Source organism: Hippoglossus stenolepis, chromosome 3 (assembly GCF_022539355.2).
Source record: "Hippoglossus stenolepis isolate QCI-W04-F060 chromosome 3, HSTE1.2, whole genome shotgun sequence".
NCBI lineage: Eukaryota > Metazoa > Chordata > Actinopteri > Pleuronectiformes > Pleuronectidae > Hippoglossus > Hippoglossus stenolepis.
In genome coordinates this window covers 10,383,062-10,504,957 of record NC_061485.1, presented here as the reverse complement: position 1 = coordinate 10,504,957, position 121,896 = coordinate 10,383,062, and the positions used below count along the sequence as shown (strand labels likewise).

Sequence of the window (121,896 nt, the reverse complement as noted above, 5' to 3'; positions counted from 1 at the left end):
TTTTAACCCATCGCAATTTATATAAGACAGAGCCAACATAGAACAAACATAGTCTTAATTTTTAGCTTTTAGCAACAAGAAGGGATTTGGAAGTCAGATTTTATTCTATTTATACCAAAATCATTCTCAGGTGAGTTTCTGTGTGTTTTATAGTTGTATAACACAATTAAACACAAAACAACATATGAACATAGGCGGAGGTAGATCTCTGCCTTTTATCCAGGGGTAATTTAGCTGTAGACTCATTTTGCTGTAGACTCATTTTGAAATGTTGGTAAAGCCTAACGCCTCACATTATGATTTAAAGAGCACCTTGGGCAAGTGTTATTAAACTTTTTTGTTACTTGCACTGATCAGCATTCTCAAACATCAGTTTTATTTATGCTCAGCAAGAGGGTAGACTACCTGTAAAAAAAGGATGATATTTAAAAGTAGTGTTCAGACTTGTGACTATTGGTGATCTAAACAAAGAGTTCAATCAAATTCAAAGAGTTGAATCTAGAAATGCAAGATTCAAAAGATCAAACAAGATAGAGACTGATAGAGATAAATATAAGTTTCTTTACTTCACAGTCTGTCAGTCCCTCAACTCAAATATTTGCCCTGCTGGTCTCAAGTAGTTGACAATCTTGGAAGTTCTTGGAGGTAAACGTGACAGAGTAAACATCATGAACCCAATAAAGCAGGAGTTGGTTTAATTGTTTTTTCCTTGTAGTAAATCTGAATGATTCACCTTCGGGCTGATTACTGAAACAATGTCACCAAGTGGCAAAAAGGAAGAAGTTGAATTTGATTAGATGAGTTTTGTGTATATAAGGAAATATACTGTCTTGGTAGACAAGCCACGACAAGTAAAAAAATAAGGAAAATATCATATTATTGTATTATAACATTTAATATAATATTTCTGGCAGTTGACAATAACTTGATATTTATTTATTATATTTAGGTAAATAGCAAATTGACACCACGATTAGTGAGCAGCATCAACACTGACTGGTTTGTCGTAAAACATTGTTAAATGTGAGAGAAATTAGATTTTAAGATATTACAACAATTGAAATCATAAACGTGTTATTTCTACACTAGATTTTCACAACATATTCATTCATCATTAAATACTAAGTATTTTATGCAAAACTATTGTTTTTGAAACAGCCAGGTTTGGGTATAAATTATGGTTCATGATCAGATTTTACTTAAATCACTTAATTTATCTTCGTTAGACAGCTGACTGACCTCGTTTATAGTGGACACAAAGTCTAAAGTAAAGCTCCATCTGAGTTCACTTGGAGGATGCAGGATACTGTGCGGTAAGAAGGCACCTCTGATGTAACACACAGAGACATAACAGGTAAGTGGGTCTGTTGTAATGGGATCATCCTGCGGATTTAAGTTATTTTAAGTGCCGTGGACACGGAGGCAAAAAAGCGGGCAGCATTACAGATCAGTGGGCTTTCAGACATTTTCTGCATCATAATATGCACCGTATTCTTTGCTTTTACGGGCCAGATTCCTACAGGAGACACAATCGCTGACTGACTCAAGTAAAATTTTACCATCATCTGTTGAATATTCTAGCATGAAACACGTATAGTGAAATTCAATATCCCTATTAACTGTGTATAGGTGAGGCTAGAGATATCTCAGTGTAAATACTTCAGCAGTAAGCTGTACGTCAGGTTGGTTGGGGTGCACTAAATGGCAACAGTTCACTCAGTTGGCTAGCCTACATTTTAAATTGAATAATTAATCTGTCCTCTGCTTGGGGATTTAGTTTGGGTGTCAACAGCGAGTCTGATGGTACCTCCAAGCCAGACTCACTTTTTAAGCATTTTTGCAATATGTTGTACACTTGGATAGTGCAGATCCCTGACGATTTGTCTTAATACGTTGCAAATGAGTACATTTAGATGTTGGTGCACTAATCTGAACAGCCAATCTGTTGTTTACTGTTAACCTGGAGATTGTTGAGGGAAAGGCGAGTGTGAAAGCAGCTTTTCACAGGTCTTCCTGTCATGACATCGCAGGGGACAAGTCTGACCGATGCCTTAACCCTCCCCAGGGGATTTGTGGGATTGTGAGTGGATTGGAGGATTAGGGTTTTAGTGGCAAACAACAAACAGTGGGTCTGTGGGTCAGTGTGTCAGTATATCAGTATATCAGTGAGTCAGTAGGCTTTTATTTTTTCCCAGAGTAGGTCAGCTATCTGCTTTCCATGAGCGAGGCCAGTGGAATGACTTCCTTGTGTCAAAGAAAACTCAACCACTCATGTTAACTCTGAACTGTCCTCAGGATCATGCTCTAAAACCATAACACGTGCTGACATTTTTTCAGCCACGCCATCAATTGACAGTTCATCATTTTGTTGCTCTTCAGATCTCCTGATGTGGAGGGTTAAAGGATGCCAGTCCTGTGAAAATGCTTAGTATCCACTGAGCTGTACCTGCAAATCAAATCTCCTGGAAGAAATATGAAAGCACAGATGACACAAGCAGGATCAAGAGTTTAAAACAAAAACTCCAGAGCAACCAAATAACAACTCAATCTCAATGTCACTATTTAGATAAACTGTCCTGATTACTCTTTATGATCCAGGTCCATCTGCTTACTTTCATTTTTGAGCCACTGGTGCTCAGGGCTGTTCTGTGCAGGTTTAGGTGAAACCATATTAGGTGTTGAATATTAAAAGAGGTGATTGATTTTTCATGATTTTTCATTGAATCCATGTGCCAGTCCCAGTGGTTTGCAACATGGGAGTCTGTATAGTTTTATTCCTGTTGTTAGTTCTTCTACACACACTGGGCCACAAATATTTAAGAATTTAACTTCTGAGTTATTACGCATAAAGTCGCCATTGTGTACAAGGAGTACGTATAAACAACTTGACTTAAAATGATTTCAAACACATTTTAGTGGACTCCCCTCAGACACTGATTATAGTCCAGTTTGGATGGTGTAATATCAGCATTCCTGTTGGCTGTACAGGGGGAGTTGACAGGTTTTGGCAGCGCAAGTCAGGAATTTTGGCAACGGAGGATTTATGAGATTCGATTTGAGTAGATCTTGTATAGGAGAATTTAATATCATAGGAGTGGTTGAAATATAAGAATAAAGCATAGAAACCTTTACAGGTCCGTGTGCAATGGTGGTGTCCCATATCATGATGTGCTTCTATAATAACAAAATAGGAAAATGTATTAATTTCTGTCTTAGCCCTGTTTACTGACCTCCTGTCATATGTCCACCCAGAAGTCCCCCAAACTTTATTTGTGACATACATTCTCTCCAGGTTTGTGGCATCCAACAGGAGAGCAACCAATCGCAAATACAAATGCATGATGTGAAAAGGATATCATGCCAAGAGAATGAGACAACTGTTTACACACCAAACACAGACAGTCCATAAAGCCACTTCTACTATTTGTATGAGCAAATACGACCTTTGCCTTATAGACAGGGCCAATGTGATTACATGGCACGTACCTTGTTTTGTCATGCTGGGTAAAATTGGGAAATTTATGACAATTTTTTCACAAATATTTTTTTTTTATATTGAATTATGAATTTGCATTTGAATCAAAGCCATGTGGTATTTCACTGAACAAATTGTACCCGTGTTTTATCGTTTACGCCATTTTCAAATGTGTAATCATATATATTAATAGATTACAATGCATCAATACATCTTATATGAATTATCATGTGTAAGCCTGGTCTGTGATGGGTGAAAACTTCATTTATCTATATATTAAGTGACTTTTAACATTTTCCAAATAATTGTTATTCTTTTTGTTCTAAGGTGAAAGTCTACATTGATTTAAAAATACAATGGGAATATCTAGGCTCATTTATAATATTTCGTTACTAAAATATACTTTAACAATAATCATTTCATTTCAGCACATTAAGACAAATTTTATTGCAAATATTATCATTTATTTGCAAAACAAACAATTTGTTATACATTAAATATGGTATGAAATAAAAAAAAATGAAGTCAATAATTATAAGTCAAATCCTGGCTCCATTTCCATCAGTTACATTATAAAGAAATTGTTGCATCATCTGTCATCTGCAATTATATACAATACCACACATTTAAACACAACTTAGAGCTTAAAATATATTGCGAATTGACATTGTGCTCTCTGAAGGCCTATAAAATTAGCTATAAAAATACAGTAGGATGATAAAGTGCATAGTAAGTTATGGTACAATGGCGCCTCAATGTCACAGTGAACCTTGTGACAGGAAGTGCTTACAGGATAAATCTGTGAACTGCAATGATAAACTCCAGTATTAAAAATATTTCTTATAGGTTTTTACTGAAAAGTGTAAATACAAGTGAATCATTTAAAGGCGCCCTGGTCATTGATCCCACTGCTTCACAGACCTTCACATTACCTGACACTGAAGCAATAGCTAAATGTTTGAGCACGCTGCTGAAAAATAACCCTGGGGTCATATTCTGTCAAAGTCACAGTTACCCAACTGATTGCCCGACTTGTGTAAATAATACAGTGGAGATGCTGATTAAGCATATTTCAACCTGCATGCGGCATCAACTGCAATCAGAGTGAGGTTAGGGCAGATTTCAGCAGTTTTTAACTGATTCAGTTCAATTTCAGTGTTCTCTTGCACTGTAAAAAACAACTGCTCCTTATCATAACTTTGTCATATAATTACATTTTTTCGTGGATGTAAAAAAGAGTAAAATCATCAGAATAGCAGTAGAATTGTGTGAGATGTCAACCTAAAAAATATTTTCTAACACATGAGAGACCCTTATGAAAATGGTGTTCCTCAAGGAAATATTCTTGGCCCAATTTTGTTTTCATTATGCTTCCAGTTGTACAGTTCTGTTTCCCCAAATGACCCCAGTCCAATGCTTGCTCTCAGTGCTCTCAAACTTTTAAAAAACCAAATGAGGAATTTTCAAGTGTTTTAAAAGGTTCAAAAGCAGCAGGAGGAAATATAAACTCTGGGCTTTTAGGTCGTAGCAAACAAATGAAATCACAAATTTGGGAGTGAGTTTAGACTCAGAACTCAATTTAACTGTCATTTTAACAAAGCCCTTTTTTCATCTTAGAAATATTATCAAAGTTTTTAACTGAGAATGATGCTCAAATGCTTTTATTACCAGCCATTTATACTACTGAGTTAAGTTCAGGTGAGTTATAATTTCCCGAAGTTATACTTGAAGAGTAAGTCCACTTGGTCATCACGACTTAAAGAAGGCACAATTTAAATCTAGGATCTCTTAGATTCTATATACAGTATGTGGACACTGTGAACATATGAAACATACAGGAAATATAATATATAATATAATGTAATTTGCATTGAAAGTCGTGTCACTTCTGTTCACAATTTCCTAAGATCCATAAAACAGTTCACTGCATCTTTGAACTGAATCCCAGCAGCAATTTTGGAAAACAAAATAAATAAACAAAATATGACAAAAATGAGAAAGGATTCACTTGAAGGCATCACATTATTCTCTTAATGTAAACAACATCTGCAATCCAGGTCTGACATCAATCAGCCCTAGTCTGAACTAGTTTGCACGCCTGCCAAATGTTTTACATTGATATCACACCTTTCTGATCTGTGTTGAGTTTAACACGTGTTAATGTTGCTTAGTTCATTTCCTCTCTTTAATTTATGCCTCTGATATATGAATGTTTCTGCATTCACAATTTGTGCATAAATTATATTCACTCGCCTGAAACTAGGTATTGAACTATGTTCCAGTCTTAAAAATTGAGAAACTTAGTTTTTCTCTGCAGCCTGCTACTTACATACTGCATAATACAAGACCTTAAAACTAAATAATCTTTATAAGGCAGTTATCATTTTGAAGTCAAATCAGTCAGATGTTACCTGAGTAAGTGTTTTGTGTTTGGTCATCTGCTCTGTTGACGTGTGTTTGTATCACTCTGTGAGTCTCTGTCTACAATACACACACAAAACAAATCTATGTTAAGTACCATGTCTCTCATACTGTCTCCTCTATGTGCATCCACAGGATTCCACTATCATGTCAGGAACATCCATTTTGACAATGCTGTGCTGAGAGTCAAAGAAGACCATGGAGAGTGGCCGGCGCTCAGTGGGAACACAACATGAAGTTGTGGCTGTGTTGATGCCGTTGATTTTCAGCTGGCTGAAGACAGTGGCATGGAAAGATGATGCGATTCCAGGGGAACCAGCCAGATGTTGGGGGCACTGACCTATGCAGTAGTTCATATGGTAGCCTTCAGGTGCAATGATCCACTCGTCCCACTGGATATCCTTGAACTTGATGTAGAATTCTCTCTTGCAGCACACGCTTACTACATTCCCGCAATGCAAGGAACGCTTCCTGAGTATGTGTTTGGAGCGGTCATCCCGGAGACGCACCTTGGCCACCAGGAAGGGCTGGTGCGCGGCGGAATTAGCTGTGTCATCAAGGGAGCAAAGATTCTTCCCATCTTCATCGCAGCTCACCTCCAGCCGTAGGCGGCGTTGGCCACCGTCGAGGAATGACTGCAGGGTGCGGGTGATGGGGAAGGTGTGCCAGTTACTGTCCTGGACCTCCAGCATCTTCTCTATCACCAGGGTGCGGTTGCTACCAGACACCTCTCCAACTGCAGAAAGGAAGACTCTGGCAAAGAGTCGTGAGTCCCGGCGAGGGTCCTCAGAAGAGCGGGCATAGATCCACAGAGAGGACTCGAGTACCTGGATACTCTGGCCTCGTTCCTGCTGAAACTGGAAGTTGAGGCTGAGGCTGCCCCCCTCACCACTGTCCATCTTACCTACGGATCAAAGACAATTTGAAAATAACACAGACTGTTAATATTTTGACACTAGAGGTTGCCGCCTTTGTTGCCAGCTAAGAGAAAATAATTTGCATAAACAATGCTTATAACTTAAAGCAGCATATTCTTGTAAAAAATAAAGGACAAGTCCATCTATTTTCTGCTATTTAAATCTATACATTGATGACAGATACTGTAAGTTCTAACTTTCTCTATATTGTAAGGAACATAAAAAGAACATTAAGCAGCCTAATTAACAAAGCAAGTAGAATAATTTCTGCGCATATTGCGCACATGAAACGTGGCCTTTCTGTGACATGCAGAGGGGAAAAAACTGCTTTACATAATAAAAGGTAAATATCAAACTTACTTATATCTGCAAAGCTCACTATTTCATAGCCTGGATCTTTGGTAGGTATTTCGCTTTCTAGTTCAAGAGTCCCATCCTGTCTGACGCGCCCCGAGTGCAGTTTGCGCAGCGCAGTGAGGAGCGCCGCCCGGGGAACCGTGTGAGTTATGTTGGGTCTCTCTTTTAGGTGCAGCTTCTCCAAAATTTGCTGCTTGGCGATTTCTGTCATCAGCCTCTCCTCTGCGTCTCTCTCCATTGAAGGTAAGCCACACGAAGCGCAGCCCGGGGACGGGGAGCCACTGACCCGGAGAGCGTTCAGCAGCAAAGGTGCCAAAAAGAGAGATAATGGCAAAGAGAAAGCCGTCATACTTGAACCTAAAGCAAATAAATGCATCGCTGTGTTCGTCGTGCGTAAAAAGACCAAATCAAATAAGTCTTCAAATCTTCCCTGAGTTGTTCTGTGAACGAGACAAGTTTTGTCAAAGGTTCTTGTTGCAGCTGGACACCGTGAGGAGAGCAGCTGAGAGACAGGAGTGGTGTTTCACCCTCCAGCAGGTGAAGATATCTGGGGTAATCCACAAAAACTGGTGACACGTTGGAGGGAGGCACCAATGAGCGCATCGGGGCACCGAGGAAATTACTGGCAAAGTGTCTGTCTGTCGTGCGCTCTCACAACGCACGCACACGTACGCTTCTGACTCACACTCACCGACGTGTGGTAGCGCACATAACCAACTTCAGGTAACCCGACACAGCTGTAGGTTACACTGATGCACACGTTGTCTTAAAAGTGACTGATTTCCATACATGATAATGGAAGTCGTTCCTCCTTCACCACAACAGGTAAAGTCCCTGTGCCACGTTGCGCGCTGCGGTGCCACTGAGTCGTAAACGCAACCTTGCATCACTCTTGCCAAGTGGAAGCAGGAATCCGGTGCCCTTTAACCTAGTTATAGGATGAATCCAACTCATTGTCACCAACAAGTGAATTGTATTTCAAAATGTGGGAAAGTGCCCGAGGCTCTCAGGCGGTATTTGAAGCAGGCTCTGTCATGTTCCCTCCAAGGTGGCACAGTGTGTTGCAAAATGATGATGCCTCATGTGTGTGTGTGTGTGTGTCTGAGGGGGAAGAGGAGAAGAACAAGAGACAGTCAGTCTGATATGCTCATACAGAAAAGTCTTGTGTGTTTGGATATTACCCAAATGTTTTAGCCACGAGAAACTACAGGGATTTGTTTTTGTGATTCTGTTGTAATGACATAGACTTCTTGGCCTAGATATGTGACCCGGACCTACACATATGCTATAGAATACCAATATTTTACAAAGTTCTGTCGACAAATAGGCTTGTTAGATATTAATATTTAGTTTTCAACTGCCACAGGTCAACCTTTACTTAATTCTGAGTTTTTACTCCTGTTTCTCTGCAGCATTTTGTATATTTCAGAAATGTTAATCCAGATAATGTATTGTCTTCTGATGTGCTGAGTTGAATACTGTGGTGTGTCATACACAAGTGAAAGGGATATTTCCATAATTGCCTACAGCATTGGACAATAAAGTTTTGATTCTTGAATCTCATAAGGAGTTTGGATAAAGTTTCTGTAACAAATGCCATCAGTAGAATGGACCTGCACGATTAAGCCCATAAGGGAGTTAAAAGGTTGCTAGTAAGTTGTTTTACAAATTCAGGTAATGAACCCTGTGCAGCCATGGAAAGGGAGCAACTTATTTTGAAAGTCAAACCCTTCAATAGCATGCAGGGTTTGATATGTTGCCTTCATGGACACACAATGAACAATCAAATTATGTGTAAGTTTATCTTCAAAATATTTAAGTTATATCCGTGAGATACGTTTATTTCCCTCCTCTGTTATTGAAGCTTTGTTCTGAGACGATGAACGTTCAGGCCTCAGCACATCACTGAAGAACTTGGCTGCCGACTAGTGGGGAAATGCAAGAACTACAACAACTACATACACAGCTGAACACATGAAAAGTGAAGTTTTTATTCCAATCATCAGCATCCCAATCCATCATCAACATAGACTATCCTTCATTTATTAGATAGGTTTGACCTGGTGTATGGGAGATAAGTCAGGGATGGATCTGTGGAAGAATTACTCAGATCCTTTACTTGAGTAAAAGTAGCAATAAGTAAAGATACATTTTTTACAAGTAGAAGTACATAAGATACCAAAACAGTATTTTTTTGAAGGCCTCAGAAGCTGCACTCTAAGTTTAGTTGTAGAGCAAGTTACATTTTAATTATTGTTATCAGTACAGGTTGACCGCATTACAGCATCACTTTGCAAAACTCCACCCTGAGGTTTTATCTATAATAATAAATCATATTTGATAAACTGATCACATGTTTTGTATCTAACATCACAGTCACTAGTAACCACAAAATGAAGTCGTTGTTCTTTGTTCTAAGAAGTGGCCTATAAAGTGGCATAAATTGGAAATAGGCTTTCATGAACATTTTAGAACGGCAATTATGAGAGAACGTTCAATCAAGCTGCACCTGATTTCACAAACTCTGATTTTTTTCCATCAATTATTCCCTGGGAGAACAGTGAAAATGGGGAGAACTCTCCCTAGCAAGGTTGCAGTTTAATTATAGTTATTAACACAGTGTGACTCATGTTAATCATAGCATAACTTTGCACAACTCCACTATGAGGTTTAATCTGTAATAATGCACAATTTTGTTATCAACTGGTCACATTTTTGTATGACAAATCACAGTAACTAGAAACTACACTTGTCAGTTAAATGAAGTGATTGTTCTTTGTTCTCAGAAGTGGCCTATAAAGTGGCATAAATTGGACGTAGGCTTTCAAACTAAATCAGATTTAGTAAAGACTTGTTCTGGCCAGTGTGAACGTTTGCAATGTAAACTAGAACAGCACTTAGTAGAGTACATTCAATCAACCTGCACCAAATTTCACACACTCATTGATATCAGTCTGATAATCAGTGGACATGTTAAAAATCCTCCTCAAAATGTTAAGTAACAGTTTAAAGGTTCAGGGTATAGAATGTAGTGACATCTAAAAGGTGAAGTTGCATGGAGCAGCTGAATACCCCTCACCTCACCCTCCCCTAAAAAACGTAAAAGAGAACCTGTGGTAACCTTCAGTTGTCATAGAAACTCAAAAGGTGTTCAGTTTATCCAGTCTGGGCTACTGTAAAAAACATGGCGGTCTCCGTAGAGAGGATCCGCTCCCGATGCAAATATAGTATTTTTACATTACATTAAATATCATATAGCTGACACTTTTATCCAAAGCAACTTCCAAAAAGTACATTCAACAAACCCAAAACAGCAAGAATCATGTAAGTACATTAGCTTCAAAAAAAGCCAAACAACAAAGTGCTACATGTAAGTGCAACATTTACAGTAGGTGCTACTTGACTTAGACCATCTTCTTAGCCAAGGTGTAGTCGTCAGAGATGTATGTGTCTTTTGTCTGCGGCAGAAGATGTGTAGCCTTTCTGCTGTCCTCATGTCGTTCCACCATTTGGGTCCAGGACAGCAAACAGTCATGATTCTGTTAAGTGGCTAGGTGTTCCTCGGAGTGAGGGAGCTACAAGCTGATTGGCCGATGCAGAGCGGAGTGGACGGGCTGGGGTGTAGGATCTAACCATGTCCTGGATGTAGACTGGGCCCGATCCGTTCGCAGCGCGGTACGCAACGACTAGTGTCTTGAAGTAGTCTAGGTGTGAGATGACAAGAGCCTAGACCAGAACCTGTACCACCTTCTGAGTGAGAACGTATTCTCCTGACGTTGTGCAGCATGTATCTAGACGATCGGGTTTCTGCAGCAAAGGGAGAGTTGCCTGTTGAGTGTCACACCCAGGTTCCTTGCGGCCTGGGTGGGGGCTACCACGGAGTTGTCGATGGTAATAGTAAGGTCATGGGTGGGAGAGCCCTTCCCTGGAAGGAAAAGTAGCTTGGTCTTGTCAAGGTTGATTTTTTTAAGTGGTGTGCGGACATCCACTGAGAGATGTCAGTCAGACAAGCAGGGATTCGTGCTGCTACCTGTGTTTCAGTCTGGGGTAAAGAAAACAGCAACTCGTGCAGTTTAGATGAAACACACAAGTGAAAACATCACTAGGATTCTTTTAAATTCAGTTTCTGCCAATATATCGCTTTCACATAAATCTTACACACTGGATCTTTAATTACATATTTAATGAAGCGATCACATGTTTGATCAGAAAAATCACAGTCACTTGTAGCCACTAAAAGTAGTGATCGTCCTCTGAAGTGCAGTGGAGTGGAAGCACCCTACAAAGTGTCCCACGTTGGAAATAGGCTCCTACACTAACGTATGCGACGCCTAAACGAACAAACACACCTACAGTTTCCAGCAGTGGAGACACGCAGATAACATATTTGGCATCTTGGTGACACACCTTCATAATGTCAGTGATAGTTTGACGGTGTGTAAACAAGAATCCTGAACGTCTCCTTGCGCCTGAGAAGTACGTCGCTGACGTAAACTGTCGGTAAAGGAGGGGGGTGGGGGGTGTAAAAAAAAAAATCACTCACAAGTCGGAGGCGAGAAGCGTTTTGTTTCTTTTTTTCCTTTCAGTTGTGTGCGCTTATTGTTTGTCCGCTCGGTTGTTGTCCCTCAGCTGTGTTACCGTCTCTCACACACACACAGACACACAGAGACAGACACACGCTCACTCTCTGACAGACTCGCTCCACGGCTCTTCAGCGCTCTCCCCTCACGCGGGCGCTATTTTGACAGTCGGGGTCGCAGTGAACCAAGTCAAGCTAGCAGCACCATTTACGTTAGCATCGGTAAGTCATTCGCGGGGCTAGCTAACTCCCACTAGCTAGCACCTGCTACATTTCGAGACCTGACAGCGTCGGCGGGGGTTTACAACAAGGCTCGCTTCACCGTGAACATGCGCCGCTTTGTTGACTCGCTAGTTGTGTGGCGAATTCCGGGTTTTTGCTGGCGCTAGTTTAGCTAGCACACACTGGAAGGAAAGCGCTAGCTAGCGGGTTAACATTAGCCAGGCTAGGTGCTGTATGTGGCTAATTATACTCGCCGGGGGGAAGCGAGCTAAAGCCTTGAGCTAGCTATTGTTAGCGTGCAGGCAAGGCTAATATTTTCAGTCAACTGCTCAGCCACGGCTCTGACCACACTTCCATATGTTCCCCTACAGATAGACCTTGACGGGATTTTTCCAACCCGGAGACCGAGACCCACGGCCAGCGACACGGTGAGCTGAACCTCCGCGGTGACTTGGAAGACGATGTGAAATCCATGATCCGTGGTCTTTTTTAGTTGGAATGTAACGTAACGTTAAGCACCATCTTTAAAGTCCGCGATCTCCATGCCTGACTCGAGAATGGCCATGGTTACATTTGTATCCTTCCAATCTTAACCGATACGGTACGAAGGTAACTCGGGGAATGAATGCCTTCCTCTGGTGATCGGGGATTAATTGATTTATCTGGGTTGAATCTGAATGAAGTGATTGGAAATTGTTTGTAGCTGGCCATTGCAATCGTTCTTACAGCAACCCCCTCTCATTCAGCTGGTGACAACAAGGTGTTAGAAGACGTATGTGTTTGTACAGCAACGTGTAGATGTAATAACCAGTAACTGGACCTTATCGATCCCAAGGGTCTGTATTTTGTAACATTGATTGAATGTCGTGGGTTATGAGGCAAACTCTAAGTGAGCTGATTTGTAAAATTCGTCAAAAAATTATTACACTACACTCCTAGGCTGCGTTTATTGCAATGTTCAATTAAAGTTTAGGCCGCATTGTGTTTTAATACATTGAAAATCTTCCTTTGCCACCCTCCAAACTGAGGTAATATCTATCTTGTTCCCTCAGTGAGGCTAAATTGTTCTATAATTTATCAACATGAAGGAGAAACACGCCTCTTCCTCGTTCTGTATTCTAATCCATAGTTTCTGAAAGCTCAGCTGAAGAGGACTCGCATTCGAAATAGGATTTGTCTAACAATATGTAATGGATGGTCACCACTCCTTCTTGGCTTTAGCGCTTCTTTTTGACACTTGGGCCGAAAATAGACAGTAAGGCTGTTGAGTCAAACAAGGTGGGATCACAGCGAAGACTGTCAGGGCCGCGATTCAAACATCTGCTCTGGGAAAACTGCATGTGTGTCTGAAAACTTAAATATTCACAGGCATGGAGGTCAAACAAATTGGCAAATGGCAGGCATGGACTGTCAACATAGTCACGTTTGATGATGAGATTGTTTTGAGATTGTCTTGAAACTATCATAATATATTTGTCTTATACTTTTGTTGACTGTTCTCAGTGAGACCAAGGATAGGCTAAGGGGATACCCCTACTGAACATTTTCTGATTTAAAGAAATGGTATACTCCATCTTTATTTACAAAATGTGACCCTATTATAGCTTATTTCTCTGCAGTTGTAGATCGAGGCACCTATGTTTAAATAATACTAAGTCCAGTTACTGGTGTAAGGACAGTATCATTGAGAAAAGGCTTGTCTATAGTACGATCTCATGGAGGTGAGTCATTGAATCAACAGTCTGCTGTTGCTAAGGGCAGCAATGAGAAAGATGTAGTATCCGAGCTGTTTCTCCCTTCATATCCTGTAACTTTCAATCTTGACATTATAGAACATATCAAATTGACAAATGTCAAATTTTTTGGTTTTTTTACTCAAATAGTTGAAGAAGTCTAACGTTTGATATTTCATAATTATCAGGAATTCGTTTTTTTTGCAGGATGCATGAATAACTTTCTTCATGCTTCATACACCTGTAGAACGTGGGATTTTATATGTTGGAGTTAATCTACTTGCGTTTACTCTATTTATATCATATGATTAAGTATTTCTACAAGCCAAAATGGTGACAGTGGTTTTATTACTATATTTTACAGGCAGATAAAATTTAAATAGTCAGCGATTATCCAGAAAGACATGATCAGTGCGTTTATTTGTTAGCCAGGTATCCATATCTGCCTCTGTCTCTGAATCTCTGTTTGCAGCTGCAGAAGCAGAAGAGTGGCTTTTTCTAGAGAGATTTGAAAAGCTATTTATAGATCTCTGCCAGAGCACCAAGCACTGTGCTGTTGCTGCTGCTCCTATCTCTCTCTTCTCTTAACCACTCCTGTATCTCCATGTCTCTATCTTCATTTGTCCCTCTCCTTTCCACGTTCTCTTTGTTTTCCGAGCTTCTATTCTCTTACTGTTTTCACCGCTTTTCAATCTTCTGCTTCCATATCTATCGTTCATTGCTAGCTTTTGATGTAAATTATTGATCAGAGCAGGAGGGAGGGGACTGGTTGCTTGGCAGTAAGTCTGGCCTCAGATTGGATATAGGTGCGTGAGTGACTTCGGACTCATTGCTGCAAACCTGGAGGGTTTTCGCATGACGGTTCAAAGGAAGAGAAAACAGAACAAATGTGTCACATGTTGAAATTCACCATTGGATCACAGGATTCCAGCAGGGGTTCACAAAGCATCTGTTTTGTTTTCAGGTATAGATTTATTACTTGTATGACAAGAAGCCGAATTTATTAAAACGTTTGGGCCAAAACAGGCTTCATTTAACCTATGCCTGATCCAAAGTCCATTAAGAAACTAGTTAGTTCCAAACAATCTTATTTAGTAATGACTTTTATGGGCCTGTTTGAACATATTCCATGTAAACTAGAATGACACTCAGTAGAGCACATACCTCTGCCAAGGCCCAACAGTCCCCTTAAATTTAAACCACCTGAACATTTCACAAACGCATAGATATCAGTTCCCTAAATGTGCCAAATTTTTTAAAATCAAGATCCATGAATTATTCCCTGGGGAAATGGTGAATATGTTAAAAAAGGCCCCAGATGATAAAGAAAGTAAAAACAACTAAGACAAGTCCTTCATTCACCCCCTGATTCGGATCTGCACCAAAATTGAATGGGTTGTTTCCTGATCCAAACCACATCCTTCCACCAAGTTTTGGGGAAAACCGTGCATTACAAACAAACCAAGAAACAAACGGACAGGGGTGAAAACATGACTTCCTTGGTGGAGGTAAGAACTATTTCCCAGTGTTTCCTAATAGCTTTAACTCAGTTATATGATGCGTGTAGTGACTGAAGCACCTTGTCAGGTAACTGTGCTCACGAACGGTTTATCTGTGATATCTCTGGCCACTGATCCTTGCTCAGCTCATCCCTGTTCTCTACCTGTCTACTAAGCCCTTTAATGTCTTCTCTTACTGTCCTGTAAGAGACTACATGGCTGCCCAGATGCAGAAGCTGTTGGACTTGGATTGAGGCATTAGGTGGCATTAGTGTTTGCTTTCCCATTTATTCCAATCATGTGGTCAGTGTGAGACTAACAGGCCATGCTACAATTGCAGTCATTGTTTTTCTTTTTTCATTTCAACATGGCTAGGTATTTTCATACGAAAAAGAGATTTGTCCATTTCAAATGATGTTACCATCACTACCCACATACTTCCGTGCGTCATGCGTTGTCATGGTGGTTAAGTAATGTCAAAAGTAGAGGGCAGAGCAGAGTTGAGAATTTCTGACAACGACAAACGTGGCAAAGGTGCAGGAAGTTTTGATTATGTACCTCTCAAGAAAAGGGCAAAGGCGGCTAGTTTGTCCATTTGCCCGGGCAAAGTAATGCCTGCAGTTTTTTACCAACTCGCAAAGTCTCTTCCTAAAAAGTTCTGCCATTGTTGAACTTTCTTCCTTGTGTTCTATTGTCACCTCGCTTGAACCATTGGCTCCAGTGCCCAAACGATTTCTGGAGGTACTGCTCTGTTTTGTCTTTCATCTGTGTCCATACGCTTTCAGAGGACGTGCACAAATATGGCCAAAATGAACGGAGATTAGGTCAGGAGGCTCAGTCCATTTCTGTAAAGCGAAGCATAAATTAGCCTTAAGGATAGAATGGAACGACGATAGAAAATAGTTTTCTTGTTCCCGTGCGTCCGTCCGTCAATTGATCCATCTCCTGCATCTGCTATATTTTGTGCCATCATCTTACAAGAAAACAAGATTTTAGTGGAAATTCAATGCAATGATAAGTGATGAACATATTTTCTGATGTACATAATTTATGCATTGACTGATTGCACTAATAAAGACTACTCTGGATATGTTTACTTAAATGTAAGTCAAAGCTGGAAAGCTGTGTAACGGCAACATATTTTGCTAAGTGCCTAATAAAGCCTGGTCACACGTTGTAATCTCAAAAAGTCAGCTATGTATGAGGCAGACATCCCTGGACTTCAGCCACCTCATGTAGAGTTCCCTACTGACATTTCCTTTGATTCTGAACTTTTGACTGCCTCCACTGCATCTTTCAGCTGACGTTTGCAGTGAGGGGGCTACAGGCAGAAGATGCAAATACATCATCTTGTGGGATAAGGGTTTTTCCTAGCTAATGAGGTGGTTTTATTATATTCCCCCTCCAGCTTCCCTTCAAAACCCTCATGTTTAGATTTTTTACACTTTAACCATTGTAGCAGTGCTCTGTTTCTCCAACAGCTGTCACTACTTTAAGCTCAGTGTGTCCTGACACTGTCTATAGATAATGTCCTCATACATTCCCATGAAATAGACAGATGAATGGTGACCTGGACTATTCTGTCCGTCTGCAGATGGAGCCTTGTATCTTTCTTTCTTTCTTTTTTTAAGGATACCAAATTTGAAATTATGGTCGTGGAAGAATAAATCTATTTACGGTGGTCTCTCTTAAAAGTATCCTGCTGTTGTGTCAAGTGACATACTGGCTGATCCAAGCAGCCCTTTAAACAGCTGGGCTTCTTGCAAGCCCTGGGTTGGCTGTCATTGCAATTATATTGTTACACAGAAGCAGAGTGCAAACAAGATATGTAAGAGCGAGAGAGAGAGGGAGAGAATCCACACAGAAGGGAGGGTTGGAGGAGAAGGGAGCGGTGCGAACTGTGCGCATGATAGCATGAGAGCAGGAGAGAGAGGGAGCCAGCCAGCAAGCAAGCAAGGCTTACTGTTTCCCTTTACCGCTTGTGCTTCATTCAGAAAAAGAAAGGGGGCAGTCAAAATAGTGTTCCTCACCATTTTTACATGAAACCCATCAGCACAGACAGAGCCTTTGATTACGACAGACAGGAAGGAAACAGAGCAAGTGTGACGATGGAGAAAGTAGAATGAGCTGAAGAAAGTGACAGAGTGAAACACTCCTGAATCTCAGCTGTTTACATGGTGGAGGAAATGGAATTTATTCATCTGTACTACCTAGCAAGATAAAACTAATGTCAGCGTTGTCTTGGTCCAGAGCTGCTTCGGGTCCTGCTGCTGCTTCTCCTGCGATAATGTGCTTTTATCTGTGAGACACCTGATCCGACTTGGCTGGATATCCACGGAGCTGAGCTCTAAATACAGTAAGCATGTGCTGTGTGTGTGTCTGTGTGTCAGTGTGTAGGTGAGATGTAGCCTGTGGTTATGCCTTTCACAGCTCAGGAGATTGGTTTAATGTGAAAACATTGCTGCTTTAGTAACTGCATCTTATCTTAGCACTTATAGTTGTAGCTCTTTGTTAAACACCTGCTGTCATTTATTTAACTATACCCTAATAACAGTGATAACAGTCCGATCATAGGGCTTGCTGAGATATTATTTCATTCATTCATTACAGTTTCTACTTGTATAAATGCAGCATATTTTATCAGCTGGAAGGAGAACCTAGATATGTGTTGCGTAGATGGATTTTACACATTACAGGCTGAGATATGTCTGATTTGTGATGGTTTAATGTTTCGTGAGGCAAATGCTGAGGTAATAAGGAATTCCCTTCCACTGTGTCCTTGTGTGAGAAGAGGGAGGGGAGGAGGTGGCCTGGTGTGGGTGGAGTGTCACTCGGAAGTAGGCGTTGCTCTGCAACACTGTCATACTGAGGAGGGAAGGAGGGAGGTGTACAGTTAAAAAAGAAAAAAGGACAACCTATGGGCTTACATAAGGCATGTGGGAAGTCCTGTGTTGAGAGACCCTGAAGTTTATCCTCAACAATCCTCTCGGCTTGAAGATGCAGTGACGGAATATGGTGATGACAATTAAAGAATAAATCACATGTTAGAATTGTCTTTTGATCTCTAAAGACATTATACATAAACACCTGCTTATGAAACGATTTTTCCCTCGGTTGGTTGCAAACAATGTGCAGGAACATAGAGAATAGAGTGGAGGTGATAGAGAGGCAGCGCAAGCCTGAGAGAAAGCACAACAGCAGAGCCCTCTTGAATAAAAAATCTGTTGCTATAAATAGCAAGCCTTCCTCATAGCTTCAGCACTGTTTCAGGTTTAGAAGACCAGGCTTTTCCTCTTCCTCTCATTTGATGGTTCGAGCCTTGCAAAATCACACTCTCAATCCTCATCACTTCCTTTTTATTTTCTCTTTTGTTCCCTCGGCCCAGATACGTCTTGTGTTGAATATGGGCTGTTTATGTAATGACTGGCTGTTTGTGTACATGGGTGTGCATCTTTCAGCATTACAATAAATCAAGATGCATCACTGTCGTGAGGAACACACCCTAATTCAACTAGCTTGTTGTCGGCTCATAAAATAACGATGATCCCATGATTCTACCCTCTTGTCAATTGGAAATACAAAAGAGAGAAACGACAACCACAGCAACCCACAATTTAGATAGAAGCCCATTTGGTATCAGGTTGCCAGAGCTAATGCTGTTTTCTTCCTGATGTCTGCTATTCTACCTTTTAGAATACAAACGTACATGGTTAGAAGAGATTGCTAAAGCTAGCTGCTTAGTCCTGACGGACATTATGCAGTCTATCCCCTTGCATGAAGAGGTTGTGTGTGTGCACATGACAATCACGTTTGTTGTTCATATGTTTGTGACTTTGGAGTTAGGCTCCTCAGGTAGTTGGTGATCCTGCAGCCTCACTCCTGCATACTAATTACCAGTGCGTGGGAAAAGGACTAGTACAATAGAGAAGCAAGCATGAGAGGGAAAGGAAAGGTGGGAAAAAAAATCAATAGCAACCCCTGGAGTAACTTCTGCTCTAATTGCCTTTTAAGTCAAAAGGTTCACACTTTCTTGCGCAGAGCTGTTTTAGGAAAAAATCCATATACATTTTTTGTTTGGATTAATAACCACAGAAGAAGAAATAGTGACGGAATACTCGGAAACCTCGATAACTTCATACAGAAAGTACCACCCTAACCCCCCATACCCTTTCTCATAGTCTCTTCCCACTCTGTGTTTCTTTTCAGTTGAATTTTTCATTGCCTTGCCTCCAACTAGCAGATTGTTGTTAATGTTGATTTGATGAATGTTTTGGTGTATCCCCTGGCTTTTATTTTGTACAAGTAATTATATAAGTTTAGTTCTGCACATTCTGAAGATAACTGCAGTGATAATGGCTGTAGAGGGCACAAAGCAGAACGTAGGTTTATTTTGGGGTCATTTTCCTCCCTGGGGAGAAATATTTGGCCATAAAATCCCAAATTTAATGGTCTCAGGCACATTCTAATGCCATTATTCCATCTCTTACACAGATCTTAATTATTGCATATTTAATTAATCTTCCAGATTGTTAACCTGTTGTGACTTATTGTAAGCGATAAATAGGAAATTGAACATTAAGAATGAGCATTCACTTACTATTTGTATGCATTCATTATACAGTACAAAAGGCGGTTCCATTATATTATATTTTATTTCTGAACCATGATTTGGATCAACTGACATAAAGAGCAGAAACATTAATGTTCATATCAGCAAAGTCAGTATTTTGATGTCTGGAATATCATTTATTTTACTGACATTTTAGATTTGTCTCCAGTGACAAATAACTAAGGGAACCTCGAAGAGAATTTAGAACACAGACATCCGTCAGTATCAACCCTCCCTCCTGTCCTCATCCCTCTGCTGCTGTTGTGGTTCACATCCTGCAGAAGGAGGGAGGTGAGAGGTCCTTGTTGGACTCAGCCAGTAGATGAGAAGAATCTGTCAGATTTTAGGCAAATGAAAGTAACCACATATCATATCTGTTCCGCCCTGTTATTTAATATAAGTGCACTTGCGAACACAATGAAGATGCATTGAGGATGCATTTCTGATCTCATCGAACAGAGGCCACATCCTCAGCTGAAAGTTCGCCTGTTCAGCTGACACTCACTGACCTGCTGCAGTTTCATAATGAATTGAGAATATTTGTACACTTCTCACTGTGTTTTCCATACATTGATTTATTTGTGGCCACCGCCACAATATCAGCATTGACCACCACATATTGATTTTGTCGTTTGTTTAGTATTTCAAATTAGTTCAATCTTATTTCATTGACAGACAGACAGGCAGGCAGCCTTAATTTTAGCATCTTAACAATTCACTATTGGTCTAAGTAGCGCATTATGGTTGTGTAAAACATGCTCGGAGACTATGGACAAAACTGTCAAATACATCTTGAACAGGTGGTTTGATAAAGTGCTTATTGTTCTGCTACTTTTTATTACAGTTACAAATGTAGTTCTCCTCAATTTGAGTTACCTTTGCTTTACCTGCTTCACTGGTATAGTGCATGTGTACGTGTACTTATGCTATTGTTTGTGGAGCATATACTTTAGCGCTGCCCCGGGCAGTAGAGGGCAAACAGGTATTCGAATTTGAAATGTGGTTAATTATACTTTTCAAACACAGGGAATTAGAAATACAGGCTGTTCTCTAATACAAGCCTTCCTTTAAATAAAGGCCATTTACGTTCTGCCTCCCTTCTTCAATGAGTAGTCGGCCAGTAAGATACTTATGAAAAGCTCTGTACACAGCTCTTCAAAGCAATGGTGCAAAATAGTGTATGCAATTTTTATTATGTTATCAGGACTGTCACTGTCTAGGCATTTAATAGGAAACATTGTAAGAGTTGAGAGAGGAGAGGAGGATGGAGGACATACTTAACTAGAACAAGTTTAGTTGTTGCTGTTGACATAATTAGAAGGTCGTGATGATGAATGAGGAGCTCAAGGGACAGAGAGGCATGAAAAACTAGAAGGTGGGGATAGATGAATTGCTATCCTTAGGCAGGTGGAGGTATTGGGAGTGGTTGGCTTCTCTAGGTAAACAGATGGAGTAGTGCAGCACGGCGCTGACCTGCCACTGCTGTCAGGTCAGCTACGTGATCTAGCGACTCGCTGCCATGTGCAGTTTCTCTAATTAACACTCCTCCTAATCTGTGCTGGGGCTGCACCAGTGACATGTACAGACATCGTCTCACAGATGAAATGGGTGAGTAGAGAGCAAAGCATCTAATAAATTAATTTAAATCAAATTAGCGACGTTTTATTAATTTGCCATACATGTGACATGTTGTCATTTGCCGACGGTGAATTTTCACACCATTTGAGGACTTATGGACTCTTGTCAAATATGCGTGTGTTTAATGTAGGCTCTGGGAATTTTGCAGTAGGAGATAAGGATAGATAAGGATAAAGATGTACACAGCTGTATTCAAATATAGTCTTAGCCATACTTAGTTGTGCGTGCATGTCATTTTTTGTCCACAGCTCATACATCCAATAGCAGACCTTTCATCATCCCCCTATTTTTCTATTTTAGCACACTGTCGTCAGTATTGGAACATTGCACTCACCTCCTCCTTGGTGTAATGGTAATACATAAAGGGCAGAGGCCATATTTTATGCCTGTAATGGTTTTAACTTAATTTTATGATGGCGGCTTTTTCTGCTTTTATTGACATCTTCCACAGATCTCATCTGGTGTGTGATAGAGGGAGAGATCCTGTTTCGGGCATGCGTTTTGGTTTTCAGACCCTGACCTGTGGTTCTTTGGCCTACAGGATTTGAAGGAACTATATTTAGATGGCTATATCCCTATGGACCAAAGGAGGGAGGAGAAACGCAGAAGAAGAGATGAAGGGGGATGCTGGGTGGTAGAGCTGTGTGTTGTTAGCTGGATGTTGGCTGGATGGATGTCTGAATGACTGGCAGGTTGCCTTCCTGCTGGCTGTTCTGGAGTGCACAAGCCACATTGTAAGAGACCACACTTTCTGCTGGCCCAGCAGAGACAGCCTTGCTGGTTGACTGGCTGGATGCCTAACTTCCGGGTTCAGCTGGCACTCAAGCGTCCATCACTGTTTTGGCAGCCCAGCCAGCCAGCTGTTATTTAGTGTGGCTGAGGCAAATGGACACTGGTCACCGTCTGGACTAGTGCTGGGCAATTAACCGAAAATTATTTGAAACCGACATTTATAAACTCTAACCGACCTAATTTTGCTCATGTCGGTTAATATTTTGCCCAACGCACACATTCATGTCGGGTTTCCGCCTTGTCCGGATCACCCTGCTGTATGTCCTCCCTCCTCACTCTTCCGCTGACCTGCGCTCACATTACACGGGTTAGCAGTAGTAAGTAGTCTACAGTACTTTAAGTTTACTTTGTCTTTGTTTGATTCTCTCTAAAGTTCAGGAGACACGTATTTAGGAACATTGAAAAAGAAGTCCAGCATTTTGTGTGCATGCAGTTCATATTGCCCAGCCCTAATCTGGACATATTTAACTGTTGCCAGTGCATTATTTAAGATATACTCATTCTTAAGCTAAGTATCTTTTTCATCACGTAGATAGAAGTTTCTCTCAGTCACTTAGGGAATGTTCAGACCAAAAATAGAGCTGCGTTAAAAAATAATGCCACAGGGCTGCATTGGCTTAGGTATTTTCCTACAGACACCGGTGGAAGGATGACACATGATCCTGGAAGTCCAGTTTGACTAATACATCTATCAATTTGAAGGCCACTCAGAAAATTCTCAACAGTTTATAAGTGTACATCAGTTTATAATTTTTTCTGGAATATAAGTCATTGTTAAACACAAAGGAAATTTGCAGAGGTTGCATCAGATTAAGCTTTTTCTCATAAAATGTTGCATTTTTAGGCTAAGGTGTCACTAACTTAGTATCTTGCTCCATTGCTTCATTGTAGAACTGTTAGCAGTGCCCTTTGTCTTGCTCTGGTTCTTTCTCCCTCTCTCTTTCAATCCTTCCCTCTCTCCATCGATAGCACTGGAAGAATTCCCACTGCGTTGATGGGCCATCAAAACATCCGAGAAGTTTTTACTGTCTTTGCAGGCAGGTAGAACTTGTCATAGTCTCAACTGTAGCTGTGCGCTTTCCCGCCAGGGGCATGCAGGTTTTAGCAGGAAGGTTTAACACCTGCGCTCTTTGTGTACCTGTCACTTGGACTTTGCTGCGCATGAGAGCAAATTGCGTGCTCTTGTGCATGTGAGCACAAGCACAGTCCTAGGTTACGCTTCCTCCTCTAGCACTATAGTGGAAAGTTTATTACAGTTTACAGAGAAGTCCTTGGATGTGTGCCATTGCACCTGAGTCCACTGACCTCACCCTCTAAAGATGAAGATATTGCCATTAGTCTGTTTCTCGAGTGCTGTCCTCGTTTCCAAAAATAGTGTCCAGTAGGTCATCGATCACACTTGATTGTGCCAGAGCAACTGCTGATTGAGTCTGTATTAATCTACAGTCCACATTACTTTGAAATTAACAAGTGTTTTAGTGATTCTTTATGGGATTTTGGTGTCCTTCTTTGTGAACAGTTTTTTTTGCCTTGTCCTACGTTTTAATGTCTTATTCTGTAGTTTTTGGTTTGCTAATTGTAGTTGAAATGAAAAGAAGAACTTTACCAGGTTCATAAGAGTTCAGGTTGTGGGAAGCTCTAGATTACAGGTCATTAAAAAGTCTACCATTCTCTACATAAATTCCACAGTGTTTACTGACCAATAAAAACAATTAGGAAAATACTCAGTACTAATACGTACAAACAAAAAATTCCAGTATGTTAATGATCTGTATGTAAAATGAGTACAGATTCATACCCTTATAAGATGTTAGAATATAATTTCCTGCATTGAAATTAAATAGATTTTTCATGGCAAACATCAACACACAGTTAAATACTAGATGGCAATATGGATAAAATCAATGTTGTAATTTCATTTAATCATTATCTCATTGTAATTATTTCATTGTCACCTGTTTTTAAAAATGTAACCGGTATTTATCCCACTCAATATAGACCAGCCTCTGTGCAGACCATTTTCCCTGCAGTATTCGTCTGCCATGCAGCAGCCAACAAATTTAGGTTTTAGCCTACCTGAACATGTCCTACTGCTTCTGGGAGGCTTCACCTCTCATCATGCACTGCCAGCATAGCATCTACAGTTGATTAAATGTGGCAGTAGTGAAGGACCAGTCTATTATTATTATGCTTCCAGTAAAGTTTTAGTGTCAAACTCAAACGTTAAGACTGGTGTCCTGTGATTTACCACTCCATATCAGCTAGCTTTAGCCTGCAAAGCTAGTAGAGTCAGAAATGATACCGTCTGGTGCATACTGACTTCACCTTGTGCATATGTATGTCTGTGACTGTGAGGGACAAACAGCCTCTCTCTATCGGCCGGGGCCCACTTTCTTATTCTGGAGGTCTGTTCTTGTGTCTGTGAGCTCAATCTGTTTAGTTCAAGGATCAGCTCCACCAGACCTGATAGTTAGTCACTGCTCTCATCAGGATGGAGAGGACCAGAACTGTCTGCAGTCAGAGTGTGAGGGGAGTCATCACCAATCTGCACATTTAAATAACTGTGTGAGAATGTCTCACATTTTAATCACTTTGTAAGCCCCATTAAGTATTTTTGCCTGTGTGTACATCTGTTTGGTCACATGTGTGTACGTTTGTTGTGTCTGCGGGATTGACACATGATACTGCTGTGTGTTTTGTGTGTTTATGCGTGCTGTTAAATTTGTGTTAAATGTGAGTACCAAGTGATAAATACACTCGGCCTTGTAATTGGGGAAAGGAGGGGGGTCGTGAGAGAGAAAAGAAGAGAAAAATATGGGGGTGTTGAGGGATATGGCTGCTTTTCTCTTGGTGACAGAGCCTGTTGCCATGGAGCTGGTCCTCCCATTGGTGGAGGTCTAGTCCAATCGCTTAACAGCACAGATTGTTTCATCATTGAGAAGTTTTTTCCTGTCTCACTAGCCACCCCTTGCTCCTCCATCTTTCTCAGTTCTCTTTTTTTCCCTCTCCTATCTTCTCTTGCTCTCTCCTCTGCTGCTCCCCATCTCACAGCAAAATGAGCTGATAAATTACATAAGGTTGATGAGTGCATAAGCTGCCACCTAGTTTCATTTTGACACAGTTTTTTTATTTAATTTCAGGAGTTCAAGTTAAGGAGGATGAATCGTTCACACATTTCCTCAGTCCTTGAGAAGGAAAGACAGCGCCACTATCCAACATTAAGTTATTTATCTACATATATATCATATACACATATACACAGCTAACAATCTATTGCAGTCTAATACAAGCAAATGAGCAGAACTTGTCAGTCTCTGTCGGAGCGGATAGAAACAGCTGTTAATGGCTTGTAGCTCTTATTTACAACCTCTAGAAATGAAAAGCCAGCAGGCTAAGAAACTGACATGTTGTGTTTGTCTATGATCTCAGCTCCATTACAGTATCGGTGGGGCACTAACACATAACCAGCCAGTCGGAATGGTGTCTGTGCATGTGTGTGTGCACGTTGGTCTGGCAAGTGTCGGTTATATAGGGGAGATAAAACTTGAAATGAATAAAAATGTGAAACTAAAACGGGGCAAATTAATTTAATAACATTACTCTGAAAAATATTTTAATATATGTATAGTAAAATAACTGATGAGACGATAATTACATTGGCCATTGATGGGACCAAAAGGATTTGCGGTATGGTAATACAACACGATACAAGGTACCTGGGCCACCGCTGCAAAATGAACTTAGCGGAAACACGACAGATCTGGAATGCACTCATTAGGGAAAGTGTTAACCGCAGCAAGATTAAGTTGGTTAGAGGTTATAAATGTCCGTTTTGATATATTTTCAGTTAATTGCCCAGCCCTAGATTATTGTGAGTATTTCATAATTCTTATTTACTTGTTTTTTCATTTTGGCCCATGTGGAATTCCATATTTCGCTCCCTCACCCACATTCCAGCACTCTCGCATTCATCAATAATACCCTCAAGTGCAGGATCCCCTCTCTCCACTGGCATTCGTTCATTGTGCAGACAGGAAACTGTCATTCACTTGGCCAACACACTTTCTCTCAATCACCCACTTCTCCTCATGTTCTTGCTGTTTTTATTCAGATTTGTTCTGTTCATGCAGCTTCTGTATGTTTCCACACCACGCAGCAGAGAACTATACATAGGTTGTAACTAGTGAGAGCAATAGAGAAAGACGGGGAGACTTGGAGAGAGCTACAGAAAGGTAGAGCTAGGTAACTAGGGAGGAAGGGGAGGGAAGGGAAGGAGGGAGAGAATGAGTCATAGCTCGTCCCACAGGACTGAGTGGGTAGGCTGAGTGGAGGAGGATGGCGTCAGCAGCAGGCCTGACAATTTAAGAAGACACATTAAAAGAGGAAGAAAAAAAGAGAGAGGGGGAGAGAGAGACAGAGAGCTAACACTTTGAAGTGGGTGTATGGAGAGAGAGATATTGATGTGGAGGGGGCGGAAGGCAGGAAGGGGTATCCTCACTGAGAAAGTGAAAGAGTGGGGGTGGCAAGGATAAGGACATAGAGAGACATAGATGGAAAAAGAGAAACCCTGCCTTCCGCTTCATTTGACCATTCATGTCCTCTTCATCTGTGTTTGGTTTTCCTTTCGTCATCAGGTTTCCTGCCTGTGCTCTGAGCCATGGACTCATCTTAATCATTTTTACATGGCTCATAGCATAAAATATGCACAGTATTCCAGAGTGTATTTGTGTGTGCTGGACATTGATGCATGTATACATATGTAAACGGCTGGGTCTGTTTTAGTGTGCGAATGTACCTGCACTGTTCCCCTACAGTCCCCAGTGCTATGGCAGCCCCCTCGCCCTCCTTTTTTTTAAGATTGTGTAATCGACACAAAGGGGAATCCTCTCTGACACAGACAAACACTGGTACCTACATACTGCAAGCGCTGCTGATCTATAATATGTGGAGCCACTGAGCTTGCACAAACTCTACCATTACTACACACGTCAGCTTCCACTCTGCGAAGACATAACCTTGCTGCCTTTTGTGAAATGGGTTCTCTCTGACGTCAAATGGGCAAGGTGCGTGGCTGAATACAGAGGAGCTGAATTGGGTCGAGCTGCCTGTGTATGTCTCCCATTGCTGTCTGTGGGTTTGTACGTTCGCTCACTCCGGTTTGCACAGTTGTGTGCTTCCATTCACCTTCATCTTTCATTCAGGCTCTGCAGAGAAAATGGAGAGACAGATCTGCTACGCATGCTTCTCCATTATGGAATTTGAAATGCGGTGAATGAAATAAACTAATAGTAGCAGCTTTCAATCATTATCCACACAAAATACAAAGTGCTCATTATGTTTGCTGTCAATAGAAATAACCGGGTAGGAAAAAACAAGCGTGTGAATGCAATGAGAACTCCTCCGTCCATCTGCATTGTATCTCTGCTGTAATCTTTTTTTACTGTAGGCACTGCATGTCCTCATGACAACGCACTGTTTAGCTGGGTTGAACTCTTTTGTGTGCGTACCTTACTGCAATTCTATTTTAATCTCAATGATATTTATCATATCGTTATCTATTGGCTCTTGTCACAATGAATGTTAAAAAATCGAAGGTCTTCCCTTTTTAATTACTGTATGATAGAGAAAAACTGCAGAGCCTCACAATGAAAGATGAGGAAATTATATTGTGGGAATTTTTTGCTTTACCAGGGAGGTTCTTTTTTTTTTTTTAACCCTTGTTGGTTGGTTTGTCAATCCTGGATCAGGTGGCGGATCCAGGATTGACAAATCAGGCATGAAAAAAATCAGGCATGATATTTATGAGTGTGTGCCATTTGGTGCAGATCTAAATAAAATTTCAAGTGAATAAAAATTTGATTTCATCACATCACACTTTTGTCAGTTAATGAGACATTAGTTACTTGATGAGTTGATTAGTTAGTATGAAGCAATAGCACAAAACAGATATATAGTATTGTTATTATGAGAATATTTTGGATCATTTTGTGGCAGGACAAATCAACCTATCGCGGGCTGCCACAGTCTTGGTAATTTATGGGAAACAGTGCTTGATATACACAAGCTCTCTGCTTTCACCACTTACCATGCAGGAGAATTCTTGCCGTTTCTCTGGCTTGCCCCGCTGCTAACTATTGCTGGGACCTTGACACAGCTTGACCTGGAGCAGCTAATTTTGACAGTGATGTCATACCTGAATGAAATATTTAGTTAAGCTAACCTACTATCTGAAGTGGTCGTATATATTCTCCGTGTCTTAACACAAACACACACGCATGTTTTGACCAGACGGATAACTCTTTCACTCTCTGGCCCATTCACACATACACACACTCACACACAGAGGGCAGCGCAGTGTATGACCTGAGTGTCTCAGCTGGTTGCCTGTCATCAGGAGGGTCTATATAGTCTGCAAGGCCAGTAATGTGTGTGAAATGGGTCAGGGTGCCCTGCATAGCGTTATGACAGCTGATGGGGATGATCGTGATATTGTGGCCCATCTATTTTCTTACCTGTGTGGTGTCGTGTTTTCTTGTGAAATTTCTGTTGTGAAACCGTTTTCCCCCTGACATTAGTCAAAAAACCAACTATATATATATATATATATATATTTAAAGTCGTAATTGTGTTTGTATATAAATATGTTAAGGAGGCTGCATGCTGATTTTTGGAGACAGACAACAGAATGTATGTCGCAGAGAAGTTTTGCTCCCACAAAAAATTACCTCTGAAATTAGCAACCTGTAGTATATAGGACTAAATGTATATGTGTTGTAGTAACATGCTTTTTAAAAAATCCAATGAGTGCTTTTGGGATTATTCTTACGACTGCAGATATACTTGATTTTAAGTACACATTCATGTGCGTGTAATGGCTGCCTCACGTATCCTGAGTCAAATTGATAGCTTCTGCTGTGCGAGTCCTTATCACAGCTGAACTGTCCACAAACATGTGGTTTATCTCCAGCCTAAAACATTAAATTGGTTATTTGGTCTTAAACGTCTGATCAAAGCATCTCTCTTCTGCTGTGTTAAACCAATTTGCCAATCTGGTTTTATGACCTCTTTTGCTATGATGTGACTGGCTTGAGTCCTCAGTGAATCATATTCCCTGCATGTCTGCAGCCACGTGTGTTGATGTAGACAGTTGGCAGAGAGAGGTCAACATCAGGCCCACCAACACAGTGACTGAACTGGGACACACAGACACGCAGTGCAGCTGCTGCTACTGGTGGTGTTGTAGTTGTTGAGTCTACAATGCCTGTATTTTGACACATTGTCAATCAAAAACTGGATGGGCCCTAAGAGACTTTGGATGTTTGTTTGTTTTTTAGATCAGTCCTAATGCCAGAACTTACATTTTCATTTTTTTGTAAGCACAAAGAATAATTAGGGGATGCATATATATATAAAGGGTTTGAAGCGGCTTCATTCCTCATTTGAGAGGATTTATCAGTTCAGCTGCTCTAATTGGACTTTGTCCCACTTGATATCCCATGACCTGGATGACTGGGAATCCACATTGTTGTCTGCACCACAGGCTATGGTTGCTTGAAAGTAGAAGAAATGGCACGTTGTTTCTGTTTTTATCTTGCCCTCCTCTCTCTGCTGCTGTTTTCCATCCCTTGCAGTCTGTGCACAGTGCAATATCTCTCTTCTCTCTGCCCTTCGCGCTGGTACTTGCTCAACACAAATGGCAGCAGTTGCGAATGACGTTACCATCTCCTTGGCAACGCTGTGGGCCTGTGTGTGGAGGGGGGAGTGTTTTTATTCCTCAGTGGGGGACTTCAACCTGAATACACACTAACCGACTCGACATGGGGAAAGAAATTGAAGCCGAAACAGGTAGAGACTGCTTTTTAGGGTTAAGACTTGGCTTTAGAGTGAGTGTTCATGGACATTAGTCTGCTCAAACATGAGAATGGCACTTGAAATGAATGACTATCTTTGCTCTCCAATCCAAACCCATTCATTCTTTTTGTCTAAGAAAACACATTGAATATGTGTGAGCAAGAAAAAAAGAGATTATATTGAAGTGATTGAATCAGACGTTTTTGTGTCTGCCCACAGTCGATAGTGTGGCTCTGCGCTCTGCTGCTGTGTGGTAGGCCTGTATTAGAGTGGGGGTTGGGGCATGTGGGTGTCCTGGTCAGTGATGTGGTGTAAAGCTGCTGATGACGCGTTGCTGCTGCATTGCCTGGGTCTTCCCCACAGTGGGAATCCCTGCCTCATTTGTTCACTCATCTCTTATCTATCCCGCAGCACGGCACGCCACAGCAGAGCACTGCCGCACAGGCGGGGACATGCATGAATGGCTCTCATCCATGCTGCATGCATTGCCTAGATTTATGCACATTTACTTTTCATCGAGCTGTGACATGCACTTATACATGTATATGGGATTAGACGCATACTTTTCATCCTACTGTTTATACTAGATAATATAGGATTATCAGACCCATGGATTGTTCATCTGTGTTGTCTGTCTCTGTATGGGAATGGCTATAGGGCCTAAGACTTAAGAGTTGCTGCTTTGTTGGCATAGGGGAAAATAGGTTTAATGATGTCATTTAGAAGGATTTAGGAAAAGAAAGAATACATAGTAATAAGTATATGGTGATTGTAGTTGTTGCTGTAATTTGAAGCTTGTTGATGATGATATAGCCAAAATACATGCTGTTGTGATTTGATGGCAGTTAAATCAAGATGAGCTTGCAGGTGATGTATGTTGTATGTTGAACCAAATCTGACTCATTAGGTAAAGGGAGTGATGACTACCACTCTACTCTCGTCCTTCATGGCATCTTGTATGGTGACATACCCAGTGAACCTTATTAGATTGTTACAGTGATTCTTTATTCAGAAGATAAAATTGTATTGGATCTGATATCTGTTTTCAAATTGGTGCATCGCTATTACTTGCAGTTAGGTTCTAATAGTGCAGCTCTCCTTGGCTCTGCATTGTCTACAGTTTTGTTAGATGGACTCCTAGTCATTTTGCTGCTCGTATGAGTTATAGTGAGAAAACACCGTTTTAACTTTCCCCATCCACGAAGAGTGATGCTCTCACTGTAGAAACATGCATTTTAAAAATTGAGGTGGTCAAATAACAAGCAGTTTAGCAATTGGGGAGGTTAAACCTGATCCAATGTGCTGATTTGCAAACCCTGTGTTCCAGTGGGCTCTGGGTTTTCAGCTCTTTGTCCCCCTCCCTGCCAGAATGAGCAGCAGTGGCAGCAGCAGTGATGAGTCACTCAGTGTGTGAAACATGACGTCATCCGTGTCTTCCTCTTCTGCTTTTGGTGTCCAGGGCTCCTGACAGGAGGACAGACCATGCTGCTGCACTGAGCCGGAGGGAGAGAAAAGAGAGAGCCCTCAGAGGACCGCTGACGTGGTGGCTGGCCTGTTTTTGTGCCCCTCCCCCTTATCTGACGGCTGTCTTCTCAGTTCACCCTATTGCTGTGAATATTTATGCTTTTTTCACATGTGCATGTTGTTTTTCCTGTAATATCCTGTACACGTAAATATTTGTCTTTTGGAGCAAATTTCCCCAAAATCAGGCAACTTATTATTTTAACATACTGTAATGAGCAATAATGTATTCAAGTAAATTTGTCATTTTTATATAAAATGGTTTAACATGAGCCTTTTTTTCTTCTGTATGTTTCTCACAGCTCCACCCCGAGGGCTAAGGCTTGCTATGGACGTTGCTTTGCCCCCTGCTGCAGCCCTGCACAGTGCCCTACCTTAGTGGGTTCCCCTCTTCTTCCTGTGTGTGGTTCCCATCCAGACTCACTGTACAGAGTCCAGCACAGATCTGGTACCACCTAAAGGTAGATAGTATAGTAGTACACTCTCACACACATATACTGCATGCACACTGTCTCTGCTTTCTGATTTTCAGAATGCCACAGATGTTTGGTGTGTAACCCTTTTTTCTTGCCTCTTTTCTCTCAGCCACTCCTGGGTCCTCCACCCAACCCCCTCCCCTACTCCCACCCTCCCCCCCTCCCCTAAGAAGATGTCGGTGAGCCTGACAACAGACATCCAGCAGGAGGGAGAGAGTGGGCTTCTCATCGAGCCCTGCAGTCGAGGCAAGACCTCCCCTCAACCACAGGGCACTAAGGAGGGGACAGGGGAGGGCCTGGAGCCTGAGGATAGCTCCTTACAGGATGCACAGGTGGCTATGGACATACTTTCTTCCCTTGCCTACATAACGTCTTAGCTAGAAACTCGTTTGACTTATTTCTTTTTTTGCCAGATGATTATTTTCGGTGTTATTGATACTTTCAAAACCTGAAATCTAGGGGTGTAACGGTACACAAAAACCACGGTTCAGTACATACCTCGGTTTTGAGGTCACGGTTCGGTACGTTTTCGGTACGGTACAGTAGAAGCAAGGAACAGAAAACATAAAACTGATTGTTTATTTGTATTTAACCCTGGTTAACTATGGCTGCTTCTTTCTTACCTAAGTCATTTTTACAAAAGGAAAATAACAAAATATACACTCTCATAAATAAATAAATAAAAATAATAAAATATATATCCATTAAGGTGCAGCACGTTGAAAATTAACTGTACTTAACTGCACCGTTATTGTAATGTATAATTAAATATATGTATTATTTTTTTCCCCTTCAAAATAGTTAACTACAACCACATTGTTTGCAGAGAGGGTGGCTCTCCTGGTTCTAACAATGTCTCCACTGTGAAGAACACTCTCACGCTAGGGACAGAGGTTTATAAAGGGCTGGTGTGACTCGCTGGCTGAAATGCGGATGAAAGGGAACTTCGAATCCGGGCTTACTTTCAGCGTGTGTTGGAACCCTGCGTTCTCAACAACAGAACGGTGGCATGTCTGCTGCTATAAAAATACCTATGACGCTCATTATTGCTTTGACACGGTCTGAATTATTTGCAAGCGGCAGCTTTAATGGCGCTCGGAGCTGGGATTGCCCTGAACTCGTTTTTTTCCTTGTCCCACTAATGTTAGTGTTATTCCCAATGTTAGTGGGGCATCACTCTGGTAATGTCGTTTCAAACGAGTCAGCATGTTCAATCTGCTACCAGCTACAAATCCGCAGCAGTTGTGCAATGTCGGCTTTTGTACGATCAACTTGTCTTGTCCGTCATCATTATAAAGACTAAGACGCTGAAGTGTGGGAGGGTCTTCATACTCCTGTTTGTCTGCGGAAGCTATGACCACGAGCCTACAGCACATCCGGTCCTTAGCTAATGTTGTACCTCGAAATTTGAGACCCGTATGAACCAATATTAGTATATCTGTGATGGGCTTATATCAACCAGGCTCTAAATACATAGGTAGAGAATTCTTATGTGTATTTAATATGCACCTTATTATTAAGATTACTGAAATAACAACTATCTTTTGCAGAAACGAGGTCCTAACCATAGCCATGGCAGGAAAAGGCCCAAGGTAAATAAGTTGCATGTTTGTTTGGGTTTCTGTTTCGAAGGTAATCATCTTTGTGCAAGTAACCCTACTAACTTCCAATAATCCTGCTTCCTGAAATAACCCCCCTGGTGGTTTGCATGGTTATTTTTGACCTCTCATTATTAACGTTTTAATCCTCTCAACTAAAGTGGACTCCCCTCTGCTCATTGGCTTAAAATCTTAACTCCCATGAGATGGTTTAATGTAGGCATGTCATGGTGACCTCACTGAGGCTGTTAAAGAGAAGGGCCAATGTCTTTTGACAACAGTGCTGATGTAAGAATTCCTCAAGTGACTGTATGAACATCAGCAAATACAAACTGTACACTATATTCTCTGAGCTCCACTTTTCTTGTTCTTCATCCAGATACTCTGTGAACTGGTCTGAGTACATTCCTAATCAGTCAACAGTTTGAATGCACAATAATTTAAATATGCATTGAAGTCTTGCCATCGGCTTTGAACACATTTAAAGCAACTTTGCATTTAATAATGCAGTAGAGATTTGAAGCCAACTAAACCGTTATAAAATAATTGGAAAACATAATAATACATACAAATGTGAAACATAGTTTGTGCATCGGGAGAATAAGTGAAAGGGCCTATTATACGTAATTGTCATTATGTCTTTAGCCTTGCCCATCTGTATGTACGTATAGTCTTAAAGACTGTAAAGTGGTTTCAGACTTTTGGACCCCCCCCTGTCCATCAATCCATCTGTCCATATACATGTAATCTATTTTTGGAAATGTAATTTATATGTAATGGCTTGAGGGCATTTTTAGAAAATGTTCACTTGGACTTGAGGGTGAAATAGTTAACATTTGGTGGTGATCACACAAAATACACAATTCACAAGCAAATTAAGATTACAATTTCACAGAAATGTCTAATTGGATCAAGTGATGGCATTTCATATTCAAAATCAAAGGCCATTGTGATATTCTAATGTTCCGCAAAAACTTTTTTCTGGCCAATATTGAATAAACATCAGTATTTAAGAATCATAGTGCAGTCAGATTTATATATTTTTACTTGCAACTTGCAATTTGAGCATTTAGTGTCATATCTAAATGCTCAGTGAAGATGCCAAAAAACCAAAAACAAGTCGCTTTTAAAATAATAAACTTGTGATTGTGTTTCAGTCTAATGCCAAACTGAAGCTGGTACGGAGTCTGGCAGTGTGTGAGGAGTCCTCTGGTCCATTCTCCAATGATGGACCTCCAGAATCGGTACTGTTCCTGTTTCTGACTTCATCCCCTAACTTCTAACCTTAGTTCATTCACCGCAGTTAAACTAGGTAGTATGCAACTGCAGTTTGTGTAGGATTAACAATACTCAATAGACTAAAAATAACAAAATTAAGATTCAAAATTATACCGTACTTTGTCATAGCAGTGGAATGTGGTTTTCCAGGATATCATCCAGCTTCACATCAGCTGTCCATCAGACAAGGAGGAGGAGAAGTCATCGAAGGATGAATATGAAAATGATGACAAGGAGAAGAAGGACAAGACTCCACGAAAGATGCTCTCACGTGGCAAGTTAAATTCTTTTTGTAGCCTGCTGTTGTGCTGCTAACCACACTTATGGCGCAAGCTTACACAAGACAAGATTTAAATTTAGTATTTCTTTGTTTTTGTGTAAACCTCCCTACAAATACAATAAATGGTGACTAACAGTCTCAGTTAAAACATCCTGCACAAGGAAATTAAAAAAAGGTTTTGTCGTGGCACGACTGTTATGTATAATGTCCATTGTTAATACCCAAAGGAACCAAACCAATATGTCAAGCTAATTTCTCTGGAAGATAATTGGATCCCCCCTCTTCTTTTTTTTTAATTACCTGCCTCAATCCCTCTCTCTGCAGAGGCATCATTAGACTCTAAGAGCAACAGAGATACAATGTCTAGCCCAACTGTCTAGTGTAGTGGAAAATACTGGTGTGTGTGTGTGTGTGTGTGTGTGTGTGTGTGTGTGTGTGTGTGTGTGTGTGTGTGTGTGTGTGTGTGTGTGTGTGTGTGTGTGTGTGTGTGTGTGTGTGTGTGTGTGTGTGTGTGTGTGTGTGTGTGTGTGTGTGTGTGTGTGTGTGTGTGAGAGAGACAGAACAGCTAGCTGGCATCTCATCCACTTCTTATGTTTATCCTTCCCGAGCAACCTGGAATGTTTTTGCTGCAGTGTTGAGGGGCAAAGCTATGCTTAGTAGCAATCTGACTTTACACTTTCTTTCTCACTTGCACTTTACTGAAGACTCACCTGCTCTCTTTTCCCACTCAGTGTCTTGACCCTTTCTTCCTGCCTGCCTGCTTATTAACTTTGTTCTTCTCTCTTGTTAGACTCCAGTCAGGAATACACCGATTCCACGGGCATTGATGTTCACGAGTTTCTGGTCAACACACTGAAAAACAACCCCAGGTATGATATGCCACATCTATAGCTGTAAAAACAATAGCACATTAGGAAAGTGACAAACACTAGTAATTTAATGTCACTCACAAAATCACTTTTGCTCTAACTGCTGCTGAGATGCATTAAACATTTTATCACCAAGTTAGGCAATTAAATAGTAAATTTGTATCCAGTGTCTTCTGTTTGTCCCTTGATTACGTTGCCTATTAGGTAAACAAATAAATGAAATTTCTACAAAATGCTCTTACATCTTTTTCATTGGTCTGCAGTCTGGTAACCTTTTAGTTTTATTGATTGCCGCGCATCTGACGAGCACAATAACTGCCTATTATGGAAACACCTAATTAATCAAAAGAAGCACCAGATAGTGCAGTGTTTAGGAGGAAACATTAACTGCATCATTTTCAAAGTTACGTTTGTCCAACTGTTGTATATAATTGTATATTCCATTAACAGTCAATAGGCGAGGACCCTTGAACTTTCTGTGGTCTAATAATATTATATATAGGATTTTAAAGATAAATCATTTGTGAAGTGTCTCACATTCACGTGAAAACACGTTATTGTAAGAAGGTCAGATAAAAAGACAGCGTGAAAAGGATAGAAACTTTCCTCCATCATATTAGAAGTGATACAACCATTATTAGAAGCATTTATTGCTGTATATTCTACCCTTTGATCTTTGGTTGGTATGCTCACAACACTCAAGTCACTGATCCGCCCCCTCTCTCTCTCTCTCTCTCTTTCCCCCTCTGGCCCAACAGGGATCGAATGATGCTGCTCAAACTAGAACAAGATATCCTGGAGTTCATTAATGACGACAAGTAAGCCACATTCTTCATAACCAGTCGCTTGTATTTAAATTTAGCTGCTCTAAATCCATCCCTTCATATTTATAGAATGCTTTGGTAATGAGATAAGTATGGCAACATGTAGTTGATATTATGGGGCAAGTTTAGGTTAGTATTTCACAGTCGGCCTCTGTGTTACCTTGTAACCAGAATAGTATTACTAGACTCAGATGTTATAATTAGAAACGTGTCTGAAAGCAGTATATCATCATCATCAGCACAATAAATGTATAAGTAGTTCCTTAAGTTTGACATCCTGCTTGTCATACACCTCAACATTTTGAAAAATTATTCTTGTGGGGGAACAAGACAACAGGAGATATTTCAGGGGATGAAAAAGCATACTTACCCCTTTTGAATGTGATTGAAAATATCTAGAAAACAGTTTTGTATGTAAATAGATCTTTATTCAAACAGCCATGAATTGTTCACAGAATCCCTTAAAATGCCGGTCCTTGTATAAAGACAAGATGCACAATCCTCTCTTATATTACTTAAAAGGTTCAAAGAAATGGACACATGATGTTCATAACAGTGCAGTGTTTAGCATATGATACTAACATCTTTGTCTGTCGTGTCCCCTGCAGTAACCAGTATAAGAAGTTTCCACAGATGACGTCTTATCACCGTATGCTGCTGCACCGTGTGGCTGCCTACTTCGGCATGGACCACAATGTGGATCAGACGGGCAAAGCTGTGATCATCAACAAGACCGGCAACACACGCATGTGAGCGAAGCTCCTAAATGTAGTCCACACTTCAGCAGCTACAGCCATAAACCTTTGATAAACTGCTGTGGATTAATGTTTTCTAATCCTCATATACAACCTCCATGAATAGAATGTACTGAAATTACTCAAACATTACAGAAACACAGTATGGTGTATATATAGTTTTCTCCAGTCCAGATGTTAGGATTTTAGTGGTATTAATGTGTATTGCTGTGAAAATTCAATTAAGGCAGCTATGTGAATAATATAAACAACCTCAAGGGAACACACAATAACAAACCCTCATGGATTTAATGTCACTAGAAACGCAGCATGCAACAGAAGAACAGAAGAATCCAACAGCCATACAATGTGTTCATAAATCAATGTAAAAGATTTACCAGTAAATAAATTATTGTGAAAAAGCAAAGCTGTTGTTCACAGAGCAACCAGCCTGTATGACAGTAAATGGTGTGTGCATGCATGCAAACAATGTTTCCTTCATTGGAATAAGTTGAGGTGAGAAAGTAGTCATAATAAATGCAATGTTTCCAAATGTGTAAAATATTCAAATTCATCAGTGTACTTAACAGCAGAGGCTAACCTCAGTCAGTGGCATTTACACAGTGGGTGTGTAGAGGTAACCTACAGTTTAAAGTTGAAAAGTCAATTTGTTTGAGAGAAGACAGAAAGTACTTGTGTTGTTAAGGCATTTACTGGGTTAACAGAAGCCACGTCTACTGCTTTTAAACTCCATTTTAGCTGTAACACTTTTTAACCTTAGTTTTTTATCTAATGTAGTCAAAGGGTAAATCTTGTCTAGTTTTGTTGTAAATTAAAAAACATGCTTGTTCTCAATTCTTTTTTCTACAGCCCTGAGCAAAGGTTCTCTGAACACATCAAGGATGAGCGTAATATGGACTTTCAGAAGAAATTCATCCTGAAGAGAGATGATGCCAGCATGGACAAGGATGATAATCAGGTAGGCTGCACTGTATACCATGTATTGTTTTTTTGATGATTTTTGTGTACGTCCGTTTCATTGTTGGAGATGAAATTAATATTTATTCACTGCTACTACCATGAAATACAAGTCACAAATCATTCATTAATAATTAGTTAAAAAACACAAAAAGCGAAGTCAAAGATCAAATTCACCGATATTATTATTATTACTTTTGTTGTTGTCGTTATTATTATATTGTTTAAACTTTTCATAGATATTTTGATAATACTGTTGCAGCTTATTCATTTAGTAAATATATGATGAGTGGACATCTTGTGCTTACAGTATTCATACTGTTTTTGGTTGTGCTGAATTGCTGATGAGAAATATGTTTAGAATTGGAGATGGCTTGATAACCCTTTTTTTATTTTCAAACGTCAGTAACCCTGACCCCAGGGTTTCCTCATGTATAATAAGCCATTCATATGCAGTCACTTGATTATTTCTCTTAAAATGAAATGCAGTTTACAGTTTGCAAAGGATTTAACATCTTCCTCACTGCTGCTGACTGCTGTTTGCGAGCTACAAAACAGTTTAGCCCTGACATCAGCTTTTTGCGATGATTCCACAAAAATAAATTTAATGGAAGAGGAACTTAATACTTTGCTTGGATTAAGGACATGAGTAGTAGTAGTAGTAGTAGTAAGAGTATTTTCAATTAAGCATCAAAACCCTACATTTTTAACCACATATATGGTTTGATCATCATATGTGTTCCAATCTTCCACATTGATTCTGCTTCTTAAAATATTCCATGCTCTACTGTCTACTGCTGTTTGGATGGTAGGCCGCTGTGACCTCTTGCTGCTTATCTTTACAGCAGGTGTAATAAATTGTGACAAAGGTTTACACAAAGAATAGCGTGCATTAGTTTAGCATAAAGTGGAAAGAAAAAGTGTGTGTACCCGGTAATATCACCTAAAATATGAGAAGTTAAGTCAAACCCAATGGGCCCATTGAGCAAATGACACACAAACTATATTTTTTGTCTTTATTGAATACAACCCTAAAACATTCACACTGCTGATGGGGAAAAAAGTGAATCCTAGGATTTAGTAACTGGTCAAAAACATTATTGGCAGCAAAAACCTGAAACAAGCATTTTCTGTAGTCGCAGATTGGAACTCTACCAAGTTTTAGACAATTCCTCCTCACATAACTACTTCAGCTCACCCTTATTCTTCCCATGTCGAGTGTGAATTACTTTCTGGAGGTCATTCAGCAGCATCGCTACTGGATTAAGGTCTGGGCTGAAATTGGGCCTCTTCAAAAGGTGGATTCGTTGTTTGAAGTGATTCTTTAGTAGATTTACTTTGATGTTCACAGTCATAGTCCTATTGCATCACCCAACTTCGGCTGGTGGATAGCTACCTTGACATTATCCTGTGAGACGGGGGTGGGGAACCTCCAGCCTTCTGGGACCCATGAAGCAATTCAGCCACGATTCATAAATACCCCAAAAAAACAAGTCAGAAGTCCAAAAAAGTCTTATGACAGAAATAAATTCTTGCAATAAATTAAAAATTGCATTAAATTATAGACTGACATGTCCTTCAGGTTAGTCTCTTCTGACTTTATGCCTGTCAGGTCATGGTCAACTTATTATTGCTGAGGAGTATTGTGGCGACTGTCAAGAAAAGAAAATGGGGAATGTCTCATTCCCCAAGGGAAATGGAGAAAAGATACTTCTTATTAAAGAAAATGGAGAGCCAGTGTGCCAACGTTTTGGAGATGTGCTGGGTGTGGTGGAAAAAGGCCAATCTCCATCATCATTACTGCTAGAAACATGAATTGTAAGGACACCAAGAAATGTCCTTGTCTTTCTGTGTGGCCCATGATGAAAGAACAGACAAATACTGACCAACTAGCCATTTTTGTTCGTGGGATAACTGCCGAGTTTGATATGAAAGAGTAATCATTGTCTTTGCAAGCCATGCATGCTGTGGCAATGGAAAGGAGTAAGATACCTTCATAAAATTATTTTTACCCTTGACAATGTTTAACTTAACAGACCCAGACACCAGCAAATCAGCTCTCAATCACGATTTTTCCTTTCACCTACTTCACCTTCCTCCCTTTTTACTCTATACCTAGCACAGTATGTTCTTTCCAAAACAAATGAACCCTAGTTTCATCAGTCCATGAAACAGTTTCAAAGTGCTCAAACATAGGGGCTTCATCCCTTACTCGATCCTCTTTCACCCCCGTCTCCCAATAAAGTTCTTACCCTGGTAACTTCCACCCCTGACTATGGTTAAGACAAATTTATACATAATTGGACAGCATTCAAAAGCGCTCCGTTGACTATTTACTACCACTGTTTTAGATTTTAACCTTTTTTTCCATATAATTGTTTTCCCAAATGTTAGATCCGTGTGCCACTGCAGGACGGGCGGCGTAGCAAGTCAATTGAAGAGCGAGAAGAGGAGTATCAGCGAGTACGAGACAGGATCTTTGCCCGAGAAGTAAGTTTTGAACCTGGGTAGAGTAACAAACACTGGCAAGAACAAATTAACAGGAAATATAAATCAATTGCCTATAATTGGCTGTTTTCTCTTGTGTAGTGAGAGGTCTGTTTGTCTTGATTAGAAAATAATAAAACTAATTGTTTAATGACTGGTGTAGTGGTAGTAATTGTACTTGGTTCCCATTGTTTTGTGCTTGTTAATTAAAGTAATCTTTACTTTTGATTCCTTATCAAATGTAGCAAGTCTGTTTTAAAAGTTTGTTTCAAGAATGATTTGTAGTTAGTTTTATGTTTTAAAGGCATAAAGAGGTAAAACAAGACAATATGGCAAGAACAACCATTTCAGAAAATGTTTCAAAACGTAAAACATTTTTCGACCACAATTAGCTATTCTCTTTTCCTCGTTAGTAATAGTCTTCCGGCCATATTTTAATCTTGCGATTCTCTGCCCCATCCCCCAGCTTTTAAGTGATATGTGTTATCTAATCCTAAAATGCACAATGTCAAACTTGTAAACTTCTGATAGGTTGACTTGCCAAAAATGTTTGTTTAAAGTGCTCCTGGTTGAATGAAGCATTTCATAATGTGCAGGTGTCCTATTTTTTACAGTCTTCTCAAAATGGATACATCAACGACAGCAGGTAAGATGATGCATCCTATTGGAAACTCTTGTGTGCACTACATAAGACTCCATCCTCTGAACCTATCCCCTTACAGCTACTGTTTCCTTGTTAGGTTTTAGATAGAAGAGGTAGAAGGCTACAGACACATAAACTCAAAATACCATATGTTGATTCTGGCTACTTGAGTTTACAAATGTGTGGCAAAGTCCCCTTTGTGTAAAATTTGCTGAATTCCTAAAAGCAACATGTTTTTATTCTTATTTCCAAGAAAATGATCAGCATTCATATGCTAATTTTCTCTCTTATGCCAGATTTTTACATCTAACAATTAAAGAAATGGTTGCTTTGGGCTCAATCTGGCTATAAAGGACACATGGTCTTTGAGAAAGATTTTTTAGGTAGTGGAATTTTTTCTTCCAGTTACCTCGCACAGCAGTTACAGCCAGCCTCCTTCCCTCGGCACCCTTGCCATTAAGGTTGAAAGATTAGTACATAATATGCTGAGAGAGAGAGAAAGAGGAAGCGTGGGCTTTTCAACAGACAGTTCCTGCCTAGAGTGCTTTTTCTATTTCTTTTTTTTTCTCAGGGGTAAAAGTTCTACACTACTGTGCCCACCTCTACCTCCCACCCTTCCTTACCTCACCCACCCTTAAACCCTCTGCTGTTCTCCAATCCAGTCCTGTAACCCCAGCATTTTCTCCCAATGTTAACCCCAACAGACTTTCCACTGAGGGCTACTGCTCTAGCTCTCAAAAGAGGAGGCAGATCTTTAGGTATTGGGGTGCTGCTGACTTTGACTTGTGTGTTGCCATGCCCATTTCTGAGAGTGATTTGGTGATGATAGTGGTGACTTGTGGTGGTTTTTATATCTTTGCTTGGCGTAGTCGGCTGATTGATGGCTATTCCAGCACTGCACCCTGGGGCTTCCCATAGCCCATGCATGGCTGCTTTGTGGTTTCACCGGGGACTGATTGACCTACTTACCCATCCACTGTCAACTACATTATTTATATAAAGTAACTGCATTGCTTTCACAGTAACCTGTTTGTTTTGTGGTTGACTTAGTCTTGTAGTTTTTGTTAACATGTCACCTGTTGCATAGTAGCACAGAAATATTTGTAGGCAGAATCACCTTGAAGTAGAAAAGAACAATTAGAAGCATGAGACTTTGATGACTGTGTGTGTCATGTTTACAAAAGTTATTTGCATTATTTATTGATCTTCTGATAATTTTATCAATTAAGTGATCAATAGAAAATATGAAAAGCCCATCACCATCCGTCCAGAATACCAACTATCATTTATTCTTTCCTTAAATCAAAACCCAAAGAATTTAAGATTTTTATTGTAAATAACAAAGAAAACTGGCAAATAATTAAAAAATTTCAGATGATACCAGTACTATTGTTTTTTTTTTCTCCTTCTCTAAATTAATTTAATATTGAATTACCGACATTAATCAGTTGTTTAATCAGACTGTACTGGAGTACAACAATATATAGAATTTGTTCCCTGCTTCATTATCATTTTAATTTGTGCTGCTTGCAGAATTTTTTTTATCAGAGGTTGACTTTTAATCTAAATTGGCATTAATGATGTATGTATATTTGTTTATGCTTATTTTAGTCTATTTGCATTTAAACTAAAACTGACCTTAATAACCCAAGCCCAGCATTACATTCATAAGTATATCAGGTGTTCACCTTTTACAGAATACATGCTGTTAAACTATGAACACAGTAAAATCACACACTTCTCTGAAATTAACCAAAACAAGAAGCTCTCTAGTGAAACAAGGGTTAATTCAGCATCTATTAAAAGCCTGAGATTGATGGAACCACATAACAACAGCCTAGCTTCTCCTGTTTGTGCATGTGATGGGCAATGCCGTCATGAGGAGAGAGGGGAGATGAAACATCATGTGATGAACAGTCGAATCCCTCCTGTTCCTTCTCCCCACCATCCCGCTCTCATCTTTGTCTGCAGAGTGAAGCGAACAAGTGTGTTCCAGCCTGTACAAAGAATGGCAGAGCACCCAGCCTTCCTTAAAATAGGCTGTGCTGAGAGATGACTCAAAATAGATCCTCCATTAATTACAGTCTCTTTGAAATATTTATCAGCCACAGCCACTCACTATCGCTCGGGTTTTACAACCCTTACCACATCCCTGTTCTTGTCATGGAGATTCCCACAGTCAGCCGTACGTGTTTTGAATTCATTTTACCCTTGTTCTCTCTACACAGACAGACTCCGTTCATGTCCCTCTTCTAGTCCTAAGTGGATGAAAAAATGAAGTATTTACAGCTGCCTTGGTGTTTTTCCCCTCTGCTGTCTCTAGGGCAGAGTTGTGGGTCTGTCTACATCAAATTGAATACCTGAACTACTTCAATTAGCACAGCTGACATATTCTTTTGAGTTTCATCTTTATTTGAATTTGTTATATTCAAGCACATGCACTGTAAGACACCTTCAAGTGGATTAATAATATTCTAAATGCTGACATGTCAATGGCAGACCCAACCATCCACTTGTGATGGAGGGGTTTCCCCCACAGTGGTGGTTACGCTTACAGTGTGATCATTGGTTTTCTTGGCAGCTACCCTTATCCAGGGTGACAGCATCACAACAAAGAGTGTGTATACAGCAATATAGTTTAAAGACTCATGGTGGTGAACCAGTGGTAGCAAGTGGTTATTTTGTAGATAGTGTGTGTGAGTCTGAGTGTTGATGTACATCTGTTCTTAATGTCTGGGTGTTTGTGTACATCTGATATTAATTTACAGGTGTATGTGTGTCTTGTACGTCATTCCTTGTCTTAAATACAATACGTGCATGTGTTACTGTTTATCTGTATTCAACATGTACTCGTTTGTATGCAAGTGCTCATTCTGGATCGTCCTTCACGTGAATGTTGTCTTCAGTCTTCTGTGCGTTGAACTCATGGAAGTTTGTCTCATCTGGTGTCACTGTAAGACCCTCTTACACCTCAGTGTGGCATCTTTTCTCCCTGCATGTGTGTTTTTCTCTGTGGATGGGTTTGTTTGTTTGTGTGTGTGTGTGAATGCGTGTGTGGTTGTATGTTAAAGATTTGGACACAATATTGTATGGTGGTTTGTTGCCTGACTTTTGTATCGTGGTTTCATGAAACTAGACAATATGCATCTGTGTTGAATGCCCCACCCTACAGCCTGTGGAACTGTGTGTTTCCTTTACCTGTTGATGACCCTCTCTCGCTCTTCTGCTTCTTCCCCCCCTTTATCCCTCTCTGTCTTTTTTGGTTCTGCCCCAACCTACATTCCTTTCTCCTTCAACTTTTCCTTTGTGCACATCCTCCCTGTTATTGATATATTTCTCTTCCTACCTTTACACATTTTTCTTTTTCTCCACCTCTGACTTCTTATTTTTCAACTCTTCTCTCTGTAATTCTCACACATCTCTCACCTATCTCCTAACACTTCAACACTCCAATTACCTCACCTCTTTATTTTTTTTTTTATTCCCTTTTCCTGCATCTACCCATTTTACCCTCCATCATTTCATCTCTTTGTCTCTCTCTCCCTCCTCTGTCTTCTCTCAGAGGGAATCGTGAGAGCTCCAGTCGGGCTTCTAGCAGTCGTCAAAGCAGCACAGACAGTGACATGAAGTGCCTGGAGCCACGGCCCTGGAGCAGCACTGACTCAGACAGCTCCAACCGCACCCTCCGGCCACCCGTCACTAAGGCCAGCAGCTTCTCTGGCATATCCATTCTCACCAGAGGGGATAGCCTCGGCAGCAACAAAGGCTCACAGGGAAGCTGCAAAGGCTCTCGATCTGGTGAGGACTGTAGAGACGAGTTAAATCTCTGTAATGAGTGTCATTGAGCCTAGTGTTAGCTTTTCTCTCTAAACAGATTCTTCATGTGAATATGAAGAATCTGTTTCTAGTTTGACCAATCACGTTTGAGCAGGATTTGGTCGACCACAGATATAAACGATCTGCATGGAGAGGAAAAGAAACACCTTAGCTGAAGTGCATCAGCTATTTCCTTTAAATCTGTCTGCATTCATCTGCAGATTGCTGTTAGTAGTCAATGTCAGATGGACCTTTTACCATTCATACCCTCCAAGAAAAGTAGAATCTAAAAATCACATTTGACGAGCTTTATCTGTCAGTCAAATACTCACACTTTCCTCTGCCAGGCTCTCGGAAGTGGCCAGAATTATTTTCTCAAGCTGTTAGATTTCTTTCTGTCTTAATGGAATGCTGTGACACTGGTAACTCTTGGCTGCTTGACATGATGAGAGAGTTCTTGTGTTTTCTGCTGAAGAGATATTCAGAGTCACTTTTGTCTTTGTCACTCATTAGTAATTTATTTCCACTGTGGCAGCAAAATACATTGAGGTTTTATACAACTTCAAATATTATGCAACCCCAACTTTTTCATATTTCACATAGAAATGGAAGAAAGTTATATTTAACTTATTTAACATGTCCTGCAAGTTATAACAATCAGGAGTCATTGGTATCTATAATTAACATGTGGCCCAATACATTTAAACTAGAGACAGACTTTTCCTCTGCTGGGATTTTAGTTTGAGTTTGCCCTCTATTGGTCTGTTGTACATAAGATGGAGAATACAGGGATACTTGCATGCCAATAAATGATTCAAATGGTTTTTATGGGGAGGTGTTTTGGGTTCATCATTTTGCCCAGCGCAGACATTAATGCCACAATTATATCCTGTATCCATCATATTTTTTCTTGCATCACTAGGCCTGTCCCTAGTCAGTCCTGACGTGTGTCCCCCACCCGCAGCCTCCCAGTCCAGTCGTAGCCTGCTTCCCTGCCCATCACAACAGCCACAGCAGCCACAGCCCCAGGTTCAGCCTCAGACTGCCCTGCTGCCCACCCCACAGCAACACCCCATGGGAAACCACATGATCGCTCAGGTAATTACCTCCACTAGCTGTTTTTATCCCAGTGATATTAGGGTTAGGGTTAAAATTTGTTAAAATGTAGACCGTTACTGATGTGTTGACTAATGTGGTGTCTGTTCAACAGCTTTCTTGGTCCTCTGACCACTTTCTCCTTTAATAGTTATTAAATTAAGGCTAAAATCTGGTCATATGTAAGGAGAATGCACTTTTTTGTCACAGTTTTTGACTGTTAATAACATGTCAGCGGTTTGGTTCCTGTCTGGTTTCTCTCTCTGAGTATACTAGATTTGATATTCATTATTTTACTGCTTTTATTTAATAGTCAGACCCTACATTTTATTTCCATTACTGTCCATCTGTTCATTAACAATTTTTCCTCTGTGTTCTAACCCACACCTTTTCAATGTCTTCATTTCTCTTTATTCCCTTCTTTCCTTCTACTCCTTCACGCTGGCTTGCTCATTTCTCTTTATAACTTTTTTATTTCCTCCCTGTTCCTGGTGGCATGCACAGCCGGTGGCATCTCTGCAGCCCTCTCAGCCTGTCTCCTACTCCAGCCCTTCCTGCCCCCAGGTTCTCCTGCCAGTTTCTCCTCCCCAGCAGTACACAATGGTACTGACACCTTGTAGCTTCATCTCTTTATAATAATTCAGTTAAACTCTGCATTACTGACACTCTCACACTTAACTAATGCTGTATACTGCTAAAGACTCTTGCACTCGTCTTACCTGGCTCTTATTCACAAATGTATGAATTGTGTCTTTACTGCTCTCAACCAATCCAGTACTACTTTCTCTCTGCCTGCAGGCTAAGAGACTAAAGTCAGAGCAAGAAAGCCTTTTGTTCATATTCAGGACGATAATGATTTGCATGTATCTTTTTCCATAAAAAAAAATTGTATAACTTCTTTTGTTCTACTGAATTCAACGTGCTTACCAGCGGCCAGCCCGTCTTGTCACTTACCGATAGTGAGTCACCTTAGTGTCCAGTCTGCCCTGAAGAAGTATCACAGATTAGAGGGCGTATTAAAACCTCTTTTCTTGTAAGCACATTGATGGCTCAAGCTCTTGGCAATCAATCACCACCAGCATGAGAGCACATTCGGCACATTTAATGTAGCAGTCTATCGAAACATTTTGTGACATTCTCTTCTCAAACTAATCCATAAAATAATGGATTTTTATCCTAATCGGCCAAACAAGCATGGTTTGCCACATCAGCGGTGATGGTATAGAACCAAACGTTACAGGAACTCTCAGCTATGTTAGGGAATGTTCTACCTTCCTGTCCCCACAGTCGGATGTAAAGACAAAACAAACATCTCATTTTTCTGTTGCTAATGTTCTATGCTAGTAATTACTCTTGATCATTCAGCCTTCAGTTACACCTTAGAGTTACTTATATAGAGGCACCAACTGCAAATGACCACTAATGACATAGTTCCCATTCCTCCCAGGGAGAAGAGCTGGCGCCCCAGTTCACCCAGATGACGCTGAGTCGGCAGGGGTCCAGTGAGAACCCTGAGCCTCAACCTATGTATCAGGCTGCTCCCACGGTGATGTCCCAGCACCCCCCTCCACAGACCGGCTATATCATGGCAACCACAGGCCAGCCTATGCAGCCTCCGTCTGGGTACCAGCCTGCCACTGGACACCCTCATCCTCCACCTCCACCACCCCCCCCATCGCAGCCTGTAATGCAGGCTCCACCGCCCCCACAAGGCTACATGCAGCCCCCTCCACCGCAACAGGTACCGTTCTCAGGCATCCGATGTAGGTTAAAACTAATTTCTCTAATATTTTTCAGTATGTTAAGTTATATAACAGATCTCCTAGAAATTGATACCAGTGAAATATTTTAATACAATTCTTGGACCTCCACATCTGGTAATCACTTGTGTAGAAAATGTCTTCCATTTAGTATTTTATTAACTTGAACATACGACATCGATTTTTTATTCGAGTTCTCACTCTAATAGTAATTATCCCAAAGAAATGACACACACTGTTTTTGCTAATTGTCTCCACATCTCAACAGCAGTAGCAAGTTCATTGAGAAATTTCAACAAATATGTTATGTATCAGAGAAGTCAGTTGCTTCTCCTCTCACGCCGTGCCAGAGACATTATAAGAAACAGTTGGTCATCATGCTCTGGTCGTATTTATATTTTTATTTATCAGACAGTACCATTGGTTAAAAGCTTAATTCAGCTGCCAAGGTGTCAGAAGATGAAACACCTTTGTAGTCTTATCAGTGAATGTATGTAAAAGCACCTTCGTTATAATCAATAATTAAACGTATCACAAATCCAAACAAAAATAATTCACTATAGATTTGCACAATTAAATAATCCTTAATTTGAGATAATGTAGGTCCAATTAGGTGGCATTAGAATTAGACATGTGTGAGGCTACTTTATAAATCCAATAAGTTTGTATTTTTTGCTGTTGTTGAATTTGAAGATTGCCTTGTGCACAATGAGAATCGAAAAACTTAGTTAGGTTCAATTATTAACTAGGTTCAATTATCCAAATCTTATTGTGATGTGTTGTAATAATTGAAAATGGCGTAGTAGCCCACAGCCTATTGTTATATTAGGCTACATAATGTTTCAGAAATATCAAATAGCCATTCTCCTGACAATCTTTTCTTGTTCTAGTCATTTCCTGTTATCAAACTGGCTCTGGCTCTTTTTATATTTTGCCACTGTAGATGATCATGTTCCTAACACCCCATATTAAGTAGCTGTTAAGATTGGTTGATGAAAGGGAGTGTGATCATCTCCGCACCTTGTTAACATACAGATACAGAGAGATGATGCTTGATTGATTCCCTTTATGTAACACAGAGTCAGTGATATGACTCTTTATTATAGTTTTCTATTACAGGATCTTAACTGCAACAATAACAGTCTTTCTAGGTCCCTTGTCATAAGATATCTGACAAACACATCACAGCTTAACAACAGACATTATGTTTTCTGCTGCTGCTTCTGTTACATAATATGGACTGGCAATTACTGCTAAACAGTGTTGCACCGTTTTCCTGGGAGTTTTAGTTTTCATGGTACAAGGAAATATAAGAGTTGTAATTGACCAAGGCACAGTTAATACAGTTTCTATCTCCAGCTGTGTCACATCGGAACCTGTGTTCTTGTACCAAGTGTCAATAAATGCAAAATAAGAGCCCCATTTAAAACACAGGACAATTGAAAATGCAACACTATCGACGCAACATTATTGCCGTCTGTCTCTCCTCTTTAATAACTTTTATGCTTATTTTAAGGGAAGGCTATTTCTGTTTCTATTTCATTGTAATTCGATAAGACATTTCCTAGAACAAACCATGTAAGTTAGGTCTAATTACAGGAAATGTTGAAATTTCCATGAAGAAACTGATCCACTTGAACCCCAAATATGTATGAGTCAAACTTAAGGATTAGGTTACACCATTTTATCACAATTACTCAAAAGTGTACTAAAGAGCAACGGTCTCTTTAACTATAACTAGTATCGGGAATCTCCAGGAATCATTTTAGGAAATTCGGGAGAAAATGATGGACCCGTAAAATAACATGTTAAATTATCCACAACATATGCCACTGATATCATGAATTAAGGATATACATTTCGTGGAAAATGGAATCATTCAGACAGATCGAGGCTTGACATTCCTATGTTGTGATTCCGGTGAAGCAGCAAGATTCAGCCAGTGGGAGAGTTTGGTCCTCGCACTCCCAGCGCTGTGCGTCGCCTTCGCAAGCCTGGTCTCAGTCATCCAGCCTGTCACATTCTTCCGATTGCAGAGGCGGTGACAATAATGAGTTCTCTCACTCTCTGTCACTCACACACTTCCTTCTCTCCCTTAGGCCTTTGCTTAAATCCATAAAGGAGTTATTATAATTCATTTGAGGAGAGAGAACTAAATTGACCTGGCCATTAAACGCCCCATGGGAGACACTCTGTGCTATAATGTAGCTCTGTGGCTAAGCTGTAATAGTCTAGTCTGTTTAGTAGAGTTTTTTTAATAGCTGAAGTCACTCTTTTTTTAATTGGTAATGGTGTTGTGTCTATGTGAAGGGAATCTGCGGTCTATAATATGTCATTAAAGCATCAATTAGAGCATTTAAATTACAAGTGAAATGCACTGTAGCAAGACCAGACTGAGACTTTCATGGTAGATGTAATGGATAATTGAGGGCATAGGCGTCGTTAGGTCTGGGCGTCCGAGGCTGCAGGCCCAGTTGTTTTATGAAAAGCCCTGGTCATTCTGGTCATGCATGAAATCATTGAAAATACTATTATAAGTAGCTTCTGTGTCCAGTGTGTATCATGCAAGCAGCTGATTTGCATCACATAACTTGGCACATGAGAGAGAGAGAGAGAGAGAGAGAGAGAGAGAGAGAGAGAGAGAGAGAGAGAGAGAGAGAGAGAGAGAGAGAGAGAGCGCCCGCCAGCCAGCTACTTATGTTATTGTTGACATCTGGTGGTAACCACTGAGGTCAGATGTGAAGGCTGTGGATATAAGGAGCTTCTTCAAAGAGAGAGAGGATGAAGGCAGCCGAGCGCAGGTGAGGTTAGAGGAGGTGGAGGAAAAGTTATCTCCTGTTGCCGTAGCAGCAGATGAGTCAGGATGTGAGAACAGGCTTAGGGTGGGGAAGAGGAGAGCTCTTCAGCTTGCTAACCTTGCTCAGTGGTTCTCCAACATTTTCAGCAAAAGACCTACCATTTATCAAACCAGTATATTCCATGAACAGCTGTATATATTATAGTTATTATATTTATTTAAGTAATGAATAAGGCTGATTCCAAGGCACACCAGTGAGTCGTAGAAGAGACACAGTTTAAAGGGATACCAGAAAGAGAGAGATACAACTTGAAAGAGCAACAGGAGCACAAAGAAGAAGGGATGGGGCTGGACGGCTGGATTTTTTTTCTGGTTTATGCTCAGGACCCAATGTTTCAAGAACCTAACAGCGCCACAGAATGTAGGTTCACTGAAGTCAGATGCACATTTAAAGTACCCAATAATTGCAGCGCTTCTATGTTCCCCTTACCTAGTGTGATTTTACACTTTTGAGATCGTCCTGTTCTGTAAAGGTACCATTCTCTATGCTTTTATGTTGTAGTTCGTTGTGACCTCTATAGACAGTGGATTTTAGGGCCTTTTTATCACCCTACACACTTTTCAGCATTATCCTCACTCTTAGATCTCCATACCAAACAGAACAGGCTGGGAAAGGAATATGTGCTCTGCGTTGGTCAATGTGTGGGTTGTCCACAGTGTAACAGGAGTGGAAATATTGACACCGCTACCGCCGCTGAGATGGGCTGAATGTTGTCATGTATGCAAATGAAGGTGGAGGCAGAACATATCGATCTTCTTCACAATCAACTTATTCAGTTTGTCTGTTTGATGTCGTGTTTGGAAATTCTGTGTGCTGCATTTAGTCGTGTTGTGTAAGACACAGTTTGTTCCAACTACAACACTCAACACTTGTGCCTCTAACTGCTGTAAAATATATTTTCTTTAACGCTCTTGTCTTTGTGTATTGTTGTTGAATACTGATAAGGAAGCATAGAGTTATTGGAGGCATTGTTTTAACACTGCAATAATATTTAATGTCCACAATGAATCACAATTACTATATAAAAGAGGTGGCTCAGAGTGATGAACCCCCAGCTTAATGTTTTGGTCTGATGGTACAATACTTAACTGCTTTTATTCAGTCTCATTTTAATTTTGTTGTCATTTTTGATCGCTCCCGTTCTCATTAAAAAGCTCTAAGAACTGATGGGAGAACCTATAAACCAGCACCAAGCAGCAGACAAAGTCACTGACTAGCTGGTGGATATGTGCTTGGCATTGAGTTGCTGCAGAGCCAGATATTTAGCACAGGAGTTAGTAGTGACCAACCAATATTATGTTCATGTTGCAGTTCAAGTTGTGTTTGACAGCCAGTCGACCAAAGAATGGAAATAAAATGGCGAAGTTATAAAAAAATATTTTTGCGCTGTATTTTGCACAAACTTGCAATCTGTCCCTTAGTTGCATTTCAAAGACTGAATAGTTATCAACATTTTCAGTGTGTAAATGATCACAATATGATTTTCATAAAAAGCAATATACCATTTTACTTAGTCTGGTCCTATTCGTAGATTGTGGAAATTGGTTGCAAATCACTACAATTGTATTAGAAATTGATATTGAAGAGTAACATTCAACATAATACACAACAAACATAATAACAATGAAAATGTGAGGTATTGTGTCGGCAGTAAAAATGGAGAATAGGTGGAGAAATATTGGAAAAGAGGTCCCCAGTGTTTTCTCTGAACCACATGGTTTTAGCTATGTCTGTGCGATTCACCTTTTTAAACCGTTATTTTTGTGTTGCTTCCCTTCAGATACAGGTGGCATACTATCCTCCTGGTCAGTATCCCAGCTCAGGCCAGCAGTACCGTGTGCCCCAGCCCATGTCTCACCAGGTGTCTTATCCTGCCCAGCGCACACAACCTATGCCTCAGCCCACACAGCAGTCAGGTCAGTGCATTATACTGTGTTTTACATATGTTCAAATCTGCACCGTCATAAACTATATCTATAAAGTTGTATGGATACATTGGTTGTATTGGATTACCACTGATATACAGTGTCAGTGTTTCCTCTACATTGTTTTAAAATTAAAATCATGAATTATTCAGACTTTTATGGTGTCAGTAAAAAAAAAAAAACCTGCTGAATCATACACTGTTTGAAGTCTACAAGGTGAAAGGTTGATTCTAAACAACCTTGGTCTTGCATTGTTCTGCCAAGTCAAATATGCTCTGCCCAAAATAGAGGTCTTACCTATTTTTCCTGGTAAAACCTTGACAGATTTATCCGACAGACTTTCAGTCAGGCCATGTGGAGGTTTGCTGTTTGTTTATACAGTAGGTGACAGGTAGAAATTTGTTGACAACCTAAATGGACTCTGGCTCACAGTGGAGGCCTGCCAAAACCACATGGATCATGAACATTGCGTCAGTGGGACCTTGCATCAGTTCAATGTTGCTGCCTTGGTATTTTTAATGATGATTTATGCTTAAAAACTTGAACAGAGTGAAATAAGCCCCTTCTGAATTGAAATAATGAACTCTCTTCCGCTCCCTTTGTTTGAGTTGTGATTGTTGAAACATAATGGATGTGCAGCCTGTTGGGGTGCCGAGTATCTATACAAATAATTCTGTATTCTATTATCATTCATTTTTAAAATGCTATTAAAAATTCCTTTATGTAAAAGTGATATTGTGTGTACCATATTTACCAAAGCAAAGCTCGCCCAGATTAGTTTTTTCTTTGTCTTCCAGTTCCAGCCTTAATTTGATCCTTTGGGCAAGGATTAGCCCTCTCACAATAAGTGGAGTCGATTCTTCTTCTCTCCTGCTGTACATACATTTTCCCCTCAAAGGCAAAAGCTCAGCAGCTGTTTTCTCTACTAAGTCCAATCTATCCTCTTTGTATACTCTACTCCGTTTTCAACATCCATCCTAAATCTTCTTCTCTTTTTTGTCTGTTGTCCTCAGGTATCCAGACGATGATGCCCAGCCAGCAGCCGAGCTACCAGAGCATGATGGGTGTGCAGCAGCCCCAAAACCCTGGTCTGCTCAATTCCCAGAGGGCAGGCATGGGAGGACAAATGCAAAGCATAATGGTCCAGTACCCACAGATGCCATCATATCAGGTATGGATTATATAAGTCCCACATAGGGTTTAACTTGTAATGTTGTAAATATTTCTCAAAAACATGCCAACTTTTCTGTGAGCTTTGTCCGCTGGGCTGAAAATTTCCGCCCCACAGCTGTTAATACAAACAAGAAGATTGTTACCAGGTTCAACAGCTCCATCTGGTGCACATTGACATCATTTTATATTGAAGAGTCAAAGTTAACTGACCTCAAAAATGTGTTGCTTTGATAATTTATCTTCCTAATTTGTTACTTTCGTACAGTAGTAATATCTGGTGGGAAAAAAGTCAATAACTTTTCCAGATAAAATAAAATCTGAAAATTACATCATCATGACACTAATGTTAATCCCTCTTTGATTCTTCCTCATAACTTTATTATTTTCCAGGACTGACGCAAACCACCAATTCAAATCTGTTTTCTCCTTTGACCCTTTACCATTTACCCAGGTGCCTGTGGGAAATGAAAATCAGCAGGTGGTGCAGCAGCAGTACCAGCAGCAGGTGATGGTACCAGTCAGCCAGTCTGTGCAGGGGCCCATGCCTGTCTACTACAGTGTTATCACACCCACACAGCAGAATAGCACAAGGTATATACCAATATATCATATTTGTACAAAAGAGTTGTGAACGGTATTGAAATATTTTAAATTATATCAAGCCTTCTGTGGAAAAGCGTTGCATGCATTAAATATAAGAATGTAATCAGACACTTTGATGACTAAAGCAGTTAAAGTAGCAGTCATGGTGAAGTTGTACTGGAGCGTTCCCTCATAACGATTTAGTTTTTCTTGTTATCTTTATGAGCAAGCAGTGAAGCTTGAACATTGGTATTTTGTTTCATTCATTCAAAATGAATCAGCAAAATTCTGTATAGAAGCTCATGAGTTCTGCCAGGAATGTAGTTTTTATTTTACTTTAAGTGTGTTTGCATCCTTTAGACCAACATGGTTGCTAACGAAAACCGTAAAGCTTATACCTCAGAGCTCATATTGTTCTTACTAATGAAGACTGAACATTGACACTTCAGACAATTCAAGTTTTGGTTTATTAAGATATCGCTGTAATTATTTTCTCCCCGTTTTGTGTGCGTCTGTCCTCAAGCCCGTCGGTGGGTTATCTGCAGCCCAGCAATGAACAGTATCAAATCACACAGTCACCATCCCCCTGCAACCCCCAGCAGTTGCAGCAGCAATATTCAGGTGAGGCCCACAGTACCATCAAGTGGTCATGGCATGATGACCTTTATGTAAATCAATTGTCATTACTCTGTCAAAACAAATACCTCTTGTATTTATCATATAATGGATTATCTTATGTCTTGTAATGTTCTTTAAAACTCAAGGTTAAGACCACTGCACAGATGTTGTTGCTTTTTACAGATGTGATATATGGACAGTATGTAGCATTGTTGTTGTCTTATCGAGCGCTTTACACTACAAGACACATTCTTCCATTGATAAGCACATTCATACAGCACTAATATATGCATTTTTTTGTCTGGGACAATTCGCGGTTCAGTATCTTGCCCGAGGGCACTTTGACATGCAGACTGGAGGAGCTGTTGTTAATACCTAGAAACCCTATATCACTAATAGTGGAATCAGGTGAAGGGTTTTTAGGCTGAAGTTCACAGAGAGGCACACGTTTCACTTGTTAAATATTTAAACTAATGTCCCCGAAAGGGTTGCGTGTGAAGAAATAAAGTTCTTTCACTCGGCCTTAAGTAAATAGATCGAATTGACCATCACATCATCCTTTCAAACACTGCCACGCTATTTATTTAGGTGTATCAGTTTTTTAAAGAGGTTTTTGATTAGTCAGTCACTCGGCCCAGCAATAAATAAGACCTGTCTATGTTAGACATTTATCTTAAAATTACAATTCAGTCTCTTGTTTTCAAGCTGTCTCCTGCCCTCACGCTTAATTCAACAACAGATTTCAGCTTAGGGTCTTGAATTTTACATGATGTTGTCAGCAGCTTATTTTACATGGCGAGAATAATGAATGTATTTCGCCCTCTAGCTTCTGAAAGCTTTTATACTGTCAGGCAAATGAGATGGTAATCTTCTACCAGGAAATTCATTACCACGGTTCTTTATATTACAGGTTGTCTGTAAATCGTTCAAGAGGGTCCGTTTCTCAAGTATCTGGTCTTAAAGAGTTTAGAATTTGAATTTAAAATGCACTTTTTTTATAGTTCAGCTGTAGAACCCATAATACTCACCACTGTGATTGATCTTCTATAATTCTAAAATATTTTGTCTTTGAAAACAAAAAAGAAAAGTGAGGCTCAGAGCTTAACTTGGTGAAACTGAAGCTTTTGTTTGGCTCGGGCAGATCAGTTTTGTTAAAAGTCCTTAGACACTGAAAATAGCATAAACCACCTGATTAGTTGCATGTCTGTCTCTCTTTGTTTGCTTCTTCAGGAGTTCCCCCTCCTGGGCCTGGGGTGATGGTCATGCAGCTCAGCGTCCCCAATGGACCACAGCCTTCCCAGAATCCTCCGCTGGTTCAGTGGAACCCATGCAAGTACTACAGCATAGAGCAGAGACCCAGCAAGCCAGGAGAGCTCTACAAACCTGACAACACTCCACAGGTGCGTATTCGGAAAATGTTATGAATTCAAACTGCAAACCCATACATCCTTGCATTAATTTGTGCGTTCATTATTTGCCAATCCACCCCCTAGTGGCCATCTGTAATAATGCTTATTTTAAGTCTGCAGGTTGGAGTAAAGTTATTTAGAGCTGAAAAGGTTATCGTTCGATCGAGAACACAATGCTCACGTGTCTCTGTTTTTTATATTGTGTTTTCTATTTTTCTCTTTGTATCCAGGCCAGTACCCAGCTGACAAGTCCCCTGGCCTCCCCCACTCAGTCGCCCACCCCATCTCCCTCCGGCAGTGTCAGCAGTGTCTGTCCAGGCCTTGGACCATTACCCCTCATTACCCAGTTTCCCCGGCCAGGAGGACCAGCCCAAGGTACAGTTGACTGAGAAGAGTGAAGGTTCAAATACATGTATGCTGAAACATTATACACAGATACAACAATATGTCAGTAAAAACCCTGCAACAAACATTTCAGCAGATACAGAGACCAAGAATGAGGAAAGTGCATGTAAATGCTTCGATGTATCCTTGATCATGGTGATCATCTCACCTACAGACAAGTGACAAAGTGAGGTCAAAAATAGCACGAGCAAAAAAAACGCTCGCTGTTTGGTCTGATTTTCAGGCTATTGAACCAGGGCTGTTTAGTTTTTCTCATCATCTCCATTTGATGATCCCATATGAATTCCAGAGATATATCTTTTAATACAGATTAATGAGAGAAGGATTTGTTCAAATAAACCACCTGAGTGTTTTTAAACTCCTGCTCTTTCACCCACTGAACCTTGTCAGGTGACTTTGGCCTTAAGCCACTCTGACATCGTATCATCTTACCACAGCTGGTTCACGTGACTGGCACCACGCATCCCGCTCGAACCTCTGGCTCCCACACATGGCTTCCCCTCGTCCCTGCCCTCTCACCTATATTTACATTCTGAACCACAATACCTGATAAATACACAGTCTATCTTTCTTTAGGCAGAGATCCCTGTAAATCACACAATGCTCTTCTTTTAAACTCCAGAATGGTAAAATATTATAGTAGTGAGCTGCATTCCACCAATTTCTAGTGATTCTTTGCTAGTTCTGTCTTTGAACTCTCCTTAATTGTGTTGAAATATAATCATAATCTTATGAAAACTTTGTCAAGTAAAGGAATTCTCAAATAATCCATCATCTGTGACTGTTGTGTGTTAATGTATTCATCTATATAACACAGTTTTATTGCTGCCCTCTTCACCTCAGCATTGATTTTAACTTGTTTTGATTTAATTTTTTAGGTGACGGGCGCTACTCTCTGTTGGGGCAGCCTCTCCAGTACAGCCTTTGTCCGCCTGGCCTCATACATGGCCAGTCCTCCTACAGCTCCCATCAGGTCAGTACTGACAGGCCTTTGTACTGGATCCAACTGAAATGTTGTGATATTTACTGTTCCCGATATTTCTGATATTTAAAAAAATAAATACCGGGCATTCATTTTATGTATGATAATGGTCATGTTTGATTATGCTTCTATTGACCAGGTGTTTCAAGTATATGTTGCTTTTGTAGTATTTTGTTACTGTCGTTGTCTGCAGTTACCAAATACCGTGTTACCAGAGGATTCCACTGGTTGCTTATATCCCCATCTAGTGTCCTGTTCTGTTACTGCATCATAATATAAAGGTCTCACAATAACTGTCACTGTGTTCAGGGCCAAGGAGTAATGAAACACGGGTCACGAGGAAAAAAACAAACACTCAAATCTGCATCTACAGATCTCGGCACCACTGATGTTGGTGAGTTGACGTTGCACAATCACAGATCATCATATTCTCCACAAGAAACCTTAAGTTGTTTTTTTTACAGGTGTTGTTGTAAACTCTCACACATGGTGTTGTTCAGGTGTACGTTTGAGTCTGTACTGGGGGACATACCTCGTGGCTCGTCTGGATCCCTTTTATTCAGCCTTAGTTTTTTTTGTGTGTGTTGTTTTCCTCACAAATTCCTCCATCTGGTGTGGATGCCATTAAATAAACATTGGGTCGTTGTGAGTACACTGACTTTTGCTTGTAGCACTGCATTCAGATGCTGCTCAACAGCCTTTGTAAATACGCCAAATTAGATTTCCTTTCGGAGCATCCTGCTGGCCTCGGGGGCTGCGCACACCGTAATTCCCCTAAGCGCTGCACATTGCAAAAAGTGTTTAGCTGAAACAGATGAGCCGCCGCACTGAGCATGTCTCTGAAAACAGGTGCCTCGAGTCTCTAAAGATGCGGCTCGTGCAGTCGCGCCTGCCAACATCTAATGTCTCTCACTGACTCTCCCCGCTTCTCCTCTGTCCAGTGGTGAGTCGAGTACTCGAGGTAACGGACCTGCCGGAGGGGATTTCACGCCCAGAGGCTGAAAAGCTCTTCAACCAGCTGTCAATGTGCGGTGCCAAGATCCAGTGGCTGAAGGAGCCCCAGGGAGGCCGCGGAGGAGCGGGGGGCTGCGGCCCCTGTCCCGGCGCAGGGCCTTCCAGTATGGGAGCGAAGTGCGACGGCCACGACCCAGCTCACCTCTACACAGTAGTGGCAGTGTTTCCCAGCACCATGGCCGCCCAGAGTGCTTCCTTCAAACTCAACAACAGCGGGGCCAGCCTCTTCAAACTGAGGGCCGCCAAAAAGAACTATGACCTGCGCGTGCTGGAGAGAGCCAGTTCTCAGTGAAAGAAAACGAGAGGGGGAGGAGAGAAAGAAAGTGACAGAGACAGAAAGAAAGAGAGACTCTTGGTGGATTGGTGGAAAAGGAAGGAGGACTGAGGGGGACTGCTCTTAGTGTACAATTCAAAAGCGAGAAAAGAAAAAAAAACTTGAGTTAAATTTATAAAAGGGAAGAAGGTGTGAATCAGGAGGTGGCTGGTGATCGGTTGCAATTATGATTTTGTCGTTTGTTTTTATTCATTGTTTTTGTTTTGTATTTATATAGCAGAAGAGCACACAAGACACGTGAGCATGTGTTTCACTGTTGCCGTGGAATGTGTGCTGCCATTATACAATAACATGCAATCTCGCACACACACACACACACACACACACACACACACACACACACACACACACACACATCATCCCAGGAGACAAACACAGGCAACAGGGTCACGTAGCACATAACAAAAACACACTGGACAGTCGACCTCAGTCAAACCTTTTCCTCCTCTTCCTCCTCACCCCCTCTGCTCTCCAACCCTTCGTCCTTTTTCTGCCTCCACTTTCTCTCCTCCCTTCACTCTCCGTCACCCAGCCGTCTGCTAATCTCACATATTTATACATTTTTCATACGCACAGTTGCGCGCTCTCTCGCTCTCTCTCTCACTCTCTCTTGGCCCTCCCTCGCCGCTGCTCCCTCTTTTCTTGCCATGTGTCATATCTCCGCTCCTCTGTCCCTCTCATGTACGCTCTGCTCTCTCTCCTCTCTTGCTTTCTGTTTGCCTTACTGCTGTTGTGGGTTTCTGTATTGCGCTGTTTTTTGTTTTTTTTCTGAGATTTTTTTTCCTTTTTTGGGGTTCAATATATTTATATAAGTGATGTAAGGAATAAAAGAAATCTATATATTCAGTGATTTTTTTCTTTCTTTTCCTGAGTGACAAAAGTTTAGGCCTTCCTTTTATCCTTTACTCCTCTCCTCCTCTTCATCCCCTTATTCTCCTCTTCGGCCCTCTACCTCACTTCCTCTGTCCTCTATCCCACATCCTCCTCCTCCTCCTCCCCCCCCCTCGCTCCACCCCGACGCCCCACTGTGTTTGCGTTTTTTTGTTGACAGCTGTGCAGAACGTATCAGAAGAAGTAGTGTAAGTGCACAATGATTGCATATGTCTACTGTAAATTTTATTTAATCTGTTATTTTTTGTTTGTTTTTAAAAATATAAAAGTCGAGAAAAAATCTATCAAAACATCCTCCGTGTCCCGTGCTTCATTGTTTGTCTTTTACTGAAAACCAATCTGAAGGCTGAGCCACAGACGCCAGCTTCACCTTGGATTCTCTTATTTGCAAATACAAACTCAAAAACATCTCGCACAACAGCTTCACTGCCGCTTGACGTACATTCTTCACATCTCTAACTGTACTGGAGGGATCATGTTGCCTCATTTAGTGTTTTGATGATGATGATGATGGAGAGTCAGTGTTGAGCTGAGATCAGGTGATGTTGAAGACCCTGACCGCACCAGTTGTGCTCCCACTACTGCACTACAACTTTTTAAAGTCACCTCACAGGTAACGTTTCAAGCACAGGGCCTTCCCCACAGGGTCTGAAGAATGTGTGTGTGTGTGTGTGTGTGTGTTACCTGGGATGTAATCAGAAAGTTTGTGAGACATTTCTAATAAACTGGTTTTCATCAATTCTGTCCTTCTGTAAACCTCATGATGATGCTCAAAGTACACAGTACAGTTTTGCCATTTTCACACACACACACACACACACATTCACACAGTGCAGGCAGCACTTTAGCACATCATTCACAGCCCTGAGGGGCAATTTGAGTTTCAGTGTCTTGCCCAAGGACAGTTCACCACATGGAGGAACCACTAACCTTCTGATAGTGGACAACCCACTCCACCATTTGAGCCTAGTGTTTATAAAGTTTAGATGTGCCTACACTTTCTGATTATGATTCACATCGTTGTCAAACTCAGAAAATGGTTTATTTTCTTGTACCCTGTAAGGTAGCGTCTACTTTCTGTTTCTCCACTCGTCCATTTGCAGATTTCCTTTTAATTCATCAGCTCTTTGTACATCCTGAACACATTCATGCTCCCCAGCTCATCAAAGACTGTTCTGTGGGATTCTGAGGTTATGACACAGACACACACCTGACTGTGGTCCATGTCAGTCCTCTCACTCTCTCGCTCCACACTTCCTGCAACTCTCCACACTGACTTTCCAAAGGATTTTGAACTGACAGTATTTCAGGAGTGAAATGCTAATTAGTTTTATATAAGATATGTGCTCTTATGTATTTTATCAAAAAAAAATCATCTCTATCCAGATGCAAGTCCTGGTTCAAAATATAATAAAGTAACTCTTACTGCTCATATAACAAAAATATAAAATAATCATTTATTAGTCCCACAATAAAAAAAAACACAAAATATAAATAATATATACAATGTGAAGATAATTTCATTGTCTACTGGAGATACTGTGACTATGGACTCGCTCTGCCCTTTAGTTTTTAATATGTGCATGTAACACAAAAGTGTGTGTGTGAGAGAAAGAGAGAGAATATTCTGACATTACTCTTTACTGAGTGAGGAACCAGAAGCAGAGCACTCTGGATTTTTGCTTCTCAGCTTTTAAAGTGCTCAGCTGTCCAGAACAGTCACATGAGGGACACCCACACACACAGACACACACACACAGACAGTCAGGGCTGCAGGGCTGGGCCGGACTTGGCCTGCTAGCATTACTCATCCCAATCTCCCACCTGTTGGAGCCTCATTTGGAAGGTCGAGCATGTAAAGGATCGACAAGGCTGGTAGAAAAAAGCTGGACAGAGTATCCACAGGTTGACGGCACTGACTTTATAAGAACCACGTCTCTTTGATAAGAAGTGGTGTTCACGTTTCACGGTCAGTTGATGTTATTTCTGCATGTGCATGCATCCAGAAGAATGATCCACCCTCCTGTGGTCATTTTTAACCCCACACTAATACTTTCTGAGCAATTTCCGAGTGTTTGGCCACTGGATGTTTTCATATCCGTGCCTCTAACATTTATTCTCACATGTCGAGCAACCTGAGAAGAGGGAAACATCTGAACCCCCTGTAGGTGCAGTCGAACCTCACGTTGTACCAAGTTACATGTGAGTCTGGTTTTAACTTAAGATCAAGTTGCTTCCTCTGAGACCTTCACTGTTTACTGCATCTTTATAAATATGAACACTTTGTCCACTCATGTGAATCTGAAGCGGTGAGGACAACAAACATGTGAATTAATGGTGGAAAAGTGACATATCTGATCAACTGGTTGTTCCTCAGTCGTAATGAACAGAAATGATCATTTAATGGGAGAAGAATCTTCTTTGCAGCAGCTGAAGTGATGCTGACGTGTTTTGTGTCCGCAGTGACATCTGCTGGTGGAATCCCTCAATATCCGGAGGAACAAAACTCCGCCTGAGCAGACACCATGGCTCATTACGACTCGTGAGTTCAGTCGGCAGATGGTGTAAAACTCTCTCGACAAATTTCCCTCATGTGTTTGATGCAACAATGACGGAGAGATAAGCCTGTGTGGTTTCCAGTGGTGTATTTGCATGAATAGTCTCCAAATATCAGAAAAGCAAAGGAGTAAAAATTAATAAATAATCAATTTGCTGAACAGAAGAAAAAAGCCAACACAGAGTTTATCCTTTAATGTTTGATACCAGACAACTACAGAAGAGAAACCTAGATTGTAACTTCTGAGACAGACTCTGATACGTGAGAATTCTTAGTCACACTTTATTTTTGGTTGTCGATGTGACATTTGCTCCTCGGTGATGACAGGCTGGATGAGAAGGACTCTGTGGACATTCATGACAACCCCCCACTCCCTGATAACGTGGTGAAAGAGGAGGACAACACGGTGAGACATGGAGTATCCAGCACTTACTAATGGGACACACACACACTAACACACATCGAAGACCCAATCACAAGTCAAATGAGCAGTTCTCAGTACCTTATATACATGTATATCTGTTTTCTACAAGTCGCCGGTTGCATCAAGTTAAACACATGTTAGTGAATAAGTGTTAGTAGTACTCACCTCTTTCAGCTTTATTTTAAGATGAGATATCAAATCAAAAATGTTTGCTGCCATGTTAAAACAAAAGATTACTGCTGCAACATTGAATGAACATTTTAAGAACTCTGGAAAATCCACACAACACAATTTCAACAGGTTTAATTGGTTTAAAGTAGTTCGATTGAAAACCATTCACAATATGTTAGGTGGATTATTAACAGGACTATGTTACTTGGTTAAGTGGCGGCTGTGGTTCAGGAGGTAGAGAGGGTCGTCCACCAGAAGGTCGGTGGTTTGATCCCCATCTCCTCCACTCTTTGGTGTCTTTGGGCAAGATCCTGGTTTTGCTGTGATGGGAAAAGCGCTGAATGCATGTGTGTGAATGTGTGAATGTGACTTGTGAAGCTCTAAATCGCTTTGAGCAGTCGATAAAAGTTCTACATGATTAAACCAGGAGAGGGAGCTGCTGTATTTCTTAAACTGTACATTTTCAATTTTGTGAACTCCACAATTTTGTGAACTCCACGCCAAGATCAAGGAGGAGCAAAGCCACATGTCAGCCTAGAACGAACTAAATATACCAGAACTGGCCCATATCTGGCCCAGAGCTCATTTTATTCAGAAAAAGCCCACATTGGATTTGGGATATTTGGGCCACATTTGCAAATTTACATGTGGCTCACATCTGGATCCTTCCTGGGAAGAAAAGACAAATAAGATGAAAACTCTCTGCTCATCTGGATGCCCCTCAGACATAGGAACATGGGTTCACTGAGCTTCATTTTACTCGGAAATCCCTTCTTTGAATACAGTGGATATTGACAGATATCACATCATGTGTTCTCCTGCTCCCCTGATATGTGACTGATGGGGAAGCTGGAAGTTTGAATATATCAGCTGTAAGTTGATAAAGGCCCTCAGGCATTGGGGGTGCAGCCTGTTCAGGAATCCTTTCAGCTAAATAGAGTTGCAGAGTAATGACGCTGTAATGTGTGAACGGTTGCTGGTATTATCAGTGATTGTGGCGTAAATCCACAGCCTGACGACGGCAGGACGCCACTAATCCTGCCAGTGATGGAGACAGGGAGCCAGTTCAGTCTGTCAAGTGTCCCCTGTGTGTGTGTGTGTGTGTGTGTGTGTGCGCGTGAGCGCGCACACTCTAGTCAGAATGTCAAGCTTTGTTACATCCAGTTGGGGATTGTGTTGGTCTCTGTTGGAAGCTATTTTGAGATCTGAACCCTTTGAACCATCCCGCCTGTGGTTTGCATATGTGTGTGTGTGTGCATCTGTCTTTGTGTGTGTGTGTGTGTGTGCGCCTCCATGCAAAAAGAATCCCAAAACTCCCAGTATCGAGCAGATGTTTCTTTCTAAAATGTGAATTTGATCAGAATGATAATAAACACACACAGTGGTGAAGCTGTTCTTTACAGATCTGGCTGACATGATGCCGTTTGTGTGAAGAGCAGACAGACTCCGTGTGACTCAGGCAGCAGGGAGCGTCAGTATTAATAGAAATGTTTTCATATTGTTGGTGGGTGGTGCCGGATAAATAAAGAAACAGCCAGAGAACAATTCAGTGAAACGCCGACACCCAGGTTTGTTTCTTCATTTGAAAGAGATTAAATGTCTTTAAAATATACAGAACACTGTGGACACATCCAAATGAAGAACGATGGGTTTCATGTTAAAGCAACATTATGTGACTTTTACTGAGCAACAGCGAGTGCAGCAGAGTAACACAGCTTCAGGGATCTGTGGACTGAGTCAATTACTGCAGGTCACTTTCACAGTTTCAGAAAGAAAACTGCAACCAGCATCAGCACAGGCCAAACAAACAGCCCAGTCCAAACATAACCTGAACTCATATTGAGATTTCTATTTTAATATAAAAGTTACATAGTGTTGCTTTAAACTGGTTCCTTGTGTTTTATCTTCCAGCTGACCCTTTTGTTTTTTGCTCTTTCCTGCTCATTAATCCTCAGCTCTACTTCATCTACGATGAGGAGGTGGAAGAGGAGGAGAAAGATGAACCTCCTCCAAGGGAACCAGTCAAACCAGTGAACGACAGACCTCACAAGTTCAAAGACCACTACTGCAAGAAACCCAAGTTTTGTGACGTCTGCGCGAGAATGATCGTTTGTACGCTGCTCTGGTCTCTTTGTGTTTCCTGCCTGACGAAGCAAAGTGGACTTCAGTATCTTCATTTGTGTTTTTCTTTCTGTTTCTTTTCAGTGAACAATAAGTTTGCATTGCGATGTAAAAACTGCAAAACCAGCATCCACCACCAGTGTCAGTCCTACGTGGAGTTCCAGAAGTGTTTTGGCAAAATTGTGAGATTCATGTTCCATAGTCATATCTGATGTTAAATCAAAACTGGACAGCACATCGTCTATTTTTATTCTGTATATAACACATGTCTCCTCCCGTGTTGTAGCCTCCAGGATTCCGGAGAGCGTACAGTTCTCCTCTGTACAGCAGCCAACAGAACGCCACAGTCTCCCAGCTGCTGTCCTTCTGTGAGTCCCAAAGACGACTGCTGCAAAAAGAGGACATTCACCTTAAAAGAAACCAAATCCAGCTTTAAAATCATACAGCATGAGACAAATGTTATGTAGGGATCGCTTTCTCAACTCAGTGCTTATTTCCTTGTTAAAATATTTTCTAAAGCTCTCAAATTAAAGGGGCTTAATTTGATATTATGGTTAAGAGCTTTAAACCTGATCAGTAGATACCGTTCAAAGATTAAAAATATAAAATAAAATATATTTTAAAATCTCTTGTTAACTTTCTCTGTTGATTGATTGATGGCGTTTGATTGGCAGCACAGTCGAACCGCACCGACCCCGTGTTTGAGGCGCTGCGGATCGGAGTGATCATGGCCAACAAGGAGCGGAAGAAAGGCTCCGAGGACAAGAAGAACGTGAGTGTGGACTCGACCTGTCTCACTGCACAGACATTACACAAGTTTGTTTTATTTCAATTGTTAAAGCACAATTCAATCCTGAAAAAGTCAATAATGTGATTGTATTATGCTTTTGTCCAGATGATGATGATGTTGATGGAGGAAGATGAGTCCCAGCCCAAGCAGGAGGATGAGGGAGGTGAAGGAGGTGAGTGAACAGGGTGTCAAGTGGGTCAATTGTGCGTCTCAGGTTTGAGTCCATTGGGGACCTTCGTTCACTGTCTCTCTTTGTTCGTTTTGTGTTTTTGTCGGAGCAGCAAACACGGAAGGAGACAAAAGAGGCGACAAAGCTCCTGCAGACGAAAAGGTCGGAGAACGTGGAGGATGCAATGATGATAACATTGAATAATCATGATATATGACAGCAGTGGTAACACAGATGATAATGAACATGACGACTTTGATGAAGTTACCGTGTAGATATTTTCAAATCAAGCCGTGATGCTGAGTCAGAATTCTGTATTTTCCCTGTTTGTGTTTTCTCTCAGAGTAAAAAGCCTCAGCCGGGGAAGATCGGTGTGTTCAGTCAGTCTCACTATTATCTGGCTCTGTATCGCTTCAAGGCCGTAGAGAAGGATGACCTGGACGTGCAGTGAGTTCTTCTCCACACCTCCACTGATGTCTCTCTGAAATCTACCTGTCATCTCTGAGCTCATGTCATTATTTTATATCAATATTCAAACACTCACATCCAGTTTATTCCTCAGTGCTGGGGACCGGATCACTGTGATAGATGACTCCAACGAGGAGTGGTGGAGGGTGAGTCCTAATTCTATATATATATTTATTTAGCATCTACCTCTCACACAACACATCTGGGTGTATTCATGATTTAAGTCATGATTTCAACCCTGTCTCCTCCAGAAGTTATGAAATTTAAAATCCTCAGTGTCAATTAGATTATTATTACTATTATTAGATTTTGGTCATTATCTAAATCTCTAACTTTTCCCATTGATAATGTCCTTTATAGAAACACGTCCTATCTGTCACTGGTCTGTGATTTCAGTTTTTTAAACAAGATGCGCTCTTGGAAACTTCTTCAGGATTCTCCCCAAATCAGGTTCTAAATTCATTTTACAGGCACTTGATAATAGTTCAGTATGTTGGTGTAAAAAGAAAGTTATGATATCATTTAAAATCTCATCGAGTGAGTTTAACTGGTTGGGTGTGATTCTCCTCCTCCTCCTCCTCCTCCTCCTCCTCCTCCTCCTCCTCCTCCTCCTCCTCCTCATCATCATCATCCATTCACCTATTTTTATCAGTCTCTCAGGTTTCAAAGCCACACTGGACAATAGATTCGATTATTAAACAATGTAAGCACCAGTCTAAATGTGAAACTGGAGCCGCAGCACCTCACTGTCCGAGCTTCTGTTCCAACAGGGGAAGATCGGAGAGAGAACCGGCTTCATTCCTGCCAACTACATCATCCGGGTGCGAGCAGGAGAGACGGTCTACAAGGTGACACGCTCCTTTGTCGGCAACAGGGAGATGGGTCAGATCACTCTGAAGAAAGACCAGGTCCACACACACACACACACACACACACACACACACACACACACACACACACACACACACACACACACACACACACACACACACACACACACACACACACACACACACACACACACACACACACACACACACACACACACACACACACACACACACACACACACACACACACACACACACACACACAGAAGCACGTGTCATGTTGACACAAGGAGACAACTGTTTGTGTGATTTACGTTCAGTCACTAGCCTGTTAGACCTCTCAGCTGTTCCTGTTTAACCCTCACTCACTGTAAATTAGCCTCAACTCTAACTTTAAATTCTCTCTCCTGTAAAGACGTGGAAACTATTCAGGCACACGCACGTCCGTCTGCTGCAGTGTCTGCAGTCCTCATTACGTAAGGTGCCAACACATAGAGGAGTCAACAAATCTGTGAATCAAGATTTCAGAGGGTAAAAAGGAGTGCAAAATATATATGTACAAAATAAACTGAGGCACTCTTACTGAGGAAATTAAAAAGCCTTCATTTGTGTGAATATATGATAAAAACAATCGAATAGAAAGAAAAGAAAAGATGCCCCATCACCTTGATGAAGACCAGTGCCTTTTTAATCTTTGCCAGGCATTAGACAGATTAATAAAGGCTGGTAAATTATATTTCAGTGGCTTTCTTTTCTTTTTTGTTATAAGATTTAGGAGAGTTCATATACAGATTTTCAAATTATAATTATATAATAGATTCTGGTCTCAGTTTTCTCCAACTTATTTTCCCTTTTGTGGTTCTGAGTTTCTGAGAATTTGAAAATAATCGTATACCCCGTATACCGTTAACTTGACATGGTTTAATCCAGCTGTTAGGGTCACATCCTTAAAGACACATATAAAAGCTCACAGTTCACACTCAAGGTTGCTTCACTTCAGGATCAGATTCATTTTGTTTTGCCTCACACTGTGTTTTCTGCTCAGAGTTATAATTTTGCCGTTTTTAAACTACACAAATAAAACAAGGTGAAACCCACAGCACTGACCAACTCTACCAGTTGCAAAATATATCTAAAGAAATGTGTGTTCGCTGTGTGTGTCCTCAGATTGTGGTAAAGAAGGGCGAGGAGGTGAACGGCTACCTGAAGGTCAGCACGGGACGAAAGCTTGGCTTCTTCCCCGCTAACCTGCTGCAGGAGATCTGAGGAGGAGCAGCAGGCGTCGAGTCAAACCTCCTGCCAGCTCCTATATCTGCTTCATCACCTCCTGCAGCCAATAAGCTTGTTTCTGCTCTGAAGCATCATTACAGTGACACTTTCTTTCATCGCATTCATCACATCACGGAGCACAAATCTTAAATGCAGGATACGTTGTGACAATCTAATACCTCCTTCATTTGCAGGGTCAGATAATAATAATTTAAGTTTTGAATAAAACGATCTCTAATACCATTTAGCTGCTTTCAGAGAGTCCGCACATTTGAAGAAGCTTCTTGGATGAGAGGTGAAACGTCTTCAAGAAACGCAAGCAGGTCCAGTTGCATACGAACACTTGTACAGCTTCTGAAGATCTGGATTTTTGAACATTTTCCAGTTGCTCAGGACATTTCCCCCTCATATAACATCCGGAAAATGTCAGCGTGAGCCCATGTGAGAATACAGCAGGAAAATGACTAGGAAATTCACAAGCGAGCAAGTGGGCGTGTTGGTGACGTATCCATCACATGACAGACCTGAAACCGAAAGAAAACAAACAAATGTCTCTATATCAATGAAATTCTGGCTGCAGGGACGGCATGAGACTGTCACGTCCTGCCTCCTGGAGGATCTACCCAGACGCCACCTGTCGCCTGAGCGTTCCAGATCATTTTCCTGTTGTTGTGACATCGTCCGTCTGACCGGGACAATCTCCTGCTGCGTTCTTCACTTGTGAAAAGTAAACTTCGGAAGATGTCACGTTCATGTCTGGAAACAGTTTTACACTCATTGTCACTTTTTTGTTGTTAAATTTAAACTTAAAAAACAGGTGTGTCTGGTAACAGCTTATGCATTTTTATTATTATTATTATTATTATTATTTACTATTATTACCTTCATTTTATTTCATTTTATTTCATAGAAGAGCAATGGATTATTTGTTTTGGCATAAAAGAGTGTTTATATGTTTCTGTGCCTCTTTAATATCTTATCATTATTATTATAACAGCAGTAGAAATCGACTGTATGGTGTGTGTGTGTGTGTGTGTGTGTGTGTGTGTGTGTGTGTGTGTGTGTGTGTGTGTGTGTGTGTGTGTGTGTGTGTGTGTGTGTGTGTGTGTGTGTGTGCAGACTTTGTCGTCACATTACTGGTATCGGTTGTAGCAAAGGTAAGAATTTATCCATTTGCTCACGTCAGGGAGCAGATGAGCAAATGTGTGATAAAGATGAGGGGGAGGAATTTCCAGATCTTGAAAAGGAAGCAGAGATATTTTCTGTATCTGACCCGGCTGCAGTGTCATTAGTCAAAGGAAGCACAGTGGGGACAGTTCGCTATGCAAAGGGAGACGGAGGAATGCAGGGAATGGCATCTGTACGTCTGTGGAGACGTTCCAGTGTTAAATACAGGCCTGAATAACATGGAACCAGACAAACAGACAGTTTCACTTCAGCTTCCTGTAATTAGAACTTTACTTCTAATTGCTGTTACAAAAGAATCCTTCCTTTCTTTCTATTTCATCTTTCTCTATTTGTTTTTCTGGATGAAATTGATTGACTCAGTCACTACCTGCTTGTTTGCTCTCCTCTCTCTCTCTCTCCCTCCCCCCTCTCTCTCTCTCTCTTCTACACACACACACAGCCCACGTTCACATGCAGAGGAAGACTTGTCTGGTCACGGCTCCTTCCTCCTCTGTTGTCTGTCAGAGGAGAGGAGCAGCGAGGCCCAAGCAGGTAGCGTTGCCAGGCCTCAGCAGTCGTCTGATTGGGCGACAGAGCACCCCTTCAGTCACGGGTCACTTCCTCCTGAGAAACAGCCTCTGCTTCACGCCGCCCTGGCCCGAAAGGACCGCGCGGAAGATATCACAGCTGCCATGTTGTCATCCCTGACCCCCTGACCCTGCCACTCCACACAGGCAGGATGGAGGAGGGGGATGCCAAGATGTTTGTCGTTTGTGTGGGTGGATGGTTTTCTACGCGGGTGCAGCGGTGAGAGGGCGAGGGCACGGAGGGGGGCGGCGGCATGATGCTGTACCAATGAATGTGGGCAGTTCAGGAGAAGAGAATTCCAGTTTCGGTGGATAAACTCTGAGCTATGATTCTGAATCATTTACTTAGAATACTCAAGAAAGACGCTATAGTAAAAATGCCTTTTTTATATCTTCTAAAATAAGTGGAAATAATACAATAGTTACATATAACAAACAAAGATCAATTTACTTGCTTATACTGTTGTTTTTGAGCAGTACATTAACCTCACCAACAGGTACAACAAGCTAATTCAAGAGTTCACTTTACTTTATTAGTGTGCACAAAACATATTTCAAACTAAGGATTTGTTACAAAACAAAACCATAGCAATACGTTTACAAAAAATAGATGAATAAATGAAGGAAAATAGAAAACGTATAGACCGAAAAGGTGCAGGCTGAAGCATTAGCTTATCATGGCTGCCCTTCATACCCAGAAGAATTCAACTAGCAACCCTAAAATTTACTAAATCAAACAGAAATATTAAATCAAATAGAAATAAGGGGACAAAAGAAAAAACCAAACAAGAAAGAATCAAATAAATTGCTTCAAGTAGTTTCCTTAAAGGTTCAGTGTGTAAGATTTAGTGACATCTACTGGTGAAGTTGAATGTTGCAGCTGAATACCCCCCAACCCACCCTTCCCTTCCAAACATGAAAGAGAACCTGTGGTAGTCTACAGTTTAATTAATAACCCAAAGGTGTTTAGTTTGTCCAGTCTGGGCTACTGTAAAAAACATGGCCCCTGTAGAGAGGACCCGCTCCCGACTTAAATGACGACGGATGTGGATTAGAAAAAAATCACTTTAGAAAGTTTATTAAACATGACTCTATTTTGGAAAATATCTGCATGGGGAAAGTTTATTGAAGCTTAGGGATGGTATGAAACTTTTATTCAACCAAAAATGTATATCCACAGTTGTTTTGTATTACGTTTTTTTTCCTTTACTTTATTTCTCTCTTTGATAATCAACCACATTTGCAGAGTGTTGTACTTTGACACCGGTAACATGTAATTGCGATGTCAGCCAACAGAGGTCCCTGTTGCACCGGATATAGGGTAAAGAAAGTCCTGCTGTTATTCTCTGAACCAACTTCACACAGCTCAGGGAGACAGTGTGTGTTTGTTGTGAAGAACAGTTGTGAAGCTGATGTGCAACGTGTCTGTTTCAAAGACTGTAACCAACAAGATCATGTGTTATTTTGTATATACATATACATATATATCAGAAATAACTGTGCAGAGCTGCTGGAACGATTCCTTTTGTCTATGAAGCAGATTATATACAATATCTACACAGTATTTAAATGATCAAATGCAGACATTCATTAGACTAAGATTAGATGAGTATTCTGTATTAAATCCAGCGATCAAATCACTGTCAAAAGTTCCACAAGCCTCCTCTACTTAATTTGTGACTGTGAGGTGTTAATTATCACACTCACGCCTGCACACAACTCGTTCCTTCAACAGAAGCCTCCCCGAACGTGTGACATGTCATTTGGGACACACGTCGGCGCAACGTTGTGCAGCACAGAGAAGTAAAGCAACTCTGCCAGATGTTGAACTGCAGGCATCGAAAGTGACGCATCCCTTTTTAAAGAGTACAGGCTCTGCATCGTCTCATTGACCCACCACTTTCAGAATCACATTTAACATCCAGTCGGAGGGAAAAATCCATCTTTCGTCCGCCGGCTGCAGAGAAATGTAACGTGTGTGTGAGGAGAAATAATCAACATAAAACTATATTACAGACCCTGTTTGCCTCGCAGAGAAGCTATTGATTTTTCAGAGAAAGGCTTCAGAGAGTCTCTTCCAAGGGCTGACACTGGTTCTGCTTCTTCTGCCGCACCTCAGACCATCACAACGTTTTAGGCCTTTCACAAAGATTTAGGGCTAGAAAAATGTGTCCTTGTTTTTGTGACTGTCACATATGTGAAGACTTAGTTTTAGGGATAGGGTTAGAATTAGGTTTATGTTAAGGTTAAGGTTTAGATTAAGGTTTGGGTTAGGGTTAGAGTTAGCTTTAATGGTTAAGGTTAAGGTAAGGGGCTGGAGTGTCCTTACTAAGATAGATGTTCAAGCGTGTGTGTGTGTGTGTGTGTGTGTGTGTGTGTGTGTGTGTGTGTGTGTGTGTGTGTTTGAGGGTTAAGACTTGGGAATATACTACATTCCCTGATTTTATAGTTTTTAACGACATTGTGTGGTTCCATGTAACGCTCGGGCCTTAGGACAGATGTCAGGGTAAGAGTTAGGGTTGGGCTTTTAATTGTGATGGTTAAAGTTTGGGTAAGGGGCTTGGTAAATGCATTATCCCAATGAGTGTCCTCACTATGCCCTTTCTCCAGTGGCCATGACAACCCACCAACACCTGCTGAAACCGACTTTTGTCCGTAATGGGAATGGATTCTTTTTTTAGCCACTGCCCTGCCGTGATACCTGGCTGAACTTGCTAATTTCTTATCTTGTCTATATGCTGACGTGGCACCTTTCCCAGTGTGACATTGAACTTCCGGGTGTTGGGGCGTTAATAGCCATGAACATTTGTTTATTTTTATTTTTTTACATCTTGGGAGCAACTGGGATTTTTTTTTCATATCGTGGAAGATACAACACTTTCAAGACAGTGAGGTCAGAGAGCTTCTCTGTTTCCCTTCGCGTGTGAAATCAAACATGACTCACCTGGAAAAAGTAAAGAAACATGCAAACTTCTTGTGATATCTTCAGATTTCAAAGAAAACTTCTATTGAAGTAGCTTTATTGCAGGAACCAGGCTGCAACATTACAACATTTCAGTGTGGAGGCTGTGGTCATATCCACTCTGCCCTCGACTCTACCTCATCCCACCTGTGCAAGTAGTGATGGAGCCCTCTACTGGATCTGCACTGTAATAACACACCAACAGTCACTTCATGACACTCCTCTACTGACAGTGGGAAAGGAGTCAATCGTCTCTTTGGCATAAAAGAGGCGTAACAATGTGTGTGTGTGTGTGTGTGTGTGTGTGTGCGCGCGCGCGTTCACTTCTGTTAATCCATCTGTGTGGGGACAAAAAACCTGCAAAGTGCTGATGTGTTGGTGTGATTTCATGCTTGTGTTGGAATAAAATAAAGATGGTGATGACACACACACAAACACATTGAGAGAGAGACAAGAACTGGGGCCCAGAGAGAGAGACGGTGTGTGTGTGTGTGTGTGTGTGTGTGTGTGTGTGTGTGTGTGTGTGTGTGTGTGTGTGTGTGTGTGTGTGTGTGTGAAGGAGGGTGAGAGAAAAAGGCTGGAGAGAAGACTGCAGGGTTGGAACCAATTAGGCCGGGAGAGGCTCCCTCCACCTGCACCGCGAGGCCCCCGGGGGAGAGCCCCAGTGACAAGATGAGGGATCATCATCATTACCATTATTTATTTGCTAAGCAGAGGCCGACTCTGGGGCCAATCCTAATAGGATTCACGAATTACAATGAGCGTCTTGGTTTTGGGGCAGGTAGTTGGGTGTTCGATGAGGGGGGGTTAATGCTCAGATAAAAGCGAGCATATATTTGGAGACATCGGCGGCAAATACAAGCGACTTCTGCTAAAGTCAATGCCTTTTAATCAATGATGCAGACCTGTTAGAGGCTCCCAATCTGCCATCAGCGTATGTGATAGATCCTGCACTGTAAACTGACCCCCTGAAATCAATCCTGCTAATTCAGGTGCCTGATACTGAATCCACTTGAGCAAGAGCAGGTAGATCCCTCAGTCATTTTCTTACAGTGTGTCGTATTTCCAAATAACATTTGCAATAAGTCTTCTCTGTTATTATTCACCTTTTCTTAAAAGTATCTTTTCTGCTCTCACTGGCACGCTATGTATTTTTATTTCAATTCTGTATGTCTTCCATTTCTCCTGCTCTGGCTCCGACTGCAGCCCGGTTATTTGTGTAGAGGGCAACTGTCTTTGAGTGACCTCCTCGCAGGTTTTCTCCTTTTTCAGAACCTTTTCGGAATCGGGCCTGGTCAGTGATCCTGTGGACCTCTGCATCCCTGTGTGTGTGTGTATGTGATACTGGACTGAAAAACTTTCTAAAATGTGATGCTTTGTTATATATTACAACTACTAGTACAAGTACAGCAGGAAATATTCAATAAGATTGACAGCAAAGTGACCAGCAACTGTTTTTGTTAATTGCATCAGATATGTTAAATGCAAACATTAAATATTTGCCATTTTCATGGTTCCATGTTCAAATGTGAGGATTTGCTTTGTTTTGTTTGTACTTTAACTAAATAAATATCGAGAGTTTTGAACTTTTGGTTTGACAAAATGAGTTGTGTGAAGATGTCACTTAAGAAATTGATAAATGGAAAGAAATATCTAGAGGATTAATGAAATAAATCATTAGCCTCATAAACAACTGCACCAACTACAACAGTAAAATGCTACTCAGACATTGGTGCTACATCATAATATAATATGTGAAAGTATGACATTATCAATTTAGCTTTGGTAATTGCTAAGCTCTGCATTTAGTACTTTTATTTCTAAAAGTATTAAGACTTGAGTATCTTAACATTTACTTTTAACAGAGTATATTTTACAGTGTAGTATTCACCACCACTGAACCAAAGAAAATAAAAAAACCCAAATAAATGCGTTCAGGGGGCGGGCCTTCGGACTGTGACGTCAGATTTTGCGGGTTAAGGAAGTGGATATTCTCCAACATCCGGGGTGTAAAGTGTCTCTCGGTGGCAGCAGGTGTCAGTGTCCCTTCTTCCTCCAGCTGCTGCAGCTCCCACCGACATGTAACAACAGACCGACTCCACAGGTGAACACCTCTGATGTCTCTGCACCATCATGACACAGTCTGACACCTTGACTTTACTTTACTTAACAATTTTACTGCGTTTTCTCAATCCAGACAAGACACCAGGTGTAAATACATCACCTGTCTGCACAACACGTGATTGTCAAGTAGTTCTCAATGAACCTGTTTATTACCTGATTATTGATTAATTACCAACAACCTAAACGTGTTTTTAACTTTATATCTTAGAAGACTTAATAAAACATCAAATATAACAAATGAAGATTTACTTAAAATGGCTCAAATGATTATTCTAGCGTCAACATCCTGTTGTCAGCAACTGTGTCAGCCTTCAAAATATAGAAGTATCTTAAGTAGAAGTACTCGTCATTATTTAATCTCTGTGACTCATGTTGTTGTATAATTAATGTCCCTGACTTGTTTTTATGATGAACAGATTATGGTGCACAGCAGTTTCATGTTGTTGCTTTAGATGCTGTCACTGTTCTGTTAACAGGTATTTTAGAAACCTACTGTGTGTTATTGAATAAAAATTTTATTGTGAAATGTAACTGAGCTGTGTATTGGAGTAAAAAGTACTTTTCCCTCTGTAGTTTAGTGAAGTTAAAGCATAAACTAGCACAACATGCAAACTAGGTCTCCAAGTATTGAGTTAAAGTACTTTAATAAACGCAGATGCAGTATTTTAACCTAACAACACTTCTTTTCCACACAGATGATACTTTCCACTCGACATGGATGAGCCTGTGGTTCACACGTGAAAGGTCTGATTCCTGCCTGTCCTCTGGTGACTGGAAGGAGATGATACTGACGTGGTTCAACACGGACACTTTGCTTTCTGCTCCTGTCTTGATGGTGAGTAAAGCTTTTATAAAATCTATGTTGTCTCATTTGTGCACTGTTCAATCTGTGGCTGCTGAGGTTGTTCAATCACATGTTATATTTTATAATGTTATGATGTATATAACATATATCTATAATGGCAGGGTGGCACCGTGGCCTCTGGGTCCAGGTCCGTCTGTGTGGAGTTTGTTCTCCCTGGGTCCGTGTGGTTTTACTCCATGAATGATAAGTGGTACAGATAATGGATGGATGGATTATTTAATTTGATAATATATAAAGATGTGTGTGATTTACCTGTGATTTGATTAAACTAACGTCAGAGGTCACAGGTAGATTCAATCTCGCTGAATGCAAATGAGCAAAAGCAAGTTTATAACATATTCACTTATGTTGAAATAAAGTGATGTCTATAATGAGCATCAAATCAACTGTGTGTGTGTGTGTCTGTGTGTGTCAGCGAGTGTAACTATGATCAATGTGTGTCCTTGTTTTTGCACACAAGGGTTGGTTTGCATTGGAGAAAGCAATTTCTCTCTCACTCTCTGTGTGTGTGTGTGTGTGTGTGTGTGTGTGTGTGTGTGTGTGTGTGTGTGTGTGTGTGTGTGTGTGTGTGTGTGTGAGAGATTCAGGTGTTGTGGAAGAGTGACTATAGTTAGTCCATAACTCATGATGCTCTCCATTCAGAAGACACCTTAGGGCCCACATTACACCCAGTGAGACTCAATCACAGCCTACGCTAAATCGATAATCCTGGAGAGAGTTGGTGGGAGGGAGAGAAGAAAAAGATGGAGAGAAAGTGGCTGGGGGAGATAGAGAGAGAGGGAAAGGGAGGAGGAAGAAGAGAAAAGGAGACAGAAACTCCGGAGAAGGAGGGGGAGAGGGAGAACAGGGCTGGGATGGTGAGATGAAAGATGAGGGCTGGTTTTCCCACAAACTCCCAAAGGCCCCTTTGCTGACTGTGTTTTATTCTGAGGATGAGAGGACATTGTTGAGGTGAACGGAGAGAGAGAGAGAGAGAGAGAGAGAGAGAGAGAGAGAGAGAGAGAGAGAGAGAGAGAGAGAGAGAGAGAGCAGGAAGAAGAGAACAACGGAAACTGAATGAAAAAATTGTGAAAGACGGAAGGAGAGCACGTAGAAACACAATGAAGCAACAAGGTGTCGTCACAGTCCTTTATTTCACAGTCTTGACTCAGCTTTTGTGTGAATCCAGTCACTCTCTCTCTCCTTCTCTACGTCCTGTGTTTCTTCTCCTACCAGAAGAGAGAGTGACCTCACACTGCTGCTGCTGCTGCTGCTGATTATTTCCACCGTAGATTAATCTGAGGCCATTTTCTCCATCAGTTGTAAAAGAAAAGTTGTAAAATAAAAATAATCACAGTTTCCCAGAGTTTGTAAGTTTAGACGTTCTCCTACTTCAGAACATTAGGATATTCAATTAATTGTCACTTGACAAGAGAAAAGCAACAAATCATCACATCTATTTATTTTACTTACTCTTATTTACAACTATTTTCCCACTCACTCATTCCTATATAATTGAGACTCTGTATCTATATTTTTACTTATATTTTATGTATTTTTATATATATACTGTATGCTTTTATAATAAACCTAAAAACACATTTGTAAATATATTTATTCTTTTGAGAACAATAAGATAAGATAAGATAAGATGAGATAAGACAGACTTTATTGTCCAATTTTGCTTCGGACATCACAGGTCATGCTAATGGCTTTAATGGACATGGAGACAAATAATAATACATTCATCTCTCAGAGTCATAAAAATGTCTCAATGACCCAAAAAAAAGTTCAACAACGAAGTGGACAAATGTGCCTGAATTTACTGAAAAGAAAGTATGAATGAAAACATTTGGCAGATAAAATCGAATTAAACGTCTGAAGCTCAGTGTGTGTGAACAGATCAGTCCAGTCGTTGGAAGGAGTATGAACAGCGACGAATGAAAACTCTAGGAGTGAATGAAGCTTTGTTGAGATTCGATGGTGCACTGGTGGGAGCGTGCAGGACACTTCCTGTAACTACAAGACAATCTGTGGCCACAACAGGGCGACATCACCGGGCCGCCTCAGACTCGGGCAGCAGGGAACTGCAGGAAACCTCCATCCATCTCTCCCAGTTTCTTGCTGCGTTTGGCCCTCTCTCCATCACCCCTGGGCTCTGTCTTCTCACCCTCACTCCCTCATTCACTTTCAGTCACACCCTCTGACTCTCATTCCTTCACCTCCCGGTCTCTTCAGCTTCCCCCCTCCTCTCCCTCTCCTCAGCCCCCCCCTCTCTCTGAGGCATCGCAGCGATCGTGCCCCCTCTCTCTGTTTCTCTCTCACCACAACTTGCTGTTGTTTTTGAGTGATGTGCGGCTGATGGCGAACGCTGGGCGATGACAGATGGATGTGACAAGCAGATGGTTTTGCTTGTCGTCTCTTTAATCACACAAATTCAGTCGGCCATGAAGCCGCAGCTCTGTCTTGTCAAAGCAACACAAAGTGGAGACAAATTTATCCAGCGCGCCATAGATTTTGATACAGAGAACGAGTCTGCGTTTGAGAAGAAACGGGCCCAAACGTAAACGGGGGGGGTCTTGACGTCGAGGTTGGCTCAGATGTTCTGATGAGTGTTGACTGCTGTTTGGTTGCATGGCGAGAAGTTGAACTTTTAATTTGACAGCTGAGATGATGTAAAGTTGGGCTGAAGCGGGATGGACAGCTGTCCTTGGGATGGTGGAATTGTTTTGACTTGATATACTTGGTGCATTTTGAACACCAGCGCAGTGTCGTGCTGTTGCGTTATTTACAAGCTGGTGCAACTATGAACATATGAACACTGACATTGTTTGTATGACATTTGATTTACCAGCAACTGTTCCCTTATTCCCACCCATTACCTGTATAGGTTAGGTGATGCAGATGAACTCACAATAACTATGTACTTTTATGTTGTTATAACAAGCAATGAATGTTCTTGATAGTTTCCTGAAAATTTGACTTGATAAATATAATTAACAGAAATATCTGTTTCTTGTTAATATGATGATGTGTCTCAACTTCCTCGGCTCCCGATATAAAAGTCCTGCTCTCTTGTGCATTTGGAGCCAGTAGCAATCAGGGGATGGAGCTGCGGTAGTGATGTCCCATTCACTAACATGGAGGAAGTGGGATTTATGACCTATACTGCAGCCAGCCACCAGGGGGCATTCAGGAAACTTTATATAACTTTTTGGAGCCATCAGTGCATTCATCTTTATACGCTATCTAAGCAGTAAACACCAAATTAGTTGTTAAACTACAACTTTTGACTAACAGAGAGGATAAAGGGGAAATGCGCGCACACACACACACACACACACACACACACACACACACACACACACACACACACACACACTGTAGCCAAGGCGGTTGCCAGATGAACAGAGGTTTTGCAGAGTTTTCAAATAAGAGGTCTAATTAACACCTAAATGATCAGTTCAGCAGAATATACTGGCAATTGTCTGATAAGCTGTAATGTTGAACACACACATACAAACACACACACACACACACACACACACACACACACACACACACACACACACACACACACACACACAAACAGTGCAGTCTATCTTAACGCTGACAAGAAGATACTGCGAGTGATTTCTCCGCTGGTGTCGAGATAAGTCGGTCGACATTCGTCTATCACTTCCCTCGATCCCACCGTTCTCTCTGTCAGTGTCGGGACTACCACGGCTCTCAATCTCAAGGTTAAACTGGCAAGGTCAAATTGACTTTGGATTAATTAACTGTCAATTAAGGGAGTAATTGTTTTATAATGTGCTGTGCCCCCGAGACAAGGTGTGGGTGAGCGGGGCCAGCACTGTCAGAGCTGGTTTAAACCGATAAGGTGGTGAGTGAAGGGAAAGGATACAGGTATATGTGCACATGCGTGTGCTTGTGTCGGTAAGAGGTGTGTGTGTGTGTTTACATGAGAGAGAAAGACAGCGATAGGCGGCTATAATGAGAGAAATGAGAGCTACATCCTCCATTATCCCATAACACACGGCACACTCTCCTCCGCTGCCATCAGGGTGCAGAGGGTCGCCCCGAGGTTCACAAACATCATCACACACCAACAGATACACACCTCTGTGGTACACACGCCCATCCCCACAAAAAAATAGCTCTTGGTATTCTTCACTCAAATCAACATTCAACAGTGCGTGCAGGGGCAGATGAATGGATGCGTCCACCACCACAGTCGTCCAAGGGAAGGAGAGAAGAGCTCGGAGAGGGAGAAGGAAGAGTGATGGAAAGAGAATCAAAATGAGAAATGGAGGAGGGAAAACAAAAGTAAAAAAGAAAGCAGGCATGAATAAAAGAGAGAGGTGGGGGGGTGGGGGTGGGCGGCGTGCAGTGAACGTTGATGAAATGGTGATTGCCTCTTGCTTGCTAATGGTCGGCCTGCAGGGGTGTCTGAGAATGACATGTGCAGCTAAGCTCTTCCCTCCACATTTGTTCCTCCTCCTTCCTAATATCACCGGTGACAATCAACCTTTGCAGACATTTGCAGATATTCCATTTAAAGAGCAGAGGACAAATCAATAAGAGTTCAATAGTTCATTAATTTTCGAATATAGGAAACCTCGCAAATAAGAAATATTAATAATATGTTTTTATTTCCCTGGGGGGTGGTGTTGTCATACAGAGCAACAGATACCTCAGTGGGTTTCAGAGCAAGTAAAGATATTTTCATTTTACATTTTACATGTCCTCTTTTTCCAGAAATACCCATTTAAATACAACAGACCAGAGGTTCTTATGTTTGTGAAAATACAGTTGGGGTCACACTTTTTAATGCTAAGACTTAAGTCTGATAACAGGGATGTACGTGAATAGTTGATTAAATGCTACACGAATGAAGTAATTGTTAATATTTTATCAATGTGCAACACACGTGATGTATATCAGACATGAATATAAGTAAGTAAGTATGTGTGTGTTAATGTTGTAGTGTAGAAAAGTTCTATATACAAATTACTCCATGTACCATTTGGTGAATATCTACTCAACATGTACTTTCACTATGCCGATCTTCATTTATTCAATTATTTTTCTGCTTGATAATTGTCGTTTATGTTTACACTTTATAGATCCATTATTATTTTTATTCATAAAGTCACATGCATCCCTCATTTGATGTGTCTGTCTATGACATAGCCAACAAACACACATGTGCCCATGAACTCAGATACAACATGTTGATTATTAAGCTTTAGTTGTGGTGGTTAGCAGGTTTTTTACCATTATACAGAACCAGCTTAGCTGTTTCCCACTGGTTCCATTATTTGTGCTTAGTTAAACCAAGCAGCTGTTAGCAAATCTCTCATCTGACTCTGGGTATGAAAGCAAATATGTGTGTTTTCCTCCCTTTAATCTGCAGGGATCCTGCTTCTCGACACTTCTCCACCGTCACTGTCTTAGTGTACATGGAACGGGAGAATAATCCTCCGACACGAATCCATTTCAATTACTGGTGATATCTGTGAGCATGTAATTGATTCTAGCGACTGGAGACTCTCTTGGTAATCAACTCCATCAGCCATGCCTTCAAACTGCGTCTGTACACTGTTTTCTTTCTGTGTTTTTAATTGTTTTCCCCTGTCGCCGTGTTATGCATTTTCCCAGAACCATTGAGTCACAGGAGTGATTACAGCTCTCCTCGCCTATTGATTGAAAAAGCTCCTCTGTTTTTGGTTCGTCTGTTGTTTTGGACGTCTAACATACAGCCTGTTGTATTCATGCGAGGCTCTTTAAACAACGGAGGAGGGGTGTTGACGGAGCCGCTGGAAACTGACGGGGGAGCCGGGTGTGTGCGAGGACGGATGGATGGACGGATGATAGACAAATGGATGAATGATGGCGAGATAAAGGGATAGGTAGATGAATTGCTGGGTGGATGCACAGATGGATTTGTTGATGGACTGATTATCTGAAAGATGGAGGGGAGGCAGAAGAGTAGTGAAACGGATTGGGTGGATTGTCATCTGATGAGCTGATGAATAAATGGGCAGACGGATAGGTAGATAGCCAGGGAGAGATTGATAGGTGCTTTCCTCAGTGGGGCCACCTGCACCCTCAGCATTTAGAAGAGGGTGGAGAGCAGATACTCATCTGTAATGGGGGTAATGGAGCTCAAAAATAAACTCACAAAACAGGTCTATTTCTGTCCCTTTTTCCCTTCACCCTCTCAGCACACCCTCACTCCCTCTCACACTGTCAGTACAAACATTTCCCGAGTAGCTGGCACTCGGTTTCAACTCCTGTGCTGAGGGACGACAGAAGCGGGCCCAAACACTGGAAAACAAAATGCTCAATCGTTTCCCAGTCCATCATTCGCTAATGACGTGGTTTTCTACTCACTTCCCGGCATTGATGATTCTGTTTATGAAATGTCAGAGGACACTGGAAAAAATATGTTGTTGACTAGTGTTCTTACATTATCCACAATGTTTCCAACTATGTTCAAACCCGGAGAAATCCACAATTTAATCCAAGCTAACAGGACGTTTCATTTTGGTCACTTTTTAATTGCACCATAGCAGCTTCACCAGTGGCAAACGACGTATGATGAAGGAGAAACAGTGTTTGATGCTGGTCACTCGTAATGGATCCCGATTTTGTTATTGCTGTAACATGAATTTAAATCTAATCCGTGAACATGATTTGCATGTTAGGTAAATGTTAGGTAGATTTGAATCGGCAAAGGAGGTGAAGACGAACAACTCCCATGATGCCGCGCTGCTTCATGGCATCATCAAACTAGGTTTTTTAATTTTGTTTTTATTAAGAGACCCCTGGTGGACAGAGTTAAATGTTTTAGCTTGTCAGGCTAATAGTCCCATATAGATAAATATATATTCATTCATAGAGTAGAAAAGCGGAAGACCCAGAGATTTTAACTAATTCTATTTCTTTTAATTATTATATAATCAAAGTTTTTTTTCTACTTGTCTTGTAAGCAATGTGACCATCTTGTAGGTTTTGTATGATTTAACATGTTTATGTATTTCATATGCAAAGTTATGTTCTTGTGAGCATAAACAAGAACCTGTGAGACGTGAACACAGACAGATGTTTGTGTTCCTCTGCATGTTTGCATGATGCTGTCAGTTGAAATGTTTTGTGCCGCCACTCCAGTGACAGTTACCTGCTTCCTCTCCTCTCCTCTCGCTATTATAAGCGTGTGCATTACCACTGTGTTGACAGGTGCTGTGGCGGTAGTAACGGCCCCTCATTCACCAATCATCCCCATGACATCTGCATTCAAACCCACTTATGCTAATGTCTACTCTTGCCCCCTTAACCATTTTATATCAGCTGTATTGATCATCACTTCGCTACAGAGAATTGTGCAGGTAAGTGTTATCTTCTGGTGAGAAATGGAGGACATACAAATGGACAGAACTAAAGTGTAGAGTCTGCAGGATGGGAAAGTTAAAAAGAAAGAAAAGAGAAATCAATTGACCGTAAGCAGTTTTCACCCACCTGAGAAAAGTTCAGGAAAACTACTACGTTGCCTTTCTACAAAAAGGGTGTTGGAGTTATTCAAACCAGTGAAAAGTTGGGACAGCTGAAAATCAGTTTCTAGTTAAATGCAAAATGCATCATGTATGTTTTTTAGTTTTTTGTCTTTGGAATGTTTTTTGGGACATTTTGCCAATTCTTTAGGTAAAAATATTGATGCTGTGAGTTTATATCCAGTTTCATGTTTCCCATGAGAAGCTTTAGTCTGTTTCCTTCACTGCAGGTGTTTCTAGCCGTACACTCGACGAAACCTCGACTCTATTTAAATAGTTGCATCCATGAACCCTCTCTATCGTTTTTTTTTGTTGTTTTGTTTCTACTTTGTTTATCCATTTGTAATATTTTAAGCAGTGGCAGTAGGTACAGGTCTTTGAAACAACACAAGAGTGAAGGAGGGAAAGATTGACGAGCGTTGGCTTTATTCTTTCAAGTCTTTGTCTTCAGGTAAATCTTTGGTATTTGCTGAATGACAGAATGGTGCCAGTGATCAACAAATACCCTCCAGAGAATTTACCAGGTCTCTACAAACAGATTTTGAGAGATGGACTGTCAAATTAAGCCTGAGGGAAGAGGTTTGTACTTACGTTTAGTTCAGATTCTACAAATGAAGACTGGGACTCAGGGAGCAGATATTACCGAGGGTTAGAGTTTTTCCTTTCGGTGACTAGACCCCGGTGGTTCTTATATATTTCATTAGATTTATGCTGCTCAGTTTTTAGCAATGCTAATGGTGGGGCTTTAGGGACAGAAGTCCCAGTCAGCTTGTTGGTCTGTTCCTCTCACACTCAGGTCATGAATAAATTACCTTGACAACGCAGGGACCAGACTTTGTACAGACATAAATGATCCCTGGATAATTCATAGTGACTCTAACATTAGCATGTTTCACAAAGTGCAGCTTCAACTGTTACCAGTTAAAACAAGTCTGAAAATGTAGATCTGGGCCTGACGATATGAGCCTGAGATGTCCAACAACATACAGAGGATAAACCCTTTTTCATGTCTTCAGGCATTTTGCTTTCAGGTTTTCCGTCCGTCCGTATGTAGGTTAAAGTCACGGTGACCTCACAAAATCTATTTTTGCTTTGTGAGCACGTTATCTTAAGAACGCTTTGAGAGAATCCCTTTAAATGTGGCTCGTCTGTTCAACTAGACTCACGAATTGATTGATTAGATTTGGGTTGTCAAAGGTCAAAGGTCAAGGTCATATGACCTCACAAATCACTTTTTTGTCTTGTGACCGTTTCATCTTATGAACGCCTCCAGAGAATCCTCTCAAATTTGGGACATACTGTATTTTCACTTCGACTCATAGATTAACTGACTCGATTCTGGTGGTTAGAGGTCAAGGCCACGGTGGCTTCACAAGTCATGTGTTTGGCCTCTTGAATGTGAAAAAGGTCAAAGGCCGCTCCTCTGGCATCACGCCTGAACAGTATTTTTAATAAAATTACAATTTTCAAGGGATGCACAAATGAAAAAGCGTGATCATAAGTATTGTGAGATCTCATCATGGAAATCTTCCTCTCAGATTCCATGTGATTTGTGCTGTTCAGGCCTGGGTCACATAGTGGGGAAAGAAACTGATTTGGGCCACTTGCGCACTCTGTGTGAACGTAGTCTAAGCTTTTACATCAATAAGTAGAACTCTGAACACGAGGACTCGGAAAGATTAGTCGTCTCTAAGCAAAGAAGAAAAACTGCTGTTAATGGTAGAACAAAGGACACATCTTTACTGTCCCATCATGTTCGCACACTCTGCAAGACTGATCAGCTATTGTTTTAACATGAATATATTAATCTGTGTTTCTGTATGGAATAAATCATTCAGTCAAAATACATTCATCACCCTAACAGCTGCTCGGAAGGTGTAAGAAACACCAGGAGCTCTGTGGACCAACTGTTCTCCCATGTCGCACTGTGGAGCTTTATTCTGCTCAGTCTTCTTTCCTCCCCCTCTCCTGTATCGGCTTGATATTTTTGGTGTCTCTCCATGAATGTGACTGCGGCGAAGTGGAAGTGGAGCCACTGAAGGGTGTGTGTCAGTCATGGTCCAGCAGTGCCATGCAATTTTTATAACGGGGATCACTCAGATCTGTGCTTATACAGTCTGTCTGCTCAGGTAGATGCTTTATATCTGAGCTGTAGCTTCTGTAAAGTGAAAAACTATTTCAAAGCTTTTAATCCACTTTTTTATAGTTTGAATGTCTGCAAACACATGTGGCTATAGATTGTCTGATTGATGACAACATGGAGCTGACTGTGTATATATTGCACTGTAAATATGCAACCTCTCTACATATAGATGGAGCCGGTGGTCTGACTCTTTTGTTGAGACTGTCCCTGCAGACCACTGTTGACACTGCTTGTCTCATTACTTTATATCACTCAACTATTTGTTTCATAAGGCATAAGGCCTCCTGGGAGCTGAGCAGCATGGTACCCAAATGTGTTAATCTTGTCTCGGGCTAATTTAATTGAAGGCGCCATTCATTCGCTTGTGGCAACTCTACACCGATCGCACAAGGACAATTTCCTCTGAAGAGATGCAGGCTGCTGGCTGATAGATTCTCAACCAGTGCTGAAGCCCACACTGGACTTTTCACAGGAGTCAAACGCTTTGACCTGTGCAAGAAAATATTTGTTGAACACAGGCATTTAAAAATATTATTGTGGTAACTGTTGGTATTTAAAAAAACTTTAAAAAATAAAGAGCGAGGTCCAATCATAAATACTTTATGTATACTTATTTATGTATACTCGCCATTGTCACTACGTTATTGAAGTAACCATAGGCTAAACCCCTCGAGAGCCGCCATGTTTTTTATTTACAGAATGCAAATCCAGAAGTTAAACGAGGTCTGAGTGCTGTGGTGCGCCCTCTAGTGGAATATTCAGTAACATATGAAATGAAGCAAGTATGTTAATAATTCAGCCACAATGCAGCTGGTTGTGTGCGCCAACACGTGGCAAAAAAGCACGTACTTACCTTGACCTCTTACCAGAAGTAGGCTATAAAATATTTGTTGAATATTTATATTTGAAATAATTACTGTGGTTATTGTAGGTAACCCAATTGAAAAAATAAAGCGTGATCATAAATATGTCCACATGACATTTGCCGTGGTTCTTCCCCCAAAGGCAGAGCAGTCAGTCAGAGTTGTATTTGAACTCTTGTGTTGTATTTGTATTTGAACAGACACAGTGAGTGTGTGAAAGGATTTAAAGACAGTAAATGGTTATATATATTTAATATTTCAGAGCGGATTGGGAGCAAAATAATTATCCACAGCAGAAAAACACTTGAAAGTGGTGAGAACTAAAGACAGGTTTGTCTTTATGGTTTCCAGTTTGCAGTTGGCAAGAAAAATGCCAGCAGCTCTTTGAGAAAAACTGCTGACTGTTTTATTTATCTGTAGTTGAATGTTTGTACATTTCCCTCCTTTATACACAACTCTCAGTTTGAGTTGTTAGGTTTTTACAAATGGAAATGTCTGACACCAAAAACCCAGTCAGAGCCCTGGTATATAATTGAATGCCCTCTGTCATACTTTTTCTATTTCAGTTAACCAAGAGGAGGGTTATCACACACTGAACACTGATCTAATGAATAAATGATTGTATAAACTCAGATTCAATCTGATCGTATAACGATATCATTGATTGACACATCCAAGCTAATTGCATTATTCCCCTTTATGCCGCCTGTGTCTCTATATTTCATATAGTCCGATGATGACCCGTCACTATGCACTGATCAGGTTCACACTGGCACTGCCTCAGTTTTTTTAGTTTATTTTCCTTCTCCACGGCCAACGTGACAGTCCAAGGTCCCAAGTCAGATCATAACAGTGTCTGACCCCAACAACCTGCTGCCAGATTGCTCTGCAACTGCCCATAACTCACAGAGACAACATTTAGAGCAAAGTAATGAGTGGTGGCTCATCCAGAACTAATTCACGGTCATGATATGTTAATGTTCTGTCAGAGTAACAGAAATGTTAATCTTGTTCTTGAATTAGGAGAACAGAGATGAATGGGGCAGAAGTTTATCCCCCCAAACATCTGTGAAGGACGTTATGAGTCATCTTTTAACAGTTAAAACCATCTCAGACACTCTCCTCCTTCCTCACACAACAATCAAGTCGAGGACTGCCTTGTCAGTATTTATGCAGTTGTGACCTTCCCCTCTGTGACCCCCTGATCCTCTTCAGTTTGTGAAGTTTACTGGCTCTCTGTCCAACACCGGATAAATCACATTTGATCTGTCCCCTCTCTCTCTCTTTTTCCCTCGTGTCCCCAAATACTGCTGTGCAGCGAAGACATGTGAATACCAACCACAGGCAGAGATGATGGACTCATGCAGGCTTGACAGAGTCAGTGGTTCTGATAGCAAAAAGGGCAAAAAAACACAAATCAGAGTAAGGCTGCAGATATACTTGCTTTATGTGAACAAGAGTGCAGCTCAGGCAGCAATTTACTGTCCGAGCCAGAGAGAAAACAGATTCTGACCCAAACCAGTCAGACATTCAGTTTTTTCCTGTCCAGACCCAAAGTGAATCCGATGTTTTCTACAGACATGTGCAGAGTCAAAAATCAAATACATGGTCTGAGCCACAGAACCTGATTATCAACCATTTTTGTCCGGATAGGATATGGTATCCACACTCTAATATGGCTGCCTAGCATGTTTGGTGCGCTGGTTGTGCGTATCCTCAGAAATTAATGCGACAACTCCACAATATGCACTACTCGCATGAACAGCAGGGGCGCCGTGGGGGCGGATACTCACCATTCTCACAACGTTGTTGGCACCACAATCGCTTTTCTGCCGTGATCTCAGAAGTAACCATGGCCTAACCTCCTCCGATGTTTTTTGTTGACAGTGTAAATCCAAAGGTTCTATACTGTCGGAGTTCTGTAGTGCCCTCTAGTGGAACATGCATAGTTCACGTGTAGTAAATTAAAATTTTTACGGTCTTGACCTTACTACATAAAGTGCCTTGAGATAATGTATGTTATAATTTGGCGCTGTACAAATAAAATTGAATTTAAATAAATAGCAAATATATAAACATTATTCTCATGACCTGGTTGTCACCTAGTAGCTAGGCCCCTAGCCAACATTCTTCCAAACACACTCGCTCATGTGGAATTTTGATTTTGATTGTGGAGAACGCTGTCAAACATCCCAAATCTCCCATAGGTGATGAAAGTGTATTGACACCTGGTTTCTGTGACGTTCATAGCATATCATTCAAATCATTTTCAATACCCATGCCCCCCTTCTGCATTCTTTGTGTTTCTCCGTTAATTTAATTCTGGCTTTTTCCTTTAATTTGTGGCCTGTCAACATAAAACACACATTTCATATTACATTTTATTACAATTTCTCATTTTACAAGATCTTTACAACAACATCCTCTCTCTCTCTCTCTCTCTCTCTCTCTCTCTCTCTCTCTCTCTCTCTCTCTCTCTCTCTCTCTCTCTCTCTCTCTCTCTCTCCCCCAATGGACTGTCTCACTGCTTTTTTCTCTTGTAAAAATGTATACATCTTTAATATAACTGCAGAAATCATCCTAGTTTCACCAACACTGACATAACTTTAAATCAATGCAGCAGGAGCACTGGCCGAGAAATCACTGCTGGCTCTTGTCTTGGCTTTTTTTTATATCAGTCTTATTTTTGTAATATTCTACTTCTACTTTAGCTCATTCAATTTTGATGAAATTTAAAATGAGCTGAAAATCCACAGCACCGAACTTACGTAGGGCCCTGATTATTTACCGTCACGTAGCCGCTGGGACAAAGTAGAACGATGCCTGCTCCTATATATCCTAATATAAATCCTTTCAAAACTCTCTTATTGCTCTGGAGAATCCCCCCCCCTGAAACCTTTCAGCCACACGATCGTCATCGGCACATCTCAGGTGTCGAGGCTGTATGCACCTGACACCACTTCTTGATAAGCCTGGAGCCAAGAGCACGAGCTTCTTCCACATTATCTCCTTGAAAGTGTTTGCTGCCTGTTTTAAAAGTTAAAGTGCGAACACACAGGGTGCAGCTCTTTAGGAAGAGGGGGGGATGTGTACCCGTTTACCAGCTCCAGTGAAGTTAGAGAAGGGGCTCCAGTGCATGCGAGGCCTCGAGAGACACATGCTGACAGGAAATAATGAATCAGGAGGAACCCGCTGGAGGTTCAGGAGATGAGAGGGAAGACAGAAAGAAGGATGAGGAAAAGATAGAGTGAGATGAAGGGAACGATGAGGGGAAAAATGGCTGAGGGCTGTTGATGTTTTAAAGAATCCATCTGTACCTGTGTGGGGTTTGTGTTGTGGGGGAAGGGTTTTTTGCGTTAATGGGCATGAATCTCCGTGTGTGTGTACGTGTATGTGTGCATCTACTCTTCAAATGTGTGTGCACAGTTCAGTTATCATATGAAACTGCTCCCTTGGCAAAAAAGGCAGAATACAGTCAAACAGTAGCAGGTAAAAGTATCGGTGACTGAAGGCGGAGAGATGAATATCCGTTTATCACTATTTCAAGATTTTTCTTTACTCTGGGAGTTCTGTCACACCAGTGAGATGAAGAGGCAGCACTCTCAAACAAACGCTTGATATTGAAACAGACAAGTGGCCAAGGAAATTAATTCATCCATCAGTTCCACATTATGAATTCAAAGAGTTTACATAGAGAGGCGATCGTCAGGAACCCTCCATCGATGGAGAGATGGAAACAAAAGCCCCCTTTTTTCCCTCTTTTTCAGCGAGGAGGAAATATGATTGTATCTCTGCACGTGCGCGGTAATGGAAGATAAATTCTGTTTCAGGAAAATGAATTAGTTAGAAGAGGGTGTCTTGGTGAGAAATGGCTCTGTCATGAGGAGAAGGCCCAACGTGAGGGATAATAAAGCAAAATTATCTCAGCAGCCTGGATACTTACAATGAGAGCAACAACAGCAAACAGTGCTGTTGTTACCAGCAGTGATGTCTGAAAGAGCTAAATTATATGCAAATCACATGTAAGTGCACGGCTGTGGACGCCTGCACACAGACTCCGATTATTTACATGGGGAAATGTTTCAACCACTGGTGGATCTTCATCAGATGAAAATAGTTTAGGCTGATACAGGTAATCTCCCTCTCATGTGCATAGTGTTTTTTTCTTTTTAACATACATGTATGCTATTGTCAAGCCTATAGACAGCTGCTGACAAAAATCTAAATAAAAAAATAGCAACAATATCTACATAATGTCTGCTAAATCTTAAACTTTGGGCCTATAGGAGTCACGATAAGTGGTGGTTTGTTGCATTTTGTGATTGGCCAGTGAGCCCCGTCCCAGCATGCAACACATTCTCATTAGCACCCTGAATGATAGACACATGGACATGGCTGGTAAAGAGACAGTAAAAACATAACGGATTTTTTAATGGACCACTAGGATCTCTCCCCCTTGCTCCCAATAACCAGTCTGAGTTTGTCGGATGGGTGTGTTGTGAATGACGGGACTGAGTGAAGCAATACGTTGTGCACAACTCAACAACTGAAAAGCCAATGAAGATGTTTTTGTGAAAAGTATTTTTTTCCTTCATTTGTAGTGATAAATGAGACTGGTGAGATAACATACAGGCATGTGAAGGTTAGTGCAAAGAGAGATGGGTCTTCTAATTATTTGAGCTTGGATGTGTCAAACTACAGTTGCACTCAAGATCCATATGAATTATTCTCTGAGAAATTATTAAAAATGTTGAAGAAAAAAAAGAAAAGCCTTGATCTGCTCACTGAGCCAGACGGAATTATAATGGGTTCTTCCTTGAGCCATCCCCACCCCTCCTGAAGGTTCAATGGGAATCGGTTCAGTAGTTTTTGTGGAATCCCTGCTAGCTAAAGCCGTTCGAGACATGTCCTTCAGAGGGACTCCGAAGAATTGGGTCCGGACTTTCCTTTCACCCATGCACAACAGCAACAAATCCTCCGGAAGATTCAGGCGGGGGTTGTGCAGCAGTGAGGATGCAACGTAATAATTCTGCTCCGGACAGGTGTCCATCACGTGTTTTTGTTAACAGCACGTCGGCTCTTATCACCACAAACTCTCCTGACATCTTCGTCGGCTTCTTATACATGCGTGGCTCCTCTTTTTCATCAAGAGATATTCGCTTTCCTTCGTTTTTTTTTTTTCATTTTTGCATCTGCTGCCTGTTAGAAGCGTCCACTTGATTGCGGTGAATCCAGCGGAGGATCTCCTGCTGTGTTCTCACATGGCTCCTCCTCCTGGCGCCCTAGTATAAAATCTGAAGAAACTCTGGAGGCTCTCAATCGGATATTTGAGTTCACGCATACACACCCTGTGGAGAACCTTTATCCAGGATCTCTGGAATTCAATGCAGGTCTGAAAGCATGATGAGTATATCGTTGTATGTACATGAGCATATTGATGTGTGTGTGAGAGCTGTGATTGTATTTCCCTTTTTCACACCACTGCAACGTGAAGTGCTGACGTCGGGTGTTCTTCACTAAAACAATTAAAACGTGCCGATGTTTGAGCGGCCAGACAAACATGAACATGCCCACAAGGCATGTTCTTACTGATACACACAACAGACATGAAGACAGAGAGCTGGCCCTGTGGCCCCTGACCTGCTCCAGCTGGGATCCTATCAGTGAGTGTGGTGGGTGGTAATCAGAAGATATAACACATCAGGCAGCGCGCCGGCCAATCACGACAGAGGGAATATCACACGCTCAGCAGCCGACGTGTCTTTTGAAATGGAGAAAGAGACTGAGATGGACAAATTACAAGTCCAGCTCCAAATAATGATGAGTCTGACCAACCCTGACCACACTCACTCTTTCTTCTTATTGGATTTCTTATTGATCTGGATCCACAATGGCCACTGTCAGGCTTACATGACTTCACTGTCAAACATCTGTAACAGCTCAAGTCCTGTGCATTCAACCTGAAGTGTATTTTTATTCATATTGAATCAAACTCAATTTCTGATGCTATTGTGGTTGCCACTTGTCAATAAAAGCCATTGGACTTATTTATATTCTATAACTGCCTCTATACACTGTGCAGGTATAATAGTTTTCATTGTTACCGGTGGTGTTTGATTTTACTGCGCGGCTTTCAAATTGCATAACACTGCTCAGGAGATTCATAGGAAATTATACATGTTTAATATATATGTTATATTATTATATATACATTATCATCCTGCAGTGTATATATAATAAATGCACATTTCACAAACTGAAAAACATCAATCAATCATGAGTTCAGTGCTGAGTCAGTGGCTCTGATGTTTTTAGAGTATGTACATGGTATATAAATACATTTATATAGTGCTTTAGTCTTATCTGCGACTCAAATCACTTTACATTCACCGATTCATACATCGCTTTTATTATCACACACTGGAGCAGTGGATTCAGTATCTTGTCTATGAACACTTAGGAATTTAACTGGAGAAGCTTCATGGGGATCAAACCACCCACCCTCTGGTTAGTGGACGACCCGCTCTATCTCCTGGGTCGCAGCCACCGACTGTGTGAGGTGTGTGTGTGTGTGTGCTGCCCCCTGTGGTCAGTCAGTACTCATGTGCCACACATAGGAATACACCATATGAAAAAGAAAATGCTCAAGTATAGGTTGTATGTACAGTATGTGCAGCAGGAACAATTAACAGTGTTAATATATTTTGTATTCAATATATTATATACATTAATGAATATCTTATATTTAAAATCTTTTATTTAAAATTAAATAACAATAATAAAATGTGTTAATAAAAAAAGTGTTTTATCAAATACAAATGCTAAATATTTTCTGATTTGCTGTAAAATGAAAGTCTTTGGGATTTCAGACTGTACCGCACACTCAGGGATATTGTGATTGGTTCAGTTTACTATTGATTAAAATGTTGAAGGATGAAAATTGAATACAACAATAACTTTATTGATTAGAAAGCCTGCACTGTCCACATCCTTCTTTGCATGATATCAGCTGCGTCATCTCTTTTGTTTGCTCTCTTCTGTTCTAATTTTCAACAGTTTTGACGAACACTGGCACGTTGACAAAGATATTGATTAATGTGCATTGTACCTGGAAAAATAAACAAATCAATAAAATAATCTAGAAATGAATCAATTGTTATCAAAAAACTTTTGTCGCATTTCCTCAAAAACATGCATGTTGTGTTTACTTGGTTTTTAATAAACGCTGTATCTTAGAGGAATAGAGGAAATCTACCCTTTACCTGCCAAATCCTTCAGGTACCAGAGTCTAACATCCCCCTCTAATAAGAGAACAGCATCAACATGGTGACATTGTGCAGTGTGGGATTGTTTAATCTAAATTCTCTCATTCCATCTGCTACAGTGCTTCTCTCCAGGGGTCCAGCGCTGCTCCGGTGCCGGCTGTCACTGCTCTGCTCCCTGCCTGCCTAAATGAACGGCCCTGCCTGTATCTCAGGGTCACCTTCTCCGGCGACAAGCCTCCACCTCTACCGCTGCCTCATTTCACTGCTCTCTCTCTCTCTCCCTCTGTGTTTTTTTCCTACCTGTGCTTTTCATCGTGTCTTCTCCGTCGCACACTTTATCCCTAATGCTCTCATGCACTTTGACTTTCCTGTCCGTGTAACCATCTAAAACCTGACGTGTGGCTGTGGATATTGTGCTCATGGCTGCTGTTTATTATCAGACAGTAAAAGCATGGATTGTTTGATGCCATAGTCAGCATTACTTATCCTTGGGACCAAAAACATGACCCCACACTGTGCAGCCGGCTGTGTGGGAGATGTCTGTTTTTTTACTGGCATGATGAAATATCAGTTGCAACATTGCAGCCCTGTTAAGTTGCATGTATCAAGGAAGAATCCGAAGAATTAAGAATGTCTCTACTCGTAAGAGATTTATTTGTCAAAGCTGTTGTAGGTGGCATCAACACTTAAGCAGATTATGGCTGTGATCTCATACTTGTCCATAATACTTAGCAAGAAGCTGCAACTGGGATTGGTTTTGGTTTTGGTTTCTGTACTGGAGACATCTCTCACCTGCCAGTAGGGCTTTGCTCTAGTCAGAAGAAGTTTTTTTTTTTTTTTATAAGTACTTGACATTATAACGGATGATGTTTTTCTCTACTGTATACTTAAATGTGACTATGATTGATTGATTATTCACTCTTGTGCTCAGTTTTAGTCCTGTATTATTATTTTATGTATCGAAGACTCGTATGTAAAATGGACCCCAGGATTCAATTAAACTCTAATATTCCCAGTAATTAAACTGGGATTAGAGGTCTAATTTCTGCCTGAGAGCCCTTTGATTGATCAGTGGATCAATCCAACAATTAATCACCTCATTAATTACATCAGGTGCTGATTGTGATCGGGCTGAAGGCCAAACTGCAACGAGAGACACACGCCGGCTGTTACTGTTACAGATGTGGTTTGACCCAAGTTCTTTTGGATAGTTTCCCTAAATCATCAAAGATATTTCTGGGGTTTGTCAAATTATAGGTGAAGAATCCATCATCACAGTCCCCACAGTTAAATGCCTCCAGATACTCCTCCTCCCCAAAAACCAACAATCCAATGGTTTAAATGGACTCAACCTTTAACAACTCTTTCCAAAATTAATTTAAGATGCTGACACTTCACAATCATAACATATGAAAATACATTTCACTGTTGGAATAACATTTTATAGAAATGCACCTGCAGTAAATGAACAGCAGTGTTTCCTGATGCAAGCAGCACAAATTGATTCTTATTCTTTGCAAATGCTAAGTATCGTATATTTTTCATATTTTATGATGTTTGCAAAGCTTCTTAATCTCCATATGTAAAAAAAAAAAACACATACACTGCTGAACGGTCTACGCAGACAAAAACATTGTGATAATTCTTCCTGAAAATGGAAAAGCATAAGATTTCTAAGCTCTTTATCTTCCTGGTTAAGCTCGTGTGACAGGAAGAAAAAAAAAGGAAAACACTTTTACTGGGGCCATATCTCTGTGTGTGTGAACACTTCATAACTGCGCTGAACAGATAGAGCTGCTGATAGTGACGCCAGAACTGACAAAAATCATAAAACAACCTCTTATCCCATGTTGGTAGCACCCTGTTCATCTTTCTCTCCCTCCCTCTCTCCCTCTCTCCTCACACTGATAACACAGAGGCTGCATCATCATCACTCCTTCCTTCCCACCTCCTTCCTTGTTCCCTCTTTGTGAAGATCTCATTGTGTTTCTCCTGATCAGCGCTGGTTCCCTCTGGGCAGCGCTCGTTCCCTCTGTAAGTGATATGCTTGTTGGCTACTAATTGCATTAGCCCAGTGGGTTATTGGAAGTTTTGCTCCACAGCTTGTGGTCAGTGCAAAGAGAAAAAAAGAGACCTCCGTCACGACCCAATCAGCAGGCTGAGCCTCAGTGAGCGTGTGCGGGCAGGATGGTGAGTCGTGCAGCGCAGCGTGGTTCCCATTAGTGTCAGCCGCACGGGGAAATATGGAGGTTATGTAGTCCCGACAGAGTGACGCAGAGGAAGGATCCCAACATTGAAGTGTGGTGGTGACGAGGCCGCCTGCCCTGTCGACTCTGGATTCTTAAAAGAATGATTATTGTTTCACATCGGGATGTGATCAGAGTCTTGTGGTGACGTTTATGATTAGTTTTAATAACAACGTTGGTGGGCAGCTAATTAATGTGTGTGACTGCCCATGGAGGGGGCTGATTAAGAGGAGGATTCAGGGGCCATGGAGATGACAGCAGGTCCTTACTCAAGCTGTGGCTGCTTCATCTAGATACCATCATTTGAAGTGTGAGAACACACTCGCACTAACGTTGCATCAGCACACAGCACATGTCCAGAAATGTTTCATATAGAGATAAACAAAGCTGCAGTAAGTGATCTCACACTGTGCATCCTTCTCTTCCGCAGCTCTGGGAGTTTTCAAGCGTAAGAGAAGCGTCTCACTTCAGACGTACAAGTGGGAGTTAGTGATGCTTAATGAGTTTAAAAACACACTCCACTGGACGCCAGATTTCCAGGCACTTATAAACCCAGAGCAGCACTGTGCTTATACCGAGGAGGCTTTCTGAGCAGAGCATTTGTTTTCATCCTTCTTTTTCACTGTCACTGGGTTATTGGGAGGCAAGAGAGCGTTCAAGGTAAAGAAGACTTTATATTTAGAAGCTGACACATGAGAAGATGAATTGGAAACAATAAAGAGAGGAGCAGAAACAAAGTTAACTTTGGTTTAACGGTGTGGAATAGGATTAGAGATGAAAGGGAAGCAGTCAATTTACAATGCGACTAAACACATGCATATTAATGAAACCTGGTCGTAAGGCAAAGGAGAACAAATCGCTGTATGCGTCAAGCACATAAAAATATGTACAAAAACTTAAATTAAAATGAAATCACTCCCTCTTTTGACATCTAAAGAAACATAAACAGGCGTGATCTCAGGTGTAAGTGTCGGATTAGAGGGGGAAGGATATAATCTTTACTTTCACTGGACTGAAAGAGGAGCTGCAGAGGAGTCGGAGGAGTCTGTCGCCGCTGAGGCAATTCCAATTTGTTGCGAGGTCGTCCCTCGTTGGTCACAGAGAGTTAATGAGGCGAGGCCCCGAGCTCTAAGTCATCCTGCCACCGCTGCCGATCCCAGCCCTGATTACTGTAATGAAACGGTCAGGATTATTAACCAAACGCCACCATCTATCCACACACACACGTGCACTGACTGAACCTCAGGCACACGCACAAACAAGACAAATATGTACAAGGAAACAAGTGACACGCAAGTGATAGAGATAATACACGACCGAAAAATAACAGAGAACACAGTGACTTGTTCTTTTAGACTCGATGCACTGGAGAAGTAGTAAATGGACGACGCCAAGGAATTATTTTTATAACTTACAGGAAAATATTTGACTGCTACAAATGATGTGTGAGCTGGTGGTACGGCAGGTGACTCACAAAGCACTCCGTTCATGTTTTCAGGGTTTGTAACTTGAAATATCTGCTTCCAGTTTTATCATTGGAATGTTGTCCCCTTTGGGTTTGTTGTACTCTTTGTTTGGAAGGTTTAGTTATTTTCTGCTTTATGAAGAAGGTCAATATAGTGTAAAATGTGAACTATGTTTGAGTCCCATCATTGAACAGTGAAACCAGACAAAATCATTCTGTTTTCCGCACCACGCCGACGACATCAAGTGGCCGGAGACATGTTTTTTGGTCGTCTTTCCCTTTGTCTCATTCTTGTGAACATAATATCTTAAGAATGCCTCGAGGGAAATTCTTCAAATTTAGTGCAAATGTTCAGTTCGACTCAAAGATTAACTGAAAACATTTTGGTGGTGGAAGGTAAAGATCACAGGGACCTTATACAAGTCTGGAAAAAATCTGTATGTAGACTGAAACTGCTCTGGTTGGCGGAGGCGTACAACCACAGGGCGGTAATTCTAGCCATCTGAATGTCTTGTGAAAGATGCAGATACATTATTAACCTGCATGGATCGAATCCTCCGTGACATATTCAGCACGGAGCAGAGAATCTGGCCGATGTACGGAGCAGAACGTTCGTCCGTCTGCTACTTTGCTGCTCCCACAGAGAGGGGAGGTATTTTTCACTGAATTATCTCTCCTTAATGACCAAGGGATTCTAATTAAATGTGTGATTAGGGATCGCGCTTAAGCACCTTATTGGAAATTAAGTACAATCCATTCTGCCTGACAGCGGGTTTCTGGAGATACACTTTTGCTGACCACCAGGTGAACGGGGGGGGTTATTCAGTCTTGCTTTTTGAGTTTCCATCGGCACAACAGGCCCGGCCCATGGCCAGAAACGAGTTTGTATGTGCTCCTTCCAATAAGAGGAATGGGACCCCCCCCCCCCCTCGATTCAAGAGAATTATCATTACTTTATTATTTGATTGCTTATTTTCGTTTAACACATTTTTAGTTATGTGTTCTTTGCTTTAAATTGAGACTATAACAGAACGTTACAAAATGTAATTTTCAGTAACAACAGGACAAATTTAGTTGCTCTAAAACCTGTGACCTCTGGTATAGAATATAGGTTAGAGGTTATGTTGTCATCTGTGTTTGTAAGTTAGCTGGATCACGCAAACACTACTCAACAAATTTCCACACAATTTATGTGGAGGGGTGGGCCCGATCCTGAGAGTCTGGATCAGGGGGCGGATGCAAAAACGATTTAAGAGTTTTCAGAGAATAATCCATGAATCTTGACGAAGAATATGTTTAGGGGACTGATATTTATGAGTGTATGTAATCTGGTGCAGATCCAAATAAAATACGGATGTAGTGAATTTAAATGTTGCTTCCTAAGGGGACTGTTGGGCTTCTGCTCTCTTGTAAGCACCAGGGTTTCAAATGGTATAAGTTCTGAATTTTATCCAAGAATTCATACAACAGCAACCTTTAACTTCTTTGTACATTTTTCTTCTGGCGACTGAAAAAGTAATAAAAGTGCATCCATTCTGCAATCTTGTCATGAACCTTTTGGTATCCTGTACACACACACACACACACACACACACACACACACACACACACACACACACACACACACACACCCTCAGACCTTAACGACTTTCTAGATACAGTATTATCTACATACGCACACACACAACAAAAACAATTCTAATACCGTCTATTGATTTGCACCATGCAGCAATAACAACTGTAGCGTATTGATCCCATCTAATTCAGCTACAGCACATTATTTGAAATGCATTGCTTCAGGTCTGAAATGCTTAAAACCCATCTTTTCCAAGTAGGTGAGTTTAATGTCTATTCATTACGGAGACATTTATAGTGATGTTAATATGTTTTATTCTGCAATTACTAAAAATGATGCTGTACTATAACATCGCTAACATGTTTTTTTCTTACAATATGGGAAATTGACGCTGAAGTTGGACTTGTTGTCTTTTCATCCCAGTTGTCAGTGCGGTGAAAACACAGCGTCGGTAATAGTCAGCTTCCTTGAATCATCTCGATATACAACAGACGACCCTTCGCCAATGGTTAAACCCTTTTTAATCAGCAGAAGAAGAACTGATTACTTGTTTTTTCCAATCAAGACAAAACCTATGTGGCAATGCTGTCAAAATAAGGGAATCCATTGTCTGAATTTTAAAGATGCATTCTGCGCAATTACCGCACCCCTCGCTATTCTGACAAAGTTTCTTGGAAAGGTCACTTCTATCCTGTTAGAAATGAAAATCCTTTAGGAGAAGATTTTCTACCCTTTTGTAACCTTTACACAAGGAGTCCCATTGGACTGACTCATTGTGCAGCGGAAAGGCTCATAAATCTATATCCTATGGAATGGATGTCTCTAATCAATGGCTTTGGGTGCTTGTCTTGTCTAATCACCTGGTCACACCCATTGATCATGACAGCCGGGTCAGAACAGGGAAGCAATTACCAGTGGCGTCGCATGCTTCTGGTGAGCGATGCGTGCACGTGCATATGTGTAATTATGTGCATACTTAAAAGCTTGTCGTACCTGCACCGCTGCCTGTATGTGTTAATTGAGATGCTGTGGGAGTAAATGGATTGTGGTGCCTCAGCGCTACCAGCGGAAAGGTGGAGAGCGTGTGTGAGTTTGCGAGTGTGTGTGCGACAGGAAGGGTCAAACGCTCCCTGAAGCCCGCGGGCTCTCCTGACCCTCCTACAATACCAATTTAACCGTCAGTTGGTCCGTGTGTGGCATGTGGTGGGCGGTGGATGGTGGGCTGTCGCCGCGTCTGAGGGCTGCGGACGGGTTTAGGTGACAACCTAACTAAGGCTGCTCAGATAAATTAGAGTGAAGAAGCGAGAGTGTGCCGCACCGAGGAGGGGGGGGTAGAGGTGAGGGAGGAACAGGGGAGGAACAGGGGAGAAATACGAGCGAATGAGGGGTCAAGGCGCGGTACTACAGAGAAAGACGTGGGTGTTGGCTGAGTCTCGGAGATGACTTCATTGGAATTAAAAGTGTGACTCCGGTGACTTGGAGGAGGGAGGAACACGGCTGCACAAATAATCATTAAACCGGGATCTACAGCCACTTCTCAGAGTTATTTGAATCATTGATTAAATCACCTCTGCGGTTGTTGCTTGGCAGTAATTACACTTTCATTAACTATATATAAGTAAATAGTTACTATAAAAACAATTATATAAACTAGAGATAAATAGATAAGTAAGATATGTGCTGATATGCAACAAGAAATCGTGTCTTGGATGGCATGTTTTTTTTGGGGCTCGCTCAGTAGATATCGAATTTGCAATTCTTTGTTACCAGAAATGTTAATTTTTGTTTCTCTGAGATATGTTCTGGCTTTTTGAGGAGGACCTTAACGCACCATTAAAATCTAGTTTTTGCTGAAGTGGTTCAGTTTCTCACTTTGCTCCATTCATTACTGTAAACGTTTCACTTTTTAGCTAAATCTGTCTGTCTTGAGTGAAAGAATATCTCTCAAGTCAATTCCTTTTCTATGGGATGTGACCAAACACATGATACAAACGGCCACAAACTAATATTGTGATACAGGAACAACGATTCCCACAACTTACTGCCACTGCTGCAGGTGAAGCCTGTTGAGCTCTAATACCTGAACAACTAAAACGAAACTGAAACTAAGCATTAAATAAAACAGCTTAGCCAATTTAAAAAGGAAATAAAACTAATCTGGAAATGGAAAAAATAATTTAATATGAAATCAATTTTAAAGAAATGAAAAATGAACCTTGTGTGTGACATCATTGTCTTGAGTGGAAAGTGATATAAAAGAGAAGACTCCTCTGAGATCTGTCAAACAGAGACACAACACACACAGCTTTTCTTCCTGGTAGTAATTTAGTCTCAAAACGTCAAAGTTTTAACCTCGATATCGGCCTTGGCCTCAAAAACCCAGGGTTGGGTGATTCACCCAAAGAGGAGCCCTGCACTTCAGTGCCTCTGTCCGACAAAGGCCTGTAGGACTCTTACAGCAAAGAGGATGTGTTTGTTTGATAAAAACCTTCATTAAATGGTCATTACAGCCAATTCAAGTTAGTGTGGTAATAAAGGAACCGTCAAGGGCTCCTCATGCTCGGCCATGTTTCTTCTTCCCTGACCAACCATTCACTGTCATATTCTTTTATCCTCTTTGCTTAATATAAAAAATTGTGTTTTGTACTGCACAAGATACAGAGATTTTAATTATGTAAGCGAATAACACAAGACAAATTTATAGAAATATATTAGACATGTATTCAACACACAAAACCCATATGTCATGATATTCTTTATGGATTAATCTGGAAACCTATCTATGACCCCCTGGCAGTGCCTCAGACCCCCGGGGTCCTCCAGCCCCCATTTGAGAACCACTGGCTTAGGGGACTGATATTTTTATCAGTGTTTGCAACTTGGTGCAGATCTAGTGAATGTAAATGTGGTTTCATAAGGGGACTGTTGGGCGTTGGCGGAGGTTTTGAGCTCTGCTGAGAAACAAGTGAACTTTCACACAAGGCAGCCGTGTCAAATTTACAAGAAAAAAAAAAGACAGAAGGCAAAGATCGCATTCTTTTAACATTTACCATTGAATCAGATTTTCACCGAGACATTTTTAACTGATTGCTTCTGTCACCTCTTCTTTCTTCCCTTTCATTCTGCTCCAGAGACATTTGCGCTGCTTACAAAGCCAATATTAGCATGACTGCTGCTTGGCAAACAAATATGCTTACATGCAAAAGTGTGGGGGGGGAAGAAAGATTAATAAAATAAGAATAAACAGACCAACACGGTTTATAATATAAAAGTTGACATCTTAATACATACTGGCAATTTAATGGGTGTTCCATCACAATCGGCCTCAGATGTAGATGTAGTGGGCTTCTTGTGTTTCAGACAGTGCCCCATCAATCTTCGCGGCGTTGTCCCCACAACAAAAAGGAGAGGAAAGCAAATTGCTGTGTTTAATTAATGCACTGCCTCCTTTGTTACACTGCTGCTCAGCATCTTTCCGTCCACAGTCTGTGAGAGAGAAGGAACAAGTGAAACACATTCACACTGAGATTGTACAAAGAGAGAGAGAGAGAGAGAGAGAGAGAGAGAGAGAGAGAGAGAGAGAGAGAGAGAGAGAGAGAGAGAGAGAAAAAGAGAGAGTGAGAGGTTAAAAGATGGAGATGGAAAGGGGGGATGGAGTGAGAGAGAAAGAGAGGGGCTAAAAAATGAATGGCCGAGTAGAACGGGCTGCATCCATCGGCAAACTTTATAATGAATGTCTAAGTTTGGCAAGCATGATGGATGAGTCGGGAATGGTGTTTGTCACAAATGCAATCTTCTTTGAATCATTCCGCTGTTTCCCCTGTTCAGGGCGAGGGCTCGTGCGCTGTGCTGAACCAGCGAGAGTGTCGCCCTAATCACGTCATTAACGTTTAATGATCTGACAATTAACTCAACGACTGCGGAGCTCATATGTATAACTAATTTCTCTTATCGGTGTGTGTAAATGTTAATCTCGTTAGACTTGTGTACAGTAACATATTGGACGATTAAGGCAAAGCGGTCGCACATTCAATTACGTTTGAGTGATGTGTTGTAGCGACGGAGCGGAGGTGACATGACGCTCGTGAGATGGAGCCTCACAGCTGGACTGAGCTCACGGGGTTTAGGCAGTGACCCGGTCGGTTCAGGCAGAACCACCTGGCAGGTTCACTGCAGAGGAGACAAAACACTTTTCCACACTTTTTATCAAGCCTTACAAATTCTGCTAATACAACTTTATATCTCAGGTTACATTGCACTAATAGAAATCAAATATTTTTCCCGATATTTAAGCTTCATTTTTGTACAGTTGGGAGAAAGAGGAGACATGTTTTGCGTCTGCTGTCGAGGACACAGAGGTCATGTCCTTGTTCTTCTTTCTCTCTCTTCATGCACATAACAAGCGCACAAAGATGCAATTCATTTAAAATTGAAATGAGTGTTTATCAGTCTAACACTGCATCTCCAAATGATGTCATATCAATGGAAATGGCCACATTGAGATTTACACAGTGAGGGGACGGTGTTGGAGTGATACCGTGATATGAGAATCTGTATGGGGCGAGAAAATGATGTTTGTTAATCCCGAGTTTAAACCTGAATAGTATTCAAGTATTCACATATTAAATGACCAACTGCTTTAATATACTGATAAATCAAAATACCAGTAGTATGCAAACTGTTGCTTTAATCTGCATCGTTCTTGAGATGGAATTGAATGTCTCTCAACTACAGTTTTACTTTGGACCTGTTTTAGAAATTTGACAGCATATTTTTGCTGTTGTCTTCGACTTGACTAAAGTAGTTTATACACATAAGCAAGTATTATTGTTAAAATCATTTACTTTTTTTGTTACATTTTTTTCCAGATGCGTTTAGAGTGAATGCAGAGTTTGAAAGGTTTGGTTTGGTCGGCGTCTGTTGGCATGTGTGAGGTGATGTAGTCTCTTCTCCCGCGTCTCCTGGATAGAAGAACTGTGTCTCCCACAGTCGGCTGTAAAGGACGAACAGCAGGGTCCATTTCTCAGAGACGTGGGTGGCCGGCTGCTTATACCCGCTCATCAATATCATGCAAGTATGTAGCTGTGACCTGCCATCTGTGTCCCCTCAACTTAGATCAATAACACGGACAGATTGTACATCCGCCCCAAACCCCAATCTGTACCTCCACTCTCTGAGGGATTAGTGTATGCTGCCTCAACATCATTATCATAAATATGCTCTTTGAAAGGGCAGTGTCAGCTGGATTGTCGGAGCGCTACAGGAATTCAATTGACAGGATAAGCACTATGGAATATAACGGAATAGGTAGTAATTTACTGTAACTGATAAGGAAGAAATCCTGCTGGAGATTTAATGTGAGCATTTGCTTTTTCAATTTTTTATATTAGGTACAGACTGTGATCTATTAAACAACATTTTTCAAACCACTTGGTATTACTCAGATCTTTTTATGATACAAAAGGGAACTCTATTGAAACACACAGACACACAAACACACACACACACAAAAAACCATAACGGCGAGGAACAAGAGAGTATCGCTCACACACGGCGGCTCAAAAACAACCAAAGGTGATCGGCCCCATGCGGCAAGTCCCAGTGGAAAAAAGGGGACACGTGGGATGAAGGGGGGAGAGAAAAGAGAGGAAGGAGAGGTGTTCACCTTGAGAGTGCTCATCCATTACAGGAAGACTGAGGCCCGCTCTGTCACACTGTCACAGTGATGCCACCTCTACACCACCCGAAAGGTCACCTAGCACTTCACTGCTTCAAACACAAAATACACACACTAAAGCACACACACACACACACACACACACACACACACACACACACACACACACACACACACACACACACACACACACACACTCCGTTTTTGCATTGACAACAATGCGGATGGACACTCTCCCATCTGTCGCCCTATCGCTGACAAGTCATTGCTGCTGCCGCACAGACAAAATTAGCACAGATACATACACCTACTATCCAGTATATGTGAGAGAAATGTGATGTTTCAACAGTCATTTTTTAAATATAAAATAAAATAAAAAGACAAACATTTTGTAAGAGATTGTCTCTGGATCCATAGTTTACTCACAATTCCATAGTTCCCTCCTTTTGTTGCCCCTATTTCGTTTGTGTGATTTCATTTACTATGAATTCTATCTAGTTGTGAATGGTTTGCTCCCGGATTATTTTTCTCGGTTTTCGCCGGTTATTACATCTGGAATGTGGAGCAAGTACGTACAGTGGAACTTGTGAATCATTTAAAAAATGTGATTTTATAAAAGATATGGTTAATGGGCTTGTTTGTGAATTCACATTGTACAGTGACCTTTAACATCCTTTTCACTCTGGAGCAAACAGACAGAAACAACCTAGAATGGCACCAAGGCCAAACAGTCTCTGTAAATTCAATCAAACACCAGCAAATTGCAAATTGCACATAGATTTCCGCCCTCTAAGTAAACCTGATCGTTTTTTTTCATAAAGATCTCTGCATTATTTCTAGAGAGGAATTCATGTGGGAAAACAGCCCATCATGTCCCGCCCTTCCACCAAGTTTCAGGAAACCGGTTCTGTAATTCTTTTGTGATCTTTCTAACAAACAAACATTATGAAAACAACTATGTTTGGTATTTGTATGGACTACATCAGCAGGAGCAATGACGCAGCTCAAGTGTGTTCCTGTACGTCGCTGCGTCTGTGACACTGAAAAAAACCTTTTAAACCTTTTAAAACTCAAGTGTTTCAAGTTTAGATTTCAGTCGTGACTAAAAGCATTGAAATGCACATTCTGTGTTATTTTCTTATAAGTAACAGCCTCCTCCTCGGTGCATAATAACTAGATGCAAGCAGCTTTAATTAGACAACCATCACAAGGAATGACTATCTTTCAAAGTGAAATGTCACATTAGCCGAAACAAGGACAAGACACAGACTCCCGAGACTTGACATAAGGCTGGTGGACAGTGACACCGTGTTATTTCACACAGTGAAATGTCTGTTGTTTGGATAATACAACAGGCACATAACTAAACTGATCACAAAGGACGACATGTCATCTCCGGCTGTCGTCTGTGGTGAAAACAAAAGGCCGGATCTGTTGTCCCGGACTCAGCAAAGGTCAAAGAGAAATCCTGAAGAATATGTGTTTCGGTGGAAAATCTAAATAATGTGGTGTTAATCCCGACGCAACATTTACTTGACTATGTGTCAAAGCACAAAGTAAAGAAGTGCTGAAACTACGTAATATTCAGCCTGTGTGAGAAAGAGTGGTAAGAAATATGATAACTTACGATTATTGATGTGTGGACACTTCAGAAACATATTGAAGTTGCTGGTAACAATCTGGGTGCTTCCTCATGAGCCAGCGTTACCACAGCAACTTGTAACTAACAGCTCTGCAGCGCCAGGCCAAGTGTGCGTTGTTAACTTTTAAATAGTAAACATAAATTTTGCCTTTTTTGATTTTTGCTTAGTCGTTCTCACTGAAAGATCACAGCAGGTTTACACAGATGCTTACGGCAAAAACACACTCACCTGTAAAATGCTGTCGAGACAACACGACAAAGAGGTGTAAATTAAATCAAGGTGTAACGGGGTAAAGGTGTAAATTAATTTAAGTGATGTACACCTATAACCTGGTATTAAATACTATGAATTAAACTGAAATAATATATGTGTGTGTGGTCCAGGTATTACTCACGTTGTGGGGACTTATGTCTGTTTACTCATTATAGGAACTTGTTTCTTTATGGGGACATAATCATCCATTCATTTTCTATACTGCTTATCCTTTAAGGGTCATTGGGGGCGGTGGAGCCAATCCCAGCTGATATTGGGCGAGAAGCGGGATACACCATAATGTAAATCATTCAATTGTAAGGTGCACAACTGTGTGTGTGTGTGTGTGTGTGTGTGTGTGTGTGTGTGTGTGTGTGTGTGTGTGTGTGTGTGTGTGTGTGTGTGTGTCAGTGTGTTTTTACTACTCTGTATTAAGTCTTGTCTGGCGGTTGCATCTCCTCCATATAGCAAAACAAAGGCCCCACTTGTCATTTGAAGTGTCACAGTCCAGATCCAGATGAGCTTTAATAAATATTAATTTCAAAATCAGCCGTCTGTTTTGAACCGTCAGAACCCGACCTGAACCTGATGTAAAAAATCAAGCTAGATAGCTCAGCGAACATAACCGAACCCAACCCGAACGTAGATTTCATCACAAATGTATTTTTCTGAACTAGTAGGGATCTTTGTAACAGACTTAAGCTTATCCACCTGTAAACTAACACAACTGATCTGTATTTATGAACTTCAGGCTTCTCCAAATGCTTTTTAGAGACATCGATGCCTAAGTTATTTTGCCATATGTCTGCTATTGGCATGAAGTGGTTCGGTATAAATGAAGGTCACAGAGAAGGCTCCTAATCATTGAACCAGCACAAACAACAAACGATCATTTGACTCGTTGAGAGGAGAGATCGCAGCAATCATTTGTTGGAAAGATAGACTGAACAAACAGAGGGACATTATCGCCTCTGTGTCTCACTCACTCTCAGAGAGCATTAGAAAGTGAAGTAGAGAGAGTGAACTGAGTTGGAGAAAAAAAAAAAAGGCACGTGAGTGAGTCAGGGAGGTGGGGGGGGAGGGAGTCTCCTCTGCTTCTTTAGGATCTGGAGAGAACAGGTGGTGTTATGATATCAGTGCGGTGCTTCAGAGGCTGCCTAGCACAAATGTTCATCTAAGCGGCCAGTTAGCGGTTACCTTGGCATCTGCTCGCTGAGAACAGCCTCTCAGCAGGACGTTTAAGACCATCCATAACCCAGTAAACCTGCAGGCTCTCTGCAGCATGGAGTTCAGCCGACTGCCTCTTACGGCCCTCGACCAGTGGGAAACCAATACATGATCAGTACTGTTTTCATGAATAATGAGGATTCCAATGGTTTTGATTGCCTGGATCTTATGCATTTGTTGCTCTTTAATTATAAGGATATGAATTTTTTATGCCTTTTTGCTGGCGAAAGCTAATTCCTGGCAAATTTTCGAGTTTGGCAATCCGTCCGTCCACGTGTGCGTTTGTCCGTCCCATTCTCGTGAACATGATATCTCCAGAACACCTTGAGGGAATTCCCTCAACTTTGTTACAAACATTGACTGATTTAAGGATGAACTTTGGTGCTCAAAGGTTTAGGTCACCCTGACCTCACAAATCAGTCTTGTGGACACGATATCTTCAAAACACCTTCAGGGAATCCTTTCAAATTTGGTGCAAACGTTCACCTGAAATCACATTTGGACTTGGATTTGAATTTGGTGGTTTAAGGTCCCCATCACTTTTAACTTTTGAACTAAACACCTCAGAAACACATTTAGGTACGTTTGGTGCAAATGTTTATTTTGACTCAAAAATGAACTGGAAAGATTTGGGTGGTCAAGGTCAAAGGTCAAGGTCACAGTGGCCTCACAAAACATGTTTTCAGCCTCTTGAGCGAGATATTTCAAGTCTGCCTTTTGGGAATTTCTTCAAACTTTGAGCAGATGTCCCTATGTAGACTGACAATGCGCTGGTTGATGGAATCATACAACTGCAGGGCGGTAATTTTAGTTTTCCATTTCAAATGTTTAAGAATGCAACAAAGTCAGGTTTTATTCGAGGTGTTTTGCCATGAAACACATTGTGGATCTGTTCATAATGTGCATCTTGGATGATACCACTTCTACAGGACATATTTTTGTCCTTGACTTCCAGACATAAAAAACCACAACTCAGTCCCCAGCAGTATTTTATTGTTTAACATCAGTGAGAGGAATGTTCATCACCAATGACTTTATTTTCTCTCCGCTGATTAATGCCATAGCTCTCTGGTAAGTTGCATCAACGATTCATAATGTGCTCCAGACGGTGATCAATAGGTCTGAAGTCCTGACAGTTTTTTTTTCCCATCGGCGTCATTAATTATCCACAGTAACAGAAAATGCTGCCAAGGGTGTTGTATCTTTTACGCAACACTTAAAGCTCTTTTGCAAAGATAACACATCACCGATTATCTCCATAAATTAACATCAGCGATGGCAAACTATAAATTTGCCACAACAAAAGTTGTGACTTATAGAAACTCACATCACAATTGGAGTTGACTTTGAAATGCTTCGGTAAAAATGTGCATTCATAGAAAATTAAAACCTTTAGCAAACCTGGTTATAAGTGGGTTTGAATGCACATAGTGTCTCTGCAGGTCCTGTCTATTTTTAAATCTACTTTAGATGATGATTACAAGTGTGAAAATGGGCTCTGTACATTAACACAACATAAACAATGGATACAGTAAATTCATGTATTATTTATTTCATTATTTGATATCTCATATATCTGTGTATATTCTCCCTGTAGGTTCAATAAGACTAGAACTTGTATCATTGAAATAAGGCATTTTTCTTGATTGTTTGTTGACTTTTTGTTTGATGCAGCCACAGTAGCTTTCTCCTTCATTCTGTGAAAGTATTCAATACTGTCAGTGATTTCATTGTCTCATACAGTTAAGGTATGGTTGAGTGTAAAGCATGTTGTTGAAGCTAGAGAAATAGAGAAACGTTTATTGAAGCTGTGTAACAGGATGAAAACTCCTGTGTCTGAATAACTACAGACATGATCAGAATTCGACAACGTGACCTTCACATTTTCTACAGGGAACAGAACTTACTGCACTGGCAATGAATGTTGGCAAATGGATGTAAATTGTGAGGTATTGAAGAAGATTTCCCATTAGCAAATTCTTTCTTTAATTACATACATTCCTAAACCGAACGGCATTGCTATTCTTCTCACTCAAATAAAAGTTGTTTTTCTTTCTCCAACATTAAAGTAAAGAATAATCTGAAGTCTAACCCTCTTATCTTAACCCTGATATTTATACATGTATAGAGAGGGAGAGACCATTTGTCTGCACTTGAGCTGTTTGTAATGACTCAACAGCATAACTCAACCAGTCCCTGACATTAATGATTTCAACTCCAGAATCCAACATCGGGGGACAAATTATCTGGTGCCATCACCACCAGCTCCACCGCTTTGCCAAAGCCACTCAATTATATCTCTCTATCATAAGTATCCATAAACCACCCTGTCCCCACCAACTGTCTTGTCAACATAAAAATTCCAAGTGCACTAAACTGCCCTGAAATGAAATGTGATATCCTTGAAATCTTGATTGTTTGCCCTGCATGTACGCTATAAAAACCTGCTTCCCTGCACCTCAATAAATAAAGTGTCCAAGTATTTAGCACAAAACACAAACACTGGCTGAATTATTGTCTGTGAATGGTACCAGTGCACTTCCTGCAGCCTGTTTACTGCCCTGTGGTTGTTTCATCCTGTAACTGTTTGTGCAGGCATGCGACTTCCCCGCTTGATGTATTACGAGGCCTTTAACTTGTTACCCGGCCTCCGGGGAGGATGGGGTAGTGAGGAGGACTCCATCTTGCATTCCAAACTTCAAGGTCTTGGTAGATTGCCTGTGAGCGCTGGTAGATTACTTTTAAAGTTAAGTTTGAGCAACGGCAAAGGATTCTCAGTCATTGGGTTCACACCTGTTAAACAGACCAGAATCACTCAATCAATTGAACATAAACTACTATCAAAACGTTTAGTTATGCAGTAATAGGAGGATTCATCTTTTGTTAAAGTAGATGTTATTCCATTAAAGAACTGGTAAATGTTGATATTTTTAATAATGAATTAATAACCCATCTATTTCTTCTGGCTTGTATGTAGTGTTTTATAATTCTATTACATTTTTTATTTATATTTACATTTTATCATTATTATTTATATCATTCTCTTTGACTAAAGTTTTAGTGTTGATAAGATATATCTTCTAATCTTAACTTTCTTTAATTGTTATCTTTTATATTACTGATTGCTTAGTCATTAGTCTCTAAAACTGAAGGTTATTAACTTTTTAACAAATTTCTTTCTTAGATTTTTTAACATCCTATTTTTTGTCAATCACATTGACAAATTCAATAGTTTCAATAGTTTCAAAGATGCTATAAGAATAAAGTTTGATGGAGTGACTGATCCAGGTCTGATATAGAGTTAATGTAACTGTCTTAAAAAAACTTTCAATTATATGAGTGCATGTTATTTATTTTTTTAATCCTTTGAAACATCTAGTTTTGGCTCCTTTTTGACTAAACAAATACATAAATACTATGTTCTCCGGATGTCAAATGAAAACAATGGTTGCACTTTTCAGTTCCATTGCATTGTTTCCCCAGCAGCACATTTGTCTCAAAAAGCCTGCAGTCAGTGCAGCGGCATATAATTTAATATATTTCAGACGACAATCGGAGCCTTTCACATATTGAGAGGAAATAAAAACCTGCAAGAGAATGGACCCTAATCGCGTCTGAGTGTGACATAAGTACAAGTTGCACTTAACGAGAGAGACTTTACACTATAGTTTTAAAAAGAGGTCTTGTGGCGCAGAAACAATGGATAGCTCATGATTTGTCTGCAAATTAGCATGAGAAAAATATTCAGTGCCAAAGCACAGGTCACCTCACAGTGCCAAGCCTTGTTGCGAGAAAAAAAATAAAAAAGATTACAGCCCAATGAGTGTGTGAGAGCAGCGGCTGCTGACAGCCCCGGTCAGAGAAACCTGCTGCACCCAGGCTGCAGAGTGGGAGGAAGGAACAGGGAGAAGCACAAAGAGGAACCAGGAGAGAAGGAAAAGGTTAATTGTATCTAAGAATACTTACGACTGTTTGCATTTTCCATCATTTGCCAAGGCCCACCTTAAGGTTCCCTGACCTTTTGTTTGCTGCCTAATGAAACCCATGTAATAAATCACACGGTGACACTCCTCTCCTCTCTATCCTACTGCTACTTGTGTATTTACTGCTGCTGGAAGTCCATGTGCCACCTTTCTGTCTTCCTCTAGTCCTCTCTCTCTCTCTCTCTCTCTCATTCTTTCACTTTGCTTGGTCTCTCCTTCTTTTGTGGACCCTGGGCCTGCATTAATAACACTGACACTCCAAACAGGGGAGATAAAAGGAAATGAAGATGGGAACCAGAGTCTCTCAATATGTGCACTTCATCATACACCAGACAGCATCTGAAACAAGGGGAGAGGGAACACGGATGAAAGAAGGAGCCAGGGAGGAGTTTAAGGAGATGAAGAGGGTGAGAGATGGGAGCGAAACGAGGAGGAAGCGGTGTGAGGTCAGAGTGTGGCTGGGTTAGCTGGAAGGAGGAAGGGAGGAGCGGGACATGTTGGGGCAAAGAGGCAGATGGGATTCTCAGAAGAGATCCAGAGTGGTTGGAAGTGGACCAGTGGATGTTGTTTAACAGTCAACACAAACACATGGAGAGAAGAGCTAACAAAAAAAACAGGTGCCGAGGATGAAGCACACACACATTTCCCTCTGCTTGAACGTTTCAACACAACCTGTGTTTATCACAAAATCTTAAAGTCTAATTTTTATCTTTCACATCCTATCGTGACATTAAGAGACTGAAATCTTTGAAGAAAATAAAAATGGAACTATTGAGGGGTGATGGATACCCTGTGTGTGCGTTACAGGCTATACATACATACACACTATATCATCTACGTTCGTCCCATTTCATAATGACACAAAAAATGTTTAACGGACCTCAGATTAACACAAGCCTTGTTCTGTGGTGAGGCAACAACCAGTCGGCTCCAAGTGTTGATCATGTGCAGATCCCCTCCCAAGTAATATACCTACCAGGTTCGGTGAAAATCCATCCATGTGTTTTTGAGTTGTTTTGCACACATACTCACACAGACACAGACGAAAAAACAAGAGCCTGTGTGCCAGCATTGATGTGGACAGGATTACAAAAAGAACATTGGATCTGTCTTCATCACATGTCTGGCAAATCGACTCCCGATGAATAACACTGCTACTCTATATCTACTTAGCCACGATCTGCTAACATGTTCACCCTGTCAGTATAAAACATATAATGCCAGTGTTCAATATGTGCGAGTGTTTTTAACTTGTTTTGCTGCCGTCAAGCAGCCAAAAAGTATTTAATGCACTATTAATAAAAAGACTGGACTTTGTTTTTTGTAGATTCAGGTACAGCATGAAATTTAAAAATAGGCTGCATGAAAGTAATTGCACTGTTATCGGCCCAGGCTGACAAAGCTGTGTTAGAATAAAATAACAAGACAGGTTGTCTTTAGCTCTTAGGCTCGTTTTAACATTTGTTGCAGGGTTAGTTCTATTCTGGTTTTTCTGTGGTAATAACCAGAGAGGCAATCTGTTGCAGTCGTGACTAAAGACGCAGGGCATTCTAACAGCACCGTCGCTGTCGTCACCACCACCAGCAGCAGCAGCAGCCCCCCTCCCCCCCTCCCCCTCCCGCTCATCATCACCGTCAATATCAGCATCATCACCTCTCGGCTACAAAAAACAGTTTGAGCTCACATCTGCACGTTTTCATCCCCCTCCCTCTCCGCCGTCACCTCAGCCACAAAAAGCAACATCTACAAGAAATTAGTTTGGTTCTAAATAAAAAAGTAGACATTTTGTGTTCGGGTAGTGAGAGCGAGAGGCAAACAGAAAGACGGATCCTCGGTGGCTTTAATTGGAATATTTCACACTATTCAGACGTGTTGCACTGTTAACATCAGCAGCAGCCCCTCCGACTCCCTCTGTCGCTCCCCCCCTGCTCGGCGTTCTCCCATTCTTTGCTCCCTCTCCGCTCGCCATCAATTAGCACCAGCCAATCAGTAGCCCAATTAAGTATTTCTGTGACTTTTTGCCTCTCTCCTCACATGCTGATGAACACTCAAGCATCTCCCAATTAGAGGGACATTAATTAGTTTAATGAAGAAGGGGTCACTGACTGCAGGCTCATCATCACTCAGTCTTTGCATTGGTACGTGTGGGAGCATCTTCCTTATGAAATAGAGAAGTTGACCTAAAGTGAGACATACCAAATGACGGAGGGAGGGCGAAAGGTGCACGTGTTCATTATATTGCCTTTTTCTATTTTATCCCCGCAAATTCACAAGAACCGCAATTAGCCTTGATGACCGATTCGAAGATGCTCTTCCCGAGCCGACCCCGTCCAGCCTCTCCCTCTCCCCATCCCTCGCTTTGTCTGCCGCGTTACTTCACATGACGACTAAGTAGAAGCAATGAGTCAAGGCGGCCACGCGTGGCTCCTGTGTGCGGCTCCCTGAGCTTTGTTTGAGCTCCAGGATGCTCAATGAGACGCAGAGAGTGTCATTTCTCAGGACTGTCCCACAGGATCGCCACGAGGGCGGAGAGGGGAAAATGGAAGTGTAACAAACAGACTGTTCAATTAGGGGCGGAATGGTGTGAAATTGCCTCCAAATGATAAGCCTCCATTATGGCTGTGGATGTGTACTTGCCTTGTAGGTGAGTAGTTATGTATCTCAGCAAAAAAGGGAAAAAAACACAAATCTGGACTGTGTCCATAAAATGCATCTTTATGATCATGACAACACAAACGTTATAGATGATCCAAAGTCAGGAAATGAGGGAGATACAGACATTATTTAGTGAGTGTGAAGAACTCAGTTCTTTATCTTACTGCAGAGGGACTTGTATGAGGATATGCTCTTTGTAAAATAACTCCCTGTTCCCAGTTTTTTAGGTACACCCAGCGGTCTGACAACCTTTGTAAATGAAATCCTGCCTAATTGATTCAAGTTAATTATGTAACATATCGAGAACTGTCTCATAACGTTAGATATGGAAATGAACGGATCCTTCTGTCTCTGCATTTATTTTGTCCGTGTTAGTGCACGTATTCTGAAGCCTTACAGACACGGATGAAACAGATGGAATAAAGCAGTACCACAAGAAATTGTAGGGGGCAGTGTAGCCAATAGTTAAAATGACCATTAGACATAAAGTGTCTGAGCCTTTAGAATCCGCTTTAATTATTAATTTACCTGTTGACTTTGTTTTCAGAATGAATGAAGTGCCTGTCGCAGGTTCCCTCAGCCCAGCGTGACATTTTCAAATTGCCTGTTTTGTCTAAACAGTCTAAAATAAAAGATATTCATTGTGAATTAGAAAAAGCAGCAAATTCTCACATTTGAGATGCTTCAATGAAATTAATTAGAAACTGCAAATTTTAAAATTAGTTTTTAAATGATTCAAACCTAATTAAAAAGATAACAGTTGAGTTTATGGCTGTTTTCACTCCTCCTGTGACATTCTCGACTCCTCTCTGACGTTACGGATGCTCGGGCCTTCAGCCACACCTCTGAGCTTGTATATCACTGGGTAAAGGTTAAAGAACAGAACTCTCTTCAGACAATGGGCCCATGAAAGGACATATTGAAGTAACTGTGCAGGGGGTTTAAATCTCACAATGAAGAGGTTAAAATCAAGTATTCAAACTTAGCAGCTGAGCCTGACTCACAGAGGAACCTACCCTGAGATTAACAGGTTTATTAAGATACCATGACATGAAAGTCCTGAGGAGGTACTGGGCTCATTCCTCTGCCCTCTCTTCTTATCACATGTCTTCACAGGAAGGTCAGCACTCATGAACGAGGGTTCAACCGACAAGAGGTGTGCAGAGGGATCGCAGCCGAGCAGGTGAGGAGAGGTGGTGGAGAAAGTAGGAACTCATTGAGTTTGATTTTCAAAGTGCTACTAGATGGATGGTTCACATTATCTGAAAAATGTCAATACTTAGAAACTAGAGAGCACAGATTGTAATCAGTATAGCATTTAGTTCTGAAAACTTCATGTAGAATATTCATCGATGCAGGGATTCTGCCTTTCTGATCTCCCCTCCGATCAATAGTGTGTCGGGATTAGTCTTCGATGTTTTACTTCAGAATGCACATTTTACAGTACGAGGCAGATTTCATGTTCATCTGTTGATAGATTGAAGACTGTCCTCCTGTAAAAAATACTGTTTGTACAACCATCTTATATTTACTCATTATTTACAGTATGTGCGACATTTAATGGATATATGCAACTGAAGGCTTTTTTTTTTAGCAAATACTGAATTGTTATAAAGGTCATGATAACAAAGGTCCTCTTTTATTTATTGAGGCCCAAACTATGATATTTCTCTGAATCAAATCCAGTCGTTCTTGCTTAAACGTCACTTTAGCATTTTAACACCATAACTGGTTAATTATTTATCTCTATACGGCCATTTTGAATAGTTTATCTGCAGTATCTCCTGTCACTATAGAACCAGTTCAGGAAATGCTCCTAAGCATAGAGACATGTGACCTATGTGGTGGTTTTGTCAGGTGGACTTGTTGCTCCGTGTTCAGCTTTAATCTGAGTTAAGTTAACAACTATTATTCAGTAAACATCTTAGAGCTCTAATTTGGAAACTTGAAATCTCCTGTGCACACACACTGAATATGGACTTATTATACTGTATAAATGAATATTGTACATTATTAATTACCTCATGAAAGAATAGGTGCAGAATAACATATAAGACACAAAATAGGAGTCAGAGTCAAGTATCGTTGTATGTTTTAAAAGCAACTCCTCGGAAAAATGATACAAAAGTATTTATAATATAATAATAATGAATGAATGAATGTAACTGTGAACTAGTTTTCCTACACAGCGTAAAAAGACAGCCACCACCCACAGAGAGGGTGAATCCTCACATGTTCACATTTGACTCTCCATTCATCTTTGTTGTGGCTGCTGCTTGTGTTTGACCAGAGTCTTATCTCCAACTGTAACAGGGTCAGTGTGTTTCATCCCCGGTCAGTCCACTGAGGGGATTTGGGCTCCGCTTCCTCTTTGACGTCTTCACAACTCGAGCCAAACGCCAGCTGCCAGAATCCAGAAAAAGGAATAATACCGTTTTTATGGATGACTTTATCGAGCAGAGTGAAGAGGCTCTTGCACTAACAATGCCATGCAGGTATGATGTTTAAATCCCTATCCTGCTGAAATCAGCAGACCTTACCACTGGTGTTTTTCCTCAAGCAGGTTCCTGACAATGAAAAATGTCCCTGTTCTCAAGATCAGACTGAGGGAGCGAGTGTGTAAAAGAGTGTGTGCGTGTATGTATAAAGGAGAGAGAGAGAGAGAGAGAGAGAGAGAGAGAGAGAGAGAGAGAGAGAGAGAGAGAGAGAGAGAGAGCTGGATACAGATAAAGAGGTGGTGGTGGAGGGGTTAGTGGATAAAGAGAATCAGTGTGTATGCATAAGCCTATAAGTAAGTTGCCTAAACAGTGTGGTGTAAAGACCTTGCACGCTGAATTTCTCCTGTTAGTGAGCTCCATGCTTAATAGCACGAGGTGACTGAATGGGTCCCTGCCCAGAGTGTTGGGGGGCCGGTCTTCGTCCCCACCAGCTGGCCCTCGCAACCTCGCCTGTATGACGGATAGAGAAACACTAGCAGCACACGTGCATGTGTATGTGTGTATTTACCTCCATGCACACATTGCCGGGTGTTAAACAGATGGGGAGGAAGAGGTAAAGCCCCCTGCAACCATTCTGCAGCCGCTCGATCGAGGAAGGACTCTTAAGATTAATGGCTGACAGGCTCTAAGTATTTTTTATGCATTCCTTCTCCATCTTTCTCCACTTCTCCTTTCCCTCACTTGCCATAGCTTTTGTTGCTCCGTGCTGACATAAGCTGAAAAACCTCATTGTGGTGTTCAGGCTTCTCGCCGCTCCATGTCGGCATCCTGATTAAACTCCCGTCACAAGACGCTTGTGACCTCCACGGAAACTTATGTGGGAAGAGGAAAGGTGCTTCGAGGAACTGTTTTAGTAATGTTTTTAATATTTGAGGAAATAAAAATGAGGCATGATGGTTTATGAAGGAGGCACGTAGAGTTGAAGGTATTTCCTGATGATGAACAACTGTGATATTCATCTGGCCGCCATCTCCGCCCTGCAGTCCCAGCTCCAGCAGGTGTTCATGCACTTGATGAGCATTAAAGTAAAGCATGTAACTGTGTGGGAGAAACGTGATACAATAAAAAAAAATAAAAAAAACCTATAGCTATAATTACATACATAATACATAGGGCCCAATCTTTCATTCAGCACAAAGCGGTGCCAAGTGCAACACCTTCGTCTTTGCTATAGTTTCAGACGCACTTGTAATTTTCCCCATACAACGCCCACGTTGTTGGAATAGAAAATGCATTTGCGGCCATCTGAGCGCTCGTGGCTGTGTTGGTTGTAAAATGAGGTCTTGTCAGGTGCTTTGCTCTTTTGAAGCAGCGGGAAGCGAATGCGTGATTCACCAAAACAACCTGGTCTGTAGTCGGCTCTGTAGTTTTTCCACTGTGTTTTAGTTTTTTCTCATTTTAGTAATATGCACCTATATAGGTGGGTACACAACATGCAAACATGCTGCTCACAGACGCAGAGAAGGGTTCTCTCTTATATTTGGCAAATTCACAGGAAGACAGCAAAGTGCAAGTGCGCCTGGTTTTTAAAGGCAAAGGGAAATGACTCTCTGATTGCTTTGATGTGTGTGACGCCCAAAACACAACAATCAATTAAGAGAGTAATTTAAACCATTTTGAACCACGTGGCTGATGCTGCAACCTTTTCTTCCTCCATTTAACTAGAAAATTTGGTATTCATCTTCAACAAATGTATCTTGCCTTTCTGCATGTGTTCCCTGTTTTATCTTAGCATGCTGCGTGGCTAATCCAGGGAACATCCAAAGAATGGAGCTATCCGGGCCAAGAATAACTGTATTCACATTTGTGCAATCATGAAAAAGTGTTCCTGACTGAAATTATATAATTTATAACTATACAATCGTTGGCACCGCTGAATTGCAAAATTTGCGATATCTTGTGACCTCATTTAGGATTTATTTTGGTAAAACAAAAACTTTATTTTGAAGGGTGCAGATTTCCTGAAACATGCTACATGGCATGAATACAAATTTATGAGTTAAACACAATTGTGTGTCCGGTAGTTTTGTTTTCTGTCCAGTCCAACTCCAAATGTACCTGAGGTGATATATTTCTGAGGATTTCATATAGTAATTGTTACTTTGGTTTAATTGATAAGTGTTGCTCATGGATTGTAGATTGATCCAAAGGTAGCAGAGTACACTACCTAAAGCAGAAGAAGAAGCAGCCGTCGGCACTGAGCAGCTAATCACAGACATGTGATGGTACAGTGATAAATACAACTCTGATTACCAGTTGGATGACAAGGTTGAAATCTCAAGGGCGGCAAAATGAGACAGTGGAACGATGATGATGAGTTAAGCCATAAATTGGAATATGTGGCCTATCTCTCTGTCTAGTGCCGCAGATGAGATGGGAGGAATAGAGCATTATGGGCCCAGTCCCCCCCCCGGAGCTGCAAGGTACAGAGATGACTGTCCACTCCTGTCTATCACTGTCTGCCGGTCGTTGCTGTGTCGGATTCATCTCGCACAACTTCTCCTGTGCACAGACCCCCGGGCTTTAATTATGCTTCAGGCGCTACGAGGCAGCCTCTCTCTGAGCATAAATACCTAAATACATGAGTACTGACATACAGAGATGAGCACAGGAAGACACGGTGTCATGTTACACACACACATACATACACACACACACACACACACACACAACGTGCTATTCTTCACAGATCCAGAGATGTGATATATGTTTTCGCTGTGAAGAGTAGCACATTAACACTAGTTACACAAGTCATTTGAATGTAATGCAAGCTGAAGTCAGCAGAAGTCCCATGGATCCTTGCTCCAGCCAGTGAGCTACTGGTTGTCTGGCCTCCACCGCCTCTGAATATAAAGCGTCCGAGTCGCTGTCTGTCTTGGCGTACATCTCCCTATTATGAGGCCAGCGGCACGTATAGCATACATACATATAGGGGAGAGTTGTATGCATAGACCATTAACCAGGCATAGGGATCAGAATATGATTTGATGGGCAGTGTGTGGGGAACACAATGCTAACACAGGTATGCAGGTATTATACAATAAATTTTGGATAGCGTGTATTGTGCCGGCACAACTCTCACTGACAAGCAGAGGGAAGAATGCTCCTAGACTACATTATAACCTCCAATCAGACACCGCCAGTGTTTCCAGCACCTTCAGACTCCATCATTACCTATTCAGTGCCGATTCCCACCCGACTGTCATGGGACTCATTACTCCATTGCTTTGTGAGGCTGCAGACAGTCGCGCGGCTGTGTGGTGGGTAAGAGAGAGAAGGCGTATGCTGACCCGGGGCACAGGTACTGATAAAGATTGTCTATCAACACACACGTAGAGAACACAGGGTTTGACCGCACTGAGGGAGGTTTAGAGGTGGAAGAGGAGCACGGACAGTCGACCAACAGCTCAGGGCCCTGCCGGAGTCCGTGCTGTCTATATGCATGTGGACATGTTGCAAAGGAGATTGGGAGATGGACAATATTGAAGGATTGACTTACATTTTTACACTTAAAGGGATAGTTCACCGAAAAAGGAAATTCACTCATTTTCTACTCACCACTATACCAATGGAGGGGTTGGTGAAGTGCTTGAGACCACAAAACACTTTTGGAGTTTCAGGGGTAAACAGCGTTGCAGCTAAATCCAATACGATTGAAGTAACGGGGGACATCTTCTTCAAACATCTCTCCATACTGCTCCTGTGGTGTCATCATAGTGTCCGT

General features: G+C 41.1%; 3 protein-coding genes across 16 annotated transcripts; 2 read left to right on the top strand and 1 right to left on the bottom strand.

The window, feature by feature from the left end:
- Positions 1 to 3,902: 3,902 nt before the first annotated feature.
- On the bottom strand, positions 3,903 to 7,782 carry LOC118102711 (inhibin beta B chain). Its single transcript, XM_035149117.2, has 2 exons — positions 7,174 to 7,782; positions 3,903 to 6,800 (listed from the first exon to the last, which is right to left on the bottom strand). The coding sequence occupies exons 1-2, from the start codon at positions 7,544 to 7,546 to the stop codon at positions 6,016 to 6,018; spliced, it is 1,158 nt and encodes a 385-aa protein (XP_035005008.1). The 5' UTR covers positions 7,547 to 7,782; the 3' UTR covers positions 3,903 to 6,015.
- Positions 7,783 to 11,691: 3,909 nt separating this feature from the next.
- LOC118103923 (R3H domain-containing protein 2) lies at positions 11,692 to 60,937 on the top strand. Of its 12 annotated transcripts, none has more exons than XM_035150998.2 (28): positions 11,692 to 11,971; positions 12,343 to 12,399; positions 31,553 to 31,703; positions 31,917 to 32,075; positions 32,200 to 32,422; positions 33,641 to 33,682; positions 34,846 to 34,932; positions 35,117 to 35,240; positions 36,037 to 36,115; positions 36,874 to 36,933; positions 37,548 to 37,688; positions 38,544 to 38,652; positions 41,046 to 41,141; positions 41,753 to 41,784; positions 42,486 to 42,539; positions 45,344 to 45,579; positions 46,520 to 46,695; positions 47,197 to 47,295; positions 48,140 to 48,433; positions 53,091 to 53,226; positions 54,249 to 54,406; positions 54,860 to 54,999; positions 55,514 to 55,611; positions 56,839 to 57,008; positions 57,248 to 57,392; positions 58,301 to 58,395; positions 58,714 to 58,798; positions 59,346 to 60,937. In XM_035150998.2, exons 5-28 carry the CDS (start codon positions 32,264 to 32,266, stop codon positions 59,708 to 59,710), a joined length of 3,180 nt encoding a protein of 1,059 aa, XP_035006889.1. In that variant the 5' UTR covers positions 11,692 to 11,971; positions 12,343 to 12,399; positions 31,553 to 31,703; positions 31,917 to 32,075; positions 32,200 to 32,263; the 3' UTR covers positions 59,711 to 60,937. The 12 variants fall into 12 exon arrangements, with proteins under 12 accessions (XP_035006889.1, XP_035006893.1, XP_035006872.1 ...); XM_035151002.2 differs by having other exon boundaries at positions 41,735 to 41,784; positions 46,562 to 46,695; XM_035150981.2 differs by having other exon boundaries at positions 41,735 to 41,784.
- A 1,445-nt stretch (positions 60,938 to 62,382) lies between these two features.
- On the top strand, positions 62,383 to 69,841 carry LOC118104003 (SH3 and cysteine-rich domain-containing protein 3). Of its 3 annotated transcripts, none has more exons than XM_035151041.2 (13): positions 62,383 to 62,612; positions 63,107 to 63,185; positions 63,528 to 63,606; positions 65,751 to 65,907; positions 66,001 to 66,098; positions 66,203 to 66,284; positions 66,591 to 66,688; positions 66,812 to 66,878; positions 66,988 to 67,037; positions 67,219 to 67,322; positions 67,438 to 67,489; positions 68,114 to 68,251; positions 69,341 to 69,841. In XM_035151041.2, the coding sequence occupies exons 2-13, from the start codon at positions 63,169 to 63,171 to the stop codon at positions 69,437 to 69,439; spliced, it is 1,041 nt and encodes a 346-aa protein (XP_035006932.2). In that variant the 5' UTR covers positions 62,383 to 62,612; positions 63,107 to 63,168; the 3' UTR covers positions 69,440 to 69,841. The 3 variants fall into 3 exon arrangements, with proteins under 3 accessions (XP_035006932.2, XP_035006951.2, XP_035006942.2); XM_035151051.2 differs by lacking the exon at positions 62,383 to 62,612 and adding an exon at positions 62,634 to 62,845; XM_035151060.2 differs by lacking the exons at positions 63,107 to 63,185; positions 63,528 to 63,606.
- The last annotated feature ends 52,055 nt before the right edge of the window (positions 69,842 to 121,896 follow it).

Excerpts from the sequence above, each read along its gene's own strand:
- LOC118102711 (XM_035149117.2), bottom strand. The coding sequence starts at position 7,546 with ATGCATTTATTTGCTTTAGGTTCAAGTATGACGGCTTTCTCTTTGCCA. Across the intron at positions 6,801-7,173 it reads AGTGAGCTTTGCAGATATAA|GTAAGATGGACAGTGGTGAG; the intron begins GTAAGTTTGATA and ends TTTGATCCGTAG.
- LOC118103923 (XM_035150986.2), top strand. The coding sequence starts at position 32,264 with ATGTCGGTGAGCCTGACAACAGACATCCAGCAGGAGGGAGAGAGTGGG. Across the intron at positions 32,423-33,640 it reads GCTCCTTACAGGATGCACAG|AAACGAGGTCCTAACCATAG; the intron begins GTGGCTATGGAC and ends TATCTTTTGCAG. Across the intron at positions 58,396-58,713 it reads CCTCCTACAGCTCCCATCAG|GGCCAAGGAGTAATGAAACA; the intron begins GTCAGTACTGAC and ends CACTGTGTTCAG.
- LOC118104003 (XM_035151041.2), top strand. Across the intron at positions 66,879-66,987 it reads GGATGAGGGAGGTGAAGGAG|CAAACACGGAAGGAGACAAA; the intron begins GTGAGTGAACAG and ends TTGTCGGAGCAG. Across the intron at positions 67,038-67,218 it reads AAGCTCCTGCAGACGAAAAG|AGTAAAAAGCCTCAGCCGGG; the intron begins GTCGGAGAACGT and ends GTTTTCTCTCAG.